The 121896-nt window shown below is 44.9% G+C and overlaps 3 protein-coding genes across 3 annotated transcripts; 1 reads left to right on the top strand and 2 right to left on the bottom strand.

The window, feature by feature from the left end:
- Nucleotides 1–28808: 28808 nt before the first annotated feature.
- Nucleotides 28809–75754, bottom strand: IQGAP1 (IQ motif containing GTPase activating protein 1; the record flags this gene model as incomplete). The annotated part of the gene is made up of 38 exons (XM_079540832.1): nucleotides 75712–75754; nucleotides 73324–73423; nucleotides 70012–70168; nucleotides 69145–69222; nucleotides 68263–68339; nucleotides 66350–66417; nucleotides 65265–65378; nucleotides 64774–64956; nucleotides 64067–64147; nucleotides 63430–63593; nucleotides 62463–62547; nucleotides 61083–61246; nucleotides 60675–60835; nucleotides 60038–60162; nucleotides 55425–55588; nucleotides 51905–51995; nucleotides 50594–50761; nucleotides 50060–50202; nucleotides 49542–49712; nucleotides 48925–49008; nucleotides 48737–48808; nucleotides 48567–48636; nucleotides 47124–47332; nucleotides 45964–46119; nucleotides 45648–45811; nucleotides 44308–44532; nucleotides 42362–42502; nucleotides 42186–42270; nucleotides 39704–39936; nucleotides 38818–38950; nucleotides 38377–38479; nucleotides 37397–37532; nucleotides 34695–34782; nucleotides 34050–34262; nucleotides 32836–33002; nucleotides 31429–31551; nucleotides 30623–30731; nucleotides 28809–28922 (listed from the first exon to the last, which is right to left on the bottom strand). Exons 2-38 carry the CDS (start codon nucleotides 73386–73388, stop codon nucleotides 28809–28811), a joined length of 4884 nt encoding a protein of 1627 aa, XP_079396958.1. The 5' UTR covers nucleotides 73389–73423; nucleotides 75712–75754.
- A 2402-nt stretch (nucleotides 75755–78156) lies between these two features.
- TUBGCP4 (tubulin gamma complex component 4) lies at nucleotides 78157–87422 on the top strand (the record flags this gene model as incomplete). Its single annotated transcript, XM_079541078.1, has 17 exons — nucleotides 78157–78234; nucleotides 78306–78434; nucleotides 78926–79048; nucleotides 79526–79579; nucleotides 80001–80057; nucleotides 80578–80657; nucleotides 81065–81263; nucleotides 81588–81753; nucleotides 82625–82749; nucleotides 83423–83473; nucleotides 83917–84022; nucleotides 84353–84460; nucleotides 84692–84830; nucleotides 85251–85428; nucleotides 86358–86492; nucleotides 86767–86883; nucleotides 87279–87422. 17 exons carry the CDS (start codon nucleotides 78157–78159, stop codon nucleotides 87420–87422), a joined length of 1989 nt encoding a protein of 662 aa, XP_079397204.1.
- A 1756-nt stretch (nucleotides 87423–89178) lies between these two features.
- Nucleotides 89179–120469, bottom strand: TP53BP1 (tumor protein p53 binding protein 1; the record flags this gene model as incomplete). The annotated part of the gene is made up of 26 exons (XM_079540877.1): nucleotides 89179–89366; nucleotides 89993–90138; nucleotides 91300–91499; nucleotides 95496–95590; nucleotides 96091–96294; nucleotides 96619–96822; nucleotides 100031–100222; nucleotides 100339–100760; nucleotides 100989–101168; nucleotides 101492–101778; nucleotides 103017–103166; nucleotides 104099–104591; nucleotides 105727–105819; nucleotides 106943–106988; nucleotides 107517–107753; nucleotides 108181–108300; nucleotides 110244–111480; nucleotides 112464–112690; nucleotides 114251–114342; nucleotides 116402–116522; nucleotides 117489–117634; nucleotides 118237–118318; nucleotides 118767–118925; nucleotides 119804–119874; nucleotides 120097–120230; nucleotides 120302–120469. 26 exons carry the CDS (start codon nucleotides 120467–120469, stop codon nucleotides 89179–89181), a joined length of 5694 nt encoding a protein of 1897 aa, XP_079397003.1.
- Nucleotides 120470–121896: the final 1427 nt, after the last annotated feature.

Raw genomic sequence — 121896 nt, forward strand, 5'->3', positions numbered from 1 at the left:
GATGTGTTCTTTGCATTCCAGAAATGCCAGGACCTAGGAATCAGCCTGGAGAAAGTAATTCCGGGGAAGCCGCAGACATTGCAAGTCCCATCACTGCTCCCACGGGAATGGAGGTGGAAAATCTCACGCCCGGAAGGAGCTGGGAAACTGATGCAGGACACTCTCTTTGGCCAAAAGGCTTCCTTTCTTTTCAGGCTACCAGGGGATTGGCTTACAGGCTTTGCTTTAAGCAAATACAAATGTGCTTGTCCCTTGGGAGCATTTACCTTGCAGCCATCACCTACTCAGTTGATCTTTCAGTTGTCAACTCCCATTCCCCGTTTCTCCACTGGTATCAACCTGCCCCTTGCTACATACCATCTCCCTTTCATCTTTAGGTTCCCAAACAGGGAAGCTCTCAGGCATGGGCTGTCCCTTACCATCACGACCAGAGTGGAGAAGATGCTCTCCCAGGTCACGGCCAAACACCCTTTCCTTCTCCACCTCCCGCTCTTTCCGTTGCTTTGGGCGGGCCTTCACCATGGAACGAAGGAAGGCGAGGAGCTTGCCGCGCTTCTTTGGCACTGCACAACAAAAGGAAGAAACCAATTCATTTTAGGCTTGGCTCCGTTGGACGAGGCCGAGCACAACACATTCTACAGAGCACCTCAAAACGGGAAGAACATGATGAGCAAGTGCGTACAAAAATGGATTTTCCCCAACCCTGGAGGAGTCCAAGGCCACACTGGATGGGGCCCTGGGCAGCCTGGTCCAGTCCCACATTAAATGTGGAGCTTGGTTGGCAGCCCAGCTTGAGGCAGGGGGCTTGGAGCTTGATGATCCTTGAGTTCCCTTCCATCCCAAGACAGGATTCTACGAGGATTCCAGGATTTTCCCAAGTCCAGTCGTAAGCACAGGAGGACTGGGCCAAATCTCTGCACGTTCTGATGGAGTTTAATGCACTCCTCTTGCTTAGCTTGCTCAACCTGGGGATTAAGGACCCTCTTGAAAAGCCACGTTCTGATCAAGTGTGTCACTAGCACAACCAGACCTCTATCTGTCCACCAGGGACGCTGGCTGTTCTCAGCCTCGTACTGACTTGCAGGAGAACTGCCTTTGCCTTCCCTCATTCTCACTGCCTACACAACACCAGCCGTACGCCGCATGGAACGCCTGAAGGATCATCAGCACAGAGGATAAGGTGGGAAGGATAAGGGAGGTATTAAACACGGAACACACCCAAAAAAGACTCCATTTTGCTTCCTTGCACCATCACATGTATCATCGTACCTGGCTTTGGCACTGAATTGATGAGACTCTCCGGGATTTTTCCGTTAATGAGCTCCACACACTCACCGGGGAAAAATCCAACCTGTAACAAGAAGAAGAAGAGAGGTGCGATACTGAAGGCAGCGTTTCTCAGGCCTGAACTGTTCAAACATCACATCTGCCTCATAACGTGCCTGCCTCATGCTCCGTAAGACAATCCAACAAAAAAAATGGCCTGCTTAAAATTAATAATTATTCAAAACTGGCAGCCAATTATCCACGTAACTGCATATGGAGCAGGGAAAGGACAAGTATGCTATGCACCCCTAAATCTCAAGCGTGCCCGAAGGGAAAGACTTCATACAGAAGCTATATATTATGATAGATTGATGCAGCTAGATCTGAGTTAGCACAGCCTATGAACTTTCTGCTTGCTGACTGAGATGCAGCTGCCATCCCCAGCTCTGAGCTACCCAGCGTTCGGCAGCCAGCAGCAGCAGCAAGCACGCAGAGGCTCTGTTACCCTGCCTCATCTCAGCTGACAGGCAGCGACTTCCTAAAAGACACTGACTTCACCTTCTGCATGGGTGCAAGCACAAGTGCTCTGAGACACTGAAACACGTGTCCTAGCTGCTGCATTTCCAAAGGTGCGGTTCAGTGGCCGTGACCTGATGCATGTTGTGAGGGCTCTTCTTTCTAAGTTAATTGAGGAGGCAGTTTCCTACAAAGACCAACTTTCAGCTCTGGCCCAAGCCCACAGCAAAAGGCAAAGTCCCCTGACACCAACACAGGGAAACCATTTTCCATGTGGAGCCATGCTGTGCAGGCAGGGCAGCTCTAAGCTGAGATTCCTGCCTCGACCGAAGTTGCGCTCTCACGTCTGAAGCTTGCGCCTACCTGAAAGCCGTGCTTGCCTCTCCAGCGGGGGCTCAGCTCCTGAGGCGGCATATCGATGACGCACACGAGGTCTCCCACCTGCAAGAGATTGCAACGTCAACCCCAGCTTCAGCACGGCTGGGAGGAAAGCGCAGCTCTAATGACTGCATTCTTCTGCACTGCCCAATATCGTCAAGCTTGAGAGCCACTGCACCAGTGCAGCTCTTCAGGCATTTGCGGTTGTACAACTGAACATGGAGGTAGAAGAGTCACCACAATACACAACATACAGAATTCAGCTGTTCAGTATGAAATGGTTCTCAGAAGCAGCAGGCTCTTTGCCAAAGGGAGAGCTCCAATTAAAACGCAGGCATAAGTCAGCGGAACAGATCCTGAACAGATCTGCACACTGCATGCACTGGTCTGCCATTGCTCAGAGACCAGGCTACAACACTGGGCAGTAGCTCTTTGATCAGAAGATTCCAATGCCAAATAGAGCCATAGCTTAGAGATGGCTGAACTCCTCCCTGCATCCAACCCACTGCAAGTCTAATCTGGAACTGAATCTTCCCGGCTTCACCTCACCAAACACTCTGAAGGTCTCAGAGAATATTCCTGATAGCTTCACATGTTATACTCTTCTGTACATGACAACAAGGAACGCCCTTAACTGCTTACCTCCAAGGAGAGTTCACCCGGTGCCTGGGCAACGTATCTCTTAATAACGTGGGCAGCAGCAATAGCTGGGATATTAAGAGATGACTCCTCACGGACCAGCAGGGGCTTCCCGTTGTTCTCAGCCTGAAACAGAGAGCGCAGGCCATGGTGAGGAGCTGAGGGCAAACGAGGAGGATTTCAGGCTGAGGAGCAAGTCAGCAGAGAAAGCTGCAGGAAATGCACTCGGTCCTTATCATGGGCACACAAGAAGGAACGGCAAGGCTAAGAACATGCCCGCAGCAAGGAAAGAAAGCCCTTAAGGCAGCTTTTCAGTGACACTGATACAGCCACAAGGATTCGCTCTCTCTTGAAAAGCAGGAGAGCACATCTGCAGCTCACTCTGCTCGCTCAAGTCAGGGAACAAAGACCAATCAGAGCTCCATACTCTACCTCCATCCGTGTCATGTCAGGCCCACAGCTGATCTCGCTGCACGCAACGCCCATCACAGCAGGCACGACAAGCTGGAACTGAAGAGAAACACGCTCATATTTTCTCTCTTCACACACCACAGTATCGAGAGACTACTGGAGAACTACCCTTGGCTATCCTCTGGCACAGGCAGGTGCTCTAGAAGCAACCACTCTGTTCACTCCGTTCAAATGGGACAGCCCATTAGGCAGCATTTGACCAAGCGGCTGTCCCTCTGCTAGCAGATGGGGACTGGCACAAAGCAGCAGATGCATTCGCCCAGGGAGCTCTGACAGCGCAGCAGCAGGGCAGTGAGAGGAATCATTGCTGCAGGTGCATCTGCTCCCCAGCCACGGCTCCCAGCAGCCTCACCACCGGCACCTGCTGCAGCCCCGCACATCAAGGATTTCCTCTGCTTGCATCTCTGCTGTGCTCCCTACAGCTGACGGGCACACTCACACAGCCCAAGCGTGCGGGCTTGTGACCTTGGGTCACGCTGTGCAGCTCGGCACAAACTGGGCCTAGGACTCTTTGCCTAAGGGTTTGGTTTCCTTCAGACCAGCTGGTCACAGCACCACACACAGCATCCTTCTGAGGGTGGAGCTGGAGGGGAAGGGAAAAAACCCACACGGGACCAGTGTCCCATCAAAGCTGGGTGAGGCTGTGTTACCAAACACGGTGCGACACAGTGCTGGTCAACCACGTGGGGGGACAAAGCGTGGCACGTACCTGGCAGGAGATCAGAACAAGGTAGACAATTCCTTGAACTTGCAGCTGTTTCTTGTCACTTTGCTCTGTTCTTCCACGAGCAAAAGCTGCACCAAGGGAGCGGGTAGAGGAGAGAGAAGGAACAGGTCTGTGAGCTTGCACAATGTAGCAAAGATGACAAGGGAAAAGCCATGGGACAAATGCCATCTTTGTGGATCGCTTGGGAATGCAGGTACTGGGTGAAAGTTACGTCTGATGGACAAGAGTAAGCAGTGTGAGCTGCTAGGAGCTCCACCAGCCAGCAGTTCTCAACAGCTCACTGCCCACCCGTCCATCCCACGCCCTATCTCAGCTTACCTACAAGATGCTGCACAAGACGGGGTGAAAACAAAGGCACTCAGTCGCTGCACAAGGGCAACAAGCGAGCTACTCACGCAGAGCTCAAGCGCTCCAATGAAGGGACGCAGCACGCACTGCCCCTCCCCTCATTCCAGCCGCTTGTGACATCACTAAGGGCCACCAGGCTGCTCCGCCGTGACGACAGGGTGGGGAGGCAAGACCATGTCACAGGACCAGAAGATTCCAACACAGCACACAACATTCTAGAATCAGCGGGCGGCTGGAATTCTACCTCAGCCCAATCCTGCAGAAGCTGCCTTGCGGTTGCCATGACCACAGCGCAGGACCCAGCGCTTGCTCCTGGGCAGCCTCGTACGACTGGCCTCAGGCCGTCCCTCTGCAGGGCCTTCCTGCCCTCGGGCAGATGGACATTGCTTCCCAACAGCGTACCTTGCAGAGCAGGGCCTATGCAAAATCCACACTGGAGTCCTATATATCCCTATCAAGCTATCTATACCTAGACACACAGTCACCACTACCATCTTTTTTCTTAGTCTTGAGGTGCCTGCATTAGAAATAGTGTGGCCAGCAGGAGCAGGGAGGTGATCATCCCCCTGTACTCAGCACTGGTGAGGCCGCACCTCGAGTACTGTGTTCAGTTTTGGGCCCCTCGCTACAAGAAAGACATTGAGGCCCTGGAGCGTGTCCAGAGAAGGGCAACGAAACTGGTGAGGGGTCTGGAGCACAAGTCTTATGAGGAGCGGCTGAGGGAGCTAGGATTGTTCAGTCTAGATAAGAGGAGGCTCAGGGGAGACCTCATTGCACTCTACAACTTCCTTAAGGGAGGTTGTGGTGCAAAAGGGTCTGGCCTCTTCTCCCAGGCAAATAGTAGGACCCGAGGAAACGGCAAGAAGTTATACCAGAGGAGGTTTAGGATGGATATTAGGAGAAACTTTTTCTCTCAAAGGGTGGTCAGGCACAGGAATGGCCTGCCCAGGGAGGTGGTGGAGTCGCCGTCCTTGGTAGTGTTCAAGAGGCGCCTGGATGAGGAGCTACGAGAGATGGTTTAGTAGCTTGTGGCACTGATAGGAATGGGAGGGTGGTTGGACTGGATGATCTTGCAGGTTGTTTCCAACCTTGTGATTCTGTGATTCTGTGAAGTACACCATTCAGCTGTTTCATTGCCATCAAACAACCCCACTGACGTCACACTGCTGACACAACGTCCTTGCAAACACAGCAGCAACTCCTGGCACCGATAGCTCCGGCTACAACAAGCACAGGGCTCTGGCTTGCTTTGGATGCAGTTGCAGCATGGATCTGAGGGCTTTGTGGAAGGGGATATATTTCAAATTGCACCGACGTTTTCCGACCATTTCTCTTTCGGCATGGTCCCAGCACCTGGCATGCTGATCATCATCCTGAATATACATTTTGTCAAAGTTCTAGAACTAATGAAATAGTTCCTTACCAAACGCAACCTGATCACTCTTCTGGCCATATTTTGTTCCAGCTACCGCTTCCTGTGCGTGGCACGAATAGCGCTGCATCACCTACAGCTCTCTGCTCTTACCGTTCTCATGCTGTCTGGGCAGTCCTCATGGCCTCAAAACTCTCTCATGCCACACGTGCCACATTCTGAGGCACAGAATATATATCGCACTACTTCAAAACGCCTTTTTTTTTTTAAATATAATGATACTAGGGATAATCATCTGGAGCTAGAGCAATATGAAAAAATTCCCTTTAGTTCAACCATAAGTCTGCCCCATGGACTCCCGAAGAGCTCTAAGAATACGCAGGGTGGACATGGATGGCAGCTACCATAACAGTAAGCAATGAAAAATGAGGTTGTGAGCCATGCTGTGTCATTGCATCTGCGGGCAGGGATTCTCCTTGGACTGAGCAGAGTACAGATGTAGCCTGAGAAAAGAACTTAGGATCATTCAGGAAAAGCAAATGAGTTGAGTAATTAATTGAAGAAACTCACGTTCTAAAGGCACTTAGAAGGAGAGAGTATTTCCCAACAGAATGGGTTTAACTGTCTATTACCTGTTTGGTTAGACAGGTCTACTCTATGTACGCTTAGACTGACCTGAGAGGGCATGCTTCAGCACACCCCAGAATTTCCAGTTTCCAAATCGTCCAGGCAGCGCAAGCGCGGTGTACGTCTCCCTTGGCACAGACATCAAGCTTTTCTTCCTGTGCAATCAAACACGTAGCGAGTCAGAAAGGACTCGTGAACGTGAAACTCATTTTCCACGCAGCGTTAGAATATAGCTAAGGTACCTCCACTGAGATGAGCAAGCTTCGGTTTGGGTTTGGGTTTAAAGGCTGCCAGCTTCGATAGAAACACTGCCATTCGGAAGGCTAAGAAACCTTGGCGCTGAAAATTCCTGGAGACTTGGAGAGTTCTCAAAGAAACCTTGAAAAGCGGCCTTGAAGTATTCCTGTTGAAAATTGCTGGGATGCCTTACCACATCATTCACCACGACTATTCATATCATCCTCCATAGATTAAATCACTTTTAAAACCACGGATTGTAATTATCGGCAATACTTCCTCCCTGTGGATCTCAAGCCCTCGTGAGTGACTGCAATGGGGGGCGGCAAGGGGACTCTGGTGCTAAGCTGAACATCATTCCAGAAATCTGTTCTCCTGAACTAAAAATACGGGCTAAAGGAAACAAGGCGTGTGTTCATCATTACACTGACTGCATTAGAGTGTGCTTTTGTGCACACGTGGACCTAGAGACATCGCTAAGAATTTAATTGGTCCACCCAATCCTTAAGCAACTCAGTAATTCAAGACACCTAACAAGGATGGAGGCTCAGTGGGCCATGGGCAAAGCAGGGAGGACAGAGGCAGGAAGCAGGAAGGAGTTCAACTCCAGCTCTCCCACACAAAAGACTGGGAGAGCTGAGTCAGCACCACGGGAGGAGTTACGACACAGCTCGGGAGCTTACAGAGAGACCTGAGATTGCCAAAGGACGGCGCCAGGTAACTCTCACCAGTCCTGTGCAGGGGTTTCATGGATGCTTGGGATGCTGACTTCCACTGCCTGTGTCATTGGTAGGAAGTCCAGGTGACAAAGGCTCCTTCTGTCTGGGTAACGCTTCTGTGGTTCCATGGTTATGACTGGGGGGGTGGGGGGGGGGAAGTAAAGTAAAGCACGCAACCCTGAAAAATTTACTACTCCGTTGTTCTTGTCAGCATGACAACTCAGATGAACGTTACGTGTCCTGCACCTGACTGAAAAAGCATCCAAGCCTATATTCCACACAGCTTCATCTCAGGGCCAAAAAGAAACAGTGCAAAGATGTTTAGAACATTCTTGGTGCAGATGAAGATGCAGGGTGCATACGTATTCTCTTCAATTCTCTTCAATAATAAATATTGATTCATAGTCCAAAGATAACTTATCAAGGAGTAGCATGAAAGGTCGATGAAAAGGAAATTACACAACAAACTATTTTCATTTAAGAAATCCCTGCTAAACCTCTCCCCATCAAAAAGGGAGCATCCTGGGCACTGTTAGCAGCAGTTCGGAGAACATCCTGCACCACAAGATGCGACACAGTCTTTTTTTCTTCATTAACAAGCCCCTCATTTCTCTACTTAGCATCAGATTCCCTCAAGCTCAAACACGAGGATCAGAACAGCCGCTCAGTCCTGCTGAGAGGAACCCACGGCTGGGATGTCCCCCCGTCCCGTTCCACGCTATTTCCAGCATCGCTGGGGAAAGGAGGAGCGACTGGCATCGCCTACCCAGGCTTCTGCGAGGCCTTCCATATGGTCACACATCACAGGGAGAAGCATGGCGGAGAGCTCTCGTGCCACAAAGCTCGGGGCTGCAGAAATCAAGGTTGCCCCTACGATGCTGTGTGTAACAACAGGACTTACTGCACGTGAGACATGAAAGACAAGGCTAAGGTGAAAAAGCCTCCACTCCCCATGGATGTGGCTGTCTGCACAGACAACAGCTGCCTGCTGTCCAGCAGCCTGATGCTCAGCCACCAAAGCACTCGCCCAGCAGATGCCTTTTACAGAATCATAGAATTAGCAAGCTTGCAAAAGATCTCCAAGATCATCCAGTCCAACCGTCCACCTACCACCAATATTCCCCACTAAGCCAAGTCCCTCACTGCCACATCTAACGTTTCTGAACACCTGCAGGGACAGTAACTCCATCACCTCCCTGGGCACTCCTTGGAGAAGCGTTTCTTAACATCCAGCCTCAATCTCCCCCCGTGCAACTTGAGGCCGCTCCCCCCAGTCCTATCGCTACTTACACGGGAGAAGAGGACGACCCCCACCTCGACATGACCTCTCTTCAGCTCATTGTAGAGAGGGATAAGGTCTGCCCTGAGCCTCCTCTTCTCCAGGCTAAATAATCCCAGTTCTCTCAGCCAGCCGCTCCCCATAAGACTGGTGCTCTACACTCCTCACAGCTACACTGCTCTTCTCTGGCAATATCTCGGGGAATCAGTGTCCTTCTTGTAGTCAGGGACCCAGAACTGAACACTGCACTCAAGGTGAGGACTCACCAGAGCTGAGTACAGGGGGATGATCACATCCCTGCTCCTGCTGGCTCCAGCCCTTTGCACTGCACTTCCAATCTCAACCATCCCTTCTGCGGTAGCGCTTGCATCCTCACTTAGGGCTGGAGCTCAAGAGCTCAACACAACAGGAAGAACACAGTGTGCAACTGGAAGATGCGTCTCAAAGCCGACAAGAGTCAACGCTCTGAACTTGGGCACAACTCACCAACCGAGAGTCAGGCCTTGCAAACTTGGCTCATCTGAGCACATCAGAGGAGGCCGGACATCAGACCACAAGCATCCATTTCAATTGCAGCTCCATGTAGAGAACAACGCCAATTAACAGGTGTGAATGAATTCACTCACAAGCTGCATGAGTCTGTTCTTCATTAAAAAACCCACATGGATTCCTAAGCCAAAAAGAGAACAGCAAGAGCTAATAGTGATGGAAGAGGTTCCTGTTCCTAAACCTCATTCTCTTACCCCAGTTTTCCTTTCCTCGTACCCTACCCCAATTCCTGGACGATGCCCACAGACTTAAACTCAGACCTCAACTCCATGAGCTGAACATGAACAAATCTACCCCAGAGCAACAGGATGGCAGACACACAGTGGAAGACAACCAACCTGCAGAAGCAGCTCCATTGGGGTTGGTCCAGATGTTTGTATGCTGCCTTCCATGGCTCAGGCCAAGCTTGCTGAGCTGCTCCTCCTTTGTGCAGGGGGAGAGCAGTGCAGATGCTATGTGCTGGCTATGCATAGTGTGCCTTTGACTTGATTTTCCTCTCTCCATCTTCCATTAGCAAACAGCATTTCAAATCTTTCCTCGTGAAAAAATCACCTATGTAAAAAAGAATTGGCAATCTTGCTTTTGAACTTTCCTTATTTGTACAACTTGATGTTTTAAAGCAGAAGCTCACCTAACAATGACCTACCTTAGACAAGCCCAACCTGCAGGGAAAAGCCATTACTCTGGGTACAAAGTCTGCAGACACATTTCCAGGTCCAAGTGTCAGCCCACTTCTCAGCACAGCTTTACCAACCACAGAAATCCAGTTTACGCCTGCCTTGCTTTTCTCCCTTCTGAAACACTGCATCACTGCAAGAAGCAAAGATTAAAATTACAGAACCACAAAATTGGGGTTGCAGGGGACCCCCAGTGATCATTGAGTCTAAAGTCCCTGCAAAATGGGCTCCCTACAGCAGGCTGCGCAGGTGGGTGTCCAGGAGGGTCTGGAATATCTCCAGACAAGGAGAAGCCACAGCCTCCCGGGGCAGCCTGTTCCAGCACTCCATCATCCTCGCCGTGAAGAAGATCCTTCGCATTTTGGTGCAGAACTTCCTGTGCTCCAGTTTGTGGCCATTTCCCCTTCTCCTGTCCCCACAGATCACTGACAAGAGGTTGGCCATGTCCTTTGGACTCCCACACTTAACAAATATGTAAGCATTAATCAGATCTGCTCTGTCGTCTTTCCTCAAGGCTGAACAGACCCAGGTCCCCCAGCCTTTCCATACTGAGGAGATGTTCCAGACCCTTTATCATCTTCCTGGCCTTCTGTTGGACTCTCTCCAGGAGATCCTTGTCATTTCTGTACCAGGAAGGGAGCCCAGAACTGGATGCAGTACTGCAGGTGAGGCCTGACCAGGGCAGAGCAGAGAGCAGGGATCACCTCCCTTGCTCTGCTGGCCGCGCTCCTTTTAAAGCACCCCAGGATGCCATTGGTCTTCTTGGCCAGCAGGGCACACTGCTGGCTCATGGCCAATCTGTTGTCCACCAGCACCCCCAAGTCCTTCTCTGCAGAGCTCCTCTCCAGAGGGTCACATCCTAAGCTCTACTGATATTTGCAGTTATTCCTTCCCAGGTGCAAGACTCTACACTTGCTTTTGTTCCATCTCATCTGGTTTGTTTCTGCCCAGCTCTCCATCCTGTCCAGATCTTGCTGAATGGCAGCACAGCCTTTTGGCATGCCAACCACTTCTCTCCCAGCTTTGTCTCATCAGTGCACTTGCTAAGGGTGAACATATCCCCTCATCAAGGTCGTTGACAAAGATATTGAACAAGACCTTGAGAGAAACACTCAAGGTCATAAATTTCAGGTTAGGCAAAAATCTTAGTGATAGCAACAAAGTTTATTCGTTATTGCAGTAACAGGCGCACGCTCCCTGTTAATAAGGGAAAAATTGCACATCGGTCAATGAAATTCATTCTGTTCTGTACTCTGAACCCGACACAGGCAATGCTCTCCTGGCGCTCACTGGTTGAGCGTCTAGGCTCACAATCTCACCTACGCTGTTGCTATGATGTAGTTCCATATAAGGTCCATTACCAACCTGCTCTTTTTGGTATGCTTTGTACTTCTCCATGGAGATAGGAGGGCCATATTTCCAAGAGTGAGCACGTCTGTTCTGTCCTGTGCTGAGCTCCCTCTCTCTCTCTCCACCCTGTATATTTGCCTTGTTTTGTGCCTGGCTCAATTCCACCCCAGTCAGAACACCCCGAATCTTTAACTTTCTACTCTGCTCAGCAACTTTCTTAGTGGAAGGCAAACAGCCCTTTCACAAGAGGGCTGTAAGTTCAGTAAAGGCCAGTACTACATACAGAAAATACTAAAAGCTTCTACAGCAACAACACCATCTACCTTTCACAACCAGACCCAGCACCAACCCCTGGGAGCACCGCCACTCACAGCTCTCCAGCCGCACTCTGCGCCGCCGATCACCACCACCGAGCTCAGCCAGTAAACCAGTTCTCAGCCCACCTCATCATCCACTCATCTATCCCACACTTTCTGAACTTCATTACCAGGATGTTGTGGGAGACTGTAACAAAACATTGCTGAAGTCAAGGTAGACGACACCCACTGCAGCAGCACCTGAAATAGTCCATTCCATCCCACTCAGGCTGAAGCCTTGATTTCTGCCAGGCGCGTATTAGGACCAGCCTCCAACACGGGATGAGTGCACTGGAAATTCCAGAGGTGGAGTTTGAGCCAACAGTCCACATTCCTTAAGGGGTAACAGAGCAGCAGACAACCCGAGTACACAGTTCTGAAGAAACTTACCCTTGGTTTCAAGAGTGGGCATCTCACCATTCCCAAGTACAGCAACTCAAACAGCACTTCGTATGGTGATACTCCTAAGCCTTTTCTGTGAGTGGTTCGTGTTCTGACAAGGGCTACAGGCAAACACTTTGTCCATGGTAATTTGGTCTCTGAAACCAATTTTGACAAGTGCTTCTTCAGCACCTGATTGATTCATTCTACTTTCCCTGAAGAAGGAGGGTGCCACAGAGTATGGAGCTCCCACTTCATTTCTAAAGCTCTCATCAGCTCCTGTAGGACTTGTGAAGTAAAGAGGCTTCCCTTATCTGAGTCCATACTCTGCACAATCCCACATCTAGAGATTGTGTCGGGATGTAGAGTCCTCAGTGCAGAAGAGACATGGACCTGTTGGATCACATCAGAGGATGGCCACAAAAAAAAAAAAAGAACCAAGGGATCAAACAGCTCTCCTCCAAGGACAGGCTGAGAGAGCTGGGGCTGTTCAGCCCGGAGAAGTGAAGGCTCCGAGGTGACCAGGTAACAGCCTTTCGGTACCTAAAGTTAAAGGAAAGAAGAAGGGAAAACTTAGGTTAGATGTAAGGAAAATGTCTTTTTACAGCAAGGGACAAAGGGAAATGGTTTTAAATTGAGGGAGGGGAGATTGAGGTTGGATGTCAGGGCGAAGTTCTTTATAGAGAGAGTGGTGAGGGGCTGGAACAGCTGCCCAGGGAGGCTGTGGTGCCCTGTCCATCCCTGGAGGTGTTCAAGGCCAGGTTGGATGGGGCCGTGGGCAGCCTGGGCTGCTGTGAAATGGGGAGGTTGGTGGCCCTGCGTTTGCGGGGGGCTGGAGACTCGTGGGCCTCAAGTTCCCTTCCAAGCGTGGGACATTCTGTGATTCTGGGCAGTGGAACAGGCTGCCCAGAGAGGCGGTGGATGCCCCGTCCCTTCCAAGGTGAGGCGGGATCAGGCCCTGGGCAGCCCGATCGAGCTGTGCATGTCCCTGTTCCTTGTGGGGAGTCGGACTGGACCATCACAAACGGCCCCTTCTGACTCTAAGGAGTCTATGGCACGATACCTGAAGCTGTGAGGCACGACGGCACAAAGGACATTGATGGCCTGGTGAGCAATCAGGGCAGGCAGGAGAGCCCGTGTGTTCAACAGCGCCAGGAAACTCACAAGCAGTCCAACCAGGAAGATCCACGTCGGCCACAGAGCCTCTGTGCTGGCCCCAGCATTCAGCGCACCAGAGGTATTGCTGCATGCACTGCTGGGTGCCACGGCTGCAGGGCTGCTATGGAACGGGGGGCAGGGATGGAAGGAAGAGGGCTGGGGAGGTTGGGTGGCGTCCAGACTGGGAAACTGACAGCATCCCCTGATGGCCGGGATGGAGATATCTGCGGTGATCCAGACACAGCGCTCCAGCAGAGGACGGCCCTTTGTTTCCTATCAATACAAAGCCACACCTGCCAGCACGACAGAAAGAGCCCTGAGAGCCTGGGGGGGGTCAGCCACAAGGTGCTTGCAGAGCCGTGCCCTGACACCTGTTGCTGCCGACCAATTCCTAAGGGAGATCGAGGAGAGAACCAGGCCAACCAGGAACTGAATCCTTGTGCTCAGTGCTCTCGAGCAGCACAGAGCGAACAGCGCTGGGTGAGGATGAAGCAAACAGCCACTGAGGCCCGGGGGTTTCCTGCAGCTCAGCTCCCAGCCGCATCCACACACCTTGCTCTATCGCCAGCCACAGAGCTCATGGGGCTGCAAGGACAAAGGGCAGGGAGCAGGGCGAGCCCTGGGGACCAACCCCCATTGCATCTCCAAGGGAGCTGCCCACAGCCGGCCCAAAACCCACCCGCATATAAGCGATGCGTGAACAAGGGGTTCCTGCCGCTCCAGCGTCCGCCCCACAGATTTCACAGTGCTGGAACCACTAACCAGAGGAGCCTCAGAAACCCTTCGACCCCACTGAGCCGCAAAACAGAAGGAGATCCAACGAGACGCGGAACGGAATTGAAATGCATGCCCTCAAACAACACTCAGCACAGGTGGAATGAATGCGTGGCACAGGAGACACAGAGGGGACACAGGCAGAGGACACAGGGAGGACACAGAGACACAAGGGGGACGTGAGGACACAGAGGGAACGTGGAGGGGGACGCAGAGGGGACGTGTCATAAAATGGGCTGCGGCAACGTGGGAGCAGACGGAGTGAGTTTGGAGGCCCAGGTTGGAGATCCCACAATGAGATTCACGAAAGAGGGAACAGAGATGTCACAAGAAGGTGTTGAGCTTAGAAAGAGTTGCAGAGGAACTCTGCAGAACACAGAATCCCTTTACAGAACAGTGCATCAGCTCCAGGCATTTCTGGAGTCGCAACGCTCAGTCACCCAACCAGCATCACCTTGGGGCTGACTAAAGCATTCCCGAAACAGATGAGAGCAAAAGAAAGGAACATCCATCAGTCCCTCCGTTACCAGTTCAGAGAAAGGCAGAGAACCCCTTGACTGCCCTCAGAAAACAAGTGGAAGGCATCAGAAGCAGAGGCAGAGCTGACAGAGCTACTGTAAACCAGCTTACAATCCCCACAGAAAGGCAGAGATCAAAACCCCAACAGCCATCAAGAAAGAATCGCTGACCTCTTCCCACGAACCAGAGCTCACCCAGCAATCCACAGGAGGCATCTCCAGGAAGAAACCCTGCCTGTGGGGCTGCCAGCCCTTCAGTGAGGCGAGGGAGGGCTGGAGCCAGGCTCAGCCCCATCTGCCCCATGGCTGCGTTGCTTCCACCTGTGCAGGCAGGGCTGCACCCCTCGCCAGGTGCTCTATCACTGCTTCAGGCTGTGATCTCAAAGTTCCCCTAAAAGCAGGAAGGAAAAAATAAAGTAAAAAAAAAAGTAATGACCGGCAGCCAATTGGGTCTGCCTGTGTGGCAAGGGGAGGTTTATGGTTTATGGTCCATGGACGAGCTAGGAAGGTCCACGTACTTTGCTTCCAGTCTGTCCTCAATGGCAATTGGTGACATTTGTAATAAATAGGGGAGCACACATTTCAGTGCTGATACAGCGAGGTGCTGAGAAGCTGCACGTGCAGCACAAGGGCTGAGATGAGCGGTGTCAATGGAGCGAGTGCTGGCTGCCCAGCTGCTGGGCTCAGCTTACGGCTCCCCAGGGAGAAACGCACGTCATCTCCTCGCACAGCAATTAAAGGCCGCTGTGACATTATTGGAGGGTTTGGTGTCCTCAGGGGGTGAACCTGGCACCTGCCTGTATGGCAGCGTGTGGCCTTTGGGCTCCAACAGCAATCCAAATCCCACAGAAACAGGGAGGGACCCAGAGAGCCCCTCAAGTGACCTGGGAGCCACAAGGGCCCCACAGGTGGCACCGCAGGGACCCACAAGTGACCCACAGGGACTCACAAGTGACTCACAAGGGACAAACAACTGAGCCACAAGTGCCCCATAAGTCCCCCATAATTGACCCATCAGCGTCCCATAAGTGCCCCACACCAACAAGTGCCCCCCAGTGCCCCACAAGTGACTCACAAGTGGCACAGCATGGACCCACAAGTGAGACACACGGCCCCAGAAGTGCCCCACAGCAGCTTGGGACCGTTAACTGGCAAAGGGATCAGGAATTGACCCATAAGTGCCCCCACAAGTGGGGCAGCAGGGACCCACAAATGACTGACAGCAGCCTGGGCCCCAAAAGTGACACATCAGCGCCCCACAAGCGACCCATAAGTGACCCACAGGTCCCACATCTGCTCCCACGGCTGCCTTGCTTCCACCTGTGCTCACAGGGCTGCACCCTTCACAAGCTGCTCCAGCACTGCTTCACATGCAATCCCCATACAACTCGCCCACCACTCCATTTTGGGGGCACCGACCCCCACCCCGTTGTCACAGCCGTGCGCCAAGGGCACCATCACCCCACTGCATACAGCCATCAACTCGTCCCACGACTCCACGCGCCCCACGGGCAGCCCCCAGTGCGCGGAACTGCCGCCGCCTACCGCCAAATCCCGGCATCGATCCGGCAGGAAAGTTCTTGCCGTGGTCTCTGCTGCCACCGCGTGACCAATGCGCGGAACTGCCACTGCCTGCCGCCGAGTCCCGCCAGCGGCAAAACACATGCGCCCAGAAATGCGGAAGTGCCGATCTAACCGCTCTGCGCAGCTCATCCGCCGCTCTCTATGGTGATTAGTCCTCCGGCTAACAGCGAATATACGCCCGTCACCTTCAAAACAGCAACTGTCTCGAAAAACCACTACGGCTACGGGCAAACAGCCGATTCCGGACTGCCGGCTCTGCGATATATTCTCCCCCGCTAATCCGGGGTGCCCTTCGTCTATTTCTGCCGTTTGATGCCCGAGCCCACCCGGGAACGGACCGGTTCGGCTCACAGCTGCCCCTCAGCGCCTCGTGGCATCCAACTCGCTCGCCTCCCGGTGAACCAGCAAATGTCCCCTTCCAACCCTAGCCCTGCACCGTCCCCCAGCCGTTTAAAAGCCCCCGCAGCAGCAGTGCAACGCTGCTCGGAGCGACTCGGAGGGGCTCGGAGCTGCTCGGAAGGACTCGGAGCGGCACGAAAGCGGCTCGGAACTTCTCCGAGGGGCTCGGAGCTGCTCGGAGGGGCTCAGAGCTCCTCGGAGCGGCTTGCAGCTCCTCGGAGGGGCTCGGAACGACTCGGAAAGGCTCGGAGCTGCTCGGAAGGACTCGGAGCGGCACGAAAGCGGCTCGGAGCGAGCGGCTCGGAGCTGCTCGGAAGGGCTCGGAGCGGCTTGCAGCGGCTCGGAACTACTCCTAGGGGCTCGGAGCTCCTCAAGCGGCTTGGAGCTCCTCGGAGGGGCTCGGAGCTGCTTGGAGGGGCTCGGAGCTGCTTGGAGGGGCTCGGAGCTGCTTGGAAGGACTCGGAGCGGCTCGGAGCGGCACGAAAGTGGCGCGGAGCTTCTCCGAGGTGCTCGGAGCGGCTCGGTGGGGCTCGGAGCTCCTCGGAGGGGCTAGGAACGACTCGCAGCGGCTCGGAGCTGCTCGGTGAGGCTCGGAACGACTCGCAGCAGCTCGGAGCTACTCGGAAGGACTCGGAGCAGCTCGGAGCTTCTCCGAGAGACTTGGAGCTCCTCGGAGGGGCTCGCAGCGGCTCGGAGCTGCTCGGAAGGGCTCGGAGAGACTGGGAGCGGCTTGGAGTTGCTCTGAGGGGCTTGGAGCGACTCGCAGCGGCTCGGAGATTCTCGATCGCGTTACCGGTGTGCAGCAGCACCGACACAAGCACGTCTCGGGAAAGCAATACATCTGAGCAAATCCGGGCTCTGTAACGCGCTATGTATACGCGCCGGTTTCTGCCACGCAAGGCGCATACGCCAGCCGTGGCACTGTAAGACGCATGCGCCAGCTCAGCACCGAACAGCGTATGCGGCTTCTTGGCACAGCACTGCGCATGCGTCGGTCACTGCGTGCAGCCCGCATGCGTGAGTTTCCTCACCGCAGAGTGCATGCGCAATTCTCCTCACCGCAGCGCGCATGAGGCAAGTCCACACAGGACCCTTTCGTGCAAAATTCACATCTGCTTTTCCATGCTCGTTGTTGGGCACCGATTGGTTACGCGGGGACACCAGAGACCGCGGAAAAAAGTTGGATGCAGTTCCGCGTGTTGGCCACACGGGAGCAACGCAGAGAGCAGAAAAAACTTCGTTGCAGTTCCGCACATTGGTCACCCGAGGGCAGCACAGAGACGGCGGAAAAAACTTCGTTGCAGTTCCTCACATCGGCCACACGAGGGCAGCACGGAGAGACCGCGGAAAACACTTCGCTGCAGTTCCGCATATCGGCAACACGAGGGCAGCACAGAGGGAGCGGAAAACACTTCGCTGCAGTTCCGCATATTGGCCACATGAGGGCAGCACAGAGAGCGGAAAAAACTTCGTTGCAGTTTCGCCTACTGTCCACACTAGGGCAGAACACAGCGGAAAAAACTTCGTTGCAGTTCCGCATATTGGCCACACCACGGCAGCACAGAGGGAGACGAAAACACTTAATTGCAGTTCCGCATACTGGCCACACGAGGGCAGCACCGAGAGAGAGGAAAAAACTTCGTTGCAGTTCTGCATATCGGCCACATGAGGGCAACACAGAGACCGCAAAAATAACTTGGCTGCAGTTCCGCATATTGGCCACACGAGGGCAGCACAGAGGGAGTGGAAAACACTTCGTTGCAGTTCCGCCTACTGTCCACGCGAGGGCAGCACAGAGAGCGGAAAACACTTCGTTGCAGTTCCGCATATTGGCAACACGAGGGCAGCACAGAGAGCGGGAAAAACTTCGTTGCCGTTCCGCCCCCTGTCCACACGAGGGCAGCACAGGGACCGCGGAAAACACTTCTTTGCAGTTCCGCATACTGGCCACACGAGGGCAGCCGAGACCGTGGAAAACACTTCGTTGCAGTTACGCGCGCTGGCTACATGAGGGCAGCACAGAGGGCGCGTAAAACACTTCGTTGCAGTTCCGCATATTGGCCACACGAGGGCAGCACAGACCGCAGTAATCACTTCCTTGCAGTTTCGCATATACGCCACACGAGGGCAGCACCGACAGCGGAAAAAACTTCGGTGCAGTTCCTCACATCGGCCACATGAGGGCAGCACGGAGAGACCGCGGAAAACACTTTGTTGCAGATCCGCATATCGGCCACACGAGAGCAGCAGAGAGAGCAGAAAAAACTTCGTTGCAGTTCCGCATATTGGCCACACGAGGGCAGCACAGAGAACGCTGAAAAAACTTGGATGCAGTTGCGCATATTGGCCACACGAGGGCAGCACAGAGACCGCGGAAAAAACTTCGTTGCAGTGTGCACAAGTGTGCTTTTATTATTAAAGGAAAAGACAGGAGGGCGTGAGAGGTCCAGGTAAAGATGGGAATCGTCCTCTCTTGGGTGGAAAGCTCACGGAGAGAGTGGCTCAGAGCTCTCAGTGCTGCTGCCCAGTGCCTGGGACTGGAGGCCTGATCCTAAGCCCCCCTCCAAGAGGCTCGGCTTCTCCTCGCTGGTGCTGACCTGCTCCTGCACAGAGGTGCTGCTGTCGGGGCACTCGGACTGTGCTTGGGCTGGGCTGCACTGCAGAGGCACTGGGACACAGTCCAGGCTGCCTGTGGTGTGTGGCAGGCTCAGGTCAGCATCTTCAGCAGAGCTGGGAGAAATGAGGGCTTGAACTTGGATGAGCTCCTTGTGTCCATCACTGTTGTTATGCGGCAGGCTGTCAGCTGAACCGCAGCCATTTGTGCTTCCTAACAGCTCTCCTTTGGTGGAAGCACACAGCCCAGCATCACTACTTGCTCCAGCTCTGCATGGTTGACAAGAGCTCGAATCACCTATAAAAGAATGAACAGGGGTTGGTGTCAAACTCTCACAAGCTGAATTAGGAAAGTGGTTCTTGATCAGGGGAGAACTAAAGGTGTCAGATATGGGCTGGAACGCTAGGACAATCAAGCCCACCAACAGCACGAATTCTATGTTGCTGAAAAGCAGGGTGTTGAAAGCTGGATTTGCACCCTTACCTGCCAGCACTACAACGTCTGTCTCTGAGGGCTCCCTGGGACGGCGCTGCGGTTGGCGTTTGGCCACAGCGGATGGTTTTCCCAGGCTGAAGCAGGAACACCAACAGCCAGCTGGTGATTCCTTCATCCTGCTGGGGGGACTTGGTCTGGAGAGAGGAACAGGGAATGGTGTGAGCCGTGCGTGGAACTTCAGAAGCATCTCTGACTCTGACACTGACAGCTCATTGGCCCCATCTCACTGCCACGTCTAGTTTCTCGTGCCAGCAGGTCTGACCAACAGCTCTGCTTCGAGGACAACTGGAATTGGATTCAGGCACGTGGCCCTGAAGTCCGGAAAACCCCAATGTTTCCAGGTACAGCCAGCACAGGCCGGGATAGACGTCAGCGTGGCTTTATGCAGCTCGTGACTGCCTGCCCAGCAAGGAGGGAATGCCAGCCTTGTGTGGCTAAACTCAGCCCGGCAGGCACTTAGCACAGCTTCCCTGGATTTGGACTACTCCGTTTTTTTCATCTTTTCCCCACCACCCTCTGTTCTAACTTCGTGTTCCACTGCCATCACGAGAGACAACGGATCGCAAGGAGCTGCGCCGAGATCTGCCTCTAACCCGTCCGAGAAGGTTTTTCCGCCGTCTCTGCTGCTACCGCGTGGCCAATGCGCAGAACTGCCGCTGTGCTGCAGTCAGCACAACGCGTGCACGAAGAAATGCGGAAGTGGCGTTTTAACCGCTCTGCGCAGCCAATCCGCTGCGCTCTATTGTGATTAGTCCTTCAGGTTTAAGTTGTCCGCCCGACAACTTAAAAATAGTGGCTGTTTCTATTAACCAGCACAGGTGCAGGCAAGCAGTAACACCGGCCCGAGAAACGCATGCGTGAGTGTCGGCACCGCACTACGCATGCGCGAGTCTCGGGACAGCAGTAAGTACGTGCCAGTCTCTGAAAACAATACGCATGCGCAAGACACGAGGAAAAAGTACGCATGCACCAGCCCCGGTACCACCCTGCGCATGTGCCAGTCTCGTGGAAGAAGTACGCGTGCGCGAGTCTCGTGAAAGAACCACGCATGCACTCGTGTCGAGAAAGCACTACGCATGCACGAGACTCCATGAGAAAGTACGCATGCGCCAGTGTCCGCTCCGCTATACGCATGCGCCAGTATCCAGTAAGCATTACGTATGCGCTAACCTCGAGGAAGAAGTACGCATGCGCGATGCTTCGGCCAGTAGTACGCATGCGTCAATTTCGACTAAGCAATATGCATGCGCGAGTCTCGAGACCCCCACCCCCCCACTCCGCCGCCGCTGCTACGCATGCGTCCTGCTGCTTACGGAAATAAATATACATGGCCGCAATGCCACCGATTGGCCACGCGGTGGCACCAGAGACCGCGGAAACTGCTCCGACGGTATTGACGGTGGACACGAACCATAGTGCGTGGTGATCCGTTCTCTTTTGACAATGGGAAGAACACAACCCAAGAAGGAAAAAAAAATAAAAATTCAGGAAAAAAAAAGGGAAAACAAGGAAAACTTCTCCAGTTTAAAGAAAAAACAAATCAACCAATTCATGTTGTTTTCTGTTTGTTTTGGGGCTTTTTTTCTTTTTTTGCGCCAGCATTTGTTGTACTGTTGTACTTACACTCCAAAATCTAACTCCCAAGTAAATTTAATGGCAACAAAATGAAAACTAGTTAGCAGAAAGCACAGGACCATGTAAATCTTCTCATAGCCTCTGTCTTGCTCATATTCTGATGTATTTTTTTTACAAATGCCATTCCCGCACTCTACATTTTTGTGTTTTCTCCCTTTTTTTTTAATGCCATAGAACAGATCGTTTTAGACAAATCTACAGGCATTAACTGCACAAGGTTGCAGTTTTGAGTTTCACATAGACCATTACATCGTTTTCACAAAGATTAATGATAATTATTCACCTCAGTTTACAGGTAGAAAAAATTAATTAACCTGCACTGAGAGAATCAGCATGTCACAGCTTCCTCTTGCAAGATGTCCCAAGAGTTCTGTAGTGCCATTAGGCACCACTGAAACTTTTTGTCTTCTCCAGTACCGTGTGGCAGGCACAATACAGACTCCATTACTGGCTCAGAACTAAGACCTCTTCTGTAGGTGCTTACAACTTTTTATACCCACATACCAACCCCTTGTTTACTTGCACCTGCCAGGCCCCTCGTCCATGTTTACATCTGGCTCAAGTAGCTGCCAGGCTTCTTCAGTCATTTGCAAGATCTTTTGTTCCTGATGTCTTTGTCCCACATATCCCCCTTTTTTATTAGTTTGAAGAGACTCTTAGTTTACATTCTTTATGTTAGTAAGGTGACCGACACAAACATTTGAAAACAAAGAACGCAGCAATACCAGCCATCAAACCGATCCCATGGTTTTTCAGCACGCAGCTTTTGCCCCACAAATCCAAAATCTTACCTGGTAGCTGTCGCATTGCTCGATGCTGAGATCAGGTGCAGTACCCACAGTGCAGCTGGCTTTGGCTGGGAGGACACCCAGAGGGTTGCTACAGATCTCAAGCAGCAGCAGCAAATGCGCTGATGGGAGTCAAGTAGGGCTTATGATTGCGGCTGGAACCCATCGTAGTGCAGCAGCTATGGAAACACAAGCATCACCTCTTCTCCACCTTTTTTTTTTGTAATAGGGAAATTTTTTATTCTTTAAGTCACTGCAATTACATATTCAGAAACAGAATTATGAAAGCCAGGCAGGTGCAGGTAAGGTATCAGGATACAAGCAGTACAGCTGTAAATATATATGTTTGTCTTCAATGCCAGAAGACAATCATTCTACCAGTGAAGTTGGGTCATACAACCAAATATGAGAAAGCTTCCTACACTGCCAATCTACTACACGTGAACACACATCATTTTATAGCAAACACCATTTTCAAACTTAGCAACATGCATTCACCTTAAATTTCTTCTTCTAGTAAGTTTCTGATCCTTTTTGTAAAAAAGAGAATCTTCATGTGAATTCCCACAGGTATCCCATCTTCATTAATTTCTTAGCCTCCTCAACACCACCTACCAGTAAAATCAATCGGCCATAACGTTTTGTTTTCACAGAAAGGAAAAAGAATTCCATTTATATTCTTAAGGCTGCTACAGTTACAACCATCAGAAGTGAAGAATTCCTTCTCTCGTAAGAAAAACTCCACTACCTGCTATATAAAACAACAGCTTTGCAATCAGGAACCCGTTTACTGAAGCTTACTTCACATCTGTGCTCCTGCTCCAAAGCAGCTGACTGAGTATCAGAGGAACTCAGATACTGCACAACTTTCAAACATACTTCCAGTGCTATTGGGCCTTTTCAATCTGCACACATCATCTTTTATCTTAGAATTTTCTGGAGCACTGAGCAACTGCTACAGCAGCTAAAAGGCTCAGAAAAATACACGACATCCGTACCAACAGCTGGAACGAGTGCGGATCCAAGCACAGCCATACGTCTCAGCAGCAGCTTCCCGCAGCTCCTGCTCCACAGCCTGAGGCAAGCGCCCGGTGCTGGCGGTGCTGGATGGGCCACAGGCTCAGGGTCTGCGCGCTCTGCCGCCAGCCGCTGGGCTCCGACAGCTTCTGCTTTAGCGCCTTTTGTTGCGCAGATTCTCTCAAAGCCCATTCACATCATGCATTCAGTACTTGTCGACTGTGTCACGATCTTGCAATTACGAGGACAAATAGTATAATTTTTCATAACAGAGCTCAACAGATTACTGGTGTAGAGGGAGCCGAGCCTGAATTCAAAACCCAAGATCTCAGGACAGGCAATAGCCGAATGCAATTCTGAACCGCCTCCAAGTCCCCCTCCTGCTCTGCTGCCTTGAACCGGTGCAAGCGCGGTTCCTCCCTCAGTCTCACCAGGTCTGGGCTCGGAAGGCTGCACCGACCTCCGGGGCCTCAAAGGGCTTCACCCACAGAGTCAGAGCGCACGGCCGCATGCCACAGCCTCACTGCCGCTTTGTCCCACGTTTCTGTGCCAAGGATTGCAGCCCCATCTGCTTTCTAAGTTACGAGAGACCCGCACCAAAAGTCACCTTACCTCTACGCTTCCTACTTCAGCGTGGTGCTTCTGCCAAATCGTTTCCACGATTTCGCAAACCGCCTCCTGCTCCTCTGTAATACTTGTTCCCTATTGCTCACCTTTGTCCTGCAGAAATGATTGTGGCCGTGCAGCCTAGTCCTGCTTCCTTTCAGCAGTTTTTTTTGAGTCCAGCTTCCTTTCAACGACCCTTGGGTCGTTCTTCCTTTCAGCATCCCTAATTCCTTGCACCGGTCAGCTTAATAGCAGATGATCTCCCAAAGCTGATCCTGATACAGGGCCCCTGTTCGGGCACCATTGGTGGCAAGTGATGCACAGACTCCGTTGCTGGTGCAGAACGAAGACCTTTAGCGTAGGTGCTTACCTTTTATATCCCCTGTGTAGTCAATGAATGCACAGATGCTATAGTTATGAGATATGCCAGAAAGCTTGGCTATGCAGTTATTATACCAAACAGAACAGATAGGATACTTACCCATGTCCTGGGCTTGCTATGAAACTCCAGAGGAGATCACCAGCAGAGATCCTTCCCCACTGGTAGTCAGCTCTTAAATGGGTCTGGGAGAGGTGCACCCCTTCCGGCAGCACAGGTGAATTGCTTTCACTGTGCTCCCATGGCTGACCCATGGCTCGCCTCAGGTGATCAATCAGAGGTTCAGGCCCTGATTCAGCAGTTCCCACCCCCCCCAACCACCTCTTGCTCACATGTACCAGCCAGGTGCTTCATGTGTGCTTACACCTGGTGCAAGTAGCTACAGAGCTCATTCATTCATTAGCTCGGTCTTCTGTTCATCATGTCTTTGTTTGTCCCACACGGCTGCATCTGGAGAGAGAGCACAAGGCCATAGCATACACGCAGACCCTCCCCAGGCAGCTGCAGCAGTCCCCCCTGCCAACTCTCTCTTACCTCCACCATTTCCATTTCTCAGGCAGGAGCCCTGTGGGGCTGAGATTGAGAGCTTAAAGCAGAGAGAAAAGAGCCTTCTGGGACTCCTCTGCCCCACTGCCAGTCGTTTCAGGAAAAAAAAAAAAACAACCAGCTCCAGAAAGAAGTGGACCTGAAACCTCATTTACCACATTCTCGCAACAGTTTGAAGACCCAACTGGATGCCTACCTGTGCGACCTACTATAGAGAACCTGCTTTAGCAGAGGGGATGGGCTTGTTCTCTTGAGGTCCCCTTCCTAACCCCTGCAATTCTGTGATTTTGTGACATGTGAAAAAGATAAAAATCTTCAAAGATATTTGAGACTTGGGGAGTGAAAGAACTGCCTACAAAATTTCTAAACGAGTCTTGCAAACTGTTTCTACATCAAGAGCAGCGTTCAGCACTTTGTCTTTTTGAGAGGCAAGAATGAGAGGGAGTAAAAGTGCCGTGAGAAATTTGGGATGCAGACCTGTGGGTTAGATCTGTGAAGATACGCATTGCCTTCAGTGCTGGGAACTGCACTGGTGCTGGCACTGAGACGCGGTGGAGCACAGAGCAGCTTCACAGCACGCAGCCACACTCCCATAGCAGTGCCTGCCATTAGTCACTTGGTCTTCAATGGTTTGCACTGAGCGCTGCACACTACGGTTCTCTCCTGAAAAAGCTGGCCAGTTCTTTGTGTCCGTGAAACGCCCCCCATTTTGGGTAGTTCCGGAAGAACCAAGTAAAATACATTACAACTACATAATTTGCTGCAATTTAGGTCCACTTATGAACTCCCTTTGAAAGCCTGCTGTTTCTAGAAGAACACCAATCCAAACTGGCTCAGGAAATTTCGTGGTCAAGGCATGAGCACAGTTTTGCTGGCTACAACTCGTTGAGCATGCAGTTTTTTGCTGTCAGGAAAGATCGGAATGCTAGGTTCTCCTGACCAATGCCTCTATCAAGATAACCACAGTGGAGGGGAGAACAGCAGGCAGGAATATGCACATATTGCTGCTGAGAAAGCTACTACTTGCTGTATCAGTCATGATTCAGAATGCCTGAAAACATCTGCTGAAATTACTTGTCAGTCTATGATACGTGTCTTGTCATCAGACTGTTTATTTTCATGAAATATATTACCTTTTGTTAACCGGATCCAGAACTCAGTAAACAACTACTAGCTTTTTATAGTCAGAAGAGTGACTACATGAATAGAGTCTGGACACAAAACTGAAATGATAACTAACAATGATAATATAACTAACAATATAATGATAACTAACAATTGATATTGGCACAATATCAAGCACATGATGTTCTGTTGACTTCTACCTCTAAGGATCTGAACGGCTATTTGTCGTCTGACAGCCCTGACAACTCACATCAGCACCTGAAAACAGAGGGAGCTCGCACATATTCTACGTGGGAAAACTGCACAAAAGCTTTCTAAGTGAACAACTACTCTGCTCTGACAAAAGTTTAAGGAGGACTCTTACATACTGTAGCCTAAGATTCAGAAAACCCAGTCTACACTTTGCCTAGGTCTGGTTTTCATCCCATATCACCTTGAATAAATCATCATTAAGAGTTAGGTCTGAGTTTCTCAGAACCCACAGTTTTTAGTCTTGAGGTAACGGACACACACAAAAAAAAGGACACACTTTCACATCGTTTCTTAAAACACCTGAAATACTTCATTTTTCTGGGGCTCAAATATAATTTTCTGTGTTTCAGAAGTTATGGTAAAGAAAAAGGGTTGACTCCTAGTAAAATCCTCTACAAACTGAACTAACATCTCAGATTCTGCAATAAATAGAGTCTGCCATTCTGCATATAGCAGATGAAATACCTGTTTTTACCACTGCTTTAAGCTGTTAAATGGGTTTGGAGTGTTTGTATTTCCGAGTTTGCATAAAGTGAAGCCTCTCAGATGAAAAGCCAGGTGAATGGGACGTCAAGTCATACAAAAAAGCTTCAAGACAAAGAGAAACAATACCATAGCGTGACACTGCTGAACAAGGCATCGGAGGAACTTTCCACATAGCTGAACATGCCATCATGAAAATCTTGAGAAATCTATGGGCCGGGTGAGGGACTTCAGAGTGTGGGATCAAGATAGGAAGCTGGGAAATTCTCCAAGCATAAAAGCAGCACAAAACGGCTGCAGAATACACCGCAGGGATAATCGAGATAGCGCACAGTGTACATCCAGGGCGCACGGCGAGTGTGCAGCCCATCACCCACAGCCCCATGCAGTCCACGTTAATGGCCAAAACGAGGTGTTAACAACTGGGGCTGATCTATTTCAATACTACCTTGTCCCACCTTCCTCCCTCCCAGCGCGCGCCCCGTGGCCCCAAACAGCCCACATCTCACACTCCTCTCCAGGGCATCCCTTAGCACTACTCTCCTGCCCCAAACCCTTCACAGTGAGACCATCCCACAGCTCCCCCAGTGCTACTCTGACTTTAAAGGGAAGGCTGGCTCACGACACACCGGCAATGCAGCTGCTGAACCACGCTTCCTGTGCACAGAGTCTATCCAGCACCGCCACGCTGCACCCAGGGCCTAACGGCATGGTCAGGGCTACTTCCAGTCAAGGTCACACACAGCATCCGTGGGCACAAATGGCTTTTTACTTATACGTGAGTTACAGAGGCAAACTTTACTAACAAGGAAAGACATGCCTTCTACTTATAGCTGCTCCAATTGTAAATACAGTGGTGTACAGGAAATAAGCAAAGCTAAGTCACCAATAAATTATAGAATACATATAATTCACTGCTGAGACTGTGTCTTTATTAACAGTTTTTCCCTTAAAAAAAAAAGAAAAAAAAAGCTCTGTCTCTGAACAAACTCCTCCTCCAGTTAATTCTCTTGTTTTTTGTTTGTTTTCAATTTTTGTCAAAAATTTTTGTCATTAAGCATAGGTAACAAGTATTGTAAATCACCTGGTAAGCATATTTTCCTTGATCAGTGTACAGTCACCACTAACACCTCACTGCATTTTCCCTGATCCCACCTGGGTTGTGGTTTAAAGACTGCCAGATGCTGAAAAATATTAAAAGCTTTCAATTAAAAAAAAAATTAAAAGGGAGAGAGGGGATTCATCTCTGTAGCTCAAGAGCCTGCAGAGTACAGCTGCATTTTGTTAACAATATTTAAGAATTTTCTACCGTTATTCTCATCACCCCGAAATCAAAGTAATACAATTCTCAAGTCCCTCTATGATACAGCAAATTCGCATGCAGCTAGACAGAACTAAAAAAAATCAAGGCAAGATCTTTAACTCATTTCACATCACTTCTTCAGATATTAGTGAAAATCTAGTTCTGAGGTCACTCTCTTTCAGATGACCTACACTGCAAATATCTTTTTTGGTTGGTATGGTATGAAAAGGAATTTCTGTTAATGCATTGTGCTGGACAAACATTAAAATATTATTTTATTGGCATGCACCAACATTAAAATATCTTGTTATAAAATACAGAATTATCAGGTGATGCTGTAATGTTGGTGCATGCCAGTAACAAGCATTTCATGCAGACCAGACACCAGCAGATACTTACTAAAGGACTACGGAAAACTTATCTCAAGGATGCAACTCCAATTCTGTGAGTGGCTCTCATTAGCAAAAAATCTATGCCAATGGAGCAATACGGTGTGTGAGCTCAGAGATAAGGCAGTTCTACAACACAGTAATCTAAACAAAAAAAACCTGCAAAAATGACATTTGTAATTAGCGATGTTTCTTAAAAAAAAAAAGAAAGAAAAAAGGAGGGGGCAGGGCAAACAATTTTTGGTGGGATTTATTCAAGAGTCTCTCCATTTTTACTGGATATAGCAGAACAGCAGCACAATCACCACGGTGAAAAATCCACTACAGATGAGGAAATGAGGGGTTTGACAGAGCTAGAAAAATTAAACTTTTAAAAAGCCAACCTATTTAAGATAATTGTCTTCTTTCGATAAGTCTGCAAGTAGAGCCTAACGTTTATTGAATCTGGTAAAGATATATGGAACACTGATCTAAAACTGGGGGGAAAAGAACTTAGTTTTACTCTTCAAAACCTTTGCAAGCAACATTAAAAGCTAACTTGCCAAGAATTTGTCTGTTTCACTCCCCATCCTTAAGCGTTAAATGGATACTGCAGTACCTCTACGCAAGAGGCCATCTGTAAATTATTACATCAAGTTGAACATAAACATCATAAAGGTACAAGAAAGCAGCTCCCTGCAGCGTCAGTCAGCACTGTCAATTCACAAGAAGTTCTGAGGCCTTAATTGTAACAGACTTGATATATTTCAGCAAGGCACGGGCACATAGTGATGCACAGCAAAGTCATTAGAAGTCACATATGCAAGGCTTCTATTCATCTCCCCTCTCACAGATTTGCCAGCAAAGGTCAGTTACTTCCCATAAAACTTCTTGTTCAGGAGGAAGATCAGAAGATTAACGTTTACTTTTGCTCGGTCAAATAACTTCATAACTGCAACACCTTCATACTGCAGCTGCAAAAGATCCTACCAAAGAGAAAACAGTTATGAGTGAGGAATCCTCAACAGTGCATACAAATTTATACGAGACATTGTGATAAGGTGGGGTTTTGTGGAATATCTATCACAAAATACATAGCATAAGCTAGAAAAATGAGAGGGTTAAGGATCCACTCACAGCACAGGAACAAATAAGCTGCACTAAGATTTCTCAGATGTTTGTCTTAATCTGTGGTTTAAAAGAATTACAAAAATCATAAATAGAAAGTCAAATTTCAGCTCTAGACCATACCAGGCTTTTCATTCACATAACAGATGTAAAGCTGTAATGTTCAGAATCTCTCTCCCGTTTGCCTAATCTTATTGTGTAAGCATTACAACATTCCACAGCACGACTCTCTAAAAATCTCATCTGTCATAGAGGAGACAGAGGCGGTTTAGAACAATACAATGTATGTCACAGAAAGAAACAACTTCTCCATTAGGACTAATTACATTATGCCAATTCAGTTTCCCCTGTGTTCACATAGGCACTGGCTCCAGTTACAATTTCTTCTCATCAGTGATGCACCCGACAAAGCTGTATGACTCCCTGCACCGATTCATCTCAGCAACAATTCCTTCCCACAGTCTCCTCTCTAGAACAGTGCATCTTGGAGAAAGCATTCATGTAGTGCTACTGCAAGGAATACTGCATGTATTCCAAATGGTGAATCTTGCTCCTGGCACCAGAACAAACACCAAACAGCTGTTTCCATAGTCTTCTATAAAAACTCTGGCAACGTGAGACTTTTTAACTGAAGCCATTGCCAACACTACACTTGGATGAGCAGTGGCAGTTTGTTCAGAGTGGTTTTACCACACGTGCTTGAGAACCAAGTGACCTCGAGTAGCCACACCAAGAAGTCTGCGACCAGCTCCAACAGATCAGCGCTGGAATGAACTACAGCAGCTCCCAGAGCAGATGGGACATGTAAGGCAGCTATCTCTCCTAGCAGTCAGTCAGGGACTGCAATGCAGACATATCTCTGCACAGAGTGCTCCTGTATGCAATTTGTTCCAATATGCCTGGGACATCCACTATTACCATACCTAGCAATACTTGGCGACCAAGTTTTGGTAGACACACGTGGACAGAGCTGCCAGGCATAACAGCAGTGAAGAAGCAGGGAAGAAGAATGGGGACCATTTGGGAAAGCTGGCCTGTAAGTCTGTTCCAACAGACTCACACAAGTAGGGTGCATACTTACGTAAGTGTAACTAAGACACAGACTGACACAAAGCTTTCATTAGTAAAGAAACAAATTAGCCTCAGCGCCCCATTGGCACTGTACGTTTTGTCTGCAACAAATCTCCTGCTGTCACAATAGCTGCTCACAGAACCGCAGTACGGGCTGATGTTGGAAGGGACTCCAACACCTGCCAGCTCCCCGGGGCCTGTTCAGCCTGGCCTTGGGCACCTCCAGGGATGAGGCACCCACAGTTCTCGGAGCAGCCTGTGCCAGGGCCTCACTGCCCCAAGGTCAACATTTTCCTCCTCATACTTAATCTAAATCTGCCTTCTATTAGTTTAAAGATGCTCCCTCGTTTTCACACTGTTCAGGCAAAAAATGTGTAATTAGTATTTTGATAAAAGGTCTGGCAAGCAGAATAGATATTTGCTATTCATGTACATCCCATGAAACTCATATGCCGTGGCTGTCATTATTAAATAGGATTGTTCTTACCTGATAATGTAACATAAAGGTTTCCATCTGTACCCCCATGAATTTTGCTTTTACCTCAAAATCTCCTACTTCTTCTGTTGGACTGATTTCAAATATTACATTTTTAAATCTGTAAATTTAAGAAATTGAAAACCACATATGAAAACCATAATTGAACATGCAGTTCCTAATGACAGGGAAAGGACGCATCAGATGAAAGCTGAAGATAAATGTCTAATCCTACTCCTAAATTCTATATTCTCATTCAGAATGAGACTCAGTAGAAAAATGAATAGTAGGCTACAACAATGTAGCCTAACGTTGTACAGCTGCTAGGTTGCACCTTCCCACAAGCACAGTAAGCACACACAGCACTCCAGCCCACGTGGATCAGCAGCCCACCTCTGCTCCTAGACATCCCCACTGCACTGAGTGCAAAGCACAACGCCGATAAAAATTCCAGCAGCAAGCAGCTTCTGTCTATGGTGCGAAAGAGAGATCAGTTACTCAAGGCCAGCAAGAGGCAGCTGAGCAAGCTCAGGTCAGCCTTGAAAGTTCACTAGTCACAGTAGCAAGGCACTCAAGGAGGAATCCTTCCGTGACAGGGCTGTGGGGGAACAGGGAGAAAGAGGGCGCCATTCCTAAAGCACATGGAACTCATCTACCAGAGATCTGCTCCCATTTCACCAGAAATAGAGAACAGCACGTCAGCAGTTTGTGAAGTTTCTCAGCTCCTGCCAGCCCAAGTAGTCAAAAACAGTGTGCAACATTCCCCTATTTCTCTAGGAAAGCTACTTAGCTCTAATGAGTTTTTAAGGAACACTCACTGGTTAACTTGCAGGTCCTCAATCTCTAAAAGCACTCCCTTCTCATGAAGTCGAGCTGCAGTGTATTTTAGAGAAATCTTTTTACTGTTTTTGCCTTTTATCTCTCGAGGCTTCTTAGAGACTCTGGAAGGAAGAAGAGGTTAAAAGAACACAACAGAGAGCAACAAAATACAATAAACAGTTTATACTATGTGGATGAGCGGCTAGAATCAGAATAGATGGTTCAACTAACAGAGCTGATATATTTCACTACCAAGTTTATCTGCATAGCACTGGTAGCTCAGGTCAGATCTCTGACTTCCTACTATTAACCAGTAACTCATACAACAGAAGCAGAACACAAACAACAGCACTTCATAAAAAAACACCGCTACTTATACAGCTAGGCAAAAGTTCTTATGGTTAACAAGTTGTTTCCACTGGCGCTCTGAAAACAGACCTGTAAGAGCCACTGTGACACTTAACAAAATTTTAAAAAGCCACCAATTATTTAGATGCCCCAAAATTACACACATCAGGTCTATTTGTGTACAGCCCATTGCCCTGGTAGATCTGGACTTCCTCATCTCTGCACACTCAGTGCACTGATCACCTGTCCAAGGACATGCCAGTGCAGCTCCCCTGCTTGCCCTCTCCGGGCAATCGCTGCCCTGCTGCCCACCCCACAGCGCTGCAGCAGAGTTCAATCCTGTGTGCCTGCTTGAGAAAGCAGAGACCAGGACTGCCTCAAGCATCAGACTCTGCTCCAAACCACAATCTCTGACGCCAGCCGTTTCAGGCTTCATGCCTACTGCATTTCCCTTTCCCCCACTGGTGCTCCGCTCTTTCCAACAGCATGCCACACGCATGCAAACCCAACTCTGGCATTTCTCCAGAGCAGACAGGTATTTTCCACACTGTGTTCAGATTAAAAAAGAAACAGGGAAAACAAACCCAGTTACGTTGAAACATTTCCTAAGGCTGCTGAGGACTATGCTGTGCTGCCTGCCAAAGGAAAGAGAAGAACCAAACTCAGGGTGGAAAGACACGGCTTTTCTTATAGGAAAACCTGAACTGCCTTCCACTGTACAAACTGCCTCTGGGACAAAGAGAGGACAAATCAGGATCAGTGCTGTCACTGTAAGTACAAAGGATGCTTTCATTCTCTGCTGCAAGAAAGAATTATGGGAGGGACTAACCAAGCAGTGTGTCAATTACCTGAGCAATCCAACCATCACCTCTGGTCTTTCTCCATTCCTCTCTCTCCAAAGGACCAAAATTCCTTTCACTGTGTCTCTCTGACCCCAGTCAGGGGTCTCACTCTCCCTTAGCTTTGCGCAGATGGTTTGTTCTTAGTAGTGACCTACCCATTTTTTTCTGAAACAAGCATTTATTTATAGAATCACAGCACAGTTCAGAGATACTTACTTGCCCTTGCTGGCCAGGTTATCCAAGCAGGTTTTGATGTAGCTTTTGTAGTAATCAACTTGTTCCCCATAAAAGGTAGCTTTGGAGTTCAAGGCACTGTATGTCTGCTGCAGCTTCACCAGCTCTGCCTTTCTTCTCTGACGGTATCTGCGCTGATTTCGGATATCCTACAGCACAGAGTGAAACACGCAGAGACCCACTGGTTATTGAAGAGCTCTCAGAGTGCAGAGACAGGCTGAGAAGCTCTGCTCAATTCTGATTAGCCTTGCTTCAGGCAACAAGCTGTATTAGGATTCCTCAGTCACACCTGCCCCAGTTTAAGTGCCATCATTTCTTTGTTGACTGTTTTTGGACCTAACCAGCTCCACACAGCAGTTCTTTTAAACATTCTGCTGCTTTCTCAATCTTCAGTGCTGTCATAATTGCAGTGACTAGAGTATGTGATTTAAGGAAGACAGCAATTTTTGCTTTCACTGGGTAGCAGGAGTACATTAAAAATCAAGAGCTATAACCACAAAAATGCATAAATGTGACAGTCTCTCTTTGCTAGTCAGCCATTTTTAAACATGCTATATTAATAACTGAACAAAAAATACAATATGTTCAAGTCATTTTCATTTCTGATATTTATTAATGACCGAATGATCAGTTTTAATCTCACTTCTGAAAGTGGTAATTCATTCACTTCATACACATCATCTTCTCCCATGTATTACATTGGCAAATGTATGATACGCTGCGCTGATAACGCGTTTCAGTGTGCAATGGCGTTATTTCACTTGCGTAAGTTTTTCTTAGGTCCTCCCTAAAGTGTTTCAGTTGTTCTTGAATCAGTGAGTGTATTCAAATAAAAGCAACGCTTTATTTTTCTTTAAGTTATGGACAAAACTTCCATGTGGCAGTGTGTTTGTAAAGGCACTATTTACACCAGGAAAAGGACTAGGAGAAGAGATCACACACCAGGGATTTCCTCCAGTGTCTAATACTTAAGGTGCCTGAGATTCTGGCAACAGAATTATTTGTGAAAACACAAACTTCCGATAAAAATAAGAGACTTTGCAAATGCAAAGATGTAGAAGCAAATTATCTATTTCAGATCTCTAACTACTGCAAAACTTACTCCTGAAAACTCACACCATCTTCACAACACTGCAAGCCATAAAAAAAACAAACTCCTTCTCTGTAATTAATAGAAAAACCACTAACTGGCATACCTTTGCAATATCATTGATTAGCTCCTGGTATTTATTTTTTGCATTCACTACCCCTAGTTCTGTCAGCTTCTTCAGGCCTGTCTTGATTTTCTCTTTTTTACCCTGAAGGTTTAAGTTGCCATCTTCCTTTACAGACACAGATTTTTTCATCTTATCAGGAGTTTTAGCATCACGAATGGCCCGTTTCTGCATAGCTCTTTGATGCTCTGCTTCCTAGAAAAAGACAACAAGAAAGTTACAAGTTCATAAACTGATTATTTTTAAGGTGATAAAAAACTAGAAGATCATCTGACCCCAGCATAACAGGACACAGAATTTTGCTCAGTCATTCCAGAACTGACTTATGATACACTGGATGAAAACTGGCAGAACTGTCCTGCCAATACAGGAACTGGCAGACACCAACCTACTGTTCAAAACAGTCTTCTGAATAAGTATTTTCTAATAGCTATCAAAGAGCTAGACTCACACGCACTCTTTATTTCCATCATATCCCCTCATCATTTGTGCTACGTGCAGCTCCAAAACCAGTGCAGACAGCTTCACTATGCTAGAGTAATGCAGATTCCCAACAATACCCACATGCATCTAGATAAACAACAAATTCTCAGTCTAAAAAGAACACAGGGAAAAAATTCTTCATACTTGCTCCGAAGTAGCTGAAGTGTCCAAGATTTCAGTCAGCGTCTCCCCAGGTTGGAAGCGGATCACATCAACAATTAGGCGTTTGGTGCTGCAGAGAAACCATGTAGAATAGGAGGTAAAAATTTAAGCCAAGAGACCTTCAATATTGCTATTCTGCAATAAGAGCAGCGTTACTGATTTTAGCTGAGACCAGAACTCCGAGAACCAATTCACTTTTCTTGACACCCTTTTATCAGAAACTGATTCCCCAAAAGACACATCTGTACAGCACACAGCATGGCTCCTTAACACCTTCTCAAAAAGCTGGAACTTCCCCCCATGCGTATTAAGGCCGTCTCAGTACTGCCACCTGGACCACAGACGTTGCACATTTTGAGGTCAAAGATAAAGCAGTTAGCAGCAACAGCAATTTCACACAGCCAGAAAAAGTCCAGTGTTATCCATTCAAAGTGCACTTCAATGCTTTCTAACAGGGGTTAAGAAATAAACATGAAGTGGACCACTTTCTTACACGTACACTACCAGCCAAAGGAGGGATCTGCTTCCAATCCAGTGACAAATAGGGTCATTCTTTGATCTCAGAATCAAGATCTGTAGCTTAACTGCATAGTCAGTGTTCAGTTTGAAGCAAGTGGAGCCCTGAGCCAAATGACACCAAAGGGTGCCTTCAGTACTTTGCAATCAAGCTATAATTACTTCTGGCACAACAAATTGCATCAACACCCTGCTGACCATCCACATCTTAGGTGATTTCAGGTACATCTGGTAAATGCTTCTGAGATCAGTGTCGCCTTCCGCAGGGTAGGGCAATCCTGGCATATATTTCAAGCAACTCAGTGTAAGAATATTTTTAGATATCCCACTTTCTTCTGAGAGGTCATTGCTCCATCTTGGCCAAGCATAAGCTGACCTCATGAACTCTCAGCTATGCCACCTGGCATCAGAGCAAGAGTGCATCAGAGCACACGACATCAGGTAGCTGCTCTCTGCAGCCCAGCAAGAGGGACTTGCTGACAAGTGGCCAAGAGGCAGTGCTGGCACCGAGTTCTCCCAGACAAAGAGAGTCTGACAACAACCAAGTCACCGGCTGTCCAGTGCACTCATCACATCAGGCTTACACTGCTACCCAAAAAGCTGTTTATCTCAGTCAAGTGTGGGGGACAGAGAGTGCAGAGGGAACAGAAGTGCATCGTGAAGCAAGGCAAGGTGGGAACCAGGAGGTATTTCTCACAGCACGGAAAAAGCTACAGGCAGAACATCATAAACTACCATCACTGCCTCCTGCTCCACTAACAGGATACAGACACATTCTGCTCATAGGCTAAATAAATCAGCTGGCCCTCTAAGAGCCAGCAGTTTTTAGCAGTACAGCATCCCTTACGCTAGACAATGTTACTCAGGGAATTTCCTCGTGTCGCACGTATTCTACTGAAAGTATTTGCACAGGGCATCATTTAGGCATCACAAATAGGACTACATCTTCATTTCACATCAATAGACTTCAGAGTTAAAACTACATTGTGATGAATGCCATGGGTTATTTACAATAATCCCAACAAATCATCCATATGAAAGTAAGTTTAACTGCTGCCATCAGACCTGCTCACACTGGAAATATTTCTTTTCTGTTATTTTTTCTCCTCCAGAATTATCACACATACACTTTCACAGAGTGACAAGTTCTTCTTTGAGCTGGGCAAAAAAAAAAAAACCAGATGAGGTTTAACAAAAGCAAGTGTAGAGTCTTGCATCTGGGGAGAAATAATTCCATGCACCAGTACAGGTTGGGGGATGAGCTGCTGGAGGGGAGCTCTGCAGAGAGGGACCTGGGTGTCCTGGTGGACGACAGGTTGGCCATGAGCCAGCAGTGTGCCCTTGTGGCCAAGAGGGCCAATGGCATCCTGGGGTGCATTAAAAAGAGCGTGGCCAGCAGGTCGAGGGAGGTGATCCTCCCCCTCTGCTCTGCCCTGGTGAGGCCTCATCTGGAGCACTGCGTCCAGTTCTGGGCTCCCCAGTACAAAAAAGACAAGGATCTCTTGGAAAGAGTCCAGCGGAGGGCCACAAAGATGGTGAAGGGCCTGGAGCATCTCTCCTATGAGGAAAGGCTGAGTGAACTGAGTCTGTTCAGCCTTGAGAAAAGAAGACTGAGAGGGGACCTGATCCAGGTCTATAAATTTCTAAGGTGTGGGGGGCAGAATGGTGAGGCCAGACTGTTTTCAGTGGTGAGTGGAGACAGGACAAGGGGAAACGGCCAGAAAAAACTGCAGCATAGGAAGTTCCGCACAAACATGCGCAAGAACTTCTTTACAGTGAGGTGACGGAGCACTGGAGCAGGCTGCCCAGGGAGGTGGGGGAGTCTCCTTCTCTGGAGATGTTCAAGACCTGCCTGGATGCCGACCTGTGCGACCTGCTGTAGGGAACCTGCTTTGGCAGGGGGGTTGGACACGACGATCCCTGGAGGTCCCTTCCAACCCCTACAATTCTGTGATTCTTCACTGACAAAGAACAAGCAAGCACAAATTTAACAGCTACAGCATTTGAAAGAAATGGCTACAACCTCAATGTACTTTGAGTCACAGCACCACCTTTGCTCAATTTAAACTTCAGTTCTCCTACGTGCACAAACAGAACAGCAAGAAAATCCAGGTTCTGGTCTCCCTCTTCTCTTAAGAAATACATCAGCTAGTTCATCTCTCACTTACTTCAGCAGAATTGTCCTAGCATCCATCTCCGCATTTTCATCTCCAGGAACATCAAATTTATTAGTGAGTGTGAGAGAAACCTCTGTCTTTGCCAGCATCTCCCTGTTTGGGTCATTAATGTTGCCAGACCCTTCGCCTGTCAAGTAGAAAAAGATTTTATACATTAGGGTAAAACATGCCGGCAATCATTCCTTTAAAAAGTTCTTACTTTTCCTGAGGAGCAACACCCAGGGAACTATTTTGATGTCAAAGCATCCTCCTGAAAGCTGTGTCCTTCCATCCATCCCCCAAGACCTGCAGACTAGATTTCATGCTTGCAACAGCAGGAATACAGAAACCAAAGAGACAGAGACTTGTGCAACTTTTTCATTTTGTATACGGTGAGGGACTAAACTTTGACTCAGATCCCGTTCCTAGAAAACTGCCGTGATTAGGAACGGAGAAGTTAGATCCTGCCTCCCTCCAACTCAAAGGTTTTTTCTCCTGCCCCTATTGTTCCTTTATCAGACATTCACTGATGAGTGCACCCAAAAGGAGAGAAAAAAGTTAATTGTCCACACGCCAAAAATCGCACTTCTCCTGCATGATGCATGTAACCTCATATATTTACTACTGAACTCCTAAGGAGCACAGATCTCGAGACAGTGGACAGACCTTTGCAAATATGCCAGGATGCACAAAGCAACGGCTCTGACACAAGGGAACAAAGAGCACATTGCACAATCTCTGTTCATCTCCTAGAAACTGAAGTGGTGTGACACAAGGTGTTTGGAGACAAGAGAGAAGCCAGGCGTATTTTTTTCCACAGGATAACAAGTTCTGAGAATAACTTTATTCTCAGAAGAATAAACTGGAATAAGTACACTGCTTTTTAGAGCACCAACTTCCAAACGGCCGCTGATTATTCCTTTGATAGTTTCTTCACTACACTTCAAACTATCTAAAGTAATACTACATAATTCTGAAGTAAAACAGATCACCTATTAAGGACTCAATTGAAGGAACTTCTCCAAGGTCATCCAGCAATTCATGAATTGGATCATTATGCTCAGGAGCAATTGCATCTTGATGGTCTAAGAGCAGCTAAATGAAAAGAAGAATAAATTGCGTTGTTAATCATAAATCCTTCTCTACACATTGAAATTATATTCCTTTATGCTAATATCTTTTAGAAGAAAATCTTCACTGAACTCTAAAGCTGCAATATCACGGCCGAAAGTCGTACCATCTGCATATACTCAGACACTTCCAAAATAGGCTTCAAACACCAGCAACTTACTAAATTCTAAAAGCTTACAAACCCTTGAGCTCTACAGTCAAATGAAATCACTTTCAGATTTGGCTACTTGAGGTTTCAACAGAAGCAGCATTTTCTGTGTAAGAACTGCTTAAGAAGGAGCAGCTGTGACTGACATACTTACAGTGTGTGTATTGATGATTTCACCAATAGAAATATAAATAACTGGTTTTGTGAGAGTCACCAAGTCAGAATATTCATCAATATTGAATTTATCCTGCAATTCAGGAACCTCACAAGCAACCTGAAAAAAGCGTCTTTAAAAAAACAAAATAAAAAAAAAAAAAGAAAAAGGAGAAAAAGGTAATCAGCATCCCAGCAGCTGTTCTTCTTTAAACCATGGTTCCCAAGCATACTACAATTGGACAAGCTATAGCTTATCACATCAAAAGCTATCTAGAAGGTTCAGTTATTGGTACTGGCCATGTCGGCATCAGCTCACTGTAAGCATCTGCAGGACAAGTCTACGGACCAAATGACCTCGTGCACCCATCCTTCTGTCTCAGCTGCAAGAATAATCCTCACTCCCAGCCATTTCCAGTTTTCTTTCTTACAAAAGATGACAGACATAAAGAAGCTCTTCATTCAAGAGCTATCTTCTTATACAAACAACTGAATTCCAGCCTGGTTTAATCCAAAGTGCCATCTAGTTTGCATACAGAGAACTAGGGTTCATATGGGAAAGAATGCATGCACACTCTAGTTTTCAATGGCTAGAATATCATAATAAACACATAGAAAAACAGCCTTTACTCTGGAGGCTTGTATGGCAAAGCCAATTGTTTTGACCAGCTCATTAATATACTATATCTAGTTTGTACATTCCAGGTACGTATTTTATATGTCATTATTATCAATGATTGTGGAAGCCCAAAGGGCAACCTCTCATTTTCAACAGACTTCCTATTTGACAGAGATGGAATTTATTACATTTCAAATTCATCACTCCTTTTTGTTTGCAACATTGTCCTCTGCTAAACTTCTCAACACAATCAGCTGAAGTCTTCTACCTGAATTTCTGGTATGACTGTGACAAGTATTCATTAATGATGCTCAGATGCGCATTGTCTCCCATGAACATCTTATTGGACGCAGCATGCTGCAGCATCTTTGCAATAGAACCAAGGTTTCTTCGTTGATCTGTAGTCAGCTGCCCTCCAGCTGAAAGATCAATTATGTCAAATGCATCCGGTGCAACAATGGCTGGATTCATGTAGCGGTAATAGAGTAAGTTGCCAACAATCTAGGAGAAATTGAGGAGAGAAAAAAAACACGTGAAAAAGCAATGGCACAGACCTCCACTGAGTTTTACTGAAACTACTCTGAGTGAGTTCTGACAAATTACTTCCTCTGAACTGTGGGCCCTGTTCAAGATGCAGGGTCTACTGCGCTGCCATCAGCAAGCACGTGCCGTCCCAAAGAATCTTAGTTTAACACTGTAACATATACACATACACTAAATAAATGCACAACTGTCAACATAGAAGTGGTAAGACTGACCACTACCAGTTCCAGAACAACACAACTGCAGATATTCCTACACACAAAGGTTTTCAAATTTAACTTTCAATACCACCTGTCTATGTATTTTTAGAAGTTACCAAAGAATTGCTCATACAAGCGTAAAAGTTACTCTGAGAATTAAACAAAGCTTAGTCTAACAGAAGGCAGAACAACTACACTACAGAGAAACCTGGTACTTCAGTCTCATTAAGGGATAGGAGCTAATTCTTAACACAGGTGTGCAGAATTGACCACCATCTCCAACAAAGCAAAAATGGTGAAGTGTGGCAAACCAAGGAGCTGAGCTGAGAAAAACAGCAGCTACTTTCTGCCCCTTTTCCAGAGCACTTCTCACTCTCTCAGAATACCTCTTTGATTAATCAGCAACGTTTTTAGCTACAGATCCCCAATTAAAAACAACTGAGAGGAACTCAGAAACATTTAATCCAGAAGTAAGAAACTCAGAAGTACCGAAGATGAGCGGTATTTGACATTCCAAAAGAAGTCCAATTCACCCAGCTAAGTGAGCAGCAATGAACGCTGAGGCCCCAAAGATAAAGACATCCCGTTATCCACGTGCTCATCCATGTTCTTCTAACCCGTATTGGATATGTGCCTGCAGTAATTCCCACAACAAAAAGGCATTGGCCCAGCACGCTGACATGCAGCAAAAGTTCCCACGCCACATACTTCAGTATTTCCTGGTGTTTCACATCAATCTGCGCAGAGCCAAGTCACAGAATCTGGGCTTCTCCTGCTTCACGTGAGATTTGAATGCACAGAAGAGATCAGAGGCGTGAAGATATGGCAAAAACAGAAAGAAGAAGCTTCGCCAATTGCTAAGCTGCCCCAGAAATTAACTGCTTTCAGAGAGGTCATGGTTTTGACAGCTGTTTCAGCTCTTGCTGTACTACCCCAGATGGGTAGTACACATGGTCACAACAGACAAAACTGTTCACTACCAGTCATAAGAAACACATTTGTGAGAGAAATCATATTGATAATATTAAAACCGGAAGTAGGAAAACAAGAACAGTACACTGTAGGAGTAGTTTTAGGCCCTAATAAATCTACAGGCAGTCACTGCACACAGCTGCAGTTCTGAGTGCGGCATGGACCGTGACATTGTTTCCACAAGGATTAATAAAAACTGCAGCTTTCCACCTAAATTTACAGATGGAAAAAATGAATTCACCTGCACAGAAAGAATCGATGCCTCAGAATGGGAAAGCACAGAACTAGAAGAGAGAAGAAAACGGCATTCAGATTGGTAATTACTTTGTAATGAAGCAGAGACAGAAAAGCTTAAAGAGACTGTGGCAAGTAATGTAAAATCCACTCTTTGTTTTATTAAGAAGAAGAGCACTCACAGACAGAAAGGCCTTTAAAATAACAAAAGCCAGGACAATTCCAATGAAAGCCACAATGCTGTGCTCATTTGGAAGCATTTACTACTAACATCCTTTTAGTTCTCCAAATGTACAGAAATGTACAATACAAAACTGCCCACACATCATGAAAAATGACACCATATACTTTGTTGCAGCTACTGCAATGCCCTAGAATATTGTAAGGGAAGTGAGAATAGTAGAATTTTGCACACGGACCTTTTTAACTTGGCACTGTCTCTTTAAAAAAAGAGCAACTGACTCAGATAATACCAGCAAAACCAAGGTGCACCATTCAGCAGCAAGAGCATCCCAAAGTCAAGAAACCTTGGGGGCACAATGCCCAAGATATTAAAAGCAAAAGGAAAAGCAGCAGGGTGACTTCTTCTGAATGCTGTATTATGTCTCCTTTGACAAACATGTACCCAGCAATCCAAAGCACAGTGCAAAGTACTTTATACCCATAACAACAAATAGCCTGTCTACTTAAACTGCAGCTTTTAAACTTCTCTGCACATGTACACCCAACAAAGAACACTGAGATGCATCTGCTGCAGTCAGCGCGGCAGACAATTATTCACAGAGCTGCTCAGCTCCTTACCTTCAGAAGCTCATCCTCGCCAGCATCAGGAAACTTGTCGTGCAGGGAGTCTTTCAGTACCTTGGCGATGAAACGCATTCCGTAACTTTGAAGGAAATAAAAGGCAAGTGAGAATTCCTCACGGATGAACCCACTATTAACTGCTGCAGGATAATGCGGTGACACACCAGACTTACGGGATTTTGTCAACTGAACCAACGATGGCAGACAGGAACTTGTCTGTCACTGCCTTCATATTTCGGATTGAGGCATCCAGGCGCGTCCTCACCTCATCATGATGAAGAGCTTGTTCAGGTGTAACATCGTACGGCAACTTGCTATTTGGAAAAGTCAGATGTGAAGGTGAGCACTCCTCAGCCTAATACACTTTTGTCAGTGCCAGGCAGAATTTTTGGCTTGACACAGAAACAGATCCACGCTCACCGGGCTGCAAAGAGCTGCACGTTCACTTTAATTAGAATGCTAGCACTGAAAGAGTAAAGGACTTCTCACGTCCTCTGCTGTCCCTGCAGCAGTCACTGTGAGAAAAGGCCCAGCTAACTCTAAACTGTATCTTTTTGTACCACATGCAGACACGCTCTCTAGAGTAAAGAAGCGTTACCTGGGATATGCAGTAGTACCTCAGGTCGCAAATAAATCAGTGAAAACAATTTTTTTTTTTTAATTTAAATAAACTGATTTATTATTTATAAGCTGCACATTGCAGTGTTAAGATAGTAACTCACGCAGCGTGCTGCATTCTGAGAGTAGTCTTTTGCTTCATAGAATTTTTTTTCCTCCACTTCCCTTGAAGTGTGTTGAAAACAAAACAAACCAAAACCAACCAACAACAGAATCCTCAAAATCTGGCAAACATCAAGCACTGGAAGAAACACAGAACTCTGACTGGGGACGGATGGGAGCCGATCAAGAGTTTATAGATACAGATTAAAGAGAGGACAGGGACAGATGACACAGCGGGGGATCTACAGGCCAACCAACCAGGATGACCAAGTGGATGAAACCTTCTCATGGGCAGACAGGAACAGCTGCCTGCTGTGATTCTATGAACACGGCCTGTGTTGAGAAGGACCACAATGCTCATCTCGTTCCAACCCCCCGCTGCGTGCAGGTTCACCAACCGCCAGCCCAGGCTGCCCAGAGCCACATCCAGCCAGGCCTTGAATGCCTCCAGGGATGGGGCATCCACAGCCTCCTTGGGCAGCCTGTTCCAGAGCAACTCCTTCAGAGATTGGCTTGGTAGAGTAATGCAGGATAAAGCCTTGGAAGGAATAAGGGCCCCAGAACACCTGCTGATATTCAAGGACTATCTCCTACAAACGCAGTAGTAATGCATACTAGCAAAAAGGACAAAAATGAGACAAAAATGCTAGGAGGCCTGCAAGCCTCCTGGACAAACTCAAACACAAGAAGAAAGACTACGGACATAAGAACAGCAAGCCCAGAAGTAATACAGATAAAGTGTCTGAGAAGCCAGGGATAGCATTAGGAAAGGCAAAGCCTTGATCTAATTGAATCTGGACATGGATATTAAGGGCAATAACAACAGCTTCTGTAAGTTCACACAGTGATAAAAGGAAAACCAGGGAAAATATGAGCCCTTTCTAAAAGAGAAATGGAAGACTTTGTTACCTGGAATAAAGAGAGGGTTGAATTATTCAGGTTAGAAGATTAGGACCAAAAGAAACTGCAACGGTATGCTTATTCTCCAGGTTTTGTTCTCTTGCAAATAGAACCTATATCCTAGCTACACACAAAATGGAAAATGAACAAAGTTTGGCATGGAACTGATGGGTACTTTCTCTCTACGTGATACCTGCTAGCTTAGAAGACAAATCAATAATTATCTAAATCTATGAGCTAACACAAAATAAATGTTTTCTGGGGTTCTTTTTTTTGGCCTATCTCCTAATGAGATTCACTTCTAATAGTCTCTACACCCCCGTCACAAGATGATCTTTATACCTTTCAGAAGAAAGCCATCTTGAGGTGATGGAAAAAAAACTGGTATCAACTGGACAGATGCATGCAATGAATCCAGGGATGGTTTGGAACAATTAACAGAGCAATGCAGAACAGCTGAGCAACATTTAGAAAAAAACAGTAGCAACAACTTCCATACCTGGCCTCACCAGTCTGAGATTCCATCTGGTTAACCCAGGACTTGTAAATATCCACTGGATCCGTTTTGATGTTGAGCGATTTGTCATCAATTATTTCCTTCACAACTGGGGCCAAGATCTGCCTCAGTGCGTTCTGACCACGGGCACCACGGTTGAAACTTACAACCATTTTAATGACAGTAGGATTCCCAGTCACAATTTCATGGATTTGGTCTACTTTTGATCTGAAGGAAGAATCAATATGAAGCGTGAGGTATGCTTACGTCACCTTTAGACACAGCATTATAGAATCACAAGGCTGCTGCACAGCATCACCCTTGGGGAACAAATAAAAGATTGGTAATAAAATCTCACTACAGCAGTAACAAACAGCACTGGATGAGAACACAGGAGGCAAGGAGCACTACAGCCTCACTTGGGAAATCCAGCACCATTTGCCTGTGGACACCTCTGTAACAGGGCATGTCGATCCAGCTGTACATTCTGTTAAAGAGCGCACCTCAGAAATACAGAGGAAACAAAGGGAGTTCTACACAGGCAGAACTATTTTCTTTCAGTATTTAAATAAGCAAGTAAGCAATCAACAACAAAAGCCATTCACAGTATACCGCTATGGGAAATCTAGCAGCAGAGAATAAAGCATATACAAGCATTTTCCTGAACCACTACTCCAAGAAAAATAATAATAATTAAACAGATATTTTAGACGTTATCTGTTTGAGGGCACATACCATCCTCATACTTAAAAGCACCAAAAAAGGCATGACTGCCTCCAACATTATATGTATTTGGTCTTCCTAGCAAGTTGTGAAGCTCCGTATCAGCCAGAAGTCATAAACACCAAACTCCTAAGTGACAGTCAACTCAATCATGCTTACAGACAGCCAGAATCCTTAAGTCTGACAGCCAGTAAAAAACCCAAACCAGACAGCATCTGATTTTCAGCCTCCTCATCAGTTTTGGAAAACAGTGTCCTTCGTGTCAGCTTCACTCTGGCCTGTAAAGCCCAAGCTCGCAGTCTGTTTGAAGTCCTTGTTACCAGACAGCAGAGAATTTAGATTGGACTGAATCTTAGGAAAGCACTGCATTAGATCAAAAATAGTGCTTCCCTGAGCAACAAAGCATGTGTTAAAGAAAAATGGCTTTAATCCTAAAGAAGAAAGTTAATTCCTCCATTCCAGATTACAGAAAGGACTGACGTGAAACAGCATGAGCAGAATGCAGGGAGAGTTCAGCATTATCTGCAAATTAGCATGGGACATCACACAAGAACAGGCTCAATTTCAGCAGCAGTCCAAGCTGAGGCAACAGCAAGGCTGTGTCCTATGCTACAACGTACTTGATCTCCTCCTGCAATGCTGTTTGGAACAGCCGCAACAACAGATATTCCTCTCTCTGATTGGACGCATAGTTATACAGCGTGAAGATGACTGAATCCATGAACTTCGTGGATTTGTTTTGAGGCATCTGAAAAATCAGCTTGGCCAAGTATGTTGGGTTAGTCTAAAACAAGAAGGAAAACTACTTAGTGCATGTGTCCACAAAAGCCAACACCACAAAGACAGACAGTGCCTCAGCACTGCAGAGCATAAGTACAGACTGTTCCAATACATGTGAGCACCTATGACAAGAGGAGTGAAGGAAAAGCTGCATACCTGAAGTAAGTAGAAAAGATGCTGATAGGCTTCCAGCTTTTCCCTCTTCTCTTTGCTCAAAGCTTTCAAACCTCCCTTTTGCTTGTTCAGCATCATCATGTCAGAGAGCTGTTCCTTGTTCTTCTTGGTAAGCTTTTTGCTATGAGAAACAACATCCTGCAAAGAACACAGAGGGACAGATTCCACATTTAAATAACATGCAATAAGGGAAAAAGCTGCACATGATACCATTTCCTTATATGTGGATAAGGCAGTCAAGGTACATCAGGAGATCATGAAGTGAAACATTATCTGTTATAGCAGCAATTTCTGTCTTGTCCCCACATTCCAGAATTGGTTGAGAACCTACAAGGACTCATTGCTTTGAGCAGGGACTACTGTCAGAGCTGGTAGCGTTCTGAAGATGCTTGAAAATGCCTTTCTTTCTCAACTGTGCTTAAAGCCCCAACCTGTTTCTATTTTGCTGACTCACTGCCTCCACATGCTCTGATAACGATGATACTTTTTGCCAGCATCAGCCCAAGAGCTGGAGCCTCCTTTGGAACTGAACTTTACTGCTGCCATGGTTCAGATTTTACACAAGGTCAAGCCTAGCACTACGCTATTCAGGACCAAAGGAAAAGGTGACTGTAACTTCAGCTTGAATTAAAAAAAGGCACCGCTGTATCAGCAATGTTGTTCTTGTGTGCAATCAATCGCCAGCAAAGTGACAGAGGGGGCTTCCATCAGCCAACCAACACCAAGTGGCTTGAGTACATTTCCTGCTCCGAAATCACCTCCCCCTTCTGATACAGCACACAAAATGTGAGAAATTGAGGTGTGCAAGTCCATGACTAATGTAACCACAAGTGAACAGACAAACAGTTCTCAGAGCCTTCAAGCATACAATCTATTGCTCTCCCTTGGTCCGGAGTGGATTCTTCTCTGGTGTTTTGTTTTTAAAACGCTTGAAGTCTTGATGTTTCTTCTGCAGTTATCTTTCTAGGGATACACAGTAATACGTAGAACAGTTAGGAACTTACTGGGAGGAAAACCTGTAACTCTGGGGGAAATAGTTCCCACTGAATCTGAGTAAGTGAGATCCAGGCTCAGAAGGTCCTCATGGTAACTACCATTGGCCTCAATTCACTCTCCTAGTCTCCCAGCACTGCATTTCCTACCTGCAGTGTAATTTTGTTCTTCACTAGCAGTCCAATCTTGATGTCCATGAGATTGAGGTCATTTTCAAGCTGTTGATTAGATCGGATCAAGGTCACAACTTCCTCACGCAGTTTCATTAGCTCCAGCTCCTCCTGAAAATCTTGGTCACTCTGATCGAGCAAGTGAACAAATTTCCGAACCACAGCCATAGGTGGGTTTTCAGCATTAACTAAAAACAAGTGACAAAACATCAGAGGACAGGAAACAAATTAATGCATGTGTTATCTCTGTGCAGACAGCATGTCAAGCAGCAGCCAGTCCAGGATCAAATTAACACCAACGTGCTTGAATAACTTCTGACAGATTCCGGAACTTCTTGCATGGAAGAAATCACGACAGAAGTCAACGCTATAGAATGAAGTATCAGCTTAGGGGAGTCCACCTTGCTGAACTTACCCCAAAAATCAGCGCTCCTATTTCCCAGCAGCAAAAGTACTACCGTGAAAAAAGTTTGCACAGAATCACACCATGTCAGGAATTGGAAGGGACCTCAAAAGAGCATCTCGTCCAACCCCCCTGCTGGAGCAGGATGACCTAGATTAGGTCACACAGGAACATGTCCAGGTAGCTGCTGAATGTCTCCAAAGGAGATCCCACAACCTCTTTGGGCAGCCCATCCCAGTGTTCTGTTACCCTTGCCGTGAAGAAGTTTTTCCTCTTATTTATGCGGGACCTCCTATGCTCCAGCTTGCACACATTGCCCCTTGTCCTATCACTGGATGTCACTGAGAAGAGCTTGCCTTCATCCTCCTCACACTCACTATTCACACATTTATAAACATCAATGAGGTCACCCCTCAGTCTCCTCCAAGCTAAAGAGACCCAGCTTTCTCAGCCTTTCCTCATAGGGAGATGCTCCACTCATCAGGGCAGAGTAGAGGGGAAGGAGAACCTCTCGACCTCCTATCCATACTCTTTCTCATACACCCCAGGATGCCCTCTTGGCCACGAGAGCACAGTGCTGGCTCATGCTCCTCCTACTGCCCACCAGGATCCCCTGATCCCTTTCTCCTACACTGCTCTCCAACAGGTCAGCCCCCAACCTATACTGGTACCCAGGCTGCTCTTGCCCAGATGCAAGACTCTACCTGCCCTTGTTCTTTTTCATTCCGTTTCTCCCCACCCAACTCTCCAGGTCTCGCTGGAAGGCAGCACAGCCTTTTGCTGTGTCAGCCACTCTTCCCAGTTTTGTGTCATCAGCAAACTTGCTGACAGCGCATTCCAATCCCTCAGCCAGAGGGAATTTTTCCTTCAGCCACCTACCTACCTACCTGTCTACTCTTTGCACCACTTCACCCCAACTGATTTTCATAACTGTCTTCATGTTGCAGATCTCACTAACAGTATTTTTCTGCAAATAGAGATTCAAAGCATATTAGCTTTATTCTTTTGGCCATACTTACTGAGGGTTTTGTAGTCTTCTCGTGCTTTGTTTGCTCGGATAAAAGCTTGAATTTTTATAACATCATTTATCTAGAATGGAAAAAAAAACCCAGCCACTTAAACTTGTTAAGGGCAGAGTAAAAAAAAAAAAAAAAGTGTCAGACACTGAATTCATTTCACAATCTCTTACGTGGTCTCTGAAATATTGCAGGCGATCTCTGTAACGCCTTCTGGCTTGATACATCCTGGTCAGTGACTGAATCTATAGGAAAGAATCCCAAAGCAGGTCAGATAAAAGTCTTTTCCACAAATATTGCTACCAAAAATGTGAACAAAAACAAACAAACAAAAAAGAAAAATCAAGAGAGCCTTTGCTACCTTCACTACTTGGTCCTTGTGTGCTCGTAAGTAATCCAAACGGATTTGATATGCCTTCCTCTGTTTATAGCCACGCCACTGGGACTGAAAACACACACAAGAAAAAGGGGAACTTTTCAAATTGAAAAGCAGTAATTCAATATTCTATGCCTCTTTCTGCTGCTCAGTTTCCGCTTCCCTTCGGCTGAATAAAATGTAACAGAGACATGGTCATCTTACAAGATATATGCAGGAAAAGATATGCAGTGAAGTCTTAACTATTTCTTCCACCACCAGCTGTCATTGTGAGGAACTTAGCAGCACCCCGCACCAAGAGCGTGGGCCTTCAGAAGCACAGCTAGAGAACAAATGTTTAACTAAACAACCAAATTCACATCCATTTCACAATTCGCAATTCCATCTTCAATTCTCCAAACCCACAGACAAATGGGAAGAGGAAGGGAAGTAATTTATATATAGTGATTCCTAGGGAGAAGGAAATGCCTTTCAACACTTTGCAAAATGAAGATAATTGTGCGTGGCAACTGTTTCAGTTGAACAAAACCAGCTTTCAATAAGTGTGCGTGGGAGAGCAACTGACAAGTACAAGTTTCAAACAGAATTAGGGGATTTCATACCTGGATGCAAGTGATGGCTGGAACTTGTTTCTTCAAAAAACTCATTCTGGAGTTGAATTCCTGACGAACAAGGTAGCCTCGACAACAAGCCTGAAGCTTCACAATCAGGTTCTCATTGGCCAGCCACAACTGCTCTCGGTTGTACGCTGCCGTGACTCCAGATATAGTGCTCTAGATTAGTGTTATGGTAGGAAGAAGAGCCAGGAAGAGAAAAGGGAGATGCAAAAATGACATGTTACACAGCGGCTTCTGTACTATGCTCAAGAGAAACTTACAAGTTGCTTTTCGGTGAGCAGCAACACCACCGTCTTGTTCTGGGGATAAAGGTGTGCACATTCTCCACAATAGCACAAAGAGGTGCTGATGTGCAAAATAGACAATGAACAGTGAAATAAGATACAAACATTAACATTTTAACATTAACATTACTACTGTAGTGAAACATTACTTTTTAAAGTTGCAATAAGGCCTGAAATAGTGGCAACTTCAACTTAAGAGAAAAAGAGCATGTGCTTTACCTGTATCTCCTCCCGTGACAGCTGTGTGTCATTCTGCACAAATTCAGTCGGTTCATCCCATCCTCCCTCTCTGGTCCTCAGGTTATGATAATAATGATAGCCTCCTCTCACCCAGTGTTTCACCCATTCGCTGCCATTGCCTCCTAAAAGCAGAAGTGGTGGTATGTTGAAAGCAAACACGTATCTGTCTTCCTCACATACAAATACTACAAGAAGGAAATGCACGGAGAGGGTCCTTCCTCCAAGCAATAAAAAGAATGCCTGAGACTCCAATGAACCACCACAAGAACTACCTAAGCACAATATATTCTACAGGTGGAGAATATTTCACTGTTAACTTAATTTCTCTCCTACCTTTTTTTTCTTTCCTTTAATAAAGGCTTCAGTTTACAAGGCAGCCTCAATTTCCTATAACATGAGATTCTAACAAGATACCCATAATGCAAGACTTCTCACTTTTCCCCCCTCTGGTTTCCATTCTACAGGCAATCATCTTGAATTTACTGCACTAGCAGTTAGCTATTTGGGGTTCACCTGTTGCCATTTTTCTCCTTTTGACTTCTGCCAACTCTCGCTGGTATGTCTCTGCACACTCTGGAGTGACTCCGTACAGCCCCACATCTGGTGAGCGCAAGGCACTCAGGGTAGGGCTGGTATCTCCGTGATCAACTGCTTCATTAATGGCCAGAATTCCTAAGGAAACTTCAACAACAGGAGGAGGCAGGTTACCTGGGCAGTCAGGAGCTCAGTGACTCACAACAAACAAGAGAGCAAGGCACTGTGCGAGTGTACACAAATACCTTCCCGTATTTATGCATAAAAATACTGAGTAAAAAAAAGACAACTTGGTGTACAACAATCTTTTCAGTACAGTGTGCATCTGTGTATGGCACAGTGTCTGACAGCGCTTTTTTTTGTGCTCTTAGTCCTACTACGGTGCTGATTTATCGACAGTATTTCTCTACAACTTTTTATCCATTCACTCAGCTGTACTCTGACAACAGCTGTAGTCAAGGCAGCTTCTTCTTGCAGAGCCCTGGTACAGCAGACAACTGACTCAAAAAGCACCTTTCCAGCGACTGCACCGTTCCTAGCAAGAATAGCAACCTGAACACAGAACAGGTTATCAACAAGAAAAAGATGAGGAAAGAGCTAACCCAGGGCTACTCCAGAACTCTGTTGCAAACACAGTACAAAATCAACCACAGGTATCTCACCGATGCAGTAAACGCGAGATACAGTCATTTTCAGCACTGAGCAAATCTCTGTTCACACACAGAGAGGTAGAAGGGTATCTGAAGATCTTATTCTGGCTCAAAGAAGCATACTTTAATCCTGCTTTTGACCAAATGTTCTGTGGCACAGTCCACCTGCCAACTGCACTGATTTGTGTTTTTATCTGCACTTAGTGCAAAAAAAAAAAAAAAGTACTTTGAGAAATACTTCATAGAATTAAGGCAACAGTACAACACAATGAAAGCTAAGATGCACCAGAACTGCGCACATGAACATCCCCACGCTTGACTACCCAACCACAGACAGACACAGTTATCTGCTGATGTCAAACACTTTGACAGAGATTCAATAGGTATCTCTGCCTAGGATGTAACACAGTCACAAGCACAACTGAAACAACGACATATGCTTCCAAAAAGATGTAAAGAATTGAAATTGAAAGGCTGTGACATTCATTGTTGAAAGAAAAAACTTCTACGCCTACCTGAAGCAAACACTTGTATTCTAATTTCCTTTGCATGTGTACATTTCTTGCTCACATTCTTTCATTTGGTGACGAATATTTGGTTGACAATGGCATTGAACCACGGTATTTGCCACAATACTTACATCTCTGTGACTCTTCAGTGTCCTTGTTAGCTCTCTGAATCCCATCCTGAATTTCATCGAGCCAAAGCACAGCTGTTTCATCCTGAGTGTCCTGAAGAGAATATGATGAGGAAAGCATTCGCAGCATGAGGAAACGAGTGTCACTGGTTGTGCAAAGCAAAACCACCACCTCTGAGCAATTGCAGTCTCAAGGGATACAGGAAGCACTTCAGTATCTTTCTAATCAATTTCAACACAAGGCCATAATGGACATTTGTTACCAGCAGAAGCAACTACAGCATTACCAGGCCAAAACTCTTCTCAGGACAAGGAACTCCCACCAACAAGTTCCATCAGTGGTATCACTCCAACAAACATCAAGACATCCCAACGCCAAGCAATCTGCACTGGTCAGTCCTAAAGCCGTATTTGCCAACAGGACGTGCCTTTCCAAGGAGCCCAAAAAAGAAAATCACGGCACAATTTAAGATGGAAAGGGACCTCTGAGCTCATCTGGTACAACCCCCTCGCTCCAGCAGGGACACCGAGAGCACATTATCCAGGACAGACCAGATCCAGATGGCTTCTGAACAACTCCACAGAAAAGACTCCAGTCCCTCTCTGGTCGACCTCCGCTACTGCTCAGTTACCTCCACTGTAAAGTGCTGCCTGACATTTAGATGGCACCTCTTGAACCCCAGTTTGTACTCAATGCCTCTTGTCCTCAACTGCATCCTCACTTCCAGCTTTCACATACACTGAACAGATTCCCTCCAAGCCCTCTCATCTCTAGACTAAAGAGTCTCCTCACCCTCAGCTTTCCTCTCTGGAGAGGTGTTCCAGTCTCTCAGGCACCTCAGTGGCCCTACGCTGGCCTATCTCCAGTACATTCATGTCTCCTGTCTGGGGGGGCAGGGCAGAACTGGACACAGTACAGGAGCAGCCTCACCAATGCCAAGTGGAAGGATCACCTCTCTACTGAAGCCTTCCAGGCAGCACGAGCACACTGCCGACTCACAGCCACCTGGGTGTCTGCCTACCAGCACTCCTAGGACTTTTCCTGAAAAGCTTTGTTCCGCTGAGGTGGACACAAACATAGACTAACAAGAGTCCTTTCCCAGTACCAGGCTGCAAGGACTTGTTCAGGGAAACTTTATGAAGTGGAAATGCACATACAGGAGCAGCAACCAAAAACTGATGGGTAACTAACACAACAGCAGGCTGCTCTTGTCCCGTCCACAAAGGTTTGCAGATTTCTGCACCAGCAAATCAAAAAGCACTGTATGTACTGGGGGTAAATACAAATGTACAACAGTAAAAGCATGTCTCAAGTCTCTCTTTTAACAGACCATTTGCTGTGGAGTACTGATCACACCGTATCTTATGTTTTGGCTGAAGAAACTCATTAAATAACGTTACACGCAGAAATTTCCTGAGACAAGTGTTTAGCAAACCCCAAAATACACGTAATGAACAATAGTCCAGCAGCTGCCAAGCACAGCTCCTCCACCCCCACTGTTGCTTCCTGGGGGTTACTATGGAAAGAAATCATAAGAAGCAATTGCCATCCCTCCAACAACTCCTGCTGTGCAAACAGGACACAGGAAACATTGACTTCTGACACGGATTAATAATCACTCTGCACAAAGAGCCACTATATTCCAGCATTAAGAGTTCTGTGGCAGGACTAAAAATTGACATTTTCTTACATACCCTCCACATTACCACTGCTTTGGATTGAAACCTACATCCCTTTGACAAGTTTTATCTGAATGTCCAAGGAGTCCCATGACTGCTTCAGCAATGTAGAAACCCCTGTCTGAGGAAGGGTGGGAGACTTAAAGGAACAAACTCTTGCACTGTCATCTCTACCAGCAGAGTCATCAATCCCAGGACTATCAAAACCCTCTGATCTTTCCCGTGCATTTCCTGTCACAGTCCCCCCAGCAGGGACACGCGCTGTCACACATTGCAGGGTTAACACTTCTCTCACTGTTCATCACATGAGAAATCGCATCATATGCCAGATCCCCTGCCTTGTGCTGAACTACAATCCCTCTCAGTCCCAAGGTACAGAAGTCACCAGCTAGTAAGCACGTTGGCTCAGGACAGCAACTGTTCTACCCACAGTGCTAGTCTATACCACGATCTCACCATCTCTGAAATTGCTGCCACGTTGCAGAGAGGAGCCCTACACTGAACATAAGCCTCAATGAGTTAATTGCACATCAACTGAAGTCACCAATCCAGCCTGGCAGAAGCTTCCATGCACACTAAGAACAACTCGTTATTTCATTCTCACTCAGTAGGAGGAAATGCTTCAGCACAAAATGGGTTCCTGAGGAACATGAACCCTTTCAGGGCCACTGAGGAAGCTGCTCAGTGATCTTCATCACCAGCACAGTTTTCAGACACTGCCATCGTGAAGGTTTACACTTAGTCAAAAAAAACAAAGTAAACAAACATACAAAAACCACCAATGCTGAACACAGTATCATCTCAGTCTCTACACTAAAATCCCTGCTGGAATTAGAACAATGAGCTCCACAACTGAAAAGATATTACAAAAAAAAAAAAAAAAAATTAAACACTCTTAGGCAACTGAAAGGAAGCACATCTGCTACTTCTTTGTAAGTATAAGGAAATAAAGTAGCATCCCACTCATCTATTTGAAAAAAAAAATAAATAAATAAATCAGTAGCATGTACACCACAGAATCACAGGGTTGGAAGGACCTCAAGGATCACGAATCTCCAACCCCCTGCCCAGGCAGGGCCACCAAACACCACCCATATAGTGTTTCATCTTCCTTCCTAAACCAGTAAAGTGAGATCATTCTTCCTCTCTCCATTTTCACCTGTACATACAGACCAGCTATGCAAAGTGGCAACTCCATCTAAGTCAGGAGAAGTCCTGGGCTACCACAACAGACAACCATCATGCAAAAAATGCATAGCATCTGCAGTGTCACCTAGTGAGTGACAGGCATTCATACACATCTTTCTAGAAGCATATATTTTGTTTTCTATTTTCCCCTCCTTCTGGACAAATTCATCATCTAACAAGTTTTTTTTCCTATTTCTGAAATTTTATTTTTGCTTTATGTAACTACACCTATGGATACATTTAACAAATAGCACTAGAAAAATGAGACTGAAGGAGACTTGCATTTGGAAATTCAGAACTATTAGAATAAACACTGTCTTCTTATAAAAAGAAATGAAACTGAACACATCTCCTTATATCTCCAAAAAGAAGGTACGTGTGCCACTCTGGACGGACGATTAGCTAGAGCAATCCATCTCAAGCAGTTCATATCTTTAAGCCCATCTCTGTAGTTCACAAAGATTCACGTGTTATGCCTGCATCTCTCTTTCCTTCATACAGACAGATCCAAACTGGCCAGGTAACATCAGCTGATAGCATGCAGCGTTCACCCTTTCATTTCCACATCTGTTTCCCAGCTTTTTTCCCAACATCAGGAATGCCCTCAGTACACAGATGCAAAGGCTTCTGGAGAGGTACTTTCAACTACACCCACCTGTGCTTTCTCTCTCTTAGCCCGAAGCAGTGTGTCCTGATAATGCTGAGCTACCTTTGGGGTTACACCCTCCAGTTTTGCTGCAGGAATCTGTAAGGCTTGCAGAGTTTTCCTGGTGTCTCCTTCATCCAGCGCCTCGTTGATTAGCCCAATAGCCAGAATCCCTAGAGAGAAAGGGATAGAAGAAGAAACACAAGATCCAATCCTTATCCAATCCTTTACCATCATTGTGAAACTGTGCTTTGGAAGAAAAGTGCTATTAGTGCTAAACCAAATACTCACTGAGAATAGCAACATTTTAATAGCAATCATTTTCTACTAGTAAAGAAAGCAAGACAACTTCTCCACCTTAAAGAAGCCACACATTTCTGGACATGGTAATAAATAAAGGAAAAAGGAGGAAAAAAAATCCCTTGGGGAGACCACATGAATGGACAGAACTGAGTTCTTCAACACGTAGCTCAAATCCACTAGAAGGGAATTATCAAAACCTCAATGGCCAGGGCTAGTAAGTCACAAGTTTTCAAGAATCCTTCAGAATAAAGCTCTTCACACCAAGCTACAGCTTTGCACAGAACGCCATTCAAAAATACAGTGCCTTCACTTCTTAAATACCAGGATTTATTAGATGCATGTATTACTGCAGTATTAGCTGTATTACAAAAGATGTGGGTGCTGCCAGGAACAGTGAGGACTACAGTTCAACTAAATAAAAACAGACATAAATAGATAGCTTACAGTTAGCTAAATGTGAACAAAGCCTGAGTCACACATGCCAAACCTACAGCAAATCACAAAGTAATTTGGGTTGGAATGGACACCCAGAGATCATGCGATTCAAGATATACTGAATATTCAATTGTTGCTTGCTGAAAGAAGCAACAGCCCAAATCACAGTTGGATAGTTTACAACAAAGATCTTTTGGAAGAAAGCGAGGAGCTCAGAGTGGATACAACTTGGGTTAAAATGCCCAAAGACTGCAGCTTTTTCTTCTGCACGCAGTAGGAGAATCACAAAGTGGAATGTTTTATAGCAGGCACTGCATTTGGACAGAGCAAAGATTAAGGAACAGTACACGCTAGGGACACCACAAGAACCAGGACTGCTAAGAAGACAGTATGATTGCTGTAAAAAAGCACCATTTCAAGTACTGTTTAACTAACTATGCTTTCTTTAATGACAAGGTCACCTCTGTATTTCACCTAGAAAAGCCAGTTGATGGCTTTTTGGATTTCAGTAAAGTTTTCAGCACCGTTTCTCACAGGATCCTGGACAAAGCATCCAACATACGACTAGACAACAATACAATGCAGTAGGTGAATGAGTGGCTGATGGGTCAGGCCCAAAAAGCCACAGTAAACGAGGTCACATCGGTCTGGCAGTCAGTCACTCCAGGGATTCCCCAGGGCTCTATTTTAGGGCCAGTTTTCTTCAATGCTTTCATAAAGACTTGGATGTAGGACTAGAAGGTGTTACGAGCAAGCTGACTGACAACACTAAACTGGGAGGAACTGCTGAATCTGTTGAGGGTGAAGAGGCCTTGCATAGAGATCCTGAAAAATTAGAGAGCTGAGCAATCGCCAACTGCAAGAAATTGAGTACGAGCAAGTGACAGATTCTGCACCTGGGAAAGGGCAACCCTGGCTATACACACAGACTAAGGGGGGAGATGCTGGAGAGCAGCCATGATGAAAGAGATTGGAGGGTCTTGGTTGACAGTAAGTTGAATACGAGTCAACAGTGCTCCCAGGTAGCCAGGAGGGCCAACAGTATTCTGGAGTGCATCAAGCACAGGACTACTAGCAGGTCAAGAGAAGGGGACTGTCCCACCCTACGCTGCATTGCTGTGGCCTCATCCTGAGTACGGTGTACAGTTTGGGTCACCCCAGTATGAAAAGGACATAAAACTATTAGAAAGTGTCCAAAGGATGGCTACAAAGATGGTGTAGGGTCTAGAGGGGAACACATACGAAGAGCAGCTGAAGTCCTCAGTCCAGAGAAGAGACTGAGCGGAAACTTCGTGGGGCTCTACAGCTTCCCGACCAGGGGCAGCAGAGGGGCAGGCACTGATCGCTCCCTGGCGAACAACAGAGCCCAAGGGAACAGCCTGAAGATGTGACAGGGGAGATCTGAGTTGGATTTCTGTTTCCAGTGGTCCCGCACTGGAACTGCCTCCCCCAGGGCAGCGGTCACAGCAATGAGCTTGCCAGAGTTCAAGAAGCATTTGGACAATGCTCTCAGACATACGGTCTGATTTTTAGGCGGTCCAGAGCGGAGCCAGGAGTTGGACTCCATGATCCTCGTGAGTCCCTCCCAACTTGGGATGTCCCGTGATTCCACGAAACTTGTTATCTACAGCAGTGCACAGAGGCATACTTCAAGAACATTATGAAGATCTACAGAAAGCCTTCCTTTCACACATTATTCAAAGTTATAGCTGGTAGTGGACCAAGACTACCATTAGAATTCTTTCTGTCCTGCAGTCTATTTTTTAAACGCACACCATTTCACTTTTTCTGTGAAACTGAGCCATTGAATTGTTTTCTTAACTGTGGCTTTCAAGAATGTAGTGAAACATATTCACATCATTCTGAATTGTCCTTATTCTTCCACATCAATTGTCATCACCTCTAAATGATGTTTAGTAAAAATAAGCTCTGTGTAAATCTTACATATTCACATACCTACTTCTGTTCTCAGACGTATGCCATCAAACTGGCTTCCAATATACATTTCTATTTATTTCTCAAGGTAAGATAGATTGCAGGCAGGACTCCACTGTTTTTACACAGAAACATACAGTAAGATAGCAAACAACTAAGTATTGTCCAATTTATGCTTTTTCTCTATTTTTTTTTTGACAGAAAACTTGAAATGAAAAATTTTAAACATGTCCAAGTAGTAGCCATGAGCTGCAGAGAACACTTAACAAAATCCACTCAAAATGTCAGTCCATTCTTCCTCTTTCCCCATTCAGTAGTGCTAGATTTTTTTGTTCTTACTGTTCTCTATTCTGCTTTAATAGTGATTTCACAGCCTAACACACACAAATACCTAATTATAAGCTTTCTATTAAAAGATCTAACATAACTATTATTTGCTTCCATGACTGCTAGCACACCAGATCTTTCATCTTAAGTTTCCACATCACCAATAACTAGATGAAATTTGTTTAAGTTGAACTGTTGGGCAGTTCATTTAGAGAATCACAGATCCACAAAAATCACAGGGGTTGGAAGGGACCTCTGGAGATCATGTAGACCAAACCCCTCACTAGAAGCAGGCTCACTAACGTAGGTTGCACAGGAAAGCACCCAGGTGTGTTCCGAGTATCTTTTCACAGTGATGTCTAGGCCGTAACAGCATGTTTTGTCTCAGCATCACTTGCATTTCCCTCTCAGTATCATCTTAGCCCATAGAATTCCTGCATTTTTTCTGTCCTTCATCTGACAACTCCCCGTCACCTCGGCAGACCACGGTACAGACTGCTTGCTTCCTCCTACAGTGTGTACACACACAGTATGCACACCGTTAGGCATGCTGCTCTCCCCATGAGAGAAAGCTGGGGGAAAGTAGGAAAAGAAAGACCTTTCTTACAAAAACACACACACTACGGTTGACACTACTCCATCTCATGAAGAACGAAGGAAAACAGACACGGCAACTTTTGACTTAGGAAAGGGCACAGAGGACAAGCAGTAATTATCCTTGATTAATTAGCCAACAGCAGCAGAAAAAGACTATCCTGAGAAACAACAATATGTTACAGCTCCTCATTAGAAAGCATTCTTGAATTTGAAACCAAGTTTCAGGACAGCAGAAGGGTACATGTCACTGTGGCTTCAGGACTTCCTCAGACACTAGATAAGAAGTATCCATGCACAGGGGCACACAAGAAACTGAACATATTTGCACTGGAACAGGTTGCCCAAGGAGGCTGTGGATGCCCCATCCCTGGAGGCACACAAGGCCAGGCTGGATGTGGCTCTGGGCAGCTTGGTCCGGTGGTTGGCGACCTGCACACAGCAGGGGGGTTGAAACTAAATGATCTTTGTGGTCCTTCCCAACCCAGGCCATTCTGTGAAACACTAGCAGGTGAAAGAATTAACAAGTTTCCTACCAAAACTATGTCACAAGATGTCAACTTACGTCATTATAAGATTTTCTGCATTTTATGGTTGCTGCTTTGGGTTTTCTGTTGTCCCTATTGTTGTATATAGGAGTGTTACAAGAAACGAGGAGCTGGACTACATGAACTTCCAGGCTTCTGCTGCGATGCCTCACAAATACAAGGCTGCAAAACTAGTGCTCTGGTGCACGCATGCACATGGCATGCACTTGTTTGGGTCACGTGATCAGATGAACTGAAGCCACACAGGAAGCCCGTGTCTATTTGCAGATCCAGGAAGCAAGTTAGTCAAGATTCCAGGCTCTGACATAACATTTAAGCCTCTCTAGATTTCAGGGCAACTCAGCTACGCAAGAAGCAGTGGCAAAAGGCAACTATCTCAGTCTATATGAATCAAGCAACAAGATTGTTCATTGGCATGCACCTAGTTTTAGCACACCTTATGATCTACGATCAGTCTAGCACTGATCAAGCAAAACTTACTTTCGTGTTCTTCATGCACAGCTAAGTTCACACGATCCACACATGACTGGATATCATTCCATGTGATAAATTCATTTTCTTCTGCACGCATCTGAGCTTTCAGCTTCATCAGATCATCAATATATCTGTCAAAGAACAAAAGTCAAAACCAGCAAGCATCATGTCATGAAAAACTGGCCAGGGAACACACAAGACAGCAATGAGAACCAAACACAAAATGGAAGAAGTAACACAAGGGTTAAAACTGACATATACGAAAGAAAGAAGGAATAGGAAAAAGACAAAAGACCGTGAGCAAGGTGGTCAGCTCCAGTGCAAAACCATCCAGAAAAGCACTAAAAGACCGCATGACAGTTTCAGACAAAAAACACAGGGCAGGAGCTGGCCTAGTGCAATCGAGAACCTCGTAGGGCCAGAACATACCTTTGTTGTGAAACCTTGATAAAGGTCTGAGAGACGGTACTCAAAGCAGATTAGTAAGAAACGGGGAACGCAAAGACAAGATGCAAGAACCGAGAGAGAATAAATTAATATTGGAGTCAGCAGTGAAAGAACCTGAAGTATAAGGGGAAGAAAACCGAACCTCTCATGAATGTGAGCAGTATCAAATACGGACATGAAGCTTCAAAACACTCACCTCTGACAGTTCTCATCCTCAATGTTTGTCAGACCTGTGACAGGATTGCTCAGTTGTCTCCATACTGTACTCACATCCCCTGAATCCAAAGCCCTATTAATCACAGCCACAGAAGAGAGCATCTCTACAGCAACAGATAATTCTGCATGGGTGAGGTTACCCTGCATACAAAGGGGAATACAGATCAATTACACTGGCTCTTCAAAACTATTGCTAGAGCACCAAGAGATTAAAATAGAATCTCACAGTGCCAAGTAGCTCAAGACTTCAAGATGAAGCATCACATCAGAACAGACTAAGCATCAAGGCAGTTCTACGAACACTCAAGACAGGCACATTTAGTGAAACAGACAAGGCAGATTTGGTGATCCATATCACAATTCACAGACATCAGAATGCATTACTTACATCATGGCTTTGTTGCTGCAAGGTGGCCAGCTCCTTTTGATAAAGATCAGCAGCAAATGCATAAACCTCTGGTAGCTGGGCCTCTGGATTCATCATTTCTGCCACAGTCTTCTCTGCATCACCCATTCTAATTGCAGCATTAATTCTGGTCACTGCTGCCAGCCCTAGAAGTTTGAAGAGGCAGTACGTCAAAGAGGCAGCATGAGAACAACGGCGGCAGAAGTTGGGCTCCCAGTCATGCAAGCACTTGTACTGTATTCAACAGTAAGAACCCTAACCTAAAAAAAAAAAAAAAAAAAAAAAAAAAAAAAAAAAAAAAAAGCACACCAAAAACCTAATTCCCCTATAATTCCCCTATAGGTTTTCCGATCATTTGTTTACCCAACTAGTCCTGCATTACCATAAACAACCAGACTACACAAGGCCCTTTTCAAAGTAAGACTCATTTTTAAACCAGTTTACCTATTGTCTGATTATCAGAGGACTGTCTCACCAACTTCTGCCAATAAGAAGCCTCACAACTGTCAATGTTTTTCATAGGTAATTCATAACAACTTTTCCTTCCAGTATCTATTACTGGTCGTGGCAGTACCAGGCATTCTACAGTGTCCTCTACACCCTACAGTGTTTTCACTTTAACATAGCACAAATGGGTAAATAAACATCAAGCAGTACAAAGTACCTTACTGGTTCTCTGAAGGTAACCTCCTAGTTACTAGACCTGCACCATCTCCCTCTTGTAATTTAAACCACCTGGAACCAGATCCCTATCAGCTTTCTTTTGATGCGTTATAAATTGAACTAATTGCTATTGTACAGCCAGAATTAAACACTGAAAGCTTCTGGAACTTTCTCCAGAAGAGAGTTTTGCATGGTGTCAGAAGCACCTCATTAAAAAAAAAATCCAGCCACTGTGATCTATGTTTTATTTGCTATCTGATACCTAGAAACAGCCATTAAAAAAAAAAAGCTGAAAGTTCCATAGCTCAAATCAAGTAAGCCTTATGTCAGTAGTCAACAGGTAAGCCAGTTTTAACACCTCACGGAGCAATCCAGATTTCCTTCACAGGGCCATAGAACAAAATCTAACACAAACTGCCTAGGAAAAGAATTATTTAAGGTGGACACAAGCTCCATGCTGCTCAGCATTTCATCTGATCTGCTGTTATCTCAAGCAGTATTTTTAAGAGCTCGACAGAAGACACCAGAGCCAGCTGTCATGATTATTTTCCATGTTTCAGTAGCCTCAAACTACTTAAAGAACATCCACGAGAGTCTGAGATAGCCCTGCTATAACCTCGTGTGAACACAAACACTGCGCTTTCTCATCCTCCTGATCACATCCCACAGATACTTTGTCGCTATTTTGCCACTTCTTACTTTGCTGATACTGTTGTGCTGCTCTGTTAGCAGCATCCACTCCCAACTGTAAATCCTCCTTCTGCAGAAGACCTGCAATGCCAGCCTGAGGAAAAAAAAACCAGGGAGAGTGAAACAATATCAGCTCATTCAGTGCAAATAGCTCAACAAAAGGAATAAACAAACAGAAGAAAACAGCCTTTCCTTAAGGCACTTCAGTTAGTCACAGTAATGCAACCAAGTCGCAGTGTTTTACACCCAAAATGTACATATGCATCCACCACAATGCCCAAGATCTAGTTTGCTGGAACTGTACAACTAATTTGTCCACATTTTTCTTGGGTCTGAAGGCACACGATACCTTACATCTCTGCTTGGGTGTACCTTCTCAAAAAATAATTCACACAGAAGTAACCACCTTCATAGCACCCTATTTTTTCCCATTATTGTGGATGACATTGTAATAACTGAGACAATGCTGTTTTTTAAATCTACTACATGAATTTTTTTATGTAGCATACATAAGCAACCTGCACCTAAAATCTACCGAAGAGTTGGCTTGAAATGAAAAGCTAATGTCAACCTTGATTATGGACAGGATTTTCCACAGTGAAAATAGTACAGTGCTTATCCAACAGTTACTTATAAAACACAAATATTCACATTGTCTGAGCGCTGAAAATAGTAAAATAAGAGGAAATACGTGCCTTTATTGTACAGCTCTATATATAATTTAAAGTTTGCTCAAAGTATTTTAATTACATATACCTACCTATATGTATAAGCATTATACTGGCCTTTCATATGCAGAGATGAAAACCAACCAATGTTTAATGCATGCTTATGTCTATAAAGCTTTTCCAAAGCAACACTAAACTGTTATGCATGTATACTGCAAGCAATTGGCACGCGAAGGACAATGAGATGGTGAAAGGGAAATAAATAAAAATGTAAGTCAGCAATCACGGTGATCCAGGCTTTTGCATACCTCCTGTTTCTGTTGTCTATCACTCAAAAACTGCTTGAAATACCAGTCACAATTTTCTCGTAGCAATCCTCGGAGTCCCAGGGCTGGTGTTGCTAAAGCTTCATACAGAGCTAACGCATCTCCTTGTTCTAAAGCGAGGCCAATCTTGGATATGGCTGCAGACGCTAGCAACAGTAAAGCAGAATTTTCAGAGAAACATTAAAAGAATAAGTCCCATCACCTATATAACCTACTGCTCAGAAGCAGTGTTAGATCTAATGGTTGTCAAATTAGGCATGTAATCTGAATGGAAGATTTCCAAAGCCAATTGCAAAGCACTACTTCAACGAGAGGCTGGAGGATGGACATAACATGAGTTACTCAGTGGGATAGGAGAATGGCAACGCAGCTCCAGCAGCAACACAGACAATCCATTCTCTTAAGGAAGGGCAGCAGAAGTCAAAATAAATGGAGCTTACAACTACATACATATGGGTAACGTGTTCAAACAAAACAAAAAAAACACAACAGAACAGCTGCCTTCCATTTATGTTAGCACTCCAGAAGCTTTCTGCTTGATACTGAAAGCAAGGAGGAGCACAGGTATCATTTTAAACAATGCTTTTAATCAGAACTATTATTTTAGCACGATACCTACTGTTCACTTTATTGATGTTTCCCTGAATCTCAGCTTGAGTCAGAAGTTCTTCATATACATCTCTCTCTCTTTCCGAATTTTCTGAGGAAATCTGAAGATAAAATAGAAATGAATAAAACTCCTTCATCTTCACAAAGTTTTATGATCCTGTCATGGAAAGAGTTGGTGACCATCACCACCTATACAGAGCTGTGAGAGAGGAAGTTCACCTGTGACCTAAATATGCAAAAAGTCCTAGAACTACACAAACTCCAATTCAAACAGTACAGAAACACCTTAATCCAGTTTACAAGCTCTATATAATCACGCAGAGCTTCAGAACGTGAAAGGCCAACAATATATGTAGAATATTTGTTATACAGTATTCTAAAATTACCTGGAATCTTTCTGAGGGTCAGTTGGTTATTCTGACCATTTCATTGTTGTAAAAATATATCAATATTGAAAATTCCCCAAGTATAAAGGATGATATGAACGCTGCATGTACATAGGCAACCCATAATTCAGAGAGCTGAACACAGTTACAAGTACTGCTGCCTGTCTTCTACAATAGGAAAACAGATTACGGGAGCCAATATTAGAATATCAGCAGGAATAAATCCCCCTAATACTACTCTCACAGGACTGTAATACACTCACTCAGCATTCCCCTAAAACTACAACATAAAATTGCAATACAAACAAATAACTAGTTTAAAAACATTTACTTACCCTGTTTTTAGCATTCTCCATCTTGTCTTTTTTTGCTCTGTAGAGAGTGTCTTGGTAAGTAGATTCCAAGTGATCATCAAGATTGATTAGCATGGCATTAGGGTTCTTCATTGCCACAAGAGTGTCAGCTGGAACCTGGTGGTCAATTGCCTCATTAATGGCAATGACAGCAGCATGTACTGAAAAAGAAGCCCGTTAGTCACTCACAAACCTAACAGTCCTGTTAAACATTGAGAACTTGACTGAAAAGTGAAAAATTATCTGAAAGTTAACTAGAAAGCAAAACCAGCAGGGTTTGGTGCTCCTGACAAAAAATGTGGCCTACTTCCCAGTAGTATATGTCAGCTAACCCAATCAGTGGGGCGGGTGCATATCAATCCTCTTTCGTCTTCCAGAAGGTTTGTATTTTCTTACAGCAAGGGACATAAAAACAGACACTTAGTATACAATATTTTGGTCTGAATAATCACACGAAAATGAAACCTACGTGCTGCTTCATCCACAGAGAGCTCATTTGCTAGAATTCCTCCAATCTTGCTGAAGGCAGGCATCTGTATGCCGTACTTCTCCAGTTCAAGCCTCATATTACTGATTTCTTCCTCTGAAACATATATTAAAAAAAAGCGTTGCACAGTCTATAGTACACTAGGAACCAGCTCCGCAATATTAGCTGTGGCTACAGGAAAGGCTGGAGTAACTACAGTAAATATCATTGTTTCATTTATACTTTGAGTACAACTCTGTAAAAGTAAGCAAAATAAACAGAAACTGCTGTCATTTTGCACTCCTTCCTAAAATTTGTACTTATCCCAGAAATTCATACGAAAGTATTCTGCATTCTTCCCCATGAGAAAACATCATGTAACTCAAAAATCTAGAAACACACTCCATTATTCTAAGGTGCTTCAAAGTTGGTGGCAAACAGGTCAGGAAAATGCCCAAACAACGTACGTTTTTGTTCTCCTGCAGAAAAGAGGATGAAGAATATGGAGACATGCTGCTGATAAACCCCGAATAACCCAAAAGCAGCGCAATTTAAGTTTAGCCTTTCATAGGTACAATTAGTAAATGCTGTGCAGGAAAACAAAGCTTTTAAATCAGGTATGTCTTCAGATAGTAATCTCACCAACACGAAACACGCAAATCAGGCACTTCTGCAACAATCAAGCAACTGAAACCTTGAGGAGGCATCTGTGTGGGCACACACAGCTCTGCTTAAAACTCTTAAAGGAGACCAGAACTGCTTACCAAGTACTGAAGTGAAACCTCTCCCAAGGGATAAAGGTGACACCAAAACATCTTTCAACAGAAGTGAAAAACTAAGGGGCTGTTATTTGTGAAGATAACGGTAGCGAACCAATGACTATTAAACAACCTGGCTAATAAGCACCCAAAACAAACCTTCCACTTTAACTTCTGGAACTCTTCACAACCATTAGTATCTAATTTAATTTGCATTTGGGAAAAACCGACATCAACAATGCTTTCATTGACCTAGACAATATCCCCTACAGCTGAAATAAAGGCAGTGCATACTGCTACAAACTTCATTTTTTTATTTTTATTTTTTACCTGTGAAGTCCACCTTCCCATATAAATCCTGAATTTGGGGGGCAAGACCCAATTTGAACAGGTACAGGCTACAAAAGAAAATAAGCGATGAGAAAGACTAATTTTTCTTCATGGTTAATTTTAAGATATCACAATTTAAGAGATAAAAATATCAAAGGAACCATTCCAGCATACCAATCCATATAACAGCTCACAACTACCAATAAGGTACAAGCTGATCCTCCTGTCTCCTTCCCTCCTCAGCTGCATTTGACTTGCTCATCACCCAGAAGCCTCCATAGAATGAAGATGAAAGGGACCTCTGGAAGTCTTCCCATCCAACCTCACTGCTCAAGCAGCATCACCTGCAGCCAGTTGCCCAGGACAGTGTCCAGACCGCTTTTGAACAGTTACAAAGGAAAGGATCTCCTGGGCTCATCAGACAACCTATCCCACTGCTTGGTTACCCTCACAGGAAATACAGTGTGTCCTGATACTCTGATGGAACCTCCTGTGTCTCAGTCGACACCTATTACCTCCTGCCTTGTCCTTCGAAACCGCCAAACAGAGCCTGGCTCAGTCTTCCTTACACAATGCCTTCAAATACTAATAAATATTGATCAGATTGCATCCTTCTTTACCCTGCAGGCCTTCTCTTCTCCAAGCCATATTGCCGCAGCTCTCCAGCCTTTCCTTATACAAAAGATGCTTCAGACCCTGAATCATTTCAGTGGCCCCAACAGACTCTTATCATCAGCTCCACGTCTCTCTTGCACTGAGGAGTCCTGAATTGGACACAGTACTCCAGGTGTGGCCTCATCAGCGCTGTGTCAAAATAGTCTTAATAAGGTGATGTGACTTACTAATATGATGTAAGCACATTCACTTGGTCATTTTTTTCCCCGCTGTAATTTCAGTGAATTAATCTGATTAACAAAGAAGCTTAGTGAAAAATGGAACTGATACAAAGCTAAGACAACTGGGACTGGGGAAAGAGAAGCAAGTTCTCTACTTGTCTGTCAAGATGGCTCAGCACAGCTCATGGACCTGTACCCTCTAGCAAAGTATCTGATCATTAAAAATAAATTACTAAAAACAAACAAACAAAAAAAAAAAACTGTGCCTCAGATGGAACTCCGTTTTAACTGCATGGAAAATAAACAACAGACAATTTCACATTTCTACGTTACCTCAACACGCAATATCTAAATTTCCTGCATTTATATTTCAGTATCTAAAGGGAGGCTGTAAGAAGGAAAGGGCTAGACTCTTTAGCAGGATCTGTTGTGGTAGGAGAAGGGGAAATGATTTCAAACTTAAAGAAGGTAGACTTAGGTGAGATATAAGGAAAAAGTATGGTGGGACTTGTTTGGTTTTTTCTTTTTACAGTAAGGGTGCTGAGGCACTGGAACAGGTTGCCCTGAGAGATGCTGGAAGCTCTGTCCTTGGAGATGTTCACACCAGGCTCAGAGCAACTTGATTTAGCTGTAGTCATCCCTGTTCTCCTGCAGGAGAATTGGACTAGTAAGATTTCAAGGGTTCCTTCCAACTCAAAAGATTCTATCTTTCTGTGACATAAAAAACAAACACTAGATAATAGGAAGAAATTCTTTATCATAGGGTGGTGAGATGCTAGAAAAGGTTGCCTGGAGAACATTGTGGAGGCCCATCCCTGAAGGCATTCAAGGCCAAGTCAGATGGGGCTCTGGGCAGTCTGATACAGTGGGGGGGCAACCAGCCCATGGTAGGATTGGAACTAGATGATATTTAAGGTCTCTTCAAACCTATGCCATCCTATGTAAAGATTGGAGCGAAGATCTACAACAGCTCTGCTAGTCCCCGTTCACCCTTCAGCCCAGCCTTCTTTCCCTCACCATTCAGCTTTCCAGGCAGATTTCAGAAGGAACTGGAGATTTCTGCCTCGCATGCCTTACCTGAGTGCATGAATACAGTAGATACAGCGCGGCATGTTCTTGCGATCGTAGATATCAGTAGTTTCTGGGTAGAATATCTGAAGATAAAACAAAATTAGCAAGCTGAACGATACATCCACTACATAATCAAACGTCCTAACTGTGCTAAGACCAAATTTTCTGCAGTACACTAATTAAACAATCTACAAAACCAAAACTTTTCACGCTTCTCTGAGCCTAGCACATCTCCTGCGTAAATTCACACTTTTTTTTTTTAAATCTTTCAACCAAACCAAAGCTTCTTCTTTCCTGCCCAAGTTCTACATGCATGAAAGCGCATTCCCCTTCCTTCATGTGCCCACATAACACTACCAAGGTCCATGTATTTTCAGGCAACCATGTTTATTAAACTCCTGTGAGATACTGGGCCATTCCTATAGTGTAGCCAATAATTTATATTTAAGCCATACTTGAAACCTATTTCAAATTTGCCAATGAAGCTTTTAAGTTAATCTGAACAAATTGAGAGCCAACTGTTTTCTGTTGCACTGCTTCTTTTAATATAGATTTCAGAAAAATTGCCACAATCTAACTGCAGCTCAGATACTGCGCAATAGAATGCAGAGTACAAACAACATACTGTACACGGTATGCAAGGTTTGTAGTATGGAATAGAAGAAGTAGCTATTATGCCCCTAATCATTCTCACTCAAGGCAGGATGGAAGATTTCATCAAGTTCTTAGACAGAAAACCTATACAAATGCAAGTCTAAAGAATGAAAAAGCCACATGAAATCTGCTGGTTTTAGCGCAACAGGAAATACTCCTGATACAGAAGTATCAGAGAACATAAAGTTATTTTTGAGATTACATACCAGTCTGCACATACAACACAGAAATTACCTTAGGAAGGCCAATCTCAGCCATGGCATTTAGCCACTGAATTACATTATCAGTGTGCCGGAAGTGGAGACCAGTTGCCTGAAATAAAAATAGGCAGAAAGAAGAGGACATGCAAAATATCACAGCTGACAATACAGTGAAAAAAAACAGTACACCCAAAGAAAAAAAAAACGTGTCAGAACTCTTCTATATACACAATTACAATGCTTATTTATAACACCACAAGTTCTTTCACAGCTGTAAGATCAGACATAAAGAGTCCACAGCCCTCACTTACCCGATATTCTCAAACAAAGATGTTTCGCATAGAATCACGGAGTGGTTTGATTAGGAAGGGACCTTTAAGATCACCTAGTTCCAAACCCCCTGCGATAGGCAGGGACATATCCCTCCAGACCAGGTTGCTCACAGCCCCATCCAGCCTGGCCCTGAATGCTCCCAGGAAGAGAGCACCCACAGCCTCACTGGGCAACCTGTTCCAGGGTCTCACCATCCTCACAGTAAAGAATTTCTTGTTGATACCTAACCTAAATCTACCCTCTTCCAGTTTAAAGCCATTGCCCCTCATCCTGTCGTTACATGACGTAATAAAGAGTCCCTCTTTCCTGTAGGCCCCTTTCAGGTACTGGAATGCTACTATAAGGTCTCCCGGAATCTTCTCCAGGCTAAAGAGCCCCTGTTCTTACAGCCTGTCCTCACAGAGGAGGTGCTGCAGCCCTTCACTCATCTTCGTGGCCCTTCTTTGGACCCGCTTCTCAGTTAATATTAATATAAAAGAACTTTCTGTTTATTCAGGCCACACCTCTATCTGCACATTTTCCTATTTGAGGTCTACCTAAGCCAGTATCCACAGCCAGCAGCTCTCACCTTGTATCTAGTCTGCTCCCTATCGTAGATCTTCTTCACAGAAACCACTTTGGGGGAGAAAAAGTTTCCAAGTTTGGCCAAGTAGACACCATTTCTCAATCCTTCTTCCAGTTCTGTTGTGGGAGGAAGCTCCTCATTCAGACAGGCCTCCATCCACCTGGAAGTGCAAGAAGAACAAAGAACAATTCCAATTTGTAAACATAACTCCATGCTAAGTAAGTTCCATGCTACTACTAATACATCACTCTCCAGCACAGTATTTATTTAGCATTAGAGGCTGAACATCGGTACAGCACTATCAGACAATCTGAGTCACTAAGATAACAGTAATACTCCATAAAAAATGTTAAGCGCAGAGCCCAGCAGTCAGTGCTTCAGAAGTTAAGATACCATCTCCCCATCGTATTCTTCCTCCAGCCCACGATTTAGCTGCTGCTGGTCTACATATAGTAGCCAACCTGTCTTTGTAACTCACTTAAATTTTCTTCTCAAACATAGGCTCACCTAACAAGTATCTTTTTATTCAATTTTCACAAAAGGTTTGGTAGTTCATAGAATCATACGTTTGGAAACGACCTGCAAGATCATCATCCTCCCATTACCATTGCTACCACAAGCACTAAACCAGATCTCGCAGCTCCTCATCCAGGCGCCTCTTGACCACTGCCAGGGACGGCGACTCCACCACCTCCCTGGGAAGCCATTCCAGTGCCTGGCCACTGAGAGAAAAAGTTCTTCCTTATGTCCAACCCAAACCTCCTCCGGTTCAACTTGCGGCCATTTCCTCAGGTCCTGTTTGTTGCCTGGAAGAACAGGACAAATCCCTCCTCATCACAACCTTCCTTCAGGAAGTTGTACAGCGCAATGAGGTCTGCCCTGAGCATCCTCTTCTCCAAACTAAACAATCCCAGCTCCCTCAGCTGCTCCTCATAAGAGACTTGTGCTCCAGACCCCTCATCAGCTTCGCTGCCCTTCTCTGGACACACTCCAGGGCATTTTCTTTTTTGTAGTGAAGGGCCCAAAACCGAACACAGCACTTGAGGTGCGGCCTCACCAGTGCTGAGTACAGGGGATGCTCACCTCCCTGCTCCTGCTGGCCACACCATTTCTAATGCAGGCCAGGATGCCGTTGGCCCTCTTGGCCACCTGGGCACACTGTGGGCTCACGTTCAGCCGAGCATCAATCAACACCCCCAGGTCCCTTTCCTTCTCACACTCGTCCAGCCACTCATCCCCAAGCCTATAACGCTGCAGGGGGTTGTTGTGCCCAAAGTGCAAGACCCAGCACTCGGCCTTGTTGAACCTCATCCCATTCACCTCAGCCCAGCGGTCCAGCCTGTCTAAATGCCTCTGAAGGGCCGCCCTACCCTCAGGCAGATCAATATCACCTCCCAGCTTGGTGTCATCTGCAAACTTAATGAGGGCGCACTCAATCCCTTCATCTAGATCATCAAAGATATTAAACAGGATGGGCCCCAGTACCGACCCCTGGGGGACACCACTCGTAACAGGTGGCCAGCTGGACTTAGCTCCATTAACCACTACCTGCTGGGCACGGCCCTCTAGCCAGTTGCTTACCCAAAGAAGAGCATACCTGTCCAGGCCACGGGCAGCCAGTTTCCCCAGGAGAATACTATGAGAGACTATGTCAAAGGCTTTGCTGAAGTCTAGATAGACTACGTCAACAGCCTTACCCTCATCTATCAGGCTGGTCATCCAGTCGTAGAAGGAGATGAGGTTAGTCAAGCACAACCTGCCTTTCACAAGCCTGTGCTGGCTAGGCCTGATCCCCTGGACGCCATGCACGTGCTGTGTCATCTCCCCCAAGATGATCTGCTCCATAAGTTTCCCTGGTACTGAAGTCAGGCTGACAGGCCTGTAAGATCCCCGAGTCCTCCTTAAGGCCCTTCATGTAGATAGGAGTCACATCAGCAAGCCTCCAGTCCTCTGGGACCTCTCCAGATAATCAGGAGCAGTGGTAGATGGCACGAGCTGCTCAGCAATCACCCCTGCCAGCTCTCTCAGCATCTTAGGATGAAGCCCATCTGATCCCAGTTATTTCAAGACTCATATATAACACAGAAGTTATTTCAAGACTCTATGGCTGATTCAAGCTCCTCTAGCTGACCCTCTTACAATTTTGTCATGAAGTCTACGCTCCTGGCCTATATATTTTACCCCACCTTACTACAAAAGCAGAAAAGGCACACACACTTTTGTGGTCTGACTTTCAATAACAGAGCTTTGACTTTCCTTATAACAACAGGCTTTACCATATCTTATTTCCTCCTGTTAATGGTGCTGTTATAGTTCCTCTTAACAGTTAGTGTTGGAAGGACCGTAAAACCCCCACAGTTCCAAACCCCTGCCTGGGCGGGATTGCCATCCATTTAACCAGGCTGGGCTGCCCAGGGACCCATTCAACCTGGTCTTGAACACCTCTGAGGACGGGGCAATCACAAACTCTCTGGGCAGCTTTTGCCAGGGTTTGACTTGGTCCCAGGAACTCTCTCTCATCTTGTCTGATTTATTAATCTCAATTTCAATTAAATTGTATCTATTGTGTTATCTTGTATTCCCATATTATAGTAAAATAAGTTTTCCTCCATAGATTGTTGCTGCTGTTCTTTTCCTCCCTTCCTTCCTTCCCATTTCTGTGGGACTGGGGTGGGGGGAGGGCAGAGGCCTGGTGCCCCCCTGTCACGGATGTAATTGATCTGGCCAACTCCATGACAGATGGCAACTCAGCACAACTCTACCACTTGACATCATTACAAAAACATAGATACCATGCTGGAATGTATGATGTCAGCACTTCTATCAGAGTCCACAACGCAATACTTGGGCTCTTGTAAGTGTGAACATCAATGCCTCAGTTTGAAAGCTTCTGTTTTGGCACTGCACTTCCAAAACGACATGGAGTTGAGAGAAGTCAGAACAATCCATGGAAAAAGGACCACAGGTCTATTAAACAGGACCCAAGGAGAAATATGAAAGTATTGGGTTTCCAGTTAAAGAGAAGAATAAGAGAAGAAAAGTCAGGTTTACAAAAAAAAAAATGTAAAAGGCTGCAGATAAGTGAAAGAGAATAATCTGTTCTTCATGTCCATAAGCAGGTAGTAAGGTAATACTACACCAAGGCAAATACAAGTTAGGTAATAGTAGGAACCTTTCAGCACTGAGAATACCAAAACACTATAGCAACACAACGAATCTAGAAACACATAGGAGGTAAGCTGCATCCAAATTACTCCCCTTACAAAATACCTTGACTTTAAAAGTTCCAGGCATTTGAAACTCCCTTATTCTTACCTCTTTGCTTCCTCCAGATGACAAAGGTATTCATAGGCTACATTCTGGCGCCGTCTTTCGTCCATTTCCTCAGCTGTTAACCTTTCATTATCCAAGACAGCTGCAAATAGTCAAATAAATACTCTCAGATAGATAAAGACTGAACATCTGTAGCAACTGGACAGATCAACACAGTGGAAAAGGCATCATAGAATCATAGAATCATAGAATCACCAAGGTTTGAAAAGACCCAAGAGATCATCCAGTCCAACCGTTCACCCATTCCCATCACAACAAAGGTGGGATGATGGAAGGACTGGCACAATTCTATGGTGCCATAAAGGAAGGGAAGAAGATTGCTCATCTGCATCAGAAGATTCCAGGTTCACAGGGAAAAGCTTCACCAAGGAGGGATCTCCAGAAAGAGATCCTTCCACAGCGGCAGCCAGCCCTTAAATGAGCTCTAAGGGAGGTGCAGCCAGGCTGCACCCCTTCCTGTCCCACAGCTGAACTGCCTTCACCTGTGCTCCCAGGGCTGACCGGTCCTTTCCCCAGGTGCTCAATCAGTGGGTCAGCTGTGACTCAGCAGTTCCCATACAACATCACAAATCATATCCTACCTTCCTCACAAGAACTCATCCCAGGCATTATTTGTCTCAAAAAAATGAAGGAACAAATACACATGTGCTTTGCAAATAACAAGAGACATGGTTTCCTTATCCTTCCACCCTTATTGCATAAGTTCTCCATCTTCCCTGATTTCTCAATTTGATTTTGATTCAACTTTTCCTCATCTGCCAATTTCTCCGAAACCATTTCATTCTAGCTTTGCCATACTCTTTCTCAGAAGCACATCAGTGACACATCTCTCTCCACCTACATACTGATTTTGGCAGTCAAAGATGAAAGGACAGCTGCATATTTTTACACCATGTAATTCCTTCTATACTGTTATATTTCATCCCTCTCAGCCATCACCTGGAGGATAATTTAGATCCACAACCTGCATATCATCTTTGGATCAAAATCCTACAGTTATATGCCTAAATCTTCCACTTACAGCTAAGTACCTCCGCCATGCTCTCATGTTGAAAAAGCCACTTTTTTTTAAAGTTTAATGGATGAACGTGACAAATAAACAATAAACTCTTCAAAAGGGCTGACAATAGCAGGACTAGGGGAAATGGATCCAAGTTGAAGGAGGGAAGATTTAGGTTGGATGTTAGGAGGAAGTTCTTTACAAGGAGAGTGGTTAGGCCCTGGAACGGGCTGCCCAGGGAGGTTGTGGATGCCCCGTCCTTGGACGTGTTCAAGGCCAGGTTGGATGGGGTCCTGGGCAACCTGATCTAAATGTGGATGTTTGGTGGCTCTGCTAGGCAGGGGGGTTGGAACTACATGACCCTTGAGGTCCCTTCCAACTCGGGTGATTCTGTGATTCTGTGAAATGGGAAACACCTTGTACTGTAGTTAGTCAAAGGTTAGCTTACGCCTGAAATACCTCCACCAAACGAAAACAATGGATCAGATACCAACCACAGCATTTGAGATCAAGCAAAGCCTTGGTAAGAACCGCCAGGACGTCTCAGAAAGCCGTCTAAGGTACCCGCACACATTCTTCCCACTACTTCAGCCTTTCCCAAAGTTACAAGAGCTGACAACGGCCTCACGCCACGCGGTACCGCCCCCGAGCGAGGAGCAGCGCTGCCGCCCCCGCCCCTCCCGCAGACCCCACCTGCGGCCGCGCCCCGACCGCCGCTTTCGCCATCTCCCATCCGCCGCACAGCGCCTGCTCCATCTTTGCTCGCTTTTGACGTGACGTCTTGCACAAGCGACCACACACCACAGAAACATCGAATCGAAGCCCCCTCTCCAGAGCAAGCTCCTCCATTTTCGAGGAGACGAAGGCGTTCTACCTGAACGCATCCGATCGATTCGGATGGTAGACGAAGGACCGCTGCCGAAACAGGCAGCGGCCCGCCGCGCCCTTCTCCTGCCGAGATCGCTCCATCAGCGCAGCCCCCGCCCCGCCGCGTCCCCTCCCCGCGGCGGACATGTTGGGCGAGGCGCGCAGGGCGCCCACGGCACACGCGAGCGATCCTCACGCAGGCGGCCAGCGACGGCCCCGCGCTGCCCGCCCGTCCGCCGCCTTCTCCCGGTGCTCTTCTCTACCGCCCGCGAAAGACCCGTCGAGCTCGCGCGACCCACGGCACCCGCCCCGCGGGAGGCTCGCCGCGCCGCGCCGCCCCAGGGAACGAGGCTCCCCGCTCCCCCCGCCGGAGCCTCCGCGCCCAGTGGCGGTCCCGGGAAGGGACGGACCGCGCAAGCCGGGCTGGGCGTCGCCGGTCGGGATGTGTCCTGGCGGCGGCGCCGCCGATTCCCAGAGCCGAGCCCGGGCCCCCCGGTACTCACAGCCGTAGTGCGGCCGGGACACGCCCAAGCCGTCCACCTCCTCCGCCGCCATAGCGCTGCGCTGGTCCGGGGCCGGCCGGGAGCTGGGCGCGGCTGTTCCTCTTCCTGCAGTGCCGGGTGTGGCGGAGGAGGAGGAGGAGGAGCCGCGCCGCTCGTTCCGTTGCCGGCTCCATCCGCCGGAGTTCGGTTGGGAAGCCGCCTCTGCTCTGTCCTGCCCCGCCCGCCCCGCACGTATCGCTGGGCAACGATGTCACCGTCCAACGTTCTGCCTCTGCTGTGCATCCAAACCTTAAGAGTGTCCCAAGTTCTACAGCTAACACAGAACACACTACCGGCTGTCCATTATTCAGAGGAAAGGAAAGCTGGGATAATACGAAGTCATATGCAAATAAGGCTTTAAGAATATATAGTTTCAACACCAAAAGATTGAAAGATGGAAACGTATCATTATTACCAGTTACCATTTAATAATTACCATTATTACCAGTACCATTATTAAGACCAGCTTTACCAGATGAAAAGATCACTGTGCATCTTGCTAATGCACATATCTGTATGCATTTCTCCTTTAAAATATATATATTTTTAAAAGTACACACAAACACAGCAACACTGATCAGAACTACAGAATGATTTTCACGTGAAGAGGAACTACTTAAATTATGACAGTTGACAAAAGAGTACCCAGGAGGAGAAAAAAGGGGAGGGAAAAAATGAGACTGAAGAAATGATTTACTCATTTCTACTCATAAAATATAGAATAGGTAGTCAAAATTTAAGCAAACAGAAAAATTAAGCAAACAGTTTTAAACCAGATAGAAGGAAGTATAATTTAGCGGCCCAAAAGAACGACTCAAAAAGGAATCACATAGATTCAGATGTTGATCAAAAGCAGCTGAATGCTCAGGTGGGGTCACACCACTGAGCAAGAAGGGACCCTTTTCCTTGTTTGTATTCTCTGCTGCCTGGTGCTCTCAGCTGAGCAGTAACACACACAGGGCCTGCACTTGATTCAATTAACCTGCTTTTATTAAGCATGCACATAACAACCCTAAAGAAAAACAAATGTTCCTATTAAGTCACGTTAAAAGAGAAAAATTAATATAACCAATAGACTTTATTATTGAAAATAGATTCTGACAACAATTTTGGAAGACTTCAACACGCAAACACTCTGTCAAAACTGACATTTTAATTACAGTTATAGCTCTAATAACATTTATGTTACTGTAGATGTGAGTAGCTTGCAGTTATGTGATGAGAAGACATTTTAAGCACCATTTGCATATAGACTACGGCATGCAGAACTAGTTATGTTCCCCTAGAAATTCTGTGATATTGTTTGTACAGGCCTACAATCCTTCCTCAAACAAAAATATCTCACACTTACCCTCTTCTGCCAGGTTTATTATTTCACATAATTGCAATTTCTGGACGAAACTCTTCAAGGTTGTACTTCAGTGGTTACATTTACAATTTCTGGTCTCTGCTGTCACCCCCGACTAAAGTCCATTAGGGTATGTGTTTAATCTTTTGCTTCTGCTGCCTGTTTTTTGTTGTTGTTGTTTTTTAAAGTGTTGATCAGTTATGTAGCCTCACAAAGTACATTTCAGAATTTCAGCTTTCAACTTGATTCATAAAAGGAAAAAAAAAAAAGTACTTGGCGCTTGGCCTTAATTACCACAGCTGCGATAGGAAAAAAAAAGAGCTCCAAAATTCAGGCCTTTACTTAAACTGCAGTTATGTTCTTTTGAAGATGTTTATTTGCCAATTCTTTTATAAGAAAGATTATTTTTCTGAGCTTTGCAGCAAAAAAATGCATCTTTAGAAAAACAGTGACTTACCTAATACTATCCATCAGATAGTAACACTCAGCAATAAGGAAGGAATCCCAACACCACATCTCTATTTAAATGGCTTTGATTCATTGCCAACAATTCACTGACTTTCCCAAAGATCGGCCTCCTCCCACCCTCCGACCAACAGCAGTTCCTTCTGCCTTCACATCCCGTTCGCCCCTGCCCTGCTTGCAAGGAAGGCATTTGGGATCCTCACTGTGTTTGTGAGGGAACGCTACCACAAGCTTCATTTCTGGCTACAGAAGACCGGTACGTTTAGATTCCAGATTTCTCCGCCAGATTAAATACGCGATTCATGTTCACACAAACAAAAGCACCGGCAGGGCAGGATGGAATCAGGCCGGGTCCGGGCAACCGCTGCCATCCGACTCGAGGGCCCGGCCGGCCGCTCCGAGGGCTCTTCCGGCAACTCCGCTCCCCGTCCTCCCGCAGCCCCGTCCTTCCCCGCGCCCGGCGTCCCCCGCAGCGGCAGCCACCGCCCTGATCCCCGCGGACCTAAGTGCCGCCCACACCGTCTGCGGGCCACCGCGCAGACGCGCCCTTCCCAGCGGCCCTCGCGCGGCGCGGCGCGGCGCCCGGCGGCGCGATGATCCACGAGCTGCTGCTGGCGCTCAGCGGTTACCCGGGCGCGGCCTTTACCTGGAGCAAGCGCGGTGGGCTGCAGGTACGGCCCGGCCCCTCCTCCTCTTCTCCCATTTCGTTTCTCTTCTCCTTCACCGCTCTCTTTTCCCGCAGGTGTCCCAGGAATTGCCGTTCTTACACCCTAGCGAGACCAACGTTCTGAACCGCCTCTGCCGCCTCGGTACCGACTACATCCGCTTCGCCGAGTTCGTGGAGCAGTACACGGGACACGTGCAGCAGCAGGTGAGGCTGCAGCGGCGCAGCGTGGACGATGATCTGCTCTGCCGCAAACTGACCGTCCCGAGCAGGGCTCTGTATGGTTCTGCGTGGTGTAAATGCGAGCGGGTGCATGACTGCTTGTGTTGGAAGACGTGACGGAGCGCGGAAATATCATTCCTAGGGAAGGGAACATCACGTTATAATTTCTGGTACCTGCGGTTCATCAGGAGTTGTGAATAGCGTAGGGGTTCAGGAGGCATTCGTAAATACAAACGAGCACCGAATTTAACAGTGCTGCCGCGCGTGCACCATTCCCAACTCCCGCATGCATCCACAGAAGAGCTAAACAGCTCTGTTTGTTTTGTTATGTTTTGTTTTTTTCCTGGACGTTTTATGGTTGTTGAAGGTGCACTTTAGAGTGTTGTGACCACTGGCTGCTGGTGCAATGTTGCAGGAGGTTCCATTACTCGTCAGACCTGTGCTGAGAACCTGAGGATTTTATTGTTCTGTTTCAGGACCATCACCCATGTCAGCAAAACCAGAGTGGATTGCATGGCATTTATTTGCGAGCATTCTGTACAGGTCTTGATTCAGTGTTGCAGCCGTATCGACAGGCACTGCTTGACCTGGAACAAGAGGTAAAGGAGAGGGACCTGGGGCAAGAGGCTGTTTGCTGCTGGCACATTGTGGAAGCTTGTCATTTTTGCCATTACTGTATTGACTAAGTGGTAGTAGCTAAAGAGACAACAAGATAGTTTTCTTTTCACTTTGGGAATGGCTTTCAAATTACTCCTGTGAGATGCTATTATAAATGACTGTTAATTTTAATAAGCTGTCATTCCCTTCCACATACAATTCAATAAATGCCCCATCAGCTTTGGAACCTGATGCTGTTTCATACTATCATGACTTCTGTTTTCAGTTGTGAAGGTTCTGATAAAATCCTCTGGGGCTTAGCAGCTGTTCTGTCTTAGGTACTGTCATCATCCAGTGGTTTCATTAAAAGTTACAGCCTACATGGGACATAACATGATACAGAGCATAGAGCCAGACTTGCCTTTTTACTTATCCATGCCATATTTTAATTTTCATTAATTGTTCTGTTGTTCTTACAGTTTCTGGCTGACCCACATCTTTCCATCTCGCACGTTAATTATTCCTTGGACCAGGTAATGCTGATGAACCTGTTCATGCTAATGATTATTCTTGTCGTTCTGTAACATGTCTAATGAGAATGTGAGTGGTATAAACAAGGTTTAGTCTTTCATCCTACGTCATTTCTCCTTAACAGCTCCAAATTTATAGTCCTGTAATCATAGTTAGAGGTTCACTTGCACTTTGACGCAATGCACAGCTCCTTTACCCTGGCATATTCCTCACAACTTCTGTTTATTCTGAACTGCAGCTGGAATACAGTGGCCTAATGACCCTTGGTCCAAGTGAGGATGGACATTGTTTCCAGTGATTTTAGGGTCACTGACAGTAGTTCCCAATTTGAGTGGAAAGCATGCTGACAGTTTGCTTGAACTACTGTAATCACCTGTTGTTCACGCTTACCTAAGTGTAACTTTTCTCCTTCTTGTGCTGCAGTTTCAGTTACTCTTCCCATCCGTGATGGTTGTGGTGGAACAGATCAAGACTCAGAAGGTACAGCAAAATTTTATCTAGACTCTCTTAGCACGTTTCCTCTTTAGCTGATAAAGTATTTCCTGCTTTCATCCCAGAACTGAATGCTAGGAAAGAATCTGGTTTCAGTTATTGTAAGTATTGAATGCTTTACAAATCTCTTTACACTGGATTTGACTTTTTCCTCATTCATTGTTAGCAAGATGCATTTTATAATCACAACACACTTCAAACTACAAGATGCTGCTAGTTGGAATTTCTTCTTTTCTGATTTTGTTTTCTTCCATGCTCACTTGAATTAAAAAAAGGAGTAGCTAATGTTTTCAAAGTCTTGAGAGGCTTAGTTTTCATCTAGGGAAGCTTCTGAGAGAAGCTTACATAGAAGACTTATTTCTCCACTGCACAGAGTATGTTTAATCTCTCTTTCTGTTAGACCTGTGCAGTTCTTCATGTTAGCTGGAAATGTAGAGTTTAAATGTTTGAAATAGTCAGTACAGATCCAGGTAATAGTCCTACTCTAACCACTTGTTTCTTTTTGTAGATTCATGGATGTCAGATTCTGGAAACTGTCCACAAACATAGCTGTGGGGGGTTGCCTCCTGTTCGCAGTGCTCTTCAAAAGTAGGTAGATGCAACAAAACTATTTTGTTTGTACGTAATACCTGACTTTAGTATCAAAGTGTTTTCTTACTTGTGAAAGCAGATGATGCTGCTCAAATCGGGCCTGTATGATTTAAAAGGACAAACTGTCACAGTATCCTTTATTTATCTAAAACAGATTCATGGCAGGAATTAAGGCTTTCTACATATTTGGAAGTCTACACAAAATGTCTTGGATACAGCAGACATTGTGTTCATCCTTTAGAAAAATAAATTTCACTGGGTGAATGTTGTTATGTCTGTGTGCCCTTGGGAAGAAAGTAAGCACCAAATTGCCTGGCTGATCAACAGGACTTTCCAGAATAATGTACAATAAGGTTTTGATTACTGTGTGTAGTGGACCCACTGTCTGTTTCTTTTGATTTCAGGATTCTGGCTGTGTGTCATGGAGTCATGTATAAGCAGCTCTCTGCCTGGATGCTGCATGGATTGCTACTAGACCAACATGAAGAGTTCTTTATCAAACAGGGCCCTTCTGGGAATATCTCTGGCCAACCTGAAGATGATGATGATGACCTAGGAATTGGAGGACTTACAGGAAAACAGCTACGAGAGCTGCAGGACCTGGTAAAACTGCAAGTTGTAGCTTGGCACCTTTAGTCATCAGGTGACTGAAGAGGAAGTACTGTCTTCTGCTTCAGTGCAAATGATACAAATGACCAGTCATTCTCGAGACCCGACCTCACGTTGCATAAAGTTAAGTGCCTTCTGTAAACAATCTTTGCTGAGAGAAGATTGTACAAAGGCAAAAACAAGTTAAAGCTTTAAAAGGCCACAGAAAACCAGTTACTTTTAGTATACTCTGATACTTACTACTTTTCCTATATAAGCCTGGTTTTCTCAACCTCTTTCTCTCCTTGTGCTTTCTGTCTTGTCTCTGGTGTCTGACAGCGCTTGATTGAGGAGGAGAACATGTTAGCTCCATCTCTGAAACAGTTTTCTCTGCGAGTGGAGATGCTGCCATCGTACATTCCTGTGCGAGTTGCTGAAAAAATCTTGTTTGTGGGAGAATCTGTACAAATGTTTGAGAATCAAAATGTTAACCTGACCAGAAAAGGTAAGGAGCATCTTATGGCCTTCACTCAGCTGTGAGAGACTGACAAGTATCTTCCAAAATACTGTATGAATGAATTATTTAACAGTCACTGTTAAAATGATCAGCTTCAGAAAATACACATGGCTGTGCCAGATCAGAACAATGGTCCAAGTGCTCTGCTTCTGATTGAGTGCTAGGGAAGGATGTAAGTTCAGCATGAGTAAAAAATACTTAGTTATAAGTAATAATAAAAATAAAAAATACTAAGTTGTAAGTCATTATCTCACTCTGGAGAAATAAAGCCTCTGTAAAGGTCATGTTGCCTTTTGAATTTCTGTGCCTGAAGGGTTCAAACAATTACAGGAGCACATCTTGCTGTGAGCGTGCACGTGTGTAAAAAATATTTAACTGCCTAATGCCAGTGCAGATAACAAAGAGCCAACTGAATTGGACTACTTTGTTCTGTTTGTAGAGGTGAGGGGTGGTTTCAAAAATAACAAATTCCCAAGTCCAAGCGGTGGGATACAACTGAGAGGGACAGAGCATGTGGAGAATCCAACCAACTGGGTAATGCAGCAGAAAAGTTCAGGGTTCATAGATCTAGCTAAGTCCCAGGAAAAAGGACTTTGCATAGAAAATCTTTTCCTTCCTTCTTTTCTTCTCTCCACTTAGTCTTTTTTTTTTTTCCCCGACTGCCACATCAAGTGTCTGTTGTGTATTTGCAGTACTGCCTTGTACTTGGTACTTCAGGGCCTCCACAGATCTACATTCCTCTTGTCTGACATGACATTGTGCTTCCTGGGCAGCCTCTCTATCCCACTGTGCTGGAAAGGGTCTGCACTTATTTGAATAGGATTTGTTATTGTCCAGAACGTTTCTCATTGTTGCACAGGCTCCATCCTAAAAAACCAGGAAGACACTTTCGCAGCAGAACTACATCGACTCAAGCAGCAGCCACTCTTTAGTTTGGTAGACTTTGAATCTGTGGTTGACTGGATACGGAGCACAGTTGCTGAGGTAAGGATCCCAGGTAGGATAACTATACAGGTGGAGGAGATTTTGAGTTTTGTGAATGACCAGGAGAAGGAAAGCTGTTTACAATAAATTAAAACAGGAAGGTGGAAAAAAAAAAAAAAAAAAAAAGGTGGCTTTCATTTTCTTATCAGGCTTAGTGTCGTGTTATTCTAACTTCTAATGATACAAAGACTTCAACTAATACCAGTAATTTGCAGGGAATTGTAAAACATTGATTGTATCGCTTATTACAACTTCCAGCCTTTATGCTGTGATTGTGATTGCAGTTTAACAGTTGGCCTTTTACTTAGACAAATGCTTTGTGGGTTGTTTTGTTTTGTTTTGTTTTAATCTGGGGAAAAAAGATGAAAAACCAGAGAACATAGGAGCACAGAAAAGTGAGGACAAGTAGGATTTGGTTGAATTCATAAGAATTTGCTTTTTTTTTTTTTTTTTTCTCCATGCATCTTCATGTTTCTTACTAATATGCATGAAGAATATTCTAGTTAGTAGCATGGGTTGCCCACTCAGAAGTCGTCTTAGCGTGTTCCTCTTTTGTTTTATATACATTTCATATACAGTTATTTTAAGACAGTTATTCAGTAAAATTCAGTAAGTTCAGATGTGTCTGAGAAGAGATTTCTTGCTTTATTTGTTTTTTCTATCGTCTCACTAGCATCTTTGGAAACTCATGGTGGAGGAATCTGACTTACTAGGACAGCTGAAGGTAATGTTACTGCTAACTTGTTTCTGCAAAAGTAGCTTAAAATCAGTGATGTGGGATTTCTTGTTTGCTTTGTTTCATTTTTTTTTTTAACAGCCCTTTCCCAGTAGATGCTTTACTGTTTCATATTTTGTACTTTCTTCTTTTAGGTAACTCTGTTTTCATTTCCCAAGATCTCAAGCATGAGTACAGTGATATAACTTGGTCAGAGGCAGAGTTATAGATGTATGTGGTTTTGTGCTTTGCATCTTGGAGATTCATTGTATTGCTTGCAGTGCATTGCACTGTTGACTTTCTGGCCACTGGATGAAGTTCAGAGCCTTCCAACTGTGTTTTGAAATGACAGAAGTTGTCCAAGTAATTAAAAAATAAATGTTATGAGTTAGAATGCTTACTCTTTCTGCTCAGTTTTTTATATGCTTACATACAAAAACTTATCTAAATAGATTATAAAAGACTTCTACCTTCTGGGAAGAGGTGAACTGTTTCAAGCCTTCATTGACACTGCACAGCACATGTTAAAAACACCACCCACAGCCGTAACAGAACATGGTGAGTGCTGATTACTCATCTACAAAATGTCCTCTCTGTGCTCTGGCAGGAAAATAGTTAAATCCAATGCAGATTTCCCCATCTTATCCTCTGGATGTTTTCATTAGTTTTGAAAGAGCAGCACTTCTAAATTACAGTATATTACACATTGGGCAAAAATAATCTTTCAGTAACTTTCAGATGATAGGCTTCTCTCCCTATTGGAGTGGAGTTAAAGTAGTGGAAATAATGTTAGTCCGTTATGGCCCAATGTGAATAATCAATAGGTGCAAAATAAGCACTGTCTGCATCTTGAGTATTCTGTTAATGTTTGTGTTCTCTCTCTGTCAGATGTCAATGTTGCATTTCAGCAGTCTGCTCATAAGGTACTGTTAGATGATGACAACCTTCTTCCTTTGCTTCACTTGACCATTGAGTATCATGGAAAGGAGCATAAAGGTATCTATTTGCATTTTTAGTAATGAGTTAAGAGGGATTATGATAATGACCTTGTTCTATAATCCTCTTACCCTCCCGTGGAGTAAAGAAATACTGTTTTCCTTAACAGCCTTGTGTGAAACCTTAGCCTGCTTTTCCTCTTCCTGTTCTGTTCTTTCCCTCTTCATTCTTGTCTGGAAGGCTTACCTTGACTGAGAGGACAACTTAACTAAGCACCTTATCTATTTTCAGATTCTTCTCAGACTCGTGAAGGGCCTTCCCGAGAGCTGTCTCCACGTGAAGCCCCTACGTCTGGCTGGGCAGCTCTGGGCCTTTCTTACAAAGTTCAGTGGCCACTGCATATTCTCTTTACTCCTGCTGTTCTGGAGAAGTAAGTATTAGGTATTGCCTTTGTGTCTGGAAGTTACCTGACATCAGGCACCCAGTATTTTTTTTCCATTCCTAGAGAGAAAGGTAGGGCTTTAGCACTTTAGCTTGCTTCCTGAACCTTACTTTTTCTACTTAGTCGTGTTGAGGTACTTGTTCCAAATAAGATCATGGTAAATCTGTCAGCAAAACTGTCAAAACTTTGCCAGCTCTTTTCCAGTAACGTTAGAATTACTTTGTATTTTTTAGATTAATAACCACTACAATCAGAAATCTGTTACTCTGAGATGGGCTGTTACTTCATCTACGCTGTCTGTTGGCAGGCAACTGCCTGCTATTTCTCTTTCTAGTCTTGCACTGTTGTGTTCTCTGGTACCCAAGAAAAAGTTCTGTCCTAAAACAACTTTGTTGTTTTTGACTATAGGTACAATGTTGTGTTCAAATACCTGCTCAGCGTGCGACGGGTCCAGGCAGAGCTACAACACTGCTGGGCTCTCCAGATGCAACGTAAACATCTGAAGTCTAACAGAACTGATGCCATCAAGTGGCGTCTGAGGGACCACATGGCTTTCCTTGTGGACAATCTTCAGTATTATCTCCAGGTCAGGATTAAACAGAGTTGAACTTGTATCGCTTAATCAAGGACTGATAGAAGGAGGGAGGGAGCACTGAAGTTTTAAACTGTTATTTTTTTTTAGTTCCCAGAGTCAGTGCTACAATTAATGGTTAATGGATGTGTGAATCGGTAGAGTTTTACGTGTTAATGGAAATGCAAATGGCTCTTTAGCGCTACTAAGGAGTTGTGAGGAGCCTCGCTAATCCCTGAAGCTGAATCATTAACATACCATCCTGTCTTGGTTTTCTGCCCCTTGAAGCGAGCTCTGCTTTGTTCAGTGACGAGGAGTTCTTTTGGATGGTTTTCTGTGTTTTTTTAGTTATGATTTTTTTTTTTTAATTGAAAGAAGCCGCTTTCTCACTTTCAAACCTAAACACTACTAAACAGTAGTAGCATAATTTTGCTAGAATCAATTTGTTAATAGCTACAACAGTAGAAACTAGGGAGGCCTGACTTTCTAGAGTAACAGCTTGAGTTCTCGCTCTGTAGCCTTTGCCCTGATGAGTACATGGTGCAGGCACCAGCTCATTGCTGGTGAAAATTCATAGCTAATGGTGGTGACTATGTTGAAAAATAGTGCTTTGTATCTGAGAATGTGATTAAATAGTGTTGTGTTCGTTTCCATAGAAACAAAGAGGAAGTATAACTTCTGGAGCAGCCTAAGAACTTTTTCCACTAGTTAGAAAGCAACTGTTTGTCTACATAGTTAATATTCAGGGATTGATTCTTTTCTCCCTTATTAGTCTACTGTTGTTGTACATAGAGCTCCGTCAGTAAGGCAGATAGAAGTTGATGTTCAGCCTCTAGTGTAAGAGTAAGGATAGGGAAAGCAAATTTCTTACACAACTTCTAGCTGGTCTGAGGTACTCCTGTTCCTCAAGGAAGCTGTTAATGAAGATTCTGTGTGTTCATCAGGTGGATGTACTGGAATCTCAGTTCTCACAGCTTCTCCAGCAAATAAATGCCACACGAGATTTTGAGAGCATACGACTGGCTCATGATCATTTCTTAAGTAACCTGCTGGCTCAGTCTTTCATCCTCCTAAAACCTGTAAGTAGATCGTGCTTTCACTTTTTTCCCCAAGTTGTTTCAGGGATAGGTAGAAGCATGCAGCTTTTTCCTTAAGAAAAAAGGCCTTTGAAATGCCACAGTTGCTTTAACATCTTCCTTAGTGACTGCTGAAAAACACAGTATATCATTTTGATTATGAATGCTTTAAATTTTCAGGTACTAAAAAAAAAAAAAACAAACAAACACAACACCACAAACTTCCTCTGAGGCTGAGCTCTGTATGTAACTGGTAACCTGTACTTTTTCCATAAAGGTTTTCCACTGTTTAAATGAAATCCTGGACCTTTGTCATAGTTTTTGTTCTCTGGTAAGTCAGAATCTGGGACCGTTAGATGAGCGTGGAGCTGCACAACTCAGTATTCTGGTGAAGGTAAATCTCTATTGATATGGTCTTGTTCATCTCCCTTGCAACCGTCTAAGCTTTAACTTTACTCCTGTTCTACAGCTGTTTTAAGCTGAGATCAGACCTTCTGTGTGAATGCTTACAATTACTTGAATTAATCAATACCTCCCAGGTAGAAAAGGTCCACATCTCCACCCGCACAGAGGGGAGATATGTGCACAGAAGTTACAAGATTCCTCTTGAAATACAGAGGATGTAGATTGTCTGGCTTTACCTCTCCTTTTGGCTACCTAGCACCTAATTCTTTTGGCTGACAGGTTACCTTATAGCTGACCACTAGCAAGTCTCTCGCAGTGATACTTTTCTTCAGGCTACTCAATGATTGAACAGGCTTTCCTGAACAGGTTTCCTGTGATTTGTAGGGGTTCAGTCGTCAGTCATCACTGCTCTTCAAGATTCTCTCTAGTGTTCGAAACCATCAAATAAACTCTGACTTAGCTCAACTGCTACTTCGTCTGGATTATAACAAATATTACACACAGGCTGGAGGAACCTTGGGCAGGTAGGAATGACTTCAGGGGCACTTGCAGAATTATCTTGAGCCACTTGAAATATAAAGTATGCTAACAATCATAATTAAGCAATGTTCATTTCATAAGCCAAAATTACTGGAAGCAAAAGGCTGAAGAGTACTGTGATACATAAGTAACAAAACCGGACTGACTTGGCTTCTGGTTTTCACATGTGCTTCCCCCCATTGTTTTGAACTACCTGCTAGTTAATGCTCACTGAGAAATGGTGACATGTGTTAGTAGAGGGGCACTCCATGAAATTTGTTAATATCAATTTATTAATATGTTAATACTGCATCCTTTTCTTGCAGTTTTGGGGTTTGAGCACTAAGATCTTTTCTTCAAGCTGCAACCAACAGCAGAGTGAGCAGTGAAGCCTGTGCAGTTGGCTCTTGCCTAGTGAAGCACTGTCAAAACGAACTGTCAGGAAGCACCACCTACCTGCAGCTGCCCAGTGATTACAGAAAGCTTCTCCATCTGTTCAGAACTAGTACAAATGTGCTTTCTGTAGCCTTCATACACTTGTAAGTGCTTCCAGAGAGGCAGTCTATGCTTCTTCAAGAAGTGGGGAAAAAACCACAGAAGGATGTTTTGGCTGTTCAGTTGGACTGCGATGCTTGGCAAGCTGGAATATGCAGGAAGTAGCCTGTCGTCCTTGACCATGAATGAAGTTGTAGCTTTCTTCAGAAACTGAACTTGTCTGTTGTAAACCAGTTTACTGCATGTCTGCTAATCAAATACCTTTATGTAAAACAAACAGCTCCAATAGCTTTTTGAAGTAGACTGGAATGAACAGAGTTTAAGAATATTTTTCTTTTACAGAGCACTGTTCAGCATATCAGTCTAGTTAAGTTTCACAGAGAAAGCATGCAACAATGCTAGCCCAGTCCTTAGATATTTTAACGTGCTGGAATTATTCACGCCTGTTAATATTTGCACTGTTCAAAGTGCAGATCTCCCTCTGGTGACAGAAAAAGGTGCTAGAACTAAAGCTAGGGAGAAACTTTAGACATCATATATACCCTGTATATATGTATATATACATGGTACCCTGTTATATGTACCCTGTTCTCATTCAAGGCTATTTAGAATGCTGCTTGTGACTAATGTACTGAACCAAAACAAATCTTTGGCATGCACTTATTTTTCCCTGCACCTCAGGCTCCCAGCAGTTCATTCATCCTAGTTCCCTTTTCATTTCCGCTTTTGTATTGCCTGTCTGTGCTGAGGTGGGTTAATACCTGTATAGCCAAAACAGGAGGGAAGAAAAATAAAAAGTAGCCAAAACAAAACAGTACTTTGTCCTCACAGTTCTTACCAGTTGCTTCAGCAATATCTTGTTCCAACAAGTTGTAGCAGTACACAACATTCCATTCTTCCAAAAAACAAGAGGTGCCAGTGCCCTGAACTCAGTCATAGGTCCATCCTTCTGTAAATAAAATCTTCCACCTTCCCATCCCTTTGTAACTGACTTTTTGTGTTGGGGTCAGGTTTTAGAGAAAGTAGAACATTTAAGCTATTCAGCCCAGACAAGCATAAGCATTTCTTTTCCCTCTGCCCTCATTTAGGCAAGGCAGATAAATGAGAAAACCGAATAGCTAACACAAGAGATTGAACATTTATTTCATGATAAAAGTTCAGCAGATAAAACTATATACAATAAACCATGCACGCTGTCCAATTCCACAAACATTTAAAACCTGATTAAAACAGTCTGCACAATGATGGGGCAGCAGGACAAAGTTTCAGCTTAATGAGGGACATAGTCATGTTTGTATTTTGGATGCTTGTTGTAGCCTACTCTCTCTCCAGCAATAAGGCTCTGGATCACCCACTCTTGTGAGACAACAGGCAACCTTAATGCCTCTGCACACTTCAAGACGACAGCTGGGCAGGAAAGATCAGTCACCACCACATCATAAACACCCAGTGCAATATCTGTGTATGAAGAAAGAGATGCTGGTCAGGTTAAAAAAAAAAAAAAAAAAAAAAAAAGACTCTTCCTTGCAACAGCAGAGAAGTCTGTTTAACTACCCTACTACCATGAATCTCCTGAGCATCTCCCATTGCTAGCCTATGAATTCTTTTTGTTAGAAGTTAAGACAAGCTATACAGCAACACTGGACAGTAAAGGATTCCCCCGAGGGCAGACAGAAGTTAACAGAAAACCAGTCACCGAGATTACAAGCAGGAGCAGACAACCGTGCATTCTGACCTCAGGCTGCAGTGCTAGGACCTACATGCCATACAGAGAAGCAACAAGTTGAACATGTATACAGGAATTCAGAAGAACATGGAAATAATTCTAGTGGCCTACAGAAGGCCCAGGAGCAATTCTTTAAGGCTGACAGCCTGTATCCTGAATTGCTGCACTGTATCATTCACTGGAAGGCAGAGCTTCTGTATGTTATCTAGACTACATTCAGGCAGAGAGCTAGTGTCACCATTTTGTCTTACTTTATGCTTATAGACATGCTTGTAACCGATCCTAAACGATTTTTAAAACCATACTAGAGAGCAGAGCAGTACAGGATTTCCAGCTACTAGAGAAAGCCAATGAGTACCTTTGTTGTTAGCATTTGAAAAATGCTGTTTAACAGAAGATGCTCCACCAGTCATAAGGATTTCAGACCACAGATCCAGGAAATTCTGCTGCTGATCTGATACTAGGAGAACCTTCAGGTTATGGAATGGGTTTTCTCGTGGGTGCCTGTGGAAGAAATGATTGCAGACTGTTAAAGATACCTGATAATCTTATGGCTTTCCAATACTTTAAGGGAACTAATAAGCAGGAGGGAAAAACAACTTTTTACATAAGTAGACAGTAACAGGACAAGGGGGAATGGTTTTAAACTAAAGGAGGGAATGTGTAGTGGATGTCAGGAGGAGGGTGCTGAGGTGCTGGAGGTTGCCCAGAGAGGTTGTGAATGCGCCATCCTCAGAGATGTTCAAAGCCAGGTTGGATGGGGCCCTGAGTAATCTCATCCAGTACTTGATCTACCAGTTGTCAACCCTGCCTGCAGCAAAGGTTGGAACCCAATGACCACTGAGGTCCCTTCCAACCCAAGCCATTCCATGATTCTATGATGACCCCAGATTTTATTTGAGGACCATTGTTTACCTCCCCATGTCAACTGATCAGCTCCCATATTAGTACTTTTAATATCTTAACAGCACATATTCCTGAAACACCTGGAACAATTTTCCTCTACTTACAGATAGAAAACAGAGCTAGACCACACTGGCAGTGTGTGCACATATACATGGGGGTATGCACATGCACAGGGTGCAGCCACCTGAATGCAGAGTTTGGCTAGTCTCTGATCCTGAACAACCTATTTTGTGCATACCCAAAACACCTCAGTTTTGATAGAGCCAAGCAATCTACCATCAGTCCCCAGACCAAGAAATTCCAGGGATCTGAAGTCTGCTTTTGTCTGCTTGCCACCGTCTCCAAGGAGTCTCGGAACAGAACAGTGCTTAAGTTCTATAGAAATGCCAAGAAAGTATCCTGAATTCAAAACATGCCAGTGAGAAAGTTACAACAGTATTGCACTCCAAGCTATTAGAGAGTCCAGCTAAGTGAGCGGGAAGTCTTGCCTGAATTTCATGTTTTTTCAACAGACCAAAATCTCTCTCTTCTTGAGAGACTCTTTTTGTACATACAGCAGGCAAATCCACCTTGGTGTTGGAGCCACATCCAAGGAAAAGAAGCGGAAATGCATTTCTATACAAATGGCAAACACGGGGAGCAGTACTACAGACACCTTCAGTACTTGCAATACTCAAAAGCTTACCAAGCATAAGATCTCCCTTTCCTTAAATCCTTAGCCTGTGCACTTACATCTTGGTTATTACTTATGGCACTTACCATTCTAGCAATTTTTGCTCCTGCAGGCTGTACCCAGCTGGCAAAAGGTAATTCCGATAATTCTGAAGCTGGTTAGCATGACAGCTATCGTAAACCCAGATATGAGACACGCAAGGGATCCCTCGGGCAAGGCACAGCAAGTATTTCCGTGTTCGACAATGCTGATCCGCAATTAAAAGACACTGATATGCTGCATTGCACTTCAGGAGAGATTAAAAAAACACATGTAAACTGGAAATAGAGTGCTTGGAAAAAAGCCTTGAAATCATCTGCAGCTGAACAGTAACAAAGAAAACAATCAAAACACTTTTCACAGCCTTGTTATATGAGAAGTGAATTCAATTCACAGACAACAATAACCTATTCCAAGCTGTGTAGCACATGTAAAAACTCCACCTATTGCTTTTGTATCATACCTCTCTCTTCTACTTGAGATAAAGGAAGAGAAACATCTTTTAAACTGTGAACTAAGTCAGTAAAGACAACTCTACCCTCAGGCAAGACACTCCAAAAACAGTTTACATTTTTGTTAGAAATCACCTTTTTTTTTTTTTTTTTTTAATTGAGGAAAAGTAAAAATAAATAAGTCTATAATTCACCTTGAAGTCTGCACAACATTCTTCTGGCTTTGCCTGCAATCTTATGCTAAATAAAACTTCAGGAAAAGAGTTGTAAACTAAACAAAGAAGTTAAAGATTTATTCTGGGTGCTATCATTACTCGTAGGTTCTGCCAGCATCACTACATCAACCTTGAATTTCACATAAGATTAGGATAAATCCTTTGTATAGATTTCGATAGTAAACTTCAATTACTTGATCTTCTGGATATGTAAGAATAAGTCCAGTTTATCAAGTGCGATGCTTGACAAAAGTTGTTTAACAGACTACAGTACTGCTGATGGTACAACTACAGTATCACTTTTAAGGCCTTCCCCAGCTCTACAGTGAATCTGTATTCTTGTAGCATTACTTTGAATCTCTGAAATTAATTGGCCCATACTATTAATTGGCCCATATTACTGAGAGTCACTCCTTTATTGGCAGCTAACCCCAAGACAACAAATTTGCAGTAGATTAACTGCCATTTTGTGTGGTGATGAACTGCTGGGTTAAGCTGATCCATTATAATCTATAAAAGCAGCTGATATTCAGTTTTCATATTTTGTTATATGCATAGATACACACACAAATAAGTACATAAATATGCATGTATTGTGTTTGAGATTCAGACAGCCAATATGAACTTCTGTCCTTTCTGTTGATCTAGACAGTGATGCTTCTCCTGTGGTCAGCAACTCAATGTTCAAGTGGAGACCAGTGATGAGTGGCATTCCTCAGGAATCAGTGCTATTTAACAGCTTTGTAAGCAGCACTCACAAAGGAATCGAGTACACCCTCAGCAAGTTTGCAGATGACACTAAGATGTGAGGTGCAGCTGACACACAAGAGGATGCCATCCAGAGGGACCTGGACAAGAGAGGCAGGCCCAGGCCAAGCTCATGAAGCTCAACAAGGTCAGGTGCAAGATCCTGCACCCGGGTGGGAACAATCTCAAGCAGCAATACAGCCTGGGCGGAGAATAGTTAAAAAGCAGCCCTGAGGAAAAGGATTTGGGAGTACTGATCGATGAAAGGTTCAACATGAACCAGCAATGTGTATTTGCAGCCCAGGTGGCCAACCATGTCCTGGGTTGCATCAACAGAAGTGTGACCAGCATGCCAAGGAAGGCGATTCTGCCCCTCTACTCTGCTCTTCTGCTACCCCACCTGGAGCACTGCATCCAGTTCTGGGCCCCCAACATAAGAAGGACATGGAGTTGCTGCAGCAGATCCACTAAGATTAATTAGAGGACTGGAGCACCTCCCTACAAGGAGGGGAGGAGAGAGCTGGGGCTCCTCAGCCTGGAGAAGAGAAGGCTCTGGGGGACGTTACAGCAGCCTTCCAGCACCTGAAAGGGGCCTAGAGGAAAGCTGGGGAGGGAATTTTTGTAAGGTCACATAACAACAGGATGAGGGGAAAGGGCTTTAAACTGGAAGACCGTAGTCTTAGGCTAGGTATCAACAAGAAATCATTTACTGTGAGAGTGGTGAGACACTGGAACTGGTTGCCCAGTTGTGGGTGTCCCCTCCCTGGAAGCACTCAAAGCCAGGCTGGATGGGGCTGTGAGCAACCTGGTCTAGAGGAAGGTGCTGGAACTAGGTGATCTTAAAGGTCCCTTCCTACCCAAACCATTCTATGAGTCTATGAATTCCATTTGTCTGTTCTGCAATCTGAAGTTTCCTCAATATATACTGACTAACCACTTCACATCGTTCCTCAGATGAGAGGGTACATTTCAGCTGCTTCTTGATGCCTGGTCAGACTGACAGCTGTTTTTCATCATGAGTCATTAATTGTAAATCTGTTGCTTTTCAGTTTCAACTGTCGTCACCCCATTATATGTTTCAACAGGAGCTATCCTACTCATCCCATTTTACTTGATTCCTACTTAAACTAGGCAGCATTTCTCATGGAGACAGAAACTGTCTCTAGCTGTCCAGATACCCCAGGTAATGCCCAAGAATTATCATCACTAAATCACAAATCACTAAATCACAAAAGTTTAATTATTCCCTCCTATAAGAACTGTGTTTAATTTACCTGCTATTCATCACGAAGTGCCAAAAAGGGAAAAAGGAAATGAAAGAAGAGGAAAGAACTCTATAGGAGCTCCTTCCTCTACATCTCAACCACCACCCTAGCTTACCATTACACAGCCAAGCACTGACACAAAAAACAACTGCATTTACAGCAAAGAGAAAATGCTTAACATACATCTTGACTAAAAGAACTCAGTTTCTCATTGGGATGCTGAAAACCATTGTGAATGGTGCTGCTTTTCAAGAGAAGCCTCAATGCTGAAAAAGCATGCTGACAAGAGTCTCATGAAGTTTAACAAAGGCGAATCTTAAGTACCTCACCCAGGTAGGAACAGCTCTAACACAAGGACAGTCTGGGGACTGACCAAGTGAAAAGTAGCTTTGGAGAGAAGAACATGGAGCTCCAGGTGGAAGACAAATTAAACATGAGCAAGCAAAGTGTCTTTGCAGCAAGCCAACCAGCATCACTGACTGCATTAGGAAAAACATAGAATCACAGATCACTCAGGTTGGAAAAGACCTTGAAGATCATCAAGTCCAACCACAACCTAACTCATACTACCTTAACTCTAACAACCCTCTGCCAAATCACGTCCTGACACCACATCCAAATGGTTTTTAAACATATTCAGGGATGGTGGCTCAACCAGCTCCCTGGGCAGCCTATCCTTGTGCTTAACAACCCTTTCTGTAAAGAAGTGTTTCCTAGTGTCCAACCTAAACTTACCCTGGTGCAACTTGAGGCCATTTCCCCTCGTCCTGTCACCACTGAGATCAACCCCACTCTTGCTGTAAGCACCGTTCAGATACTGGAAGAGAGCAATAAGGTCGCCCCTCAGCCTCCTTTTCCCCAGATTGAACATCCCCAGTTCCTGTCACAAGTCAGCCCCAGTTCCACGTCATGAGTCAAGGAATGTTATCCTGCTGCCCTATGCAACACTAGCAAGACCAGATCTGTAAAATTAGGTTGTACAGCACGAGAAAGATAGAGACATCGAAGTAGCTCTCTTGGCTGGACCTGCTTCTAAGATGATCTAGGAATTGGTGCATATGACATACAAGAGATTGAAAAAGCTGGACTTGTTTAGACACATGAAGAGATTAAGTTGTCTCACCAATGCATATTAATGACTGGAAAGCACACAAGATAGAGACAAATAATATTTGATGATATCCACTTAAAACAAGACACAAATTTAAATACAGAAAACTCCATTAAAAAAAAATATATATATATATATATATATTTTTAACATATATATATATACATTTATATTTTTTTAACATATATATATATATATATATATATATACATATATACATATATACACACACACACACACACACTTTTTTTTTTTAATTAAAGCAATAAAACACCTCTGCTCAGAGAGGCTGTGCAATCTTCAGCCTCAGATATTCGCCTGGACAAGATCCTAAGCAACTTGCTCAAGCTGGTCCTGCTTACAGCAAGGTGCTGGAGTAGACAATCTACAGAAACTCCTTCTAATCACAACTACTTGGACTATCGTTCTATAAATTAGTGAGCAAGCCTTTACCTGTGTTTCGTTAAAGTCTTCCAGGATATAGCCAGCTCCTGCTCGCAGCTGCTGTGCTATATAATGTTTGTTATACGGAGTCATCTCTAAGAATTCTAAAACAGAAATAGAAAGTTAAGATTTTGGCTGTAATCCACTCACATCCACAAAAAAAAAAAAGAAAAGGGAAACAACTATTAGCCTAACTAGCCAAGTAAGCACCTCACGGCTTTCTGCATGCTGAAGTTCACTGTGTAGAACACACCTACTTTAGCAAAAGCAAACTGCAGCAACCCATTCATACTTTCAAGTCCCCCCTTTCCCATCGCTTATCTCTCAAAATCTTGCTTCTTATATTACATTTTTCTCAAACTGCTGGTCTCACCTTTCTTAGTTTGCTGCGCAGCCTTATAATCTGATTATGAACTGATACAACATCATACATTTCAGACTGTAAATTCTCTAAAACAGACTGAGTCTTAGCTCCTTTCTGCAAAGCATTAAAGAGCAAAAGAATAAAACAAGCACTCACAAATGCCCGACCAGACTGCATCCAGCCCTTTTCCTACAGCCACAGCATTCCACTTGAAAATACAACGGGTAAGGTTCACCTCACCTTCTTCCTCCTCACTACTCCCTGCAGGACCATCTGAAGGCTTCAGGCAATTGGCCAGTTTGTCACTGGGTGTTGCCATGGTGAGAAGAAAGGCATAGCCCAAAAAGAGAGTCTTATTGTGCGGCAATGGTCCATGATGGTCCTCCAGTAGTGGGGGATCTATGCCTTCACAGGTACTCACAAACTCTCCTGTTTTCACAGCCCCTGTGGAGAGATGGAAGCACCACAAGTCTCAAGTCAGGTTCAGCACAAAGACCTGCAGAAGGATTTAGGATACATTCAACTTGAGTTACTTTAACTGGAAACAGGTCTTGGTTAGGATTAGGCTAGGATAGATTGGTATCTTTTACCCTTATAGTTGCAAAAAGTCTTCAAATCAAAACCAGGGAGTGACTAATGGGACAATATTTCAGGTTACTGATAGGCTGCCAAAGAAAGGGACCCTTCACAGTGTTAAGTGTGAAGGCGTTTTAGGACTTACTATGCAGTAAGTTACAAAAAGAGACAGACAACTAAAGAGATTCTCACCAGGCTTTACTGTTGCTGACTTACGGCCACGTTTAGCTGGGGATCTCTCTTCCTCAGAAGCAACAAGTTTCCTCTTGCCAGAAAGTACACCTGGTGGCACACGTGGACTTTCCATCCCTTTACGAGTGGGAGTGGTGCTACTACTGGAGGAGCTGGGAGAGACAAGGTTGCTGCGTCGCTTCCGCTTCCCCTCCACGAGATTATCTGTAATAGAATGTGAAAATTAAAACTAGTCACCTACTGCCACCTAATTCCACGACCTTTGTTCATCCAAAGATGGCTGAACTCTCCCTTCCCACTCTGTTCAGTCCAGCCAACCAGAGCTCCATGCATCTTTCAGCTATTTTCAGAAGAACCAAGCAACAAGCAGCATGGCTTCCTCCTCTTTGGGATTCTGCATGCACTGTTCCTGCCCTTTTCAGCCCTACCCATCAGAGGGCAGTAATGCTTCTTGCCCTTTACAGTTCAGCCAATGAGAGCACTGTGTTGCTTCCCACTCTTTCCAGCCTGATCACAGCATGGCGCTGCATTCCATCCTCATTTCCACTAGAGACCAGCACTACTGCTTCCCACCCTTTTCAGCCCAACCAGTGAGCGTGGTGCTGCTTCCTGCTCTTCTCACCCCAGAGTGCAGTGCTTCTTCTTGCTCTTTACAGCCCAACCAACCATAGTATGGCACCACTACCTGAGTTTTCAGCTCAACCAACCATAGCACAACACTGTTTCCTGCTCTTCACATCCCAACCAGAACATGGCACTCCCTCCTTCCTCCCCCCTTCTCAGCCCAGCCAGAGCACAGCACCACTTTCCACTCTTTTCAGCCCAACCACAGCATGGTCCTACTTCCCTCCCTTTTCAATCAAGCCAGAGTGCACTGTTGCCTCCTGCCTTTTCCAGCCCAACCTATCAGTGCACAGCACTGCACCCTGCCCATTTCAGTCCAACCAGAGTGCAGTGCCACTTCTTGTTCTTCTCATACTAATCATCACAGGACGGCCAGGGTTGGAAGGGACCTCAAGGATCACGGATCTCCAACCCCCCTGCCACATGCAGGGCCACCAACCTCCACATTCAATACCAAACCAAGCTGCCCAGGGTCCCATCCAACCTGGCCTTGAACACCTCCAGGGATGGATGAGGCATCCACAGCCTCTCTGGGCAGCCTGTTCCAGCACTTCACCACTCTCTGTAAAGATTTCCCCCCTGACATCCAACCTAAATCTCCCCTCCCTCAACTTCAAACCATTTCCCCTTGCTCTGCAGTTATCGACCTTTCCAAAAAGTTGACTCCCCTCCTGTCTGTAGGCTCCCTTTAGGTATTGAAAGGCTGCAATGTGGTCACCCCACAGCCATCTCTTCTCCAGGCTGAACAAGCCCAGCTCCCTCACCTTGTCTTCATAAGGGAGGTGCTCTAGACCCCTGATCATCTTTGTGGCTCTCCTCCAGACCCTCTGCATCAGCTGTCTTTCTCAAATTAGGGCTCTAGATCTGGACGCAGCACTCCAGATAGAGCCTCACAAGAGCAGAGTAGAGGGGGACAATCACCTCCCTGTCCCTGCTGGCCACACCTCTTTTGATGGAGCCCAGGATACCATTGGCCTTCCAAGCCGCAAGAGCACACTGCTGGCTCATGTTGAGATTTTCATCTAGCAAGATCCCCAGGTCCTTCTCTGCAAGGCTGCTCTCAAGGACCGCTCCTTCCAGTCTGTATGCCCAAGTGCAAAACTCTGCACTTTGCCATGCTGGACCTCACCAGGCTCACCTGGGCCCACCCTTCCAGCCTGTCAAGGTCCCTCCTCTGAATGGCATCCCTTCCTTCTACCATGTCAACCGCACCACTCAGCTCGGTGCCGTCAGCAAACTTGCCGAGGTTGCACTCAATTCCATCATTGATGTCACTGATAAAGATGTTGAAGAGCACCGGTCCTAAGACAGAGACCTGGGGAATGTCACTCGTCACCAGCCTCCACCTGGACACAGAGCCAATGATGACCACCCTTTGCCTGTGGCCTTTCAACCAGTTTCTTATCCATCGAGTGGTCCACCCATCAAATGCACATCGCTCCAATTTGCAGATAAGGATGTGGTGGCCTTGTCAAAGGCCTTGCTCAAGTCCAGGTAAATGACATCGGTCACCTTCCCCTTGTCCACCAGTAAGTACCATCACTTCAACACAGAAAGCCACCAGATTGGTCAAGCATGACTCTCCCCTGGTGAAGCTGTGATGGCTGTCTCAGATCACATGCTCATTCCTCATGTGATCAAGCATGTAGTCCAGGACGATCTGTTCCTGGATCTTCCCAGGCAGGAAGCATGGTACTTGTTCCTGTCCTTTACAGCCTGGAGAAGAGGTGCATCCTACACTTTTTAGCCCAACCATACCACAGAACTGGTTCCCACCCTTTTCAACCTAGTCAGAGCATGCTGCCACTTCATGCTCCTCTGATCCCAACCTACTAGATCACTGTGCTGCATCCCCCCCTTTACAGCCCAATCAGAACACAGCACCTCCTACCACTCTTTCCAGCTCAAGTGATCAGAGCACGGCGCTTCTTGCTTTTCTCATCCCAACCTACCACAGTACAGCGCTGCTTCCCACCCTTTTCAGCCCAACCAACCCATGTGCAATGCCTATTCCTGCTCTTTTCAGCAGAAAGCAAGCATAATGCTGATTCCCACCCTTTCTGGTCCATCTACTTGGAGCACAGTATCACTTTTTTTGCTCATCTCAGCACTGCTTCTCACCCTTTTAAGCCCAACCAATCACAAGATGTTGCTTCCTGCTCTTCTCATCCCAACCAGTCATAGCATAGCACTGCTTCCCATTCTCTTCAGTCCAATCAATCCATGCAGCACTGTTTCACTGCCTTTTTAGCCCAGAGCACAGTGCTGCCTTCCACCCTATTCAGTCAATGAGAGCTCAGCACCGCTTCCCACTCCTCTCAGCCAAACCAACCAGGACGTACCACTGCTTCCTGCACTTTACAGCTCAACTGTGCAGTGTTGCTCCCACCCTTTACAGTTCTACTAATCTGAACAACACTGCTGCTCACTTTTCAGCCCAACCAGAGCATGGTACTACTTCCCATCAGAGTGCAGTACTGCTTCCCATTCCTCCAATCCCAACTACTCAGGCAGCCTTAATCAGCAGACAGTGTCAAAGGCCTTGCTAAAGTCTAGGTAGACTACATCGACACCAAATGGTTCACCCAGTCATAGAAGGTGCTGATGAGGCTGGTCAGGGAGTACCTGCTTTCCATGAACTCACCCGTGGTTGTCAGGCCTGATCCCCTGGCTGTCCTGTAACTGCCACGTGATTGCACTCAAGATTATCTGTTCCATAACCTTCCCTGGCACTGAGGTCAGGCTGACAGGCTTGTTGTTCAAAGAACCTAAAAGCATCACACCTTACCAAGACTGATGTCAGCTGCCTTAGTCAGGGGGGTGACAGGTTCATAAGGACCTAGTCCAAACTGCTCTCGGAGCTTATTTCCTTGTTCCAGAGACAGGATCACAGCCATTCGCTTGTACCACTTCCTCTGGCCTTCCTTTTCAATGCAATAATATAGCTCTCCAGACTCCTTCCGGTGCCCCTTCACTACACCTGACAAGGCAGCAAATTACATTGTTAATCTAAGACACTTAGGTTGAGGAGCACTCATTTCTCACTGGATTAGGCAGCTTGAGAACTCAAGGACTGAGCTCAAGGACTACCCTTACCTGCACTGAAGTACTCATCCTCTGAGAGCGCAGTTACTTCAGTCTCCAATGGGATAGGGTCACAGAGCAAAATATCTTTTCCTAATACATCGCATTCATATCCATCATCAAAGAGAAGTTTGTACTTCCCCGCTCCAACATCTTGAGTAATCATCCCAGAATAGAAGTACCCATTTGAAGACCACTTTGCTACAACCCTGAGGCCCACAAAGCTGCTCCCAGCAGATGAATCTGCACAGTCTGAAGGACCAGCCACCACCTGTAATGGGATTTCTGGAGAGTCACTTCGACGTAAGGCACAGAAGCCAGATGTGTCAGACTTCTCCCCTCCATCTGGTAGGCGAATTGTACGAACAAATGATTTCTCCTCAGGTGATCCTGTAGTTGAGAGATCCTCCAAAACAGGAATCCCAGCCAAATCTCTGGAGAAAACACAAAAACAGTCCCAGAAGGAACAAAAAATTTACCAAAGAATATTTGTGCTACATGCCTGCTGCTGCTACACACTATCACTAAAAATTACCTCCTGAAACACTTAGTTCATTTTCCACCACATTATGACAGTAGTTCCCTGTTCTCTTCTTCAACAATATTCAACAATAATCTATTCAACAATAGATTAAGATTACAGGCTCCTTTTCCCACAGTACCTTGTTCCAGTTGTTCGGGACGGTGGGCGGCCTCTTCTTCCTCGCCCACGAGGTGTCACAGGTGCTTTGCCACCCTGGCGAGGACCAAGCATAGAGTCCTCCTCTTCCTCACACAGAAGTGCTGCTCCTGCCTGACTAACTCTGAGAGGAGATACTGGTTGACCAACTCCTTTCCTAGGGCTAGAGAAATCAAGAGTTCAGTTAACCATTACAAAAAGAGATGTGACTTCACTATACTCTCCCATATCCCTTAAAAACTCTTAAAGATTTTGCTCATCTTCTAAACTCCTAAAGAGCTTAAGCAAAGCAATGCATCATGAGGAAACAACCACTACTTTTAAAAAAAAAAAAAAAAAAAAAAAAAAGGAAAGACTGTTTCATTGTTTCTGTTCATCAACATAAAAATCCCTGGTTTAGAGTCTACCCTGCTTCAAATTCCACCCAAGCCAGCTGTTCACTTCTGTAAAATATCTTATCTTCCATTCTCGAGGCTCTACACATACCTTAGTTTCCCTAAGACACCTCTGCCAATGGGTAAAGCAAACTCTCCACTTTCTGTACCACACACTTTCCCTTTGACAGCTCCAGTGCCTCGTGCTGAACTGCTGCTGTGTGTGGCAGAGAGACTGCTGCTTGCTCCACTGGATGTGCGGTGGAGGCTTGAGGCCTTAGAAGAAAAGGAGCTGACATCACCAAGGTCCCCTGAAGTCAGCGATGAGCCAACTGTAGTTCTAGAGGAGGATGTGTCAGTCTCACACTCCTGGCACTCCACTACAGGCTCCTCAGTTTCCTTATGAGGGGGGAAAAAAAAAAAAGAAAAAAAGCAGTCACTTTGATGAACTTGCTAGATGGAAGCTCTGCAATCACCAGGCAAGAGCACAGACAAGTTAAGCACACGTTCATGAGACTGAAAACAGCCATGCAGATTGAGTCTGGACTGATCTATGGCAGACAGCAGCTCTGACCATATAGCTGCTCCTATACAAAGACATCACATGAAAAAGAAAGATAAAAAGTCACCAGAATAGAGGTTGGATGACTACAAATTCAAAGCCAAAAATTAGTCAGGCTTTGAGTAATTTCCACCCTTTCAGAGTGGGAGAGCGTAACAACTATTTGAGATAGTAACGGTGGTTGGTTACTAATAAGCCAAGATCAATTTCCTGATGAATAGCTCCAAATGACTAGCTAAGTTCCACGGTATGTGTCAACAAAATACTGATACCAAATGCTGACAGATGAAAGCAGTTATTGTGTTCACACAGCCTGTGCAAACATTTAAGGAAATTTAATTCTGTATTTTAATATTACAATAATTTCACATGTAGTGACAAGTACGAAGGCACAACTGAAACAATTTTTTCTCTTTATGCCATTACTCATTGTAGCAATGCAGCACAAGACACTTATGATTTTTACCTGTATACCTGAATAGCAGTAAAGTTTTATTGCTAGCAGGCCAATAAGATTACCATGTATATCAAATCAGCATCTATTGACTATTCTTTGAATTTCCCTTTTTTGATCTTTTGATGAATGAATGGCACATACAGCAACACAACCACACTAAACATTGACTTATTTTTTCGTGTTTTCTAGAATCTGATCCACAGGACTCAGAAGTCTGTGGACCACGGGTAAGAAGTAACACACTGAACAGCCTGAAATAGTTCGATTTTACAGGTAGATGTGATTTTTTGCGAACAGAATTTCTGCCCATTCTGACAAAACGGAAAGAATTCTGAAACAGCTAGAAGCTCAGTGAATTCCATTCCTGGGTAATTAAAACAAAAAGTGTGCCATGAGAACACAGGAACAGGCACAAAATGCACCAACGCCACATAAACCACACAGCTTTCCATGTGCATAGGATGGTCTACACATTCCCTCATGGGGACCAGTTTGTCACCACAGCACACTGGATTGCTCACTCACTAATGCTTTCTGCAGCCATGATGTTTTAATTTTCATTACTTCATTCTTCAGCCAACAATGTTACTTAATTTAACCCTGGAAATGGGAACTTACCTCAACTACCTTCCGTTCCACCTCTGCACCATTCATGTAGTAAACATCTGTTATAACACGGGTAACCACAGTGCGCACCTCTCGAATAGTTCGCACATGGCGACGCTGAACCTGACCTCTGGGAGGATGAAGGTTAAATTCATCCTCTCCCTGTAATAAGGAGGATAAACTAAAATCAAAACAGACAACCACAAAAATCAATTTCTGCACACAGCCAATCTCTGCAGTACAATTTTTTCTCCACGCCACACACAAACACTGTAGTAGGAAGCTTTTCACCACCTTGTTGAAAATCAGATGCAACATGGAAAACCCAGAACAAGGGAGAAGCAAACATTTTCACTTGTTGAGGGGTAAGGGAAATCACAACAGTCCAAGGAGGAAGCAGCTCAGTATGACTTCTGATGTTCATTCCATATACTCTCAGATAGATCCAAAAATCAAAAGCATTCTGCAGTGTATTTGTGGCCCTCTAATCTCCTATTTACCAGAGGACACAAAATTCTTGATTTGAATTTAGAAAAGAATTTTCTAGTCCTTATAGTCTCAAGAAACCTGCAAAGTATAGCTTCAAAGCAGTGACTTCCTTGAGCCTTCAAGAAACTTTCTAAAATACTAATTTTGAAATTATTAATCTTGTTGAAATACTTAGCTAGAAGAGCTATTCCTTGACATGCTTACCCACTGTCATCAAATGGAGTGGCAGAATCAGCTGCCTGAAGTTTATTGGCACAAACAGTAAAAATTTCATACTTTTCCTCCAACAAAAGGTGATTTTTAGTTTTTTTAATTGTCAACATCTGGACAGAAATACACAAAAAAAATTATTTGCCTAGTATATTTTCCTAGAAAATACAGAGACATTTACTTCCCAAACTTATCAGGCGAGTACTGCTACCTTAGCAGTTGTCTACAGCTGAGAGTAAAAAAAAAAAAAAAAAATCTTGTGATATTAACATTTTAAAGTAGTTTTCTGTCTTTCTTTGGTTGAAAAAAAAAAAAAATTAGTGAGTTTACTGACTGCAGGAATACTTCACTGTGCTAAGCCAGTAAAAATTCAATACAGGCAGCCTTCATCCCACCTGACTGTGTAGAGAGTCTGTGTCCTCTGCAGGGGTATTCACAAGCTTTTGTCCACCCTCCTCAGTTTGGATGTTTACATCTTGTCGCCCAGGTCTTTGCCCACACATACTGGTTCCCACATCCACTCGCCTATAAGTTTCTTCTGCTGTTTGCGTTGCTGTTGTAACAGTTGCGGGGGTAAAAAGACAGTCTGCTGTAGTTTGAATTCCTTTATTATTGGTATCCCTTGGCTGCATCCCTTGGCTTTCATCAACTGCAACCACCTTACTTGGTTTCTGCTGCACTCTTGCCCCTTCTTCTATCTGAATTATTACAATACCAGCCTCCGACTCTTTCTGCTCTGTACAAGCAGGTTGTTGATGGCAGCCCTGCTGCAGCCTCTGAAGTATTAGGGGCTGTTCACCACTGTCATCTGCTCTGTGTTGCTGATCACTAGGATTTTCATGTATTTCAGCATTCTTTTCCATGCCAGGAAAGCCGAGTGGATTTCCCCTGCAAACCAGTTATATGCAGATCAAAATTACTGATGAAAAAAAGCAAGAAGCCCAATACTGTCACTCAGGTGAAAACACTACTGAAAAAACAGCAGTGCAATCATCCAATTGCTTCTAAAGATTGCATGGTACTCAGTGAGTTTTCAAATTATCAAATAACCTCAACATCTCTCAGTTGACCCACACGGCTGCTGGAAGAACAGCTGACACTACAAGAAATCAGGAGTTTCTACAAACACTGATAAGACATACACCTCATGTAACGGGCATCATCTGTGCAAAGTGCTTCTGGAAGTCAAGCCATACAAATGTTGTTGCTACAGTTTGCTCCGGCACTCCGTTAGTTTGAAATTGGTAATCACATCCACCAAGAAGAGGCAGGGGCATCCACACAAACTCCAGTATTTCCACTAGAATTCCTCTGCCCTGTCAATGGTGCTATTGGTCATTATATCTCACTTCTACACTGAGTTTTACTAGAAGTGCACACCTGGCCTTCTTCATATTAACAAGCTTTAAGGAGTGACTGTCTCACATTGTCTGTAAACTGTCCAGCACTGGAATACCCTAGTCATTACACTATTTAGAGTAATCATTCAGTACTCTTGCAATATGGGTTACTCTTTCTCCATAGGTCAAAACCTCATTGCCTTCATAAGACAGAAATGCAAAACAGTGAAGCAGCAGATTTCTATACTAGGTCACTTCTATACTAGATCAGGCAGCCTTATCCTTACCAGCAGTGCAGGAGTACAGCCCTTTTAAAAGGGACTGCAGACAGCAAAAATATATGGACTTAGAAGACAGGCACTAACAAAGACAATAATAGGTCACAAGACCTGGAGAAGGGAGAAAGAAAAGGTATGGAAACAGTATTCTCATCCCTCCCAAGCTTCAGATTTACCAAAGTTTATCAGCCAGCTGGAATCACATCACCACTCAGTCAAAAAGTCTGATTATCAAGTGACATACAGACATACAGCACTTACTGTACTCAGCCCACTGTGCCCAACATTTTAAGTTACCCAGACTTAAGACAATGACTTTGAACATAGTTTTGTTGATGCAGGAAAAAAACCCACAAGTGCAGTTAAACCAAATATGACTGGCAGGCAAAGACTGCAAATAGTTACCTAAGTGGAGAAGCTGAAAGGCTGTGGTCTCTAGCCTCCTCCTCTCGCCGAACTTCACAGACACGACTAAATACAGATGATGCTTTCTGGGAGCTGGCAATGCATATTTAAAAAAAGCACATTGGAGAGTGTGAAAATACATTGAAACTACAGCTCCTCAAGACAACAACTGGCACTGACTTTGTTGACTTATACAGTCACAGAACAAATGAGATGGTCAGACTCAAAGATCAAGAATCATCTTGCATAAGCGTTCCTGCCAACAACCTCACAGCCAAGAGCAATCTAGTGACTGCAGAAAATGGAGGGCCAAAAACTGCAGCGTTACCAGGAGTTTCACCAACCACTACCTCCAGTAGCCGTTGGGGAACACCTGTAGATCATTTATGGCTTAACTCAATCTTCACAACACAGCAAAAATATGAGGAGTAAGAGTCATAACGCAGACCCTGAGAGTTCAATCTACACCTAGAAAGGCAACTTATCCTCAAAAAGAGTTTACTTCAAAAAGTTTCTCTGCTTCAAACCATTACATTCACTTCAACAACTAGAGACAGGATCCTCCAACTCATTATTATCAGTACTTACAAAACATACAGTCCAAAAGTTACACTCAAGCAGTGCTAGGCACTGTGGAAATACAGTACACAGCAACCAGCCTCTGAAACTGTATTTCTTACATAAGAGATAAAATAGATACATACAGAGGAAAAGATCAAGGGAGTAACTTACATTTTGGCCAACAAATTAAACTGTGATCTCAGTACATCAGTGACTTTGTTATGTTTCTTCTATCAGCCTCACACCAAAAAGAATTTTCTTTCAGAACTCCTCAGAGCTGAGATTCTTTGTAGAAAATTGACAGTAAGAAAAGAGGAAACCATGTGTTTAAGTATAAGAGCTGGATAGTGCAGACTTGCATTCTGGACTGCACAAGACATCAATTTCTGTTCTGACTATAATCAAAATGAGGCAAAATGCTGATGCTATCAGGAAGCACAACACCTGCAGTGAAACACAGCAGGTGGGGCACCCACCCTGTATCCATGCCTACATATTTAAACTTGATTGGAGAACTAAAGAGTTAATGACGTGGCTGCCTCTAAAAGAGCTCCTGTGTCTCACTTTAATTTTTTTAACCCGTCTCTAGTAACGAGTAGGAAAGGGATCTAACCAGATTTCTGAATTAACTCTGCACATAAACAAGCCTGGTTACCTGGCAGCAGCAGAGGATCCAGTTTTCCTATCACTGGCTGCGGGCTCTGAAACAAGAGGGAAGCGAGAGAGAATTTCAGTGCCAGCCTCCTCTGCCTTTCCAAGCACCCCATACTCAGCTGAGGGGTCACACAAGGTCAGACCAAGTGACTCCAGATCTCCTCATCCAACTCACCATTGTAGGCTTGAGCTTGTGTGTATTTTGTATAAATATAACAAGTTCTAGACTAACAGACTGTGTTGCTGTTCTGATTAAAAAGGTGTCAAACTTGTGTATTCAAATTACACTTCCACTATTTTTTCTTTCCTTCAGTGCAATCTATTTCGTGTCCAGGGACATTGCCACTATACATCACAATTTTCAGTCTGCTTGAAATACCTTTCCTCATAACAAAGCCCTCTCTTCTCACTCTAACCTTTCTTAAAGCACTGTACAAACAGAAGCAAATTTCAGTGACGCTGTCCCAAAAGAAAAACAGGATTACAGAGACTGTATCGGGGAACACCACAGAGAGATTCTGAGTTAAGGCTAAGATCTAGTATAACTTGTGCATTTTGATGCTTCATGCTCTTACTTTCCAAGCTGAATGGTAGGGACTCGTCGCTCCCATCATTCATGGGGGTAACAAGGTTCATTCGTAGAGAGAGTTTTACATCAGCCTCAGGAACTGCACAAGAATCTCCTTTTTCACACACTTCTGACACGTCTGCTGACACCACTGCACTTTCCACAGTGACACTGTTGGTCCCCATTGTGCCCTCTGCTGTAACGTCACTAGTTGCTATCGTGCTGTCTGGACAATTATCATCCACTGGAAACAGGAAAATAACAAAAAGTACTTATGCAAGTAGTCACCATGGTTTCCACTCAGCTTATGATGAGAACAATTGCATTACCAAAGCAACCCTTCATTCAGCAACTACAGGCTGTTGTTTCATGTGACCTTGGCAGAGAAAGTCTTGCAAAAAAAAAAAAAATAATAATAATCTTTCTTAATTTTTTCCACTCTCTAGTCAGAGGGGTCTCCTGTATCCTTTAATGATGTGCATACATAAATGTAACGAATATAAGGAGAACGTGCTTCATACAACCCAATACTTAAGCAGCACCTGAGCCCTCCTCATAGAGTACTAGTGTCTTTTTTGCTATGATACATCCGAGTTACCCAATCATTCTGCATCTAGAAATAAAAGCTTCTGAACAGGTTTTTACTGAAGAACTGTTCAGATTAAACTTACCAATTGGTGTGCTGTGTCTTCTAGGTCCCATTTTAAGTTGGCCAGTGAGAGGTGGTGTTATGCTGGTCAGTGGTTGAATGGTATCACCCTCCTTTGGCAAAGTGAAATGAAATGGTGTTCCTAAAAGCCAGGGAGAGCCAGCATTAATAATTTCAGGAGGATGTTCCAGTTCAAGTACCAAAAGCATAACTCACTGTGGTGTAGAAATGAGGAAAAAAGCGTAACTCTGGTGCTATACTGTACAAAATCATCCTGAGCAATTAGTTATTGTCTCAGGACTGCTGTTCTAACTGATCTTCCTCACACTTTGTGTGGAAATTCTCTCTTGGTTGAAGACTGGACTGCCGTGGTCTTGATGGAATCGTCCTCAGAGTGATGAGACTAAATACAGAGACACAAATTGAACTTCCACAGAATGTAGGTTTGCTTGAGAATTTTGCACAGAAGACCAGAAAAAGAAGTTAAGCTTACGGAATGAATAAATTGTTAAAGCTACACATTGCCTGAATTAATAATCTGACCTCACGCAAATGATGCATTACCATCATGAATAATGGAAAAGCAATTTACATCACCTAGCTGGACTCATCCAAGAAGCTTTATTCTGTCTCACACAACACCTCCTGTGTCCAAAATCAGAGGCAGACTTCAGAGATGGACCACTCAGAAGAAGGAACCACGTAAGCGACTGCCTTCAAAGAGTCACACTTTGAGATCCTTTTAGTCACGCTATGTTTTCGTGTACTTTTCTGTCCCTCATAGGACCAGATTCCCCCAGAGTATTATTTCTACACAATAAAGCTGTTTTTCCTTCTTTTCGTTACAGAAAACAACAAATACAGCATCAAAAACATTCAAATTCACCTCCATATTAAACAATCACGTAACAATTGGGTTGGAAGGGCCCTGATCACGGTCCCACTAGGATTAGGGAAGGGTCCCATGATGGATCCCTGGGGGACACCACTCAGCACTGGCCTCCACCAGGACACTAAGCCACACCACTCTCACTGCAACCTTCCCACTAACTCCTTGTCTACAAATAGTCCACCCTTCAAATCCATCTGTCTCCAACACAAATATAAGAATGTGCCAGGGACTATGCCAAAGGCCTTACATAAGTCCACGTAAATGTTACCAGTTGCCTTCCCTTTGTCCACTAATACCACCACTTCATCATAGAAGGCGACCAGATTTACCAGGCACTGTCTTCCCTTAGTGAAACCATGCTGGCTGTCTAATCACCTGCTTGTCCCTCATGCGCCTTAATGTGGCTTCCAGGAGGATCTGTTCCATGATCTTCCCAGGTACAGAGGTGAGGCTCACTGGCCTGTAGTTGCCTGGGTCCTCCTTCCTCCCTGTGCATAGCTGCACAGCAAAACAGTGAAAAGATTCCTTTATTTCTTTAAAATCTGTTGTAGATTAAGTTTCAGCCAGAACCATCCCTTGTTTTAGCTTACTGCAAAAGATCTCATTCCAGTTCAAAAAATAATAATAAAAAAAAAAAAAAGAGATACATGAAGGAACACTGATCAACAGGTTGACTGTGAAAAGCCATTCAACTTAAATTCTCTCAAGATAGATTTGTTGTTTTTGATGCTATATGCAACTCCACAAAGAAAATCCTCCTCTCAGAATGAAAAAGAAATAGAAAAACAAAGAACTAAATGAACCAACTAACCAAGGAGGCAAAAAGAAGAATCAGACTACCACACACTCTTCCTTTCAAGAACACCAGTTTTGTTGCTTCAAGAAAAAAAAAAAAAAAAAAAGTAGTTACAAAAATTCATCAGCATTGCCAAGGTCAGAATTTTCAAAATTGCTGAAAGCTTCTACCATAAAGCAGTGAGTAGCTATTAGGAACATTAATTACTTCATCACTCTTGCCTGCAATACTGCTACAAAGGGGAGAAAAGTACAGGCATGTTACGCATGTAAGAGTAATCTGCAGTGCTGCTCTGAAGGTTCATTGTCTAATGTGAACTGAGGACCAGTGGTGAGGATTGTACACACTGACGTTATTCAAAGCCTACACCCACGAATTACTGCCAAAATTCACTTACCATTGGAAGGACTGGGGGACTTAGCTGTCTGCTCCTCTGGCTGCATCTGCTCTTCTTGCTCCAGATTCACTGTCATAGCAGTAACCACTGTATTCTTTGGCACCTGATTCTCCTGCTGAGTCATCAGCATGTCAGCTTCCCTCTCTTGCTGCTGTGGTTGAGTCTCCATTATCTGATGTAATTCTGAACTTTGTGCATGGCTTTTGGCACACAATGCCATCTCAGATGGAATGTCAATCTTCAATTTAGGAAACAAATTGTGCTGTTCTAATAACTCCCCTACAGAAGGCTTAGATAAAACTTCATTCAGCTTTGGCACGCTTTCTGAAGCAGCTTTAGAGGACAGTTTATCCACATTCTTTGCTTCTCCAGTGCCAAAAGTACCATCTTTTAAAGTTTCTTTTCGGCAGCATTCTAGTCTAATCTTTCCAAGTCCTTGAGTCTCAACAGACAGTTTTTTGCTATTTTCACAAGAACCACCAGCAAATTCTACTTCCATCTCTTCGTGGTGCTCTGCCTTCCCTTCAAGAAGGAACCTCTGAGAGACAATCGTGTTAACAAGAGAGTCGTCTTCATTCATCTGCTTCTCTGCTATATGCATCCTCTCTTCCTGTTCTTCAGGCTGAGTCTCAGGAACTGCCTCATATTGAGAACTGTCTCTCAGTGAATAATCCTTTAACTGAGCTTCTCTTCTGTCACAACAGGATGAAATCTCAGGGCAAGACTGATCTGCAGCAGCCTGACTTCCAGAAATACACCCATGAGCCTGATGGGCTGTAGGGTCTAATGTCTCATCTCCTGCTATTTCTGTACTACCTAACTGCATTACAGGCTTTCCTGCAGTACGTATATCCTCCTGTTTTGGTTTTTCACAGTTCTCAGAGAGGGCCTGATGCCCGGCATCCAGCCTCATTTTTCCGTTGTCATTCGCCACAGAAGAGAGTCTCAAGTCTGAAATGCTACATTCAGAAGTTACCTGGATCTGTGTAGCTTCATTATCATGGCCAATTTTCAGAGAGTCTGAACTGATTTGTGTGTTTGTGGGCTGGCTGCATTCACTTGCAGAAAGCATCAGATTGCAGGACTCAGAAGGCTGTGATACAGAGTCTTCCACAGGCATCTTTGACAAAGGATCTGCGGGTCCAGAAAGGTCTCCTGGTATACATGAATAGGTTGAAACAGCAGCTTTTTCTTCTCCCTCATTCTTCTCTGGACTCTGAGTTGGAACAAAAATATCCTAAAATTAAAAAGAAAAAAATTAAGTGGGACACTGAACATTCTATTTGGGGTACCCCAAATAGAGCCATTTATTATTTCTAGATGACGAATGATACGAAACAGATTTTTAATCCATACACACAAGTGCCAACTGCAACAACCTCACTGACAAAAATTATAATCCGTTACTTTTCAGTACCTCTGTGGCAGTCACACAAGGTCTTTAATTCACCCCTCCTATTACCAAACTATGAAGCACAGGCAACTATGGTAAATCAGTAGCTGTTTTCAGTCAAACAACTACGAGTTCTGGAAAGAGTCTTTGTAATAATCTATTATTTTAGTATGAAAGCCGCTTTCAGCTAAGGAGAAAACCCTGCCTCAACTACCAAAATCTCTAGCACAACTTCTACTTATTGCCTTAAATTGATTAAATTTGTTACATTGAGCTACAATGCCACCAAGTAGCTGCTAAAACCCTTCGCAATCCTGACAAAAACAACAGACAGTAAGAATAAGCCACTCAAAATATATTTGCAGTAAGTGAATTCTAGCATTCCATAGTAGAATACAAAGGCAAAACAGTCTCAGCTTATCCATGACGAGTAACGATCAAAGTGGAAGTCCTGATAAAGTTCAACTTCTGACATAGTTTGAGAAGCAGAACATCCAGTTGGGTATTAAAATCAGCAGCCTTTTAAAGAAATAACACAAAAGCACAGGAGAAGTTTCTAATACATATGGAAAGATAACTAATCCTACATTCAGTAACTACGCCATCTTAAGGTGTTACACATTCTCTCTGCAAGCTAAACTGCTACACATAATTACACAAACAGAAGAGCATCATTAATGTACAAACATGACTTCCGGGAAAAGGGAAGCTCCTGTAAGTCATCTCAGTAGGGAAGCCCAATACAGAAGCACAGAGGTCGACTCAATTACATTTTTGCAACAACCACAAAAAATTATGACCAAAAAGATATTTACATGAACACTCACATGAGAGAACACTGGTTGTGATGGTATAGGTAAAGATTCAGGAAAGAAGGCTGGGGCAGTCTGGGACACCGGAGTTGAAGCCTGTGGCAAAACAGGAGGCCCTGGTGGAATAACCATCTCCACTAGCTCATCTCTCTTCTGCTCCTCCTGCATCAGTCTCTTTTCCTTCTGTCCCTTCTGCACCAGCTCTCTTCCTTCAGCAGCGGTAGAGACATCCACATGTTCATCTAGTTTTAAAGAACAGAAAAATTACTAGCAGATGCCTGTGTTCTACCCAGTTTCCAACATTACTGTTAAAAGACTTATTTTAGCAGCCTATGCAACATTCTCACACTTCAATGGGTGAACTTTATTCATCTCAACATAAATAATTTGCAAAGATGGGGAAATCAACAAAACTATCTGTAGCACTATAGCGTATGGAAAGTACAGCAACAATACCACGATGGCAAAGTCTTTGGCCGCAGCAAATAAGGACAAGCCCAAATGTAGCAGCCACGGACACAAATGTAGGAAAGAAGCTGCTTACCTTCAGAAGGCCTCTGGTAGGCAGGGATCTCCAGAGAGATGCCCTCACCTCCATTGCCAACCCTTAAACGATTTCTGGGAAGGGATGGGTCCTGGCTCCAGCCCTTCCTGTCACTCAGTGCAATGCATTACACACACCTGAGCTCCCCTGAGGTGGCCCTGCCTTCCCACCAGTTGCTCCATCACTGCTTCAGGCTGCGACTTAGCATTTCTGCTACACTATCCTTAATTGCAAGGGAGAGGAGGGAGAAGAAAGTGTTTTGTTAAGAGTTCAACTAACTATCTTGCTACCTAAGGTCCAAAACTTCTACAATTAGAAACAAGCATCTGAGGTTTATGTAAAGCGTTTTTCTGAGGACTTTTTTCTTTTTGGAACTTCTATTAAAATGCAACCATACTCAAATCCCACTAACTAAACATATATTCTAAAGGTACTTCAGATTCTGTGCAGCAAATGAGATGGAACTCTCACAGAAACGAATAGGAATTATCTGGACATTAGGAAGTATTACTTTTCAGAAAGGGTGGTCAGGCACTGGAATGGACTGCCAAGGGAGGTGGTGGAGTCACCGAGCCTGGGGGTGTTCAAGGAAAGACTGGATGTTGTGTTGAGGGACATGGTTTAGTGGGAGCTATTGGGAATAGGTGAACGGTTGGACTGGATGATCTCTTAGGTCTTTTCCAACCTTGGTGATTCTATGATTCTAATTTTCCATAATACTGAAAGTCTGTGGGGATATGTTAACCCTGATAGCGAACAGGTAACATGTAAGAGCCAAGATATTACAGAGAACAAGCTGTCTTGGCAAAACCTTCTAGAATACATGCATACAAAACATACAAAAAACTCTCAAGTACTGAAAAGGTCATTTCAGGCAAGAGGCTCTCTTCCATCTTTCTTACTGCTCTAACAGCGTGTGTTTAAGACTGACACCTACCTATCTATACGCAAAGAATGGCTTGCCCCAAGAAAGGAGGCCAATGGCAAGCAGCAATCTGTATTCCATATGAAGCATTCCTCATCCTTCATAATGAAAGAGAATTAGCCAGCAAAATTAATTTTATTGTGATAGCTATGCAACAAATAGACAGGTTATCAGGAGTCACAATTACAGGTCTCCCCAAATCTAGTCCTTCAAGCATCCTCAATCCTGCTTTATACTTTAAGAGCAATCTGAACAAGTCCTGAAAAGGCCGCATGCCCAAACTAAACTACAGAGCAAAGAAACAACAGCAGGTGAGCATACAGGAAAAATTACCTTCTGATTGGTCCTGTTCAGTAGGACTGCCAGGGATGAGAGCATTGGATGCTAGGCCAACAGGAGAAGGAACAACTACACCTGGAGAGCCACTGCAGACCAAGAAAAGGCAACAAGGACAAGGAAATACATCACTAGAAAATGTATTAACTTCTCCCCAAATACAACTCTACCTTGCCACAATACAAGTCCTATCACAAGAGAAAAGTACCAGGGGTATAGCAATTGGACAGATCAATACAATGGGAAAGGCGTTACAACACAGATGTTATGATGGAAGGACTGGCACAATTCTATGGTGCCATAAAGGAAGGGAAGAAGATTGCTCACCTGCATCAGAAGATTCCAGGTTCACAGGGAAAAGCTTCACCAAGGAGGGATCTCCAGAAAGAGATCCTTCCACAGCGGCAGCCAGCCCTTAAATGAGCTCTAAGGGAGGTGCAGCCAGGCTGCACCCCTTCCTGTCCCACAGCTGAACTGCCTTCACCTGTGCTCCCAGGGCTGACCGGTCCTTTCCCCAGGTGCTCAATCAGTGGGTCAGCTGTGACTCAGCAGTTCCCATACACAGGGGTTTACTAGCAACAGACCTGAGAAACAATCATTGGCTACACAGGCACAATGATTTCATTTTACTGGAAAATAAAGCCACACTCCCCCTTTGTAGAAGAAATTTTACACTTAAACTGCACTTGGTTCAAACTCTGACCACAAAAAATATGATTAGAAAGTCACCTGACAATGCATACTTAATGGAAAATTAGGGAGACTGTAGTCTCCTCCTCACTGCCTGCAACAGCACTGGTTATCAAACAGACCACAACCTGGTCATCTAACCCATCTGTTCTGAAAGCATGTTTTTTGCTCTTCACATTGTGCAGTAGGAAACATTTGCAGATAATTGCTACAGTATATATAGTCCACTTAGAAATAAACAATGCAGTAACTGAGAAAGCAAAAGTGTCAAGGACACAGTTTTAAGATATGAAAAACAAAAGCATACATTGATAATAACGTGGTTGACAGGGAAACTGCAAAATGAGCACCCGCATGTGGCAGGGGAGTAGAGAGAAAGGGAAATTATTCATGCTTTATTGTTAGTGGGTAGGCAGAGGAGATGTGAACACTCTAAACATGAAGCAGAAAGTTCTGGCCAGTCTTCTCAAAATAAAATAAAAATAAAAATAAGTCAGCAATTCAGGTTCAAAGGTCAAAGAAACCTTGCCAGAACACAATCTGAACTGCTGTCTGTTTTGACTACTTTCACCTAAGAAAATACACATACTTGGAAAGGAAACAGACAACAGAGCTAGCAGGAACTGTTAGAACATCATATCCAGTATCCTTATATACAAAAAAAAAAAAAAAAAAGTCATCACAATAGGGCAAGTCAAAGAAAGAACTCTCAGCAGACAGCTGGTGCTGGAATGGAGCTGACATGCCCAGCAGGAGTCTCTCAGGCAAAAGCCAGTTAAGTGAAGAGCTCTTTTCAAAAATTAGCCCAGGGTTACAAGCTAGAAACTGCAACTTCATTCCCTATTCAGCTGTATATAGCCTTTCAACATCAAACATAACCAGGGACACTCTAGAAGCAACATGTGAACTCTCACCCCGAATTACATATGCAGTTCTACACAGAAGTCCCATATATCACACACACGATCAAAGGAAAATATCTGAGTCATAACAACAGAATTACATTATCATTCTTTATAGAAGAAGTGGAGCCTTTAAATAACACTACATGAAAATACAAACAAATCAGTACTCTCCATAAGGCTTCCTATTTGAAGCATCCCTTACCTAGCAGAAGGAAAGCCTGCCTCATGCACATATGGACACTTTCTGACAGAAGGATGCTAGGAGACTAATAAAGCACATGCAAACATCCTCTCCTTTAGAGATTGAAACAAAACATTTTAGAATTCCTATTTAACTGTGTGGATGTTCCAAATCGGGAGCTACAAACACAAACAGGTGACATGGTGCCCAAACTAAGGGCCATGGTTGTACAAATTAAGGTAAATGAAGTGATGGGAAAGGTACAGAAACTACTGTAATACAGCATGGTTATCATTTTGTAGCTTTGTTCTTGTTTTCTTTGTTTGCTTTTGCTGTTTTGTTTGTTTTTGTTTTGTTTTTGTTTCTGCTTACGTGGAACAGCTCTCCTGCGCAAGGGATCCCTGTCCAGAGAGCTGCAGGAGGTGCAGACTGCGGGCAGGGGTACATGCCAGAGAACTTCCCTCTTCCACTCTGGTTACAAGACAGTCACTCCCTGCAGCAACTTCAAAGAAAAGGAAATAAGATTAGAAATTTGTCCAGCAATGTTAATTATTGCTTATCAGAAAGCTACAGCTCGTCCTTGTCTACCTGAGGTTGAATTCACACTGAACTGGATGAAGGACAGCATGTGAAAGTTCAGCATGTGAAATGTGAGCAAGATATATGTCAGATGATAAAGGCAGCTTCTAACTAGAGAATAGATTTTTTTTTTTTTAATCAGATCAGACTACACACATCTTCATACCTGAGAATTTTAGAAGAAAGATCCACAGTGGCTCCAACATTACCTCCATAGATTCAAAGACAGCACAGACTCAGTTTGCTTAAGCTATTATTGAACCTCCCAGGCACAGAGGATTTATACAGGATTATACCAGTACCAACACAGTTGTTCACAAACTAAAACTAGAGCATAAACTGAGACTGCACTTAGGTGCCAGAGCACATGAAGGGAAAAGCAAAAACACAGGGTGAAGGAACTGGAAAAAAAGAGGCTTTGAGGAATAATGGAAGGAATGGAGGTTTGGTCTGGAGAAAAGCAGGCTGAGGGGAGACCTCATTGCTCTGTGCAACTGAAAGGAGGTTATAGCAAGGAGTGTGCTGGCCTCTTTGCTAGGTGACAAGTGATCAGACACAAGGAAACAGCCTTAAGTTGCACTGAGGAGAGTTAGATGAGGTATTTTGGAGAGGGTGGTCAAGCACTGGAATAAGATGCCCAGGGAAGTGGGGGAGACCCCATTTCTGGACGTATTTAAAAAACATGCAGATATGGTAACAGGGGACATGGTTTAGTCAATGCTTTACCCAGGTTACTCCGTGTGAGACATTTTAAGAAAAGTTAACTGAAAAATAGTCACAGTATTCACACTCTAAAGCATTACATGTCTGAAAAGACCTAGCAAGAATAATTATGATTATCTCTGGGATGGTCATTCTTGCTTTGACTGTCTGTTGTTACCTGTCACATTATTTTCAGGAAACATCTCTTCCTGAGTCGACAAGATATCCGACTCCTCGTGACCTGGGTCAGCGCATTTCTCAGTTTTAGGCGAATCAGAGACAGGCATCGCTTTCCTGGAGTGTTCTTCTGCATCCAGCGGTGTTCTGGAAAACAACACAGTCCCTGACCCAAGAAACTCAATGCATCAACTGCAATTGGCATAGGTGAAAGCTATTCAACAGTGCACAGCAAGAAAATGAATAAGCAGGCAGCTCTCTCACTTGACAAAAACCATCTTCATCCTTCACAAATCAAATTTCCAGAAACGTTTTCTAATTTCCTACCACTGTAAGTGCTGCTTGAACACAGTGCAGATTGTTCTACTGACTTTAATTCTATGAATTGAGTTTCAACTTCTTTCTTACTATTTTGTGGCAGAATGCAACAATAGAATAACACCTTGTTCACCTTGTATCTGGCACAGAATATAAATAGCTTCCAGCAAAATGAACATTTACATTTAAAAATAATTGAAAATATGAAGTTTATCGTAGTAAATACTCAACAGTATCCTGGAAACCACCACTTAGCCTCTAGATTTCTCCTGAGTCTAATGTCCATATGGTAATAATTAAGGTTTTGAATTTTTATGACTGAAACTTCTTTTTAAGACATATTTCAGTTGTTCACAAGAAAGATTTCAGTATATTATTTAAATTAAGCCCATGCACACTGCCTTCAAAAATAAACTTTTTGACTATTTTACCCTTTAAATGCCTTCAGATGGCCCTCCAAAGCAGAATGTGTTTCTATGCTGGTGACAGTTTCCCTGCTTTTCACATTCAGTTCTAGAAAGGTGGAGAAAAACAACAACACTTGTCACTCAGGTCATCTAGATTAACATACAAAGACAAGCACAGATAGCTCTGTAAGTTACATATATATCAAGATAAGCTTTACATAAAAAGCATTAATACTGATCTATTAAGGATAACAGATTATATTTTTTTTATACGATGAAATTAGGTTTTTACCAGGGACACAATTCAGTATCTGAAAGTTCTGAAAATAAACCGGGAAAGAGAGGTTCAAGAACCAATGATGACACTTGGATAGCAATAAGGAAACATGAAACTAGCCCAAAGTAAAGACAAGGCAAAATACTATTCAGCTCTGAACTGCAAACTCACTGTTGCACACTACTAATACCATATTTCCTGTCACAGACACATAATAGTCTAAATTGAGGAGAAAAAAAATGACAGAGCAACAAAGAGACAAAAAATTTTCACATACCATCCTTAATATCATTCTTCACAGTTCTGGCAGAAGAAAAGACAGCAGCTCCAGAGTGAAGCTGATTCCTAACACCTTCATCAGATGTGACATCACTCTCCAGGTCCTGGCTCTGCGAGAGCTCCAGAACTCCAAACTGCAGCTGCGATGTTCCTGTATCTAATACAAAACACCCATTACTAGTATACACATAAACGAAATAATCGCAAGAGCAAGGGACACACTGAGGGAAAAGACAAATTGAGGAGACTGCAAAAACCCTGAATAAATTAAGATATTCTCATCTCAGCTGTACTAATTAAAGCAATATGGAACAGCACAGTGACCAAATAGCACAGTGACCATGTCCATTACACCCAAAGCCAGTGCTAAGCAGTAAGGCATTGCATGATACCATTAAATACTACTATACATTTGATGATCACAAACTGAAAACAATCCTGCACTTTTGAGGACAATCACGATGCCAGTTGTAATACAAAAGAAAACACAACAATGACAAGAACCCAGGCTGCAATGAGAGAGAATTCACTCAAATACAACAGCCACGGGCACAGAAATGAAGGAAAGAAGCTGCTTACCTTCAGAAGGCCTCTGGTAGGCAGGGATCTTGAACAAGATGCCCTCACCTCCATTGCCAACCCTTAAATGAGAGCTGGGAAGGGGTGGATCCTGCTCCAGCCCTTCCTGTCACTCAGTGCAATGCATTACATGCACCTGAGCTCCGCTGGGGTGGCCCTGCCTTCCCACCAGCTGCCCCATTACTGCTTCAAGCTGTGACTTAGCATTGCCACTATACTAGTTCTTTGCTCCTCCATAAAAACAACTGACCTCCCAGTGGTCAGCATACACCTCCTATACCACCTTTTGTCTGCAGGGTCCCTAATTACAACCTTAGGGAACTGTCATAGATTTTCAAGCATCAAATTATAAAGAGCAACGTCAGCAAGAAGGAAAGCTAATTCCTGACATTCTACCATCAGAGTGGCCATCCCCGACGGGACAACGGAGATGCGTAACTGACATCGCCAAGTTACCTTCCGCGTACGGCGAGGCAGGACAGTCCTCATCATCCCCTTCGCATCTTCCTGCGGCCTTCCCGCGGGCACTGCAACACAAACACCCGTTCACATCGCTCAGGTCTCCCCGCACGCCGCCCTCCGACGGTGCTCCGCGTCCCACGAGGCCGCCTGGCGGCTACAGCCGGAGCTGCCGCCCCGGGCCCACCAAGGGGCACCGCCCGGAGCCACCATACGCGGCGCACGACAGGAGTCTCAAGGGGCGAGAAAGCGCCGGGAGACGGAGACCGGGGCCCGATTTCCACGCTCACCTGCTGTCCGGGCCGGGCGGCGGCGTCTCCTCGGCGGCGCTCTCCATCGGCCCCGCGAGCACCGCGCCGTCAGCGCGGCCGCGCGCTCCGCTCTCAGCTGCGGGCCGCTCCCGGGCCGCCCCGCGGACGATCTCCTGTAACACACAGCCGCGCGTCAGAGACGGTCGGGCCCGAGCCCGGCCCCCGCCCCGCGCGGGGCGCTCACCAGCACGGGGCTCCGCCGCAGCGGCAGCCGGCGAGCCAGCGCGCCAAGGCGGGCCCGCTCTGCGTCCCGCTCCGGGCCGGCGCCCTCGGGCTGCGAGTCCTCCACGATCAGACGCGGCGTTCCCTGCTGCGAAAGCCCGGGGTCCAGCGGGCTGCCGACGGGCTCCATGCACGGCGCCGCGAGGGCCGGGAACGCCCCTACCCTACGGCCCTCCGCCGCCGCGCGCCGCACTTCCCGCGGCCGCCATCTTGCAGCGCGCGGATTGGAGCCGCGGTTACTGGGGAGATGCGGGCGCCGCTCAAAAGCGTGGCGGCAGCGCGCATGCGCAGGAACGCCCCGCGGGAGGAACGGGGCTCAGCGCGTGGGCTTCCTTTACGCTTACTCTCAAAATTAAATAGAACTGTAAACATCCCACAACGTTTAGCAAAACAAAGTACAGCTGCCTTGTACGCACGAGCATTTCGCTCATGGTTTGCTGCCTTTTTTTTTTTTTTTTTAAACTTCTGTGGTACTCCGGTACTGATTTTTGCCGGGCTCGTTGTTTCCAAGCTTGCCGTTGTCTTCCCTTTAAGTTCGTTATAAATAAGCTCATTTCCGTATAAATATATTACACAACTATCTCATCGCATATCTTCTGCGTTTCTATCCTTCCAGCAGCTATGTTCTAACTAGCTGCTTCTAGAGAGCACAGCTCTTCATTACTGCACCAGGGAGCGCCTTCGTTCGAGCGCCTCTTCAACACAGAGCTCATAGCAACAAAGGAGGAAGGGAACAATCGCAAGTCACAACAGCGGTCCGTGCGTCTGCCCGTGCGTGATTTGTCTTCAAGAAGAAAAAGGAAAAAAGTGGATCTTGAGCAGCAGACTTCAATAAAATGAAACTGGTGGATAAGACTTTATGCCACAGAAGCATTTACACGGAAATGGCAGTGTCATTAAAGGCACAAGTGCAAGCTATGATAATGCAAAGAAAGGATAGAAATGCTATCAGAAACCACAATTTAATTCAGGTGTGATGTGAAAACATGGGGGAAAAAAAAAAATCATTTCTCCATTCTCTAAAGGATCAGTATTAAAGAATGGCAGCAGCATACATGGTAAAAAACAGCTAAGGCGGAAAGATGGAAACATTCAGAGATACCAAACAACCAGAAAATGGTTCTACAGACACCAGCAGGAAAGCAACAACCAAAAGAACTGTTTTTCTGCTCTCCTGAATGGACACTGCTGGGTGGTTCACATCAAAGGAGGCTGAAGCATTTCCTGCTCATCTCTGAGGTTAACAGAGCACAAAAGCAACTCAGTTAAAAACAATAAGAGACAAGACTTCACCCTTGAAACCCGGCTAAAACTTATTAAAGAGTACTTATATGAGCCAAGTACTTTAAAATCTGTTGAGTTTTCATCCTGAATTACGTTGTCTCGGCAGTTACTTCCCAGAACTCAGAGGATAATGCAGTAACTGAAGGCTAGGGGTAGGCAGACACACCAGTCTCTCAAAATTCCTTTCCAATCTCTGAAAATTTTGGTAAGAAACCATCAAACGAATTACTGTTTTCTACATAGTAGGTAACAAGGAGACAAATTGCAGCCAAC

The sequence above is a fragment of the Tetrao urogallus genome (assembly GCF_951394365.1).
Source record: "Tetrao urogallus genome assembly, chromosome: 11".
NCBI classification, from domain to species: domain Eukaryota; kingdom Metazoa; phylum Chordata; class Aves; order Galliformes; family Phasianidae; genus Tetrao; species Tetrao urogallus.